This window comes from Aythya fuligula, chromosome 2, assembly GCF_009819795.1.
Source record: "Aythya fuligula isolate bAytFul2 chromosome 2, bAytFul2.pri, whole genome shotgun sequence".
Lineage (NCBI taxonomy): Eukaryota > Metazoa > Chordata > Aves > Anseriformes > Anatidae > Aythya > Aythya fuligula.
The window spans coordinates 120,250,970-120,395,148 of NC_045560.1; the positions used below are offsets into that span (position 1 = coordinate 120,250,970).

Genomic DNA, 144,179 nt, shown 5'->3' on the forward strand with positions numbered 1-144,179 from the left:
ACACAGTTCTGACACTTTCTTTTATGAATAAAACATATTAAGAACAGTTTTGTAAAACTAAGTAAGGTAGAGTGTAATATATTAAGGCATATAATAAATAAAAGCCAGAAACTTTATTAGGGAAGAATATTTGTTTATTTTTCTCCATGAAATCAGCTGTATGCAGTCTTCTTAATTATTTTACTTATCTCTGAAGAAACTTTCCTTGGTGCAGCACTGAAGCTACTTAAAGATGTATGTACCTCTTGAATATATGCTTAAATTTAAATCCACAGCATTAACAACAAACAAATAATTGCCAAATAGCTAAATGTGTTCCGTCTGTATGTTTAATAGATTATAAATATTGAATGAACCTGGTCAAAATTCAAGGAAATGCTTGGGCAGTAGTGGAAGTCTATCACTGAAGGCGTGAACTAAAAATTAATTAAGTTTGAGGCATCTCTGAAAAGGGATGCTGTTCTGCACTGAGGCTGGGCTTGGTATCTGTAACAAACACTGCAGAATTAGGAATTACGATTGTAAGTAAAGTCCCATGCATAGTCAATAGCAATATGTCATTAAATATTGCACAGTGGGTTTGGTGCAGCTGTGAAGTGTATTAAGGCTTTTGCAACGCGTTGTAAAATGCACCAAAAAAAAAAAAAAGAAAAAAAAAAAGAATCTTCACACGCACCGATAATTCCTATCATTTCATTCAAACAAAATCTCCTCATTGCTAATGGAAAAATTGATGATGACCCAGGATATGGTAACTGTGATAAAACATCTCCCACTTGAAAAGATGGGAATTACATTAAGAGTAATCCAGGAATTCTAGAAAAGAAAGAAATCTCCTTCTCTTCCTTCCTTCCTTCCTTCCTTCCTTCCTTCCTTCCTTCCTTCCTTCCTTCCTTCCTTCCTTCCTTCCTTCCTTCCTTCCTTCCTTCCTTCCTTCCTTTTTTTCCTTCCTTTTTTCTTTTTTTTTTCTTTTTTTCTTTTTTTTTTTTGTTTTCTTTTATAGTTATTTTGCTTACAATTTTAAAGATAATTCCATAAGTCATTGCCATTTCTGCCAAATACCTACAAATAATCTATTCGGTGTAAAATAAATACATTAATTGTTTCACATGACAGCCAGTTAAGCAGTATAATACTCCCTTATTTAATTTAGTGTATAATACTTGTGTTAAGTACCTAGCTGTGTGTGGTGCCTTCTACCCAAGACCTCCCTGCTATTTACAAACTTTAACGTATCATATTTTTGCAGAGGCCATGTGAACCGAGGAAATAGCAAATATTTATTCAACACCAGGAAGAGTAGCACAGAAATCTTTTTTTCCACTTACAGCTGTGAAAATGCTAGCAAATGTTTTTTGGAAGCTCTTTGGCACCTGTGACTGCTCAGGAAGCAGAGCAGGGTGCAGTCACTGCCCTGTGGTACACAGCTTTGGCTCCATCCCTTTCCCAAAATTTAACATGTGTCTTTTTCTGGTATAGTTGAGTAAGTCCCATGAACAGCCAAGTACACAAGGCAGGCCGTTGATGTTTCAGTTCCAAAACACGATTTTAAAATGCTGTATTTTTTTTTTTTCTGATGGATGGGCACTGTGGCTCTTCCATGATTCATGATGCCTAAACATGCTGATGCATACGCTTCTCCTGTTACTATGTTCAGCATGTTGAAAAAGTGTGATGTTTTATCTGACAGCTCTTGTATATAAAATGCTGTTTGAGGGTGATAATGAGACTATCACATGGGAGCTGATGCTCTGCTTCAGCCATTGACCCGTCCTGGGAGCCTCTCACCTCTCCTTCTGGTTTTCTGACGTAAAATATTTCCTTTTTGGAAAATACTTCAGTGACTTTATAGATTTGTGCTCTGCTAGATTATACCTTTCAAAGAAAACAATGGGCAGTGTGTGGAGAAAGAACACAGCATAAGTACACACCCCCTCACAGCTTAGTGCTCTCATCACCGTTTCTGTTCTACAGATGATTAACAAAGAAAAGTGAAATGTCTGAATGGAAATACAGTCATCAGCTTCACTGCAGTCACTGGAAGAAGCCCACAAGTTCATTCAAATGTCTTCCCTTGCATAACTCCTCTATTGCTGAAATAACGGCATTGTTCCTGGGGTGGTTAAAGATAATATTTGTCTTATAGTACAACTTCATCGCCATCCAAATTGCTTCGAAGCTCCACATGCCCGCTGCCCCACCCACTCCTGCTCTATATTTTAGGTCTTTTCACAAATTTCTTGTTAACCTTCAAAACAGAATGCCTCACAGGAGATGGGACTTCAGCACACACTCGTTTTGTAAAACCGAGTCCTTATTGTCTAGGGTGCTGGAGTCATTTTGCTTGTATGCAATAACTCAGAGGAAGTTTGCAAACACTTTCTTTGGGGGGTTGGACCCAATGACCTCTTGAGGTCCCTTCCAACCCCTGCAATTCTGCGATTTTGTGATTCTTCTCATTTTTTTTCTTCATCTGTAATGGTGTGATTGCTTTCATCCTCAATTTCTGTCCCACATTCTTGCAATTCTGTATCTGTTTTGATCCAGTCATATGGACTTACATAATCTCTTTTAATCATTCCTCTCCCATTTGCTCTATACTAGCTTTCTTCTGCTTGCTTTTTCTACTTTTTATTTGTTATTCATTTCTCTCTTCTGTATTCTTCCTGTATCCCCTTTCTCTCCTTTCAGGCTAACAAATGTAGACTGTATTCACAGACTCTTGTGTTTCTTTTTTGTTTTGTTTCAAAGAATAACATCCAAAGTCAGAACACAGATATTACTTATGCCTGATGTCAGTTATTCACCGCTTGTCACTTCGAATGCGTGCGTCCCCGCAGAGCCTCTGCTGACACTCTGGTCCAGAGTATAACATCTCTACCACCACATTTCAAAAAATAACAAAATCTTTTCATGTCTGAGCTGTCAAAAGAAGCTCTCAGATTAGGCAGCACAGAAAGGGACACAGCCACCACCCACCTGCACTATATACACTATATACTATATCCACTCCAGCAGCAGGAGCTGGTAACAATGGGGGTGGCGAGCCCCCTCTGAGCACCTCCAATGTGGTAGCTTGGGTGGATATTTTCTAATCTGTCCCTGCCAGGGCATTTGCTGCACTCCTGAAAGCAGGGCTGGGGTGGAAGCAGTGCCTGGAAAGCAGCTGGAGGTCTACCAAAAGCACGCTGTGGGTGAGTACCTGGGCAGGAGGCATGACACACTTGGGGTTAGACAATTAATAAGGCCACCTTGTACGGAGCTGCTCCTGGTGGAGAATCCAAGCAAGAAGCAAAAAGCAAGCTATGGAAGGTGAGATAGTTTCATGTTCTGCAAAACCATTTTAAATAAGCTCTCTCTGACTGTCTAACTGCAGAGGGACATCACCACGACTTGCCCAGCATCCTGGCACCATCTGGGTCACAGGGAGAGCGTGGAGCCGTGGAGCCTTGCTGCCAGCTCTGGGCCAGTGGGGAAGTCAAACCTCTCATGCAGCCTAAAACCATTGGTTTTCTGGCCCCCTCTTCCTGTAGACTGGAAAAAAAAAAAAAAAAAAAAAGAGGTGGTTCAGAGCACAAATTCTGATAGGTGAGCTCTTGAGAAAGGGGCACCTGTTCCTTCAGATGGTCTGTTAATTAAATGAAAATAAACAAGCAAACAAAAAACTGTACATAGCTATAAAAGCAATATGAGGTTTCATGTGTCTGACTTCACGCAGCCTTTGACTGAGATTTTGTCTCGTTACATTAGTGTGTTACTTTGATTGCAAGCACTTTGGCCTGTCCTCATAAAATTGTTCAAATTTAATAGATACTGTGAGATAAACATTATGAATAATTTATCTTTATTTTGACATAACATAGTTGCTTAAATAATAAATAATTCGTTTCTACATATAAGTCACTTCACACTCATGTTTTAATAGCCCTTCCCTTTCATTCACCATTCCTGAGATCCTTGTAAAGCTGGCCTTCTTTTCTGAGAAAATTAAGTAAATGTATCTTTAGAAAGGACTATAGCATGTTTTTAATTTTTATTATTTTTATTTTTTTCCAGAAAAGCAAACACTGCTGTCTGGATCAATGCTTTTCCAATCCAAACTATTTTTAATTGTTGAGCACACAAGGTGTGCTGCTCTGTTCTAGTTCCCATGCTGTTTCTGAGCTAATGCTGCATTTCAAGATATGAAATAAAAATAGATCTGCTTTAGCAATGGTGAGAACCTCACAGCTTCTGGCTTTATTCACAACTTGGCGTCTGCACTGTAACCTGGTCACACTTGACAATATTGACCAACCTCTGCTCATCTTGAGCACTGAAGCTCCTGGTAATTAAAGGAGAAAGCCACGAAACAGGCGATAAATGACTTCCAAGGCACCTCTTCCATGGTGTTTATTACATTCTATAGGAACTGCTGGATCTTTCTCTCCTCCTTTCTGATCCAGGCCTCCCTTGGTACCATCACTCCCCAGGCTGCCTTGATTATCTGAAGAAAAGAGACGCCTGCCCTTGTGTTCAAGAGCTGTGCAACAACCAGAGAGCTGCACTGGGACATGAGCAACGCAAGCAGGGTGGTGGCTTTGCTATGGGCAGATTTTTCTTTGCAGTTTAGTGTCATCACATTTTATATCTGTTATTGATTCTGTTATTATGTGCTGTTCCCTAATGCAATCATTACTCTGCTCCTGCATTCCTCTGGTAGGATAACGAGAAATGTGATGCTATGTGGTTTCAGTCCTTATAATGAGAACAAGGCAGCTCTCCTCACATACAGAATTTGTAATTACAAAGGACTATCCTCTGTTACTGGCAACTAATTAGAACTCTCTGCTGAAATGACATTTCTTTATTACAAATCATTAACAGAAAATGTCAAAATTAGCATGATAGATGTTTTTATATGAAAAATAGGCCCACTTTTGTAAGTGAAATCAACAAAATTATAGTACTTTGTAACATAACTATTTTAAATATCAGTATAAGTACTTTAAATATCAGTATTTTAAGATATGTTACCATTATTAAAGAGATAGACATGATTTTTTGCCATAGAAAAGTCATAAAAAGGGAATTCTTACTTTTAAAAATGTCAGTGATGATCAATTTTGTTCTCTGCACTTTATGCAGATTAATTAAAATTAAAAAGAAAAACAAACAACCACACACACAAAACCATGCCAAAGGGGCTGGGGATGACTGAAATCACAATATGAGGCTCATAGCTCACTGTATATTTCCAGAGAAAAGGGCACACATTAACTAATTTGCTCTCCTCCTCTGCAAAGAAGCAATATTGTTATCTATCACACACAGTTAAATTGAGACAAAGAATTGAGGTGAATTCCTGCAGGCCAGCCAGTAAGGAAGATGCTGGCACTGGGATGAGGAGGCAAGGCTGTGAACTTCACAGCAGGGCTGACTGGCAAGATATCACATACGCTTCTCACTGGTTTTAACTGAGGACGAGCACAGTGAAGTACCCGTCGCTAGTGCAAAAATGTTTTGCAATGGCAGGTACACACACAGAAAGCAAACTGATGTTCAGAGGTGTAGCTAAAAGTTTCTTACTTCCTGTAACAGGTTAAGGACATAAACATGTTGTATAAGGCCATGTGATTCTTGTTTAATGGAGTAATCAAAGCAAACACTCTCGGAGTGCATTTACATGCTAGGTTTGAATGTTTGTAAACTAGATAATGAGCAGGTTTCTCGTGTGAATACAGGCAGAGGCCTGTATTCACATTGGTGAATTCAAGCCACAGTTCCCAAGGTGCCTGTTCCTTGACAACACTGAGGTGCTGGTAAGATATGAAAGGGTTATGTGGGTAACATTCCTCTGCCAGCATTTTAAATACGCCACAAGACACATAACCAATGGATATAATTTGCAAATGTGTATGGAGAATCGGTCCTGACAGTTTTGTTTACAAAGGCAGGCAGCTATTTGCTGAGAACAGATATGACATGCTATTCATCTTGCTACTGCTAAGCCAAAGGGATTGCATCTATGATAACGAACTGTTAGATTTGATTGTTAGAATGCTTATGCAATGTTAGTAATAAAGGGTGTTTAAAACCCTATCTCATTTGTTCTTGGGCAATCGTATGGTATTTCTTATAATAATTTTCCCGGGGCACTTAAAAGGACAAGCCTAATTAAAGAACTGATAGCTGTCTGGCTCAGCTTTAATGGATCTGCGTTTCCAAAGCATGCGCATGCAGGGAAAAGGAGCAGCTGCGCCTTTATTTCCCTGCTTGCATGGGCTGAGACAATACGTTGAGTGACGTAGTCATGTCCTCACACCTTTCAGTTCCTCCATTTTGGCTGGGGTTACTTCCACGCACCTCCTGATACCAGATATTAAACACAAGTGTAACAGCCTTGGATGTGATGCCCAAGGTGAGAGTGGAGAAAATTAGGAACAAAACTGATCCTTGTGTGGATCTTAAATACAGTCACGTTCAAAGTGACAGGGAGAATGCAGTGAGAGAAAAGAAAACAGTAGGTCCTCCTGTGTAGTCCTGAGAGTTTCAGGGAGCTAAGGGCTTTCTGGCTCACTTCTCATTTGACCATGATGGCATTTGAGCACCAAAAAATGGTTGAGCGTGACTCATGCCTCTCTTTTGCCATTATGTCCCATTTCAAACAATACCAAGAGAGCATTTTTCCCAGCACACCTAAATACTTACAGCATTTGTAGCCCCACTGACATGTTGCTCGTGGAGTATACATATTTTCTACTATTACTAGTTTTATGAGTAACTAGTAGTACTAGTTCAAAAACTACTTCCCAATGCTCAAATATAGGACTTCAGGGTCTTGCACCACCTTGTTAGCACCAGCAGTTCGATGTATTGTGGGTTAGGGATAGAGAGCTGTCTTTTTTCTGAAGTACCAGTCAGTGGGATGTGCTAAACTTACAGCTCAGGGATGCTCAAGCTTGGGCTGGCTGATTCAGCTGTGATGGTTCAAGCTGTGATTTTCTCCAGCCGCCTCGCCCCCAGCTCTCCAGGTGTGGCTGCGGCAGATGGATGGGCTGAGCAGGCAGACCAGGACAAGGATCAGAGACCGCGTACACATCTTACTCATGGATTTAACCCAGAATATACTAACATACATGCTGTTGGTGCAGCTGTTTTAGGCTGCTGCTGGTTTCAGTTCACGCCTCCTGGTCTGTGGACTGGTGGGACTCAGAGCCAATGCATCCTACAGGCGTAGGGGGCAGAGGGGCAGGGAGGAGAGCTTTGTTAAGCAGTACTTGAGCAGCTGGGGCTAATTCAACATGAGTGCCACAGTAATCCAGGCAGCAGTCTGAATTTTGAAATGCATTTTGATCATTATGCATGCATTTACACAAGCAGAACAGATCCCAAACCCAAACATCCTGCAGCCAGGCCCAGAGAGCTAACAAGAGAGAATGGAGCTTCTTTATCCTCGGTTGTCCTTACACACAGCCGCGGGTGACTGCTTCCTCCCTCTGCTTGCTGCTTTGTGAACGGCACATACAATGCCAAAATACAGCTGAAATTCCCTTTGAACACAAGCAGGCCTCGGGTTCAGAAGCAGCAGTGACACGCAGACTTGCTGCTGATGGTGGGTTCAGGGAGTGTGAACAAAAGCAACGCATCGTTTACGGTGGACAGAGCTCGTCTGCACCGGTGAGCTGTGCTGCACTACAGCACGACCTTGAGAACCTGTGTTAATTAACACAAGTTTATTTTAAGCAGGGTCAGCTGTTTCTGAGTAAACCTACTGATCAGAGTGACAAAGTCTTTATTCTTGGTCTTGTAAAAGAGTATGGGCTTAGGAAGGCAGTTATGATCAGCAGCTGGATTTTTAAAATTCTGTATCTGAAAACCTTTTGAAGGTTGTGAAGTACTTTAATGGACCGACAAGATTAATTCATTTCATAATTATCTGTTCAGAGGTAAGTGTAAAGAAGAAATAAGACTGGAACCGGGCAGTTTTACGCTCATCTCCAAAGGTTCCCAGCTTAGTTCTAGAAAACAATTTTTCTTATGCATGTTTTATTTTTCTCCTTTTAAGCAGTCTTACTAAATCAGATGAGCTTAATCAGGTACGTGCATGTTCATAGAATTAGTTTCTTGCCTCAGATACTACTTGTAAATCAGGGGCTAGAGCATCTCAAAACACAAAGCTCTGAGTGCAAGGATAATAATTTAAGGTGCCCTCAAACATCATCCTGGGGCCAGAGTGCTGGTTTCATTAAAAGGATTTGCAATGCGGTGAAGTCCATGGGTGTTCATGTCTATGGCTCAGGTCTACGGCTTGCCTTGCAGCTGGGGGATCTCCAGCCACTGACTGCTTTAGTGGGTTAGTCATCTGTCTACAGGGACAGAGGCTTGGCTGTCACCGATCTTGATGGTGAGAATGAATATTTTAATAGCTTTATTAAAATTAAAGGGTGAGACATTAATTGTATTATTCCATGCTTCTTCCCAGAGGCAGCAGCTGCACAGTGTGGCATAATTTAATAAAGCTATCCATCATGTGATGCATGGGTGTGAAAAAGTTACCACTCGGTAGTGTAAGAAAACAACACCATTGCTTTTGTTTCATCAGGGAGGGCGCACACAACAGAAGTAATCTTTAACGAATGTTTGTGTATTGGCCTGTGTATGTACTGTGGTAGGCCTCTGTTTTGACCAAGAATCTTCTGACTGGAATACGTCACCTGATTTTTCATGTAGAACGGGGCGAGCTGCATTTACCTATTCCTCCGCCAGTGCAGCCACCCCGTCTGAAGAGTGAAGGACGAGATGCACATCCTGTGAAAGCTGCTCACACGAGGAAGGGTGCCTGCATGCTGAGCATGTGACAGATGCGTGTCCCGTTGCATGGCAGGGACTCCCTTCAGCACAGCCTGCGGGGCCGGTGGTTGGCTCCTATCCCCAGCAAGTAACACAGCAAGCAGGTCTTGGCAGCACCAGGGATATATGATGTAGCTTATGCCTCCAGCACATTGGCTTTGTTTAAGACTGCCTGATTGCTTGGGCAGGCTTTTCCACGTTTATTAAATTGTATTGTATTTTCACGCTTTTTCTTTTTTTTTTTTTTCCCCTCAATGTTCAGGAGGATATCAGTCCTGCTTCTTTATATTTATATACACACATATATATGTGTGTGTATATATATATATATGTGCATCACATTCCCTTCCTTCCCCACACACCTATGCCTTGCAACAGACACCTCACAGATAATTTTGGGGTGAGAGCTGATCATAGCCTGTTGTCTGAAGAGTCCATGGAGTGTCCAAGTGACTTCAGTTGGTGCTGAACAACGTGAACTGGCTTGGCACCAAAAGCCTTGTCCTATCCTGACCCTTGCACCACCAGGAGCAGAGGCTACTGTTCTCCAGGCAAGCACTGAGGACTCCCAGGTGCCATCTTGTGCTAATGGGGCTCCTAATGAGCATCAGGGGAAAGAGCTTTAAAAGGAAGGCTGCCAAGAATCCTCCTGGTCTTAAAAACCTGGGATAGTCTAGTTTTGTTTCATCATCAGTCTCTTAAAAGTTTACTTTGTAGATGGTCCCGTAGGTTGAACTGCTTCTGTCCAGATGATGGAAGCCTCTAAGTGCCCTTTGGAGAAGGCCTCATGCAAGAGTTTGTCTCTTTTAAGGGGGAAGTGAAGAAGGGAAGGTCCTCCCCTTTTTACCACTTTAACTGGTGTGATGGGACAGCGTGTAGCTGGAGTACTTGAGTATCTGAAAAGCTTAAATCAGGGGTGGGAGAGCCTGTAGTGAGTTTAAGGAACAAGTGATGGAGCACCGTGAAAAGATGTATTTAAGATGTATTTTAACAAGGTACCTCAATGCTCAGCAGGCAACTGGATCGTACATCAATAGGCAAATAAGTGTTTGGAAGAAAACCTGTGCACACAGACAACGGGATAAAGGTGACACCCGAAATCATCTTATAGCTGTTGGTGGCTGCCGAGGGAACAATACCAAGAATCTTGCCTTCACAAAAAGAGGGGAGGGGGGGAACCACAATTTAGGAAGGGAGCCCCCAGCCTGCTGCTCGGGCACAACCAGGCTGCGTGCGGGCTGCCTTCAGGGCAGGCAGGGTGCCGAGCACCCCTCGGCCCAGGTGAGCGGGGTCTGTCGGGGCGTTCCTCCCGTCTCCCTGCCTCTTTCAGCCGAACAAAGGCGGTGGCGGGGCCGCTCGGTGCCGTGAGGGCGGCCCGGCACAGCCCGGCCCGGCCCCGCGCTGGGAGGAAGCGGCGGGCGGGCGGGTGCCAGCCACCCGGCTCCCCCGCCCCCCGTCTCCTCCCCTCCGCTGCCGATCCTCCTGCTCCTCCTCCTCCTTCTGCTGCTGGCGGCGGCGGCGGCTTCCTCGGCCCCGGCTCCCCGCTCTTCCCCGCGGCTTCGCCTCGCTCCTCGCCGGGAGGCTCCGCGAGGACGGTAAGGGCTGTGCCGTGCCGAGCCGTGCCGTGCCGTGCTGTGCTGTACCGGGCTCTGCCGTGCTATCGGCGGGGCCCGGGGCTTGGGGCTGAACCCAGCGCCTCCCCCCTTCTTTCTTCCCCGCTCTGGACCCCCCGCGGGCGGCGGGGAGCGGGCGGGGGGCTCGCCGTGCCCGGCGGCGGAGCGGAGCCGGCTCCGTGCCCCCACCTCGGGGCCGGGCTCTGCCGAAATGCCTCGCTCGTGGCATGGCCCGGGAGGGACGGGCTGGGGGAAAAGGGCTGCCCTGACCCAGAGGAGACTTCGGAGGGGAGATTCGAGGCTGCTCCGAAAGGTGTAGTGGCCATTCCTCCTCCTCCTCCCTCCCGGACACAGCGCTGCGCCTCTCACAGCGAGGGAAGGCGCTGGAGCTATCGGGGTCCCGGGGTCCTGTGTGTACGGCACCTTCAGGGCAGGGAAGGTGAAAACTTCCCAAAACCCAGCATTGGCAACTCAACGCCTCCCGTGCAGTGTTGTCGTTGGTTTACTTAACCCCGAGTTGCTGTAGTGTGCGTGCTGCTCCTTGCCTGTATGTGAAATCTGCAGCTCCAGCGCCCAGATATTTGAGGATGAAGCGTGTCCTTTGTGCTTGAAATGACACGGCTATTGTGCTTTTAAGCAGGAAGATGGCTTTTATCTTTGCCACCGGCCTTCTATCGCTCGCCTGTAAATGCCTGTGCTGTCTTTTAAATCTGCCGCTGGTTCGGTGGGTGGCTTTGCAGGGGTCACTTCAGTTCAGCCTCGCTCTCCTCCAAAATGCCCGTATTGATTTAATGTGGTGCTGGGTCCGAATTGGCGCTTACAGCTCATTTTGCATCCATATTTATGTGCCATAAGGACCATGCTTTATAAAGCAGCTCGTTCTTGGTCCTGCTGATAAAGCCTGCTGGTTGTTCTTGGTGTGTGGTGGGTGTACAGCGTGCCTTGTGTCTAGTGTGAAGTGTCCTACTTACTTAAAAATGTTTAGAGCTCTAAAAGGGTCAGTGTAATCCATGCCACCCATGCACGCAACCGACCTAGAATTAACGAAACAAAACGCTTCTAAGCACTTCTGGAGTAGAAAGCGTTGCATTATTCGCTGGTGGGGGACTAACACAGAGAGCTGCTTTTCTGGAGCCGTGCTCCTCTGTCCCATGGGTGGGCAAGTACCCTGCTTCTGCAAAGCCTTGCCTTGAGCTGGTGGGATGGTGGTGAGAGCAGCAGCAATGTGAATCTGCTCTCTATGGGGAGATGTGCCTTTGGGTGGTGGTGGGTGTAGAAACCACCAGTGGACCTTTGGGGCCAGCAGGTTGTCCTTGCCATGGCCTGGTTTGGGGCTGGGAGAGCTGGCAGAGCTGTGTGCCCTCACACAGACCCATTTTATATGGGTCAGCAATCAGTCTTGATGGTTGATAGGTCATGCCACAATACTGAATTTCCCATCTGTACCAGGTATATCAGGAATGTGCTTTTTAGCATGTTTTATTGCCTTGATAGAACTGATGGTCCATGCCAGCAAGCTTGATACATCAGAGGAAAAGTCTGAGCTGCCCTCATGCCAGGGCATCCCTGTTGATTATGAGAAAACTGTATCACAAGTTAAAGCCAAGAGAGAAGTGGTGTTTTTCCACCAAAGACTATTTGCTGTCACTTTACCAGAGCAGTTTTCTTTCCATGTCCTGCTGTAGCACGTGGCCAGCAGCGCCCTCTTTCCCAGCTCCTGGTGGACTGGTGGTGCATCTGAGCTGAGTGACCTCGGGTTGTAGCTGGAGGTGCTCGGTCAGGCGCAGTCTTGTATGAGGTTGTTTTCAACTAAAAGTTCATGTTATGCTCCAAAATCTGAAAGGGTGACATTCATTTAATGAATAAAACGTGGCCTGGCAAGTGTGTTTTGGTTGCTCAGAGGCACAGGACCTATTTGAGATATGGTGGGCAGTGTACAAAAGGAAGATTTCTGTGCAGAGTGCTTTTGCAAGTAGGTTTCCAAGCGGTGACATGCAGTGGATATTGGTAGATTGAAGTATCATCAGGTGGATTTTGACCATTAATTGTAGTGGAATGCACAGTAAACTAAGGCTCATATTTGCAGCCTGCCCAGAGTTGGACACTGTATCTTTGAACTCTGGTTCTGGAATGTCTCCGTGGCTGACACTGGATCTTGCTTCCCAGTGCTAGATTACGGCTCTGTTCTGCAGGACCTAAGGCGTATGTGTTAACTAGCCACAAGTTAATCATTTTAAATTAAACTGAAGGATAAATATATGTCAGCTGTAAACTGGCTTTATTTCAAGGAGGTTCTATTTCAGAAGGGCAAGTTCGGAGAAGTTAGAGGAACTGGTTTGTGAAGTCCACTGGACTACAGGAGTTTCAGGTTTCTTTTTTTATTATTAAAAAAAAAAAAAGGTGCTTGGACTGTCTTAAATGAAAGGTACATCTACGTAGAAGCTGCCTGTTGAGCAGGATGAAAAGTTTGCCAAGAGGGGCTGCAGACCTTGCTGCAATACTAAGTACATTGGGAAGGATACCACAAGTTACCAGAAAGCCTGTATAAAATGAAGTGGAGGATTGACCATCAGAGAGCAGAAACTACAGGGATAGACTATGAATTGCCAAAAACAAGAGCACAAAGAAATTTAAGATGAACAGGGGAGAAGACAAAAAGAGGAAACAAGAAGTTGGTTGTGATATTGTGAGGACCAGGCTGTAGCTGAAGTGGCTTTGACATCTTCAAAATTACCCAGTTTTGACCAGTTTTCTATAGGGAAGAGTATTTGAACATAGGAGAAAAACAGGGTGACATACAGAAGTAACAAAAGTAGATTTTGTACTAGCTTCCAGATTTAATATTTTCAAGCTAAGGAAGCAAAGAGTCTCTCTGCTTTAGGACTCTGGCACTCTGTTCCAACTCCTTCAGAGCCAGGCTAAAAAAAAAAAGTTGTTTGTCTATCAAGTTGGGTGTAGTGGTGGTGATAGCAATATAGCAAAACAATTATACTTGTATTTGCTTTAAAAGGAGAAGAGAATGAAATCCATTCACACTCTTTGCTCTAGTCTTAATGATATTCAAGGATTTAGAACAAATTTGGAATAGAAAAAAGCAATTAAATATACAAAGATAAGTGGAAAACAGGATAAAATGCATCATGGATTTGCCACAATTAGGTCATGGAAGACTAAAGTTGTATTATTGCTGGATAAATACTGGATGTCTTAGACAAAAGGAGTAGAAGATTTCGGTTCAACATGAGCACTATGGTGCTACAGTGAAAATGACTGAATTGGAAATGTGGGAATGGCTAAAGAATGGTAAGCAGCCCAAAGGAGAAAAATTGTGACTTTGGCTGCATGGTTAGAGGAGTTACTGCTCTGGGGAGGTGTTGCTGGAGAGCTGCTCCTTTTCCTTCATCTGGGGTAAGAGAACTGTGCTAGGGGTGATTGCTGATGAGGTGAAGTTAGGAAGCCCAGTCAGCACTGAGAAAAGTTGGATTGTTGCACAGGAGGAATTGGATGTCTGTGATGACTGAAGCAATATGAATGACAGGATGTTAAATAGCTCTAAAAGACAAATTATCTGCTGAGTGATTATTAACAACATATCTGCTGTCAGTTGGCAGTCATCCCTGAAAGGAGGCCTGGAGGAAAAGGCCCAAATGCTGTAGTCAAGCAGGGATGGACTCTGATGCTGGACACGAAGTGAAAGAAAATGCGATCCTCACTGAGATCTCTTCAATGAAGATAGGGAAGTTATGCAAGGCGCTGGAGAGATTTCATGTCAAATATTGTATGCTGTTCTGATCACTTCTGTTCAGAAAAGATAAAATCCTGGTGGAATGTTTACAGGGGCGTCCAGGCTAAAAGGATGATGTGGCATGAATAGTTTGGAGTTAGACAGGAGGCTAGAACTTCAGCTGTGCTGGCTTGTGTAGCTTAGTAAGGGCAGAGAGGGAAGATAGCATCTGCTTATAAATTCCCTGGGGCAAATTCTTAGAGAACTGGAAAGGTCATAAACTGAAGTTCATCTGTAGTTTTGGATTAAAAGCTGGTCCTACAAGAGGATGACTTGTTGAATGAATGTTAGAGTACACGTTCACTGAAAACCAGAATGAGTTTCCCAACTATTGGATTTGGGATGCCTGCCCAGCTTCCCTTCTGTTAAGTCCTAGTTTGTGTTCAACTTTGCATGTGGTTGCTGAAGAGCTACGCAGCTCAGGTAACTGAAGTTGCCATAACTTTGGTGCTTCAGTCCTCACCGCTAATCAACACAAATAGAAGACACTTCCATGAAGGAGGCACGATGAGCAGAAATGCTTATTTTTGGGGAGTAGGTATAGTCCATTCACTTGATGGTGAATGGAATCGCTAGCAGGTAAAACTCGTGGTTTAGCAACCTGGTCTAGTGGAAGGGGTTGGAATTAGGTGGGCTTTAAGGTCCCTTCCAACCCAAGCCATTCTATGCTCCAGTGAGCACAGGGATGGAGACATTGCCTGGGAGGGGGCTCGGGCAGATCCTGGTGCAGTGGGTGATGTGGCTCCCAGCCAGGAGGACGTGTGCTCATCTATGGCTTTACTTCATGGGGTAGTACCTGACCCAGGCCTGGTGCTGAGCTATGCAAAGACCAGCGTGACCTAACCACCAGGAGCATGTTGAGGTATGAGATGTGCCAGCTCAGATACCTCATGCATGCTTTCTGTAGTCTAAACTCAGCTGAGGGCTTGTCTGGTACAAACTGAAAAGCTCTGTACCTCACAGAAAGCTTAATGAGCTTAATGAGTGTGTGATTTGAAGGCCCCACTGTGTTGGCTTTGATCTCTACCAGAGCATTAGGGTCTGCCCATTTATAAGCTCTCCCATGGCTGGGCTTTGTATGCACAGTCAAACTTCTGGAAGCTTCAAGAGGACTCTTCAAAAAGGAAGACGAATGTCATTTGTGCGGATGTGCCTTTAGAAGAATCATTTAAAAAAAAAGTAAGATGCTTTGAGAGTGTTTCTACATCAAAGCAAGATCAGTGTCTTGATACTGCTTTGTGTCTGTTTGTTTTGAATTTATAAGGTAGGTGTCTAACTTCCTTTAGAAATATCCATCTGCAAGCTCCTTCCTAGCCTAGTCTACCTAAAATTTCATAGTTCAGGTTTTTAATGTTTGTTTTAGATGCACGTGTTTTTTCCTTTTTTTTTTTCCCCTCTCCTCAAGAGGAGTTGTGTAATGAGTTCAATGTGTTGGCGTCCCCCATAGGAAATAAACGTGAAAAGATTGTGTTGAGCCATCAAAAGAATAATTTAACAATCCCAGGGAAAGTTGAATTTATTGTCTCGGTAGCTTTTAGCATGTATTATTAGGCTATTCGTTTATTGTGATCTTTTTTTTTCATCTGCTCTTGTTGCTCTTTTATGCGAGTGTTGGGTGTATCATTAAAAAAGATGAGACTAGGGCTACGCTTTGCATTTGTGTAGTGTCTTTCATCGACAGTCTTCGTGTTCCAGATGCTAATGGATGAGGTGGATATATTATGATTTCTGATTTATAAAGGAGAGTGTAACTTGAACAGTCTCTAGAAGTTCAGAGAGCAGAGCACGCATCTCCTGATGCTTTGTTGGGCTCCTGAAACAACAAAATCACTCCAATAACTTCCTGTAACAATTTGAGGTCTTGGAAAAGTCTGCATTAAGAAACGGGAGGAAATGTTTGATGACTTTATTGGACAGGGAAGATAATGGCCGCATCCAGTATTGTCTGCAGCTCAAGCAAGTGGAAAGAAATACCCTTATTGATGTTGTTAATGGGTCAAGGAACTGAGTGGTCATGGCAAGCATGGTCAGGCTGGGAAGCAGTGAAATGGACTGGAGCAAGGAGGAAGTGGTTTAAAGAGATGGTGAAGGTGCACAAGCTGGAGAACACTGGAGAGAATGTGATTGACAAAATGAGAATTATGGAAAGACTGAATGAACAAACTGGGTGAATAGGGAAATGGTGGACAAATGCTTTTCTCACACGTGAACTCTGTATGCACAGTGACTCGTGTTCGAATTAAATTGGAAAGCTCATGTTTTATTCATCGCTGTGATGTAACTGGGATATCCATTAGCTGGTTGGGGTTGCACTATTCAGGAGAACGTATCTGAATGAAGACGGTACTGCAGGGGAGAGAACAAAGCAGAACCTTACAGCAAACTGTAAGAGGTCTTTTTAGGCGTGAGCATCTGCAGATTACGTGGCGCTTTGCATAGTTCAGAAACAAAGCAAAGGAAAAGAGAAGAATTGTGGGAAGAAGAAAGGGGAAAGAAGTTGTTCTGCAGCCTCCCAGCACTCACTGGCCTCTTGCTTCCCCATTTCCACATGGTGTGTGTGTGCATGCAAACAAGGGCTGAAAAAGTGTCCTTTCCTTTTGAAAGGATGATTGGTAGCAGTGTTGTCTTTGTCCAGTACCTCTACACGCTATAACTACCCAGAGAACCCAGACCTTTGGAGTTGTGATGACCTTTGTATGTTGTTGTCTTTTTCTGTTTGACAACTTAATCAGGGCACGTTACCCTTTGGGAGGTCAGTGGGCCACTGGAAATGAAACTGTTCCTCGTGTGTTTGTGCATGCTGGGATATATGCATGTATGTGCAGCTTCAATGAGGTTGTGGGAAAATAATTTAGGGAATGGTTGGGTGAGCACTCTGAGATGATAACATGCATTTTAAATGTGTGTGTGTATACGTATAGTAATGTTTCTGTGGTTTGTTTGGCAGACTGTTATTTCTCCTGTCCACCCCCAGTGTTTTTTGACCTGCTTCTTTCTTAATTAAGAACATCTTGTCACTTCCCATGCAGGCACATACTTCTATGAGGCTTTGTTTAGATAAATCAGTCATGTTTGTATGAGTAGTTAAATCATGATAGATTTCACTTGTGTGTTGTGTTTAATTGCAAGATTCTTATTATCTGAGTTGTTTTGCCTTTCTGAGCTCGTAATATTGCCGAAGTATATTGCTGCTGAGTTTTCCCAGTGAGTTACTTCTAGATGCTGAATGATAATTGCAGTGAGTGACATTCCTGAGTGAGTTGAAATGGTAGGCAGAGTGAGTGGGAATTTATGGCTTGCTTTCGCTCCAGTTGTACAGATGTCATTTTTGCACTGAAGATCATTTGCGGCTGTGGGAGTTTTCTACGTAATAGGACTTTATACAATGTTTAGTGACTTGATGATAAATCTAATTCATTCCATTAACTAATGTCTACTAGTGAGAAACTAGAGCCCCATTTTGGTAACACCAGGCATTTCTGCAGCGTGTTTGTGTAGGTGCTTGGGGAGCACTTGCAGATAGGAAGGTTTCTTGCAAGAACACAACACAAGCTTTGCTGAAGGCTTTCTGATGCTTTCATTAATTCTTCCTTTACTGTTACTGTTGTCCCCTTTTGTACAATGTTTGCTGTGCAAGTACAGGGGATTACTCCCGTTATAGTATTGGGTCGTAATTGCATAAATGAAATTACATATATTAGGTTAAGCTTTCATAGTTGTAGCTGAACTGAGTCTCCAAAATCTTTGTGTGTTTAAAGTCACACATTTCAGCCTTTTTTTTTTTTTTTTTTCCTCCCTTTCTTCCTGTTTGGTAGACTGTGAGGGAAAGAAGAAACTGGCTCTAATGAAGCAGAGCGTATAGGAATGCACAATGTAAGCACGCAGATTTGGCGAGAAAATGTTTTCCTCTGATCTTTGCTATAATGGTTTCAGGTATTCGCTTGTGATTGTCATAAACAAAATGTGTATTTTTAGAAACCAATGTTAACTTGATTTTTTCTTTTTCTGATGAGCTCCTTATTACAGCAAGCTTGTGCTATCAAAAAGTTTCTATTTTAGGAATGTGATCTGTGTTTTTTTCTGTTTAATTGAAAGATGATCAGTGTCACTTCTCTCTTCCTTCCCTCTCCATCCCCCTTAAAACAAAACAAAACTTGCAGTCCTTAAACAAAAGTGTCTTTGTTTTTACATTTGTTTTATGAAATCACTTAAATCCTTTGGGAAAATCTTTCCTCTCACAGGAAGAGGGGGGGGAAAAAACCTCCTAAAGCCAAAAACAGCAAGCCTGCTACCAGACATCACAATGTTTTGCTATCTGAATAGTAGCAGATTGCATAGAGGAAGTGATTTCTCATCTTAATGAATTAAAAAGTGCAATTGCAGAAATGCACACAAAGAGACATATGGATTTCACTCAGCAAGTGTAAAATCAGGAGCACTCGGGGCAAAAATTTGCTGTGTACCTTTCTTGGAGCTTCTTAGGCCCCTCACTGGTGGGGAGGGGACTTTAGAAGTGGCATTTCAAAGAACTCTGCAAAATGGAAAATCAAATGCTCTCTTTTGGCCTTTCTGATTTATTTATTTGGAACCTGCTACCACCTAAAAACCTCATGGTTCAACATTTTTGGGCTGTTCTGGTGCTGTGGCTGGGCTTGTGAAGCCAGCCATCCTAATTTTCACAAGACAGCTGTTAACAGTAGCCAGGTGTGTGAATTACCCTTTACTGATCTAGGAACCTGGCAACTGACAGGAACCATTAGCAGGTAAGAGAATGAACCATGGGCACCAAGAAGTATATGAAATATTGCCCTGGTAACTTGCCTGGATAGGCTTTATTCAGAACATACACTAAAGAGCAGGAATGCTCAGAGAGAACAAGATTATTGCAGCGTATTTTCCCCTAAATGTGATAAAAATGCAAAATTGCGTCAGTGGCCTACTATCCTCAATCACCTCTGTTGTTATAGGGGCTGGAGGGATCAAGGATGAAGGAAAATTGTCCAAGTAGAATGTGAAAAAATAAGGAGGTCTCACTTAAGGCCTGGAGGTAATGGCTTATGTCCTGTTGAGTAGGAAGAAGTCAGACATTGCGCTAAAACCATGGCATAGGGCTGACCTAAAGGACACTTTTGTAAGTGTTGTATGGAGAACAGGGTGTACCTTACCTAGCATCTCCTCACATCTCAGGCAGTTCTTGGGCTTTGCTTGAAACTTCCTCAGTATGCACCCTGCATTGCCTCTGTCTGTGCTGTGACCCCAAATTAAGTGGATGCTTACAGCGTGTACTAGGATTAAACGTATTCACAAACCGTGTACTCCTGTAACTTTGATTCTGCACGCTCCTGAAACAGCTGTGTCATTGCAATAGGCTTGTCCGTAGCAGGATGTTGAAGACACATTACTTCCCAGGCTTGTTTTTACATCCTGACCCCTCAGGTACACTTGCTTATCTTTCTGGTGTCCAGAAAGGGAACTGTGAGGCCACAGTGCCTTCTGAAGTAGCATCCGTACTGCTTGTGGTGTATGTGGAGATAGCTATATGGCCATTCATCTTATATTTCACTCGTTTCTAAGTGCTCTTCATGAAGGCTAGACCGGAGAATTAGAGGCTTTGGGGGCATGGAAGCTGAATCTACTCATGCTTTGCTGGCTAAGCAGCAGTGATGTTTTCATTACATGGCCCAAAATGCAAGAGGCAAAATGCATGAGGAGAGGCCCTGTCCCCCAGCGACACTGAGTTCAATAAGAGATAAAATTTCTCCCTCTAAGCTTTCATTACCTGAGAACTGCAGTGAAGGTATCAAATGGTGCTGTTCAGATTGGTGGACTGGACTAATTTGTTTTCCATATTATTTCTGCATCGCTGTTACTGAAAAGATTTTTTTTATAAGGCACACAGCCCCTTCTTGAAATCAGATCCTCATGCTCCACCTCCTGCGTGCACTTCACTGCATCATGTATCGTACTAACCAAATGCTGCTAACTGCAGTAGGCTTAGTTTATATCTTAGTTGAATATCACAGTAGTATTATGTGTTTTGGTCAGAGGGAATCGGTGGAGGACCTGTCCACCCCATGGACCCACGCTCCCTCTCCTGATGCCGTGTGTTCCCATTTTGTTGCAGGAGCAGGAGCATTTTCCTCAACCTTTTCCTTTGCGTAGGTGTTGGAGACAGAACGGTCCAAGACTGATATCCAAAATGCCCGGGGGCATTTGCAGCTGGTAATCCTGCAGTGGAATCGCAGCGCCCACTGCTGTGGTCCAAGTGGGACAGGAAGGCAAGGAGGTGGTTTGCTTGTTGACATGAAGTCTGTTTTGTATCAGTTGTCTGGTGTTTACTACTGCCCGTCACGTGACTGAGGTTTATAAATACACCATTATATTAATTTCAGAGGTATTTAGCAAACACAGTAACTGCAGAATAAGCTTGCCGTGCTTATCTGGAGGAGCGCTGGTGTTACGGCTGTTGTGATACAGATACTCTCTAGATGCAAAGCGAGCTGCTGTGAGGTTCCCGTCTTTCTGCTGCCTCTTTCCCATGCCTCAAACTTCCACTAATTTAAAGTGGAATTTCTAATGAGAAACAAAACCTGTTCCTTAATCAGTGTGACTTGGTTTCACAGAGTGCTTCGTTTGGCTTGGTGCGAATTGCGAATGCTGCCTAATATTTGAAGATAAAGCTTGCTCTTTTCAGCATTGAAACAGCCTGAACAGTGCTACCATCTCAGTGAAGCCTTCCTTCATTGAAATGTAATTTGGTACTATAATATCCTGAACTGGAAGAAGTAATAAAATAGTTCTGCCCTTTGTTGTTAATAGTTCTTTTTACGTGACATTTCTGGAGTTAGAACAGTCGGTTTAGCACTGTTTCCTTAATGCCTTTCTCTTGTTAGGCAATATATAGAGCACTTCTAAAATCCATTTTAAGCGTTACTGTAATAACTGATACATTGGAGTATAGAAAATACTCTCTTGCTCTTTGATAGAGCAGTCGCATGTATGTAATGTCTTTTTGCTTTATTCGAAATTGTTTTATGCAGTTGTATTGAGTTGCATGGTTCTTGCTAGGCTGGGATTTTTTTTATAGTCCATGTCAGAACTCAGTTTTTCATACTAGCGAATGTTGTGGTCTCTGACAGCGAGATAGACCTCACTTTAGCACTTCTTATCTTGTTTACCAGGTCAAACAGCTCTTACAATTATTATCCATGATCAGCTACTTTGGCATGACAATTAATAGAAGCATAAACGAGAATGTAAGAGACTCTGTGGTCGCCACCTTACCAACTTCACTGGGACTTCTAGTGAGTGTTCTCCTGGGTTGGGGTGGTGAGGACATGGGGGAGGCAATTACAGTGTTGGAGAACGGCTGAGTTCTTTGTGGCTGCTGGGCTTTGTATGTCTGAAGGCTCCTGAGAAAGTAGGGAGTGTGCCGTTGGGTTGCTGTCCAGCGTCTGTCGTCTTGTTCTTTTTGATATTATCATGTCTTTGATCACAGCTTCACAGCCTTTGGCAGCTTGAAGTGAAGGAGAACTTCTTTTCCCCTGTTGTGAAATTCCAGAATGTACATGTTTAATTGTTCTCAATTACATGATAACTTTTGTTTTAACCGATTCTTTTCTGACTTGGGAAGAAAAAGGATGTGTTCTTCATGAAAAGGGATATGTTCTGTATGGAAACCTGTGTACAGCTTTTTTCAGATAATTAAAAGCATGTTTCAAAACTGATCTGAATTATCGTGAATTATGTAGTTAGTCCTCAGCCTAAATACATCTGAAATGCAAAGTGACGCAAAATGAAGATGCCTGGTTTATTACTTTGTCTGCTTGTAAAATACTACTAACTACTCACAAGGAAAAGTCTTCTTGGGAGAAGATTCAAATTAAGCACTGTCTTTCTGTTTCAGTCATTACTTGTCTGTTGTCTTATTTTTTACTTCTAGCAATCTGCAGGATGAGTATTTAAACTAGTCATTAATGTGTCATTTTTGATGTCTGTAGTGCTCTTACCTTTATGCTAATGTATGTAGATGTACAGATCAGGACTTGACCTATATAGTAAAAATGTCTTCATGTACATTGCAGGGTGCAGGTATTTAAATAAAAAGGAAAAAAAGATGAGTTGTTGCCCAGTGCAGTAGTTTTAGATGGAGACTGACGTTTGTGAAATGAATGCAGTTGTCAAAATATTCAGCATCCCAGGCCTGTTTTTCCATTGCTGCTGTAAATGCAGCTTGCAGAGCACTTGCAGGTCACAGTCAAGCTTTTGCATCACAGATGAGAGAAAGTAGCAATCCCTTTGCATAAAATACAGGGAGAATATCCAGAACAACATTCCTGGGGGGATGTGTGCACATGAGGCAGGGAGAGGGAGTTGACCAGGGAGCTCTGGTTGATGGGCACCACTGGCCGTGGGACCAGCAGCATACCTCAGCATCCAAGAAACATGATGTGGATGTCTCCAGGTAGTCTTGAGTCATCGTGGAGACAGCGGACTGAATCCTCCTCCCCATCCCTTGGTATTTTTGCCATAACGCAATGGTGTCCACATGTGTGTACACACGCAAATAATATTCTTTGTTCAGAAGCCCTGAATGTTTCTGTGGGGACCTGATCTAATTTCTAGATGAGCTTTCCCCTTCTGCAGCTGGTTTGGGCTGAATCTGGGAAAGCAGTTATAGTACATGGTCTGCATCCAAAGGAGAAGTGTTGCTCCCCTGAGGACCACTAGCTGAGGTAGGAATCTAGTCCTGCACGGTGGGGCTGGGCTCAAACTCCTCTGCCCTCGGTATCAAGGAGATGGCACCTGAGCCCTCTGCTACGGCATTCCTCCCCTGATGGCTTCTGATGGCATTGAGCAGCGTGTGATGGGCGTCCAGTGAGATGAATTCCACAGCACCCCCTCTCAGGTATCTTCTAAAACACCTCAAATGCTTCCAGCTTTCACTTAATGTCTGTTCTCAAGAGTTGCTTTGTCTGGAAGTAGTTACACCACCAGTGAGAGTTTCTAGAGGATGTAAGATGACTTGGCAGCATCTATGAGAAAACAATTACATAGGGAAGAGGTTATTTTGATTTATTTTTTTTTTGTCGTATCTGGAGAATTACCAAAAGTGGGGAAGTGCAAAATAGTGTGGTTCCCCGCCTCCCAAAATTTCACACCATTTTTTTTTTCAAAATAAATGCTTCAGCCTTTAAGTGGGTGAGTCCTTGCTCAAAAGCAGTAACTCCCAAATGTTCGTATTTGGGCCAGGAATAAAATCTTTTTAATGCAATTGGTTCACAGTTAGCTTTTGAGAAAGAAAGAATTTAGTCTTTCTTTAGAGACTTCATTCTCTTTACAGAACATAATGAGTTTCTTTGCTTTTCAAAGGAAAAACTGAGCATTGAAGATGCTCAGCTGCGTTTTTGGCTCGATTTTTACCCAGGATAAAAGTGTTTAGTATTTAATACAGTAAACTATTTACAAAGGATAAGTTATGTAATTATGAACTTTCAAGTAAGCGTTAGTGTATTAATACCTGATTGCTGGCAACAACACAGTATAATATTGAAGAATTAGCAGATACAAATATCTCTCTGAGCCTTTCTTCCTACTGAGCTGAAAATCAAGGGTGTGGCTTTGTAAGTAGAAAAATGGTTGCAGATGCAGGCAGGACCTGCACAGTTAAGGACTCTCAGATATTCCTTAAAGAGGTTTTGTTTTTCTTTTTCCTCTCATTTGCATGTATTAATTATGTAAAAATATCTTAATTATGTAAAAGTCTCCAGTTCGGAAGCTGAAGTGCTATTTTATTTCTCCAGGTATCTTTCAGGGGCTTGTTAATTTGCCTGTGACAGTTCGTTCATTGCTCAGATACATCAGATGATATCTGACTGCTTTAAAATAATAACAAACACCATGAAATTCTTTATATACACAGTAACCTGAAGGCAGTTTACAGATCCTGATGTAGTTCTGTAACAAACATAAATATGGGGTACAGGGACAGATAAGGAAGAACTCCCTCGCTCTGTGGTACCTGCTGGTGAACTGCAGCTGACTCTTCAGGCAAGAAACACACGTACTGGTAAAACACGCAGTGGTATTAAAACAGTCCCAATGGCAGTCAGCTTGTGATGCATGTTTGAGGAAGAAGGGTGAAGAAACAGCTGGCAAATTTTTTTACTTCCAGGTGCGAAATTGTGGTTTTATTGCTGTGGATGGACGAGGAGTTGAACCCAGTTTATGGAGTAGTCTTGCAAAGTGAAGTCCTATTCCGCACTAAGAGAAGCAACACCAAAATTAAGCAGGAGACCTCTGGCTGTTTTGTTATTTAAACTTTCATGACAAGATGGCATAGGGTTGAAAGCAGCAGTTTGTCTCAATACAAAATGGAAGTTTCTCAAAGCTGCTGTGCTGGAAAGTATATTGTTCTCTGTGGCTCTCTCTCTTTTTTTTTTTTTTTTTATTCTATTCTGCATTAAAGCTATAATCACAGGACTTAGATCCCCCTCCCCGTATACTTTTTAAGTGACCCCATACTTCCATAAAACAAATGATTTATGGACCAGTGATCTATCAGCTGAATAGCTGATGTTTTGCTGCCCAAGTGTGGCAGAAGAGCCCCAGTTTGGGGACATCAGTAATTCCTGATGTCCCAAGCCTGGCTGGACCTTTCCTGCTGTAGCACCTTTGCTTCACATCATAGTGTAAAAGTATCAGAAAAGGTTTTGTGAGGCAAAAGGAGATGGTATTTAAAGATAAACCTTCTCCCCCTGCCTTTTGCTAGGCGTTTTGCAATGCCAGATAAATGCTACTGTATTTTAACATAAAATTATTATTATGGGAATTTTGTTGTTTTGAAAGGATCTCTCCTCCCTGGTTTGTGGAGGCTTTTACCAAGTGCTTAGACTTCAGTTACTTTAGGACGTTGTAGAAAAGGTAATGATGGAGTGATGTGATCAACTTGAGTTGTTCAGTAGGAGCACAACAGTTTTTCTGTTCTCTTGCACCTTTTTCTCACCGTCAAGTCTATTCCCAGGAGTGCTGTGTTCAGTGTACGTACATCTATCCAGTGCAGGTATCCTGGCAAAATCACTGACGGGCTGCTGCATGTGGTTACTGTTTATTTTTGAGGAAGGCAGATACTCCATTTCCTAAGCCAAAAAGAAACTTTTGTCAGACAAGGCTTGATCTTTCTGTAAGCATTTTCAATCCTGCCTGTATATTGCAGGTGCAGAGCCCGGACTGCGTGCTGGCTGCTGCTGACTCCCTCTGTGGACAGAAGGATTAGAGTAGAGTTTCAGCCCTAATCCTGGGCTTCCTGTGCAGATTCGGTTCAGAGTCTTATTCCTGTTCAGTTGCTTGTGTGTTAAAGAACATGGTTTTATTTGTACCATCCTCTCTAATTTAAAAACAAACAAAAAACCCGCTACATTTGAATGGGATTATGTTAAGTTTTAAATGGTATTTTCATATTTATTTTATTGATAAACTATATTAAGCTGTGTGCCTTCCCTCACAAAGTAATTGTTAGGCATGTGCTATGCAAATTCATGCAGTAGAAAGAAGTGGTTATCTGTTAATTAAAACTAAATGAGAGCAATTTCAGATTTAGGTTATTTGTAACAATTTTTCAGTATGTGAAATCTTTTTTAATTTTTTTTTTTAATGAATGCTTTATCAGTCTACTTTTTAATTCTCCAGTAAATATGGTTCCTTTATGAACAGGATGATACCTATAATAAATATAAACAGTAAGGACACTGTAGAAATATAAAACCATTGTAATTTATACATGAAAACATACGGAGTTAAATATACTTACATGGAAAAATTGGAAAATTTCAGATGTTGACAACTTCACTCGTGCTTCTGCAAAGCGATGACCAATGTTACCTCATTCTCACTATTTAAAGAGGTGCTTGAGTGAAAATTAAGCTTGTTTGGAAGTGGTGCTAATTAGCTCTGTGTCCCACATTGAGGGAGCCATGAGATGCCCCTTGCTCAGGGGAGGGAAGGGATATCTTCCATCTATGTGTAATCTCCTACTGTTGCTATTTAGAGGCCTAAAAATATACTGGATTCTGCTTCAAAAAGATTGAATGTATGTTACTGTAGGAGCAGCGTTTGAGGTAGTTTATGCAAGAAAATAGCTGCTGTATAAAAATACCTATGGAAGTAGAGAGTATATCCTTGGCATGCCTTTGAGACAAAATAATTTGTTTTCTACACAAGTGAATACCGTTTTTCTTCAATTCTCATAGAAGCTCAGCAATAAGCCTTGAGCACAGAATACGTTCTTTATCTTGTGTGATTTGTGTGTATTTGTCTTTTAAATCTGTTTAACAAAGTAGTGCGACAAATTTGGGATTAGCGACATGCTAGTTAGCTTTGCTGAAGGAGGCTGGGTCAGAGAAATGGGGAAATTCACGTTTTTTGCATTAGGTATGATTAGCTGGCACAAAGATACAACCGTTTTCAAACAGCTCCTGACCTCATGGGTACAAGGAAGTTGTGATCCAGCTGTAGCAGTATAAATTTGGCAAAGAAAAATAAGCACGGGTTTTGTGCAGATTTGTATATTGTCAGTCAAATATTCTCAGCTCATGGGCTTTCCTTTTACCTCGTTCTCAAATTTAAAAATAATGTTGATTTACTGCCAAGTGTCTGTTGTTGTACCTACCTGTTTGTATTTTAGTGCTCTTTACTGCTTTTAGTGTTTGTTTGTTTGTTTTTCCTCTGGATCCAATCTGACACTTACATTATTGAGGGCTGTTAATACCTGCTTAAATCAGGTATTGCTCACAAAAGTTTCTGATACACTATTAAATGAGTTTTAAATGTTGGTAATACAAAGTCTGGACTGTAAAATCTTACTTTTAATCTAGGCTTATTTGGTTAGGCTATGCTAAATCCATTATTAAAAATACTGGAGCTTTTTTGTTTTTATTATTTTCATTTCGGATCAAATCTCTTTGAACCATGAAGACACGCACCTGTGCTCATTTTAATCCCTGTGTAGTTTTCATCAATTATCACAGCAGGAAAGAAGAAAATCAAATTGTAAAATGCTTTTGAAAAGTAAATACATTCAACCTGGAGTTCAAGTTTCTATTTTAATCGAGTATCTTCTGTATTCATGCTTTTACGCAAAGCTGGGTAAGGGAGGGGTGAGAAAAGCCTTTTATGTTTTCATTGTGAAGTATCTGTTTTGAAGTGCTTTTGGTATAATACGGGTATAATGTTAGTGTTTGTAGAGGAGGACAGTTGTGTGTTTGTGTATACAGATTTTTTTTTTTTTAAGCTAGTAGAAAATCTAGGTCAAGAGATTTCATTCTTATTAATAAGTCAAGGCTTTATTCAACAAAAATCTTCCTCCATGGCTAGGAAGCTTCCTGATTTGAGAAGCAGTGGTGGGGGAGGAACTGCTGTGCCAAAACATCAACAGGAGCTTTTAATTTCTATCGCTTTTAAAACATTCGTCTTTGTTTCATACATTTTCTGATAACAACCCTGAAAGCTCACGGGGGCATGGTTTTCCCTTCTGCTCTAGCGCTGATGTTGGGCTGAGAAACGCAGGTAAACCCTTCCATTGTGGTGTGCATCAGGGAGCTGGGGACCCTTGGTGTTTCCCCACCACCACCATATGAGGAACCATCCTCTCCTCCTGTAGGACCTGCCCTATGGCCACCTCCTGACCACCTCCTGGCCACTGGAGAAGACCAGTGCCCCACAGGCAGCCATCAGGAGCTTCACCTCTGGCCACCTGACATGGCGGCAGCGGTCTGGTCTTACCTCAGCAAACTCTGGGGTCTGCCCTTTATTATAATTATAATATTTTTAATAAAACTTTTCAGTCTGGAAGCAGATGTAAAATTGCCTTTTGTCCATGGCCATGCTGGCCAAAATGTGCAGGTAATCAAATTAAGCAAATTCCCCCCCCAAAACAGATCTCGTTATGTTGCTAAAATAAACTCTGGCCATGGGCCTGAGTATTTTTTTCGGTGAAAACATTCACGTCAGCAAAATAAGTAAATGAGAGAGCTTGCCAACTTAATATCTTGCCATGAATTAAACTGGGAGTTGTAAAACACTAAATCTCCTCTGTGGCCATGTCTGGCTTTCCAGCCCCTCTGGCTTGCCAGTTGGTGACCTGTTAGTTCAGCTGGGGCTTGTCCCGTAGTCCTGCTCCTTGTGCTCTGTGGTGCCTGTGCCTGGTGTCACTTTTCTGGGTTGTCATGAGTTGTCATCAGCCTTGGGGCTCCTCCAAAAGCCCCTCACCATGCTGTCCTGCCTCCAGGCAGTCTTCTGTATTAGGGGTGTAAAAAAAAAACAACAACCAACCAAACCAAACCAAAACAAAAAAAAAAAAAAAAAACAGGGAAAACAGTTGTTCTGAAGCCCTCAATTTTCCTTATAGCTTCTGGTTCGCCTTAGAACCAAAAGGAAAGGTAGTTAAATTAGGGTAATTAATCATGGGACAGCTTACGAAGGGGATGTAATGAATTTTCTGCCAATTTGCAAGTTCTGTAAATCAAGATAAGAGGCTTCTCTAAAATACACTGTTTATAAGCTGTGGCTGCTGTGCTTGACAAAAGAATTAAGTTAGATGCCATCTGTGTTGGCCTCTTGAAGTTGTTTCTGGAGTCAGACTTCAGATGTCAAGGTTTGGAGAGCTAGTCTGTATTTCCATATGCAGCATGGTATAAAGCAGTACAATTCTGAGAGAGGAAAGGTCACTAAGTTAACAAGTTTGTGTTCAAGACTCCTATTGCATTGTCCTTTTCTACTTTTCTTGCCCAAGATAGTGTGGATGTGGGAGGAGGGCACTGTGCCTGCGCATCTGCTACTGCAGAAACTGTCAACAATACGTATCTACCCCAAAAACTTGGTTTTGCGCTGACAAAAGCCAAGATGTAATATTTACCACTTTCAGGGGATTTTCAGATCTTCAAACGTGTGGAGTTGCAGGTCCAAACTTTCCCAAAATGAGAAGTGCAGAAGCCTTACACGTAATAGTCAGCCTGTATGACTAATATAATTGCATCTTCTTGAATAACTGCTGTAGATGTGAGGCAAACTTTGAAGCGAGTCAGTTGACACCCACACAGGATTAAATTATAACATCCCGAATAAATTGCTGTGCAGTGTAAGTGCTAAAGTAGCGTCAATACAAAGAAAGCTTGTTCCCAACAGTCCCTCTTATGTTGAATATCACTTGAAACTTCCCGGGTTAAAAGTGAATTTGCATAGTTACATTTGCATGTAGAGTGAGCAAACTTTGAGATTATTAAAACTGGGAGCATGGGAGAGAAAAATGTCAAATGTATTTTAAGTATATATCAAATTCTGTTCATATGTCATATATTTTACAGTGACGTCTATAGTTAGTGACCAAATGGTGACTTTTAGCTTACTACTTTTTATTTAAAGAAATTTAATAAAATAATCATCCCTTATTTCATGGGAAGATCTGTCTTGATTACATCATGTGAAACCCTGTAGTAGGATCTAAGCAGGCCTATATCCTCCTAACTCATCCTTTTTTTAACTAGCACGCAAACGTAAATTGAAACTGAAATGCATCATTTGTACAGTGTGAAAATGTAGCAGTAGAAATGGTAACGCTGCCATAAAGATCAAGGTAGAACTCACCTTAGATGATGTAATTTTTCAAAAAAAGATTGTTCCTTTTGTCTTCAGTGCTTTTGACAATTTTGTATTGTATGCAAACTCCTTAGAAGCTTCTTATATTTGAGCTTGTGAATGTTCAAATTCAATGTTTAGGGTTTAATACTTGTTTGGGTGCCTGTCTTTGTAGTTCAATTTATACAGAATTTTCTGCAGGAACATCAGTGTATCTGGTGTAATAAATGTTACTGAGTTTTACGGGGATGAGGCCATAATGACATTTTTTTAGTCTGGTGGAATCATCAAAATAGGTGTTGTCAGCTTAAAATAATCAACCTCCAACTGCTCCCATTGTTAGGAGATGTAATTGCCTCCAGTGAAAAATACATATTTTGATGTACGAAAATGTGTGTATTTTTGAAGATGTTTATATCTCAGATGATCAGCATTATTTTCTCAGCCGCGAGATCATCTGAAATGAGATAAACCAGTACAGCTGTCAGTGGAGGGGGCCTTCTTGATCCATCTTTACTATTTAAAAAGGAGTTGCTAGGTAATTGAAGAATGAGTGACAGTGCAGGATGAGCTCTCAGTTACCCTCTGGCTTTGGGGTGAAAGAGAGACCTTGCCTTATGGGCCATGGCACGGCATCTTCCCTCATGTCTGTCTTGTTCCCCTCTGTCTTCTGTTGTGAAATATCGGAGTAGAGGTCTTGTGAACTACTGCATCTACTTTGTTCTACTTATTAGTGATGAAGTCTGTCTACTTTATGAACTTTGTTCTATTCTAAAAGCTTTTTATAAACGTTATATGCTCTGTCCAAATAAAAATATCGTATCGTCTGAAGCTTAAACTAATGAGTTACCAAACTGAGTGAGAATACAAGCCTTTTAAGCTTCACTCCTGATTTGACACTCAACAAAAAAAAAAGTGGTCTAAAGCAAGGTCAAGCTGCTGATGATGGAGGCATTGTGCCACTATTGCCTCTTCTATGCCTTTCTGTAGCGACCTGATAGATGGCTGATAAATGTTTTAAAAAAGAAGCAGTGAGGGCTGAAGTCCTCAGAAAGGAACCTGATTCCGAATACTGATTTATACCTCTCCGAGCGTTAGCAGGTTTGGCTGCTTGCCCCTTGCCTGCATTTGCCAGCTTCCCGTTACTTCAAGCGCAGCAGTTGCCTGGATCTGTTCGCTCTTCGATATGGAAGTGCTGTAGCACTGCTACCCAAAATTTCAGTGCAGTAACTTGTATTGTCATCTAAACCTTATAACCAATAACTGGAGTTTGATGGCTGGTTTTAAACAAAGGAAAACAATCGTGGTATCTTAAATGTTTTTACTTGTGTAAACAGCAGTGCTTCCAGTGGTCTGTTTCTAAGCTAGAATTCAATCCACATTAGAAGTCGGTTCCTTCTCTGCTTTTCAAAACTGTGGCATGCAGCATAAAAAGATTATCATTAAATGCCTCTAACGAAGTTTGACTCTGCAGAGCTGACAACTTGTATGTAATTCCTGCCTACGTGAACATCAACAAGGTTGTCCCAAGGATGGACCCCACTGCCTAAGGGTGGGCTGCACTGCTGAGGTGCAGGAAGAAAGGCTTTTGGTTAAAATATCCTGTGTCCATGGGTTGCTGGGGGTGGTGCAAGGATTCCTTCTGCTACCCAGTTAAAATAGGATCACCAGAAACCTATATCCAGTACCCTTTTTTCCTTCAAGTTGTGATACCGTTTTATTGTTCCTGTTGGTGATGGTGGTGAAGTATTGAAATGGTTATGAAGAGAGGCATTACACTGCCTTTGTAGCCAAGCATTTGCATGTTTAACCCTGTGGCCTGACCCAAAGTTGAAATGTTGCATATGTTCTTATTTCTAGCAGGATGGACTGTGCCCTTTTTGAAGCCTAGCATTAGTATTTTCTTGTCATGGTCAGTATATCTGTTTCATGATGTCTAGTACTAACACTTAATCTGTTGACTGACGTGAAGTCCAAAACCGAGTTAACCCATCTGTATCCTTTCCTCCTCCAGCTGTAAAACATCCAAAGAGAAACAATTACAGTTGAATAACCAGGAACCAGCTTATTCAGGTTGTACTGGTTGTGATGCACTGCAAGGGAGATGCATGGTTTCGGTGTAATGCATGGTAAGCAAGTGGCTGTCCTCAAGGGCATATAAATCAAACTAAGTTCTTGCCATTTTTGAGTTTTAATAACTTACTGATGAAAATTTCTTAACTGGAAATGTGTGTGTTAGATGTGTGGGCTTGAGAGACTGTCAGGCCAGAGGAAAATTTGCCTTTCCAGGCTATAAAGTTCGTCTATATTTCATTTGTGCTTAATGAACAGATGAATTGATGACTGCTTCCCTCAGGTGATTCCCTTTGCCAATTGTTTCATTTTTCTTCTGAAGTGCGTAATTGTTTTTTGTTTTTTCCTTTTTTTTGGACCTCTGTGTTTGTAAATGTCTCATTAATTATTTGTACTTACAATGCAAACTTGAGAACTATAGTGAATCCAATTTTTGTGCAAGCAAAGGTGTGAAACTGCTGCACAATGTGTGCATGGCTCACTGTTTAGTAACTTTCCTACACTTGGATACTTACTGCCTTCCCGTAGTTTTGACTGAAGTGCTGTGCTGCTTCTGGTCGTTCAGGTATACTGGAAAGCCACCCTGGCAGCTTGCTGGCATCGTTCCCTGGCAAAATTGTTAGGGCAAGTTTTACTACAGCATCTAACTCTGACCTCAAAACCTGAGAGCTGTATTGATCTGATCATTTAATGGTGTTGGGTGTCACTGTTACTGTTCTGAATATGGGTCATTATCCCTTGGTGATACACAAGGGAGAACTAATGCATCTTGAATGGTTCAGTACCGGGATACAAGGCCTGGGGCTTCGATGTCACCTGCGCAGCTTGTCTTATGTGGATATAGCAAGATGGGGAATATGAGAGGCCACAGCCAATTTGTTTTAAGTTTGCATAAAAACCCTACTTCCCCAAACACGGCTGGATTTGCAACAAGAATTATCGTGAGTCCAAATCTGTTGAAGGCACTGAATGATGTTTGCCTAACTTTGATGTTGTAAAGACTTCTGAAAGTGTCCATGCCTTCCAGAGTGTCTGTCTTAAAATTATAATGGTGTCACTGTTGAAAATCAGAGAGAGATGTTACAATTATCAGGTCTAAAAACCTTTCTTGTTCTTAGTTTATGCTTTTAGTTTCACGCTTTTTCTTATGCTTATTAGAGTTCTAACTTTACCCAGTAAGTGCTACTAATTTTTGAAAAGCTTTTTTTTTGTGTGCGTGTGAGAATGCAAACAGGGTAGTGTAGTGTATCTGATTCCCACTTCAGCTGCCTATAATTATTCCCCATGTATTTTTTCATGACTGTCTTGTCTTAAGATATCACTCAAATAACAGGCAAAGATGGTGATGGCATATGGTTGCCTGCAAAGTCTGTCCTAAAGTCAAGCAAATTACTTAGCTTGCATCTTATGAGCTAAAAAGTAGTTTTGCTTTCATAGGGACTATGAAAAATGAATAAAGCTAAATTGAAAACTTGGAAAAAAAAAAAAAAAAAAGTGTTTCCTAAAGCAGTGTATGCCATGTGCTGTTGGACATCCAGCACAGTCAGTGAAATATAGATCACCCCTCCCATTCTTCTATTTACGTAAAATTGAAGATAGTTCAGAATTTGGTTTATTTCAGGTTTTAGACCCAGACTATTATTAAGAAACCTTTATGTTTTGGCCATAACTCCTTAAGGTAGTGTATGGTCCCAGAATGATCGATAAAGACTCAAGAGGGTGTGCTGTTTTTTATAGGCAGAAATTGCCGGGGCTGTGTCCAAGTCTCAAACCATTTTCAAGACCCCTGAAGTCATGAATCTCATTGGCATACATATTAGTATCTCTGAAAGAGTAACTCTAATTACTTTAATGTTGCAGCTGTATTATCCTTTGTAGGAGTGCAATTTAGGAGTGTTTTTTTTTTTAATTACTGTAGAAGTCAACAGAAACTCTTGGGAAGGATCTCTTCTTTTGCCTTAATTTCAACTTCAGATTTGTATTGTATTTCACCTCCTTCCTTTGAATTCTTTGCTTGCCCATAGTCACCAAACCAAGACCATTCATAAGCATGCAGGCTTTCTTCTTGAGACTCTTGGCTAGAGGTGAATATTCAGAGGCTGGAAACAGTAGGAGACTCTACATTGGCATATAAGCTCAGTTCATATATTCACAGTTGTGTGTTTTTATTTCGTGCCTCTTGAATTGTTTGTGTGTTTGGCTTGGGAGGAGTATTTTCAACCAGCTGCTGCTTATCAGTGAAGTTTCTTGGAGGAATGATTCACCAGGACAGTTGTGTCCACCCTCTTTGGTACTTGCCTGCCCTAGCTGCTTGCTTTACCAGACCCAAGCCTGCTCGTATTTTTTTCTTGTTGATTTGCTCAGTTTGAGTCACAGGATGGAAACCCTCCAGTTCCATCCAGCCCTGCATGGATGCTTTGCTCCAGTGTTGTAACCTCCCTGCAAGTAATGTGCTCTGCCACGTTTTTCCATTGCTATCCAAGGCAATTTCTTCCTCAAGAGACACTACATCTCTTCTTACTCATTTGGAGTTGGGTTTTGCTGGGCAGCCCACTAATGCCTAAGAACCTTGATTACTTCTATTATAAAGGCTATACTTATTTTCATTCATTTTTTAATTCTAGGAGGAGAAAACACCCTGCAGGACCAGGTAACACCCTGGCCAGAAAACCTGTTTTTCTGTGTGCTTTTTTTCTTCTATTAAATTTTCATGACTGTTCATGAGTCATTCCAGGAAAATGCTAGACTTCTCATTAAAAAGTTCTTAGAATAAATGTGTATTTTATCCTTTAACTTCATAAGAAATTAACTTTAAAAGAAGTCCAGGGAGGAAGGCTGGAAGGTCAGAAGCTCTGAGTTTTGTTAGCAAACATATGACTGCATTAAGGCCTCTGTTCTGTTTTGTTTTACTGATAAATGGTGCAACTGGACATGCTGATTGTAAAATGACAGCTTGTCTATACCCGACGCATGCATTTCCACACACATGGGATGCTTAATCCGTAACTGTAAATCCTGAATGAAACCCTGTTGTAAGACTAGAAAAGGGAGTATCTGAGAATGTGGGTAGGAAACGAACGTAAGTTAAACTAAATTCTGCTTTTTGTCTGGCCTTTGCTTATATCTATTTTTCAAATGTGCATACATACACACCAGCAAATGAAAAATTAGTGTGCTGGACTTGGTAATCTGCTTCTCACTGAAGCTTCCTGACAGTATAATTAACATTTAGGAGATTAATGGACCTCCTGTTTCTGTGAGTGCACTCTAACTTCCCCTGACAGTACATAGTGGCTGTGCTGATCTAGCCTTCTAGTGAGATGCTTGCAGCTACAAGCATAGTGGTCGTGAAACTGTTAGACCTGTGAAGAAGTTTCTACCTTCCAGTTGATGCAACTCTTGCTCCAGAAAATCAGCAGTATTTTGGGTCAGATTTTCTATGGAGAGGAGAGTAAAGCTTTTGGATTGTGTGTGTCTTACTTTGGGATGAAATTTACCATCCTTACCATCAATGAGGTGAATTTTTCCAGCTGTGTATAAAGACAGAAAATACGAAAGGCAAGTTTCCCAGCTCAGATGTGAAACCTCCTGCGTCCAAGATGTTTCTGCGTGTATTTGCCAGCATAGGTAGTCTAGAGCAATACCATGTTACTGTGGGAAGTACAAACAAGTTAGCATCACTTACGGAAAGCCTGACTTCTCATTCCTCTGGATTTCTTCAGTTTGATTCCTCCATCTTTTTGGTGGTTTAATGCTATATATAGGTGAGCATATCACAGTTTTGTGATGTTATTTTTTTTCATGAAAATGTGCCTGTCTCCAGGAACAGAAATTGCCAGAATTAGTGGATGTGGCCCCTTCCTAACTAAGCTCTGCTAATTAAGGTTTCTGAAAATTATGTTCAGTAAATTGACTACACCTTCTGATTTATGTTTGATCTGAGCTTTTTATCCAAAACCTTTAGAGATGTAGAGAGTAGTGACTCAGCACTCCTGCCTGTGAAAACTTAGAATATATGTTAAACAGACTGAATCTTTCTGGCATAAAACCCGCTGGCAAATGTTTCCTTGTTTCTAGTTATAGGTATGGCTGAGGTCTCCTTTACTTCATCTGCATTGTTAAATAATGATATTCTCCTAAGGATCTGTGTTCTGTTTGGGTGCAGAAAGCATTGATACCTCTTTTGGCATAGGAAGTGTATCTGATTCATCTGAGTAGCTGGATACTTCTAGCTGCCTCGTTTCAGTTTCCCGACTTCACTTTCTCCCCAGTGACAGTGATTAAGGTAACGCCTCATCAAAGCATCAAGTTATCAAATGCTTAATCGCCTGCTGCTGAGTTCCTGTATCAACTTATTCTTTTGTTAAGAAATCCTACATTTTTTAAAGCCTTTAGTTTGGATTATGGAAACCTCAGGGTAGACTCGAGTGAGGTTTGAAGGTTTAAGTAGGTGCCTTTGGGATTGTTCGAATAAGAAGTCCATTCATTCATTCACAGATCCTTCTGAATTAGGTTTGGCTTCTCTTCTTGAGACGTGTATTTTTGTAAGTACTAAAACTTTGATTTCATACTTAGCGAGAGAATGAAAGAAGAGAGGAACATAGCAAATGAGGTTGAAAATTCTTTTTAGAAAGGAAGTCCAAAAACTTGTTGATATTGGACAGTGAAGCAGGAAACAGCATGTGTCATGAAAGGCTCCAGCTTGTTGGCTGAAGGCTGAAACTTGAGATGTAGTCTATAAATACAAAACAAATTTCATAAAAATATTCCATAGTGCAGTTCTGAGGATCTCAGAAGCTGTTGACTGATAACTGTGGAGATACTTTGCAAATTTATCAGTGCATGCACTCATAGCACACCTCATTCTTAAAAAAAAAAAAAATATATATATATATATATATATTAAACTCCAAGATGTGTATTTCCTGCAGGAGGCTAACATTACCAGCAACAGATGTAAACTGGGAGCTGCAACTCATATTCGTTGCAGACTCTAACACAGAGACCATCACTTGCCAGAGAAGCAGAAAGCAAGGAGCTCTGCCTTCAGCAGGGCAGAAATGGGGGAATTGATCTGTGAAGCTATTTCTCTACACAACAATACAAACATTTTTTTTCTGTAAAATTTTGTCAGGGTTTTCTTTTAAGCAGTGTCTCCTAGGGATTTTGGAGGTGTCTTCTGTCCTGCCAAGACCACTTGGTAGGTGTAATAGCTGTCACTTGACTTGGAGGTAAGAGCAAGTGTACATGAACTTGCTGGAGTCGTTGGTCAAGAAGTCAGGACACACGGCTGGAACAGATTCACTACCTGTGAAAGTAAGGCTGTGCTCCCTTTTTTTCTTCCCCTCTTTCTTCACCATAAGTCAAGTATGAACTTATATGGATAATTGACTATGAGTTGCTCTGTCCTTTTCCCTGCGAAGTTGCTTCAGTTTGGGGACTGTACAGTGTCAGTTCAGAACTATTGCTTGAAATACGGTAGCTTGAACTATCAGAATAATTTGTAATAATAAAATAGGAGTGTGTTTTTAATAATATTTATTTTGGATTTGTTGGACTAGACAAGGTTGGGAAACTCCCCCCACACACACACCATCTCTTTTAAGATCTTAAAATGCATTTATTTTTTCTTCTTTTACCAAATACTAGAATAACAATCCTACAGCAGCCCCACAATAACTGAGTATCCATAATGATGCTCATGCCTTCATGTTTGTCTTGTTATTTCTTCTAATTTATGAGCACTTCCAGAAGGTACCCATCTGTCCCTGAATTCCCTTTGTTTTCGCTCAGTTCTATTGTAGTGCTGTTTCGATGGCAGCAAATCTTCAAGGCAAATTGTGCTAGGTCCCATCCACCTGCCCAACAGAGATGCTTGCAAGCAAATGAACCCCTTTTCTTTGGTGTACGAATATCAAGACCCAAACTCAGGCAGATTTCCCAAATACGGGGGTTGGGAAACATGAAGTAATTGACTAGCAAATACTGCTGCTTCTTTTGAGTGTTGACTGTGAGACAACTGTTTCTTTGGATTTGTGCTTAAATAGTTTCTACAAATATTTCTGACATTTTTAGGAAAGGAATTCGTTGCTTCATCGTAACTGCAGCCTGATTGCAGGCCTGTTGCTGTGAATACCAGTGCTTGGAAAATTAACGTCATTTGGAGAAGCTCTGAGATACTTGATTAAAAGAAGCTGCTGTGCCATCTGCTGTGCCAGTAAAGGTGCTTGAGCACATAACTGTGAAATAAAGCCAAACTCCAGAAAACTCAGGTGCTTCAGTGCTTCTTTTTAAAGTGTGTTACAGTTCGAGCTGGTCTTACCTCAAGTGGCATGTTGAGGAAAAAGAACATAAACCTAAACAGAGATTTAGGTCATATCCTGTACCTTTTAAATTTTGTATGTCTGTTTTGCATATAAGAAACAGCTTTTAATAAACATTCATTTGAGGAAGGCAGTCTGTTATTCTTGTGTGATGATGGAGATGGAGGACTTTGTGTGTTTTTTTTTGTTTTTTTTTCTGAGTGAAATAAAATGTGTGGGAGTATGTATTTAACAAGGGCTGCTCCCTCAGCTGGGTGGAAGTCATGGGCAAGGAGGTAAGGTGGTGGGCAGGCTGGATTTCTTACCTGCAGCTGCACAGCACTCAGCGATTCCCCCGAGAAGATGTCTCACCACTTGTGCTCATTGCTCTGAACCACTCCTGAAGCATGTCTCTGAGCAGTTCCAGTGTGGGAAAATCATGGCATGAGATGCTGAGAATTTATACCTGCCCGTAGGTTGTCTGTTACAATTGCAGGGCTTGGAGATTCTGCTGCTGGGACTTAGAAATGAGAGGGAACATCTGCAGCTGGCTGCATGCCCATCCAGTATCCCTAGCCACCTCTTTGCAGCCTTCTCCCTACCCCCAGGCTCCCCCAAAAAAGGAAAGAAAAAAAAAAACCAACAAATTGTATACTTCTAATTTCCAGAGTTTATGCCTTTGTTGTTTAAGCCAGTAGATTGAACCTAATAGGAGGCTCATTGGCTGCCCTAAAACCGGCTTTGGTGACATGATGATGATGATGAAGCTAAAAGCCTTCCTTCCCTGTTGCTGTGTCGCCAGGCACTGCTGCAAGGAGCCGCCGGGAGCTCCAGGGTGAAGAAACCTGCCTCCCCTGGGAGACCTGCTAAAGGTGAAGACCTCCAAGCAGACCAGGCAGATTTAGCAGGAGCTCAGAAATTTCGCATCAAGGTAAAGAGATTCATTTTTCAAGCAAACTGAAATGGCTGATATTTGCAAGAAATGGTATTTTCCCCCCCCCCCCGTCCTTACTAAATAAGCACACCAATGCATCTCTGAGCATTTTCCTTCCTGTGTGGATTGCTGCTTGCTACTTGGTACATATGTTGTCATAGCAAATGCTGTGGGGTGGTGGAAACAACAATATAGTACACTGTAGGTTAGAAACAGAAATAATTCCTTGTAATATTAGTAGAAAGATGTATCTGTGGTTTGATGTTGACAAAGGAACAGACTTCCAGAGCTCTACAGTGTGCTCAGTTTTTAGAAATGTATCCCTCTTTAATTGCTCCATTTGGAACTTAACTTTGAGTGGCCACAAAAATATGGAAGCACTTTCAGATGTCTCCAGCAACAGCAGAAGAACGAGGTTTGCATGTGATGAATTTCTGTTTAAAAGCACTATACTTATTTCTTCATTTGGTCATCTAGAACGCATTCTTGCTTGTAAAGGGCAAAATGCTTATGGGCAAAGACAAAATGTGACCCCAAGAACTTGGTTGAACCTACAGACAGTAGTAGAGATACAGGCACTTTAGGGCATTTTACTAAGTTATGGTTCTGTTAAATAGCCAGGATCTTGAATGTGGGGGAGATACATGCATAGTCTTTTCTTTATACTGATGAGATGAATTGAACTCTATGTAGAAGATTGTTTGGGGAAAAAAAAAAAAAAAAAAAAGGCAGTAGGAACATTATCACAGAATTCCTCAAAATTAAACGTAGGTCTTTCTAAAGGTCTTCCAACTTCTGCAGTTTTAAAATAGGTTATGCAAGGTGTTAACTTCATAGTTGGAAGGTTCCATAAATGAGTATTCCTTGATTCATTTGAGAAGAATTGCAGATTTCTCTTGTTAATCTTTTATTGATCTTTTTCTGAATTAGGGCTCTGAACTAGACCAAAGTTCATCATCCTAACATTAATGGAATAAAACCAAACTCAGCGTGAGTTTTCCCATTGGTACAACCAGCATTTCACCCCATAACCTTCCCTCATGAGATACGTTGTACATGCCTGGCAGTAAGACCACCAAGCTTGGTGAGGCCAGCTGAGCCCTTCCTTAAGCCATTCCATTTCTCACTGCTTCTCACGGTGTTGAGTTCAATTTCACTGAGTTTCTTCAGTCTACCAGCAAGGTCATTTTCTACAACTGAGGATATTGTATTGAAACCTTGACAGAAAAGAGAAAAAACAATGATAACTATACATTGTTGTTTTTTTTGCCCTCCCATTTGAAATCAAACCTGAAATATTTATCTCCTTAATGTTTCCCTTTGTTACATTTACTGTAGGACTACATGAAACAATAAAAGCAGAGATAACCATAAACTAAAAGAGAAAGGCAGTGTTTCTTCTGAATGTTATGTAAAAAGTGCATTTTTGCACGTTGGAGAGCGTAAGGACTCACGGAAGGTACTTGCATAATGGTATGGGTGCATGAGTGTACTTAAGCGGGGTGGTGGTGGTGATGATTCATGCACAGAAGTGTAAAGTGCCGTAAGCTCCTGGTGATGCACAGCTTATGGATTGAAATGCAGCCTTGAAGGCTGTTACTACCTCCAGCGAATCAGTTTGTTCTTTCTGTCTCTCTTGTTTCCCTTTGTTGGAGGGGTGTGTTGCTAACCAGAAACACATGATAGGAGATAGCCAAATGTTCTGGTGAAAATCAAGGGCACTTTCTAGCTGGGAAGATGTTCTTTTTCCCCTGTTTTTTTTCATTGATGCAGCTGTTGGTGTAAATTATATGAATAATTGATCAAGGAGTTCTTGTTACCTCAAGTAATATTATGCTTATTTCTTTTCAGAACTGTGTTACCCTTTGTTACACTACAGCACTGCTGTTTTTTCCTCCAAGTTTTCCTCTGCTCCCACCCCTTTGTTCTCCCCCCTCTCCTCTCTTCTCTGCAAGAACATGTTGTTTTTCTTTCAGCGTGCTCCATGATTTACTGGGAAGCGGATTCTCCTTTTTAATCGACAACAACATATTTTAAAATAATCCACGGCCCTGGGAACCGTGCAGCATACACATCTGGTTTCACATAAGCATGAATTGCTGGCTTTACAAACGTGAAACATGTAGTCCTTGCCGCAGAGCTAGCTCAAGTGTTCCGTAACTTGAGACCGTATCCGAAATAAAAACAAAATTGTATAGCTTCTTTACCATACTAATGGAAAACATTTAATTTACTTCTTAAAGCCAACCAAGAGGATGACGCAATGCTGTTCCAGCAGATTTATGGTGCCTTTCCTTCTGTAGAAATCAATACAGCTTGAAGGTGCTGTTATGGGAGCTGGCTAGTTGACTGCAATCCAGCTGCATTTGAATGTAAACTTCTGTACCGCAAACCAAAACTGATGATTTTGATTTATTCAGGCATCGCTGTATCTCTGAGATATTACGGCGTTGGATTTTATTCGTAGCTTTTTCTCTGATTTACTGCCATTAACGCTAGATTGGAATTTCAAAATAGCAAATTCAGTCTGCTTATGATTTTTTTTTTTGAGTTGTTTGGTTATTTTTTGCATTTCCTGAATCAAAGTACAGCTCTGTATATATGCAATGTGTGCCAATGTGTGCCTGTCTGTGGGGCCTTTTTCCACACAAAAAAGGCAAAACCAAAAAGCAGACCTTCATTCAAATGAAGTGTTAAGGGGTAGCATAATTTTCCACTTAGTACAGAAGAAGCTCTGATCATTAAATGCATTTTTTTTTTTTCTGCCAGAGGAGGCAAAATGCAACACTGTTGTTTTGGCTCAGTCCAAAAATGTTCTTACAATAGACTTTTTTTTTCCCCGAAGAAGTGAAACAAGCAGTGCAGATTTTCATAGTAAACAACTTTTATGCCTTTATTTTCTTTTCTGTTCCCCTCTGCCCTCACTGATTCTGCTTGGACTTTAAATAAACTCTGTCCTATAAGAGGTAGTTGATGTTTTCCCTCATTTTCTTCCCCAGTGGGGTTTCAGTCTTGTTTAAGCATTTTACTTCAGGCAGAAATTCTCTTCTAAAATAGCCTTTAGGAGAGGATCCCTGACAGTGCTTTTTTCCCCTAGTGGTGTGTGCATTACATATGGAAGGCCCTTACTGGTGGTCCCTGTGGTCGTGATAACTACCAGAAGGAGAATCATGACTAGATACTTGTTTCCTACGTACTTTTTGTTCGTTTGCTTGTTGCTAATTCCATTTCTCTAGCAACTGGCTAGTAATTGAAGCAGGCTTCAATTCTCTCATCATTTTTCTCTCCCATATACTTACCAGTCTCATGGTGAGTAAATAGCATGAGGCGATGCTGTAGAGGAATTGAACCAGGTGATTTATGTAGACCTTCCCTAGAGCAGCTAAAGATGACAGGTAGGCTTGCCGTCTGGCTCAGGGTGCATGGTAGTGAAGAGGAAGATGGGGATTGGAATTGTACAAGCGCCTTGGGCTGAGTTTCTTGGAATTTATTTATATTTTTCTTGAGAGGATGGAGAATGTGATAATGAATGCAATTAAGATGGACAGCAGTGTTGCTGATAGTTGTTTTTTTCTTTGAAAAGACTACCACGTGAGACTTAGAAGTACATAAATCCTTAAAATTTATCAATTGGATTATGCTTATTTAGAGGAAACAGTGAAAACTTCAGATATACGGGCCTGAATTTCAGTACAGTTTTAAACAGTCATGTAAATTTTTGAAAAACAACACAGTTCTAGTATAAATACTGAATTTTCAAGATGTATTGAATGCATCTTTTGCTATGAAATAGTTTTTTGAAAGTAGTATGGAGGAGCGTACAGAGACAGTGTGATTGTTATGTTTTGTATAAACATCAGGACAGCTTATATCCAGTATCTGCTTGCTTAGACATAATAAAGAGACTTCTGGATATCAGATATTACCAAGAACTTTTGAACAGCCTAAATTATTTTCTGAAAAGCTTCCTGAAGACCGACAAAATGCCTCAGTATTGGCCTTACTTAATCACTGTGACAAAGCTGGGTCTTCAGTGTTTGTTCAGTCATAAATTTCTCCCTGGCTGCTTTTCTGCAAATTTTGTCTTGTGTTACAGAATATCAAATTACCAGGGATATTGCCCACCAAAACCCTTTAAAATAGTGTTATAAGGAGCAACACGTGAATCTTGAGAAGGAGGCATAGTTCCCCCCACCTTTGCAAACAATCCTTTTCTTTTTTCCCAGTATTTTCAGCGAATTCTACTTAACTGCATTTCAGTTGCAAATGGATAGTTTGGCTTCAACAAGGAGGTTGACACATTTTGGCAGTATGTTTAGTCCATAGGTTTCCGGTTTAACTGTTCTAAAACTCTTGTTGACATGAAAGGTCTGTCATTTCGTTCTCGTTTTGCCTTTTCCCCTGTACTAACGCTGGCAGTCCAGGCTGAAATATGCCATAACACTTTTAAAGCTACACTTTGAATAAAGTTTACATTTACTGCAGCATATTTGCTTTGCTTGGTTACAGTAGTAGCGCTGTATTCCCATATAAAATGAAGTTGTTAAGGGGAAAAAAAAAATAAAAAATGCTTATAGCATTTGCACTAAAGTTCATGGAGCATGAGATTAGCTCCGCTTAGGACTCTGGTACTTTGAAGGGATTAAAAAACCTTTTCAGAAATTAATAAATACAAAACATTCTCAGACTAGCAAAACAGTATGTAAGTGATGAGAAGAAAGGCAGTAATTATTATGTGGAGAATAATCTGAATTGAAATGCCATAGTGGAAGCCACTTTATAATCTTACCATCCTACATATGAATCGAAAAGCAGGCAAAAAGTACAGGGCATGACCTATAAAAATGGTAGTCTTTAAGCTGCTTTGAGTATGGAAGAAAGAATTTTTATCCAGCCTGAAATTTTGTTTTTTTCTCTGAAGTCAAACGTGAATCACTGTTCTTGCTGTTGATGTTGTCCTCGTGCTTCCAGCTCTGCCAAGCACAGCTATTGCTGCTTCATTGTAAGAGTGACTCCTACTCAGAACCTGAGTCCTCCTGCAAACAGAAAACTGTCTAGAGGATGCAGACCTGTTGTTAAGAAACTTAAATAAGATAAGGCTAATCCTATTGTATGCTTCCACTGTAGGAGCTAGTATAGAAACTTCCCTTTCCTTGTTATGGCCCCATACCATTGGCGATGTGCCTTATTGGATTTCTCCCCAGATTTTTTTTTGGAAATGTTGGCTTGGAAGACATTAATATTAATAGTGTTTCATGCAGTTGTGGATTATTGCCCTTCTGTGCCAATTTACAGACTTCCAGGAGGGAAAAAAAAATACTGTTGCTTTTTGTGGGTCAAAGAAGGTGAAAATACGTGTCCACCTAGTCTGTTTGGCAATGGCAAACTTACATTTCTGTGATGTGGGATGTTCCATTTTAACATGTTTTATATAAGTAGAGATACAGTAAAGATTAGAATCCTAAATTCTTGTGATCTTTTCCTCAGCTCGTTTACAGTTTCAGAAGCAGAATTTCTGTGCATATAATATGAATTTCTGAATGCCTTGCTCTCTCCAAGCCTCATTTTGTTTAGAAAGGAAAATTATTTTGACACTCAAACTCCCTACCCCTGGTGTTTTTCAAAATTAGATGCATGAAGAGAATTTCTGGTTTCAGAATGAAGTTGTTGTTTGAGGTCTCTAAACCTGCTTTAGCTTTCTTCAAACTTGCAGCATAATAGAAGATTTGTAGAGAGTTAGGGCATTACAGCACGTTCTTGAAATCAGTTTGTTTTGAAGAGGCATGCTTTTCCAGCTGTCCTAAAAATGAGTAACTTCTGTAAATAAATCCTAAGCAACATTTGTATGCATGTGAGTAATTAGCATTTGGTCTTCTTTTCTTTCTTCTAAGGAATCTAAAACTTTTCAAAGACCAGATAGTTATCAGTAGGTTTTGACTCACGGGGAAGAAGCTTTCTTGGGTCTAGATTAAGAGCAGAAACTTTTTGTTCTTTGATTAACAGCTAACTTGCCACATGGCCTTCGGCATGTCCTCTTGACTTGCTTGCACCAGTTTGCCATTGTATCCACTGCTGCAATGCCACCATAAACTAGTTTGAGAGCTTTGGAGTCAAAACAAAACAAAAAAACATCGAAACTGTTCATTATTCTGAGTAATCTCAACTTCATTTGCTATGCACTTATTCTATGGCAATGTAAACTGCAGTGGAAATACACAGTTTAGACCATAAAGAACTCCAACCAACAAAACAAAACCAGCTTGTGCAATGTGTATTGTAGTAATGTGGATTTGATTTAACATTGTTAAATTTTAGGGGTATCAGCCTGTACAACGATTGTGATGGAAATAAAGCTGTTTGGTTAAAAACAGGAGTGCTGTGACCAAAATAGTTAAAATAAGAGGGAAAGAAAAGATCCATCCTAAAATGAATACGTGGCAGTCTTACTTTGCCTGAGCTTTTAGCAGAAGATTTCCACTTGTGCTTTCTGCCAAGTTAATTAAATTTATGAAGAAAAGCTTGACTCCAACTGTTTGACTGTTAGTATCTTTTAACAAGGTTAATGTGGTGAAGGAGAACACTGATAAAAAGAAGCTGAAGTTTAAGAGTGGACCAACGCAAGAGGTCTTTGTGTTCCTGTGTAATGCGAAGACCGAGTGTCCTGTTGAGTTTATTGTTTTATGTTTTGTACTTACTTTTGCATGCGTGCCAGAACATGCTCAGGGAAGAGGCATAAACTTTTTTTTTTCCTTTTTTTCTTTCACGAATGCATTTATTTCCTGTCTAGAGTTGGAAAAGAGGAGCAACAAGAGGGGTTTTGTTAAATACAGCAAAATCTAATTACAGCTTGATTTAAAGCCACATTTACACAATGGCTGAGGGGTGAGTTCACTTCCACAAAAACAAACTCGTTGGCTTCCTACTGTGCATCGGGGAATGTGAAGGATGCGTGTCCTGGAGAGCAGCTGCCTCCCTCTGCTGGCTTGAGCTTTTCTTGCACTCTGTTGCAGCTATGCTACGTGATACAAAAATATGACTGTGCTCCTATGAGAGAGAATATTGAGGCATCAGTTCACTGTGTTTTACTCATTTTATTGATTATACTGCAGGCAACACGTTATATTATGCATTACATGTGTGACCAGGCTCTGTTTTCTGTGAGCAGTAAAAGTCTTGTTCCTCAAAATGGATGTCTGTTCCCTCCAGTCTGCATTTCAAACAGTTGTATCCCTGCTGATTGAAAGGAGAAATGTTGAATCATGTTTTCTTGGCAACGTGGTTTTCATTTGCTGTGCACCTCTGAAGGGTGCAAGCTCTCCTCTTGGTTGTCTGCTGAAGTATTTCCACCGACTGTAGCAGAGTAGTTGGTGAAGTGGCTTTAAAATTTTGGTGGTTTTCTGTTTTTCAACTGTTCCTGGTTTAAATGTCTTGCTGTTATTTTAACTCTGTTTCTCTGAGAAAACGATTGCCTATCTCCAGCTTACTGAAAGTTGAGCACGTATTGTGCTGTTCTCTTCCTGGGATAACCTTTACCCAAGACCTCCATCACAGACTGCATCATAACAGCAGCTTACACTCGTCTGAGACTGACATGCACATGATCTTCATTCCTTTCATATTTCCAGCAGATGAATGCTGGTTTTTAGCAGAGTTTTGTGAAAGTGCCTGACCTTGCACTTTATGCTACTGCGATTCCTTCCATTTCTGCTACTCTAACTCATGAGATTACGTGTTTTTTCTAGTGCAGTAGGTACTTCAGTCTTCCTCCGTCTTGATGATTCCTCGCAGCTTTGTGTCATCAGAAAGTCTCATCAGTACACACTTTTAACTTACGGCAAGGCATTTTAAGAAAATAGGAAAAAAGACTGGGACCAGCATCATTTTGTTGATGTAGGAACTTTTTCTGTTCAAAATAATTTCTTGTCTTTTCTTTGTAGTAACTATTTTGGTCACATTTATAAACTGCTTCAGCTCTTCTCCCACTGTTGTATTAATCGTCTTCACCTGAACTGATAATTTCCTATGTGGCATCATGTGAAATGTTCTATTAGTATAGAGAAACATACTGCACTGACGTTATCTAGAAAAATCGGTGCTAAGGAAGGGTTCTGGTCTGGTAAAGCCCAATATATGTTTTACAAGTATATGTTGCAGTTTATCTTTCCAGTTTTTCATGTACCCTTAGTTATTTTTGCTGTCAAAATTGTTCTAAAACGTTATACATGAGGTGGGGATAAGGGGGGCATGCATTAGTATCAAAAATACCTATATGGTGGCCCTCAGGAGCAAAGCAGTTGTGCATTGAGGGAGGTGATGTTGACAGGAGCAGTAGAAGAAAAACATCTTGCATGAAAGAGGGGAGGTGATGGTAGAAAGTAGCTGACAGTGAGGCTGAGATTGCTTGGTAAAGGCAAGTTAGTGAGGGGTAGACTGGGGAACGCAGGTTGGTTGGTGCCTCAGAGTGTGGGGAAGGCCTTAGAGGAGGAAAACCAGGCTTTGGGTAAGAGGGGAGTGAGTGGATGACAGCAAGGAAGGAGGGACACACGAGAGTTATCAGGACAGAGCATTGCGGCGAGGTTGGTGGAGAAATGGAGCTAGAGAGTGAGCTGGGCTTGGACAGCCTGTGGAGGTAGAACAGTTGAAAGAGATGGGGTTCACTGAATTGCTGTCTTTGCAGCATGGTTAGTGTTGCAGAAACACCAGAAAAGAGGATGGGTATAGAGCTGTGGAGGGTTTATAAGAGAGCCCAGCAGGGCATTTCTGACAGGTGAAGAATGAGCCCAAATGGGCTGTCCTTTTTGGCAGCAGGTGGGCCAGCATACAAAGACAGGGAAAGTTGCAAGAAGCAGAGAGAAGGAAGGGACAAGATCTAATAAGATGTATCTTTCTTTCCCTGCTAGAATGATTTCCTTCAGCTTTTTTGTTTGGTGTCTGCCTATTTACCCTTGAAGGATTTCAGACCCAGCCATATTATTGTGCTGTGGGTCAACTATAATGTGGCCTGAGGTTGGTGATGGAAAAAGAAGAGTGTAAAGCTCACTGTGATACGGAGAAAGGTCAATGAATAGTATGAAAACATATCTCAATATATCTGTTATATAATCAGAGTCCTAAAACTACAAGAAAGCCTCTTTGCTGTGAAGTCATATCCGAGGAGCTCTGCACAGTCAAAGTCTGTCTGCTATTTGGATTGCATAAGCTTTTGTCAACATCAATCCACTTCTTTGAGATATTTATGGGCTTTAGTTAGGCCCTTGCTGGAGTTCCTGGGTTCAGTACTTCTTATTTTCTCGGAGTTGTCATGTGAAGGTCATCAAATGCAGAAAGAAAAAACAAACTCTACTTCCCAGCTGGGTTTCTCCTGCATTGTGCATGGCCTTCAAATCTTAAGATGCCCCACAGTGCTAGGAGGATCACCTTGTGGTCTTCGCCTTTTCCACCTGGTTGTGTTGGAGCTCTGACCTAATTAAGGAGGTACATAGGAGGAAAAAGCCTGCCCCCCCCCCCCCCCACAAAAAAAAAAAAAAAAAAAAAAGGCATATCCTACACTTCTTTAGTTTTCTCCAAATCAAGGTAGTGAAGAAAATAGTGACGGGTAGGACTTGGAGCACTCATGTGGGGGTCCCTGTCTGGAGCTTTGCCTCGTCCCCCAGGTGGCTCAGGGTTCTTGCTGCTGGAGCACGTCCCATGTAAAGCAGACCTGTAGCTTGTGCACCTTCTCATAGAGACCTGAATTCCTGCAGTTAGTTTTTTTTTCTAGAGGAAATTACTTTGGGGGGAGAGGGGTGTGGATTGCTTCTTTTGTATGATTGTTTTTCCTAAACTGAACTTTTTAAAAAATTCAGCGGTTTGATAAGCACACGACTACTAGTCACTGTTGATATGCATAAATGACTCAGGATGAGTTATAAGCTCTATTTTTCTGAAGCTTTTCTCTTCAACTTGACTACTGTAGTATTTATTGTCATAAGAGATGCACAAATCTTCCACCCATGGCACTCCCCTAGTAAATGAACAAGCTAACCAGAAGTTCATGTTGTTTCCTTAGTGGGTACATTTTCAGAGATGATGAAAGTTGTCAGTTACAATGATTGCAGAAGCACACTATTAAAATACTAGGTATATGATTTTATTACTTCGCTGGAAGAGCAATAAACAAAATAAAGTTTTGGAGTTTGTGAGAATTTTAAAAGGAGAACTAATTAACTTCTCCTCCCTTTCTTTTTTTGAACACAATGAATGTTAGCTCCGTTGTAAAGGAATTTAATCTCTGTGGCGAATCAAATACTTTTTTAAAACCAAAAACTTTTGGGGGCTATGCCAGAGTGGGAAAGTTTATGGATTTAAGGCATTAGATGGCATAACCCTACTATTGCATCTGCCAGACTTAGTCGCGTAATGGACTTGATGTAAAAACCAAAAAAACACAAACAAACAAAAATGGGGCCAGTAGGTCACGTTGAGCAATTGTCTGTTAATCTCAAGCATTAAATGCCTGCCGGCCTGCCGTGGATTTTTTACTTAGCCTTGGTTAGTGCTGACCTGTATCAGTATGGGGCATTGAGCTGCTCAGAAAGCTGGGGTTCCTCATTCTCTGCTCTGGAAGGAGCTCCTCATGGAGGAGGAAAGCTCTCCATACATGTTAAACAGGGAGTCTTAAATGGGCTTCCTGCAATTTTACAACCATGGTTGCCATTTCTGGGGCTGTTGCCCAACTTGCCAGAAGTAGCATTGTTCCACCACTGAATGTAGCTTTTCAAGATAGGCCTTATTCCTCCGTAGGGATGCTGATGTCATGGTGCTTATCATGGTAAGTCATCCAGAATTACCTGCTGTGTGATAAGACAAAATGTTTCTACTCAGGCCTGTTGAAATAGTTTGCTTCATCTCAGTTTATTTTTAATTGTTTTGATTTTTTTGGAGTTTCTTAGATGGTGTGGTGAATGAAAATAAACCCTGTTTATTTTTTTCCCAAGAACCTAGTACCAGGCTCTCTGATTTGTATGAATTCTGTAAGCATGCAAAGAATAGAAAATCATTTTTTCGTTGAGCTCATTGGTAGTTGACTTCATTTTTCAACATTGTTCCTGAGTCCTCCTGCAGTTGCATTAGAAGAGCTTGTTATCCTAGCAGTTAATAAACTCCTTAATAACAGGGTTCTTAATGGACTTAATAAGCATAAATGCTTATGCTAGATAAATGCATAATCTGCCACCTATATCAACCTTCCCTGGTTTGGACATGCCAACATCTTCAAAATAATTTTCTGATCTATAAGGTGTTTTCAAGGAAGAGACGTGTTTATGCATAGATCTGTTTAATAGTGTTTAAAAAAATTAAAAAAAAAAAAAAAAGACTCACTCTCTCTTAGTGCTTCTGCCTGCTGCAGCCACAATTTGTAACTTATATTAGATTAGGTGCTGTAAGCCTCCAGAGGAGTGAAAGTATTTTCTCATGTGTCACACAAACAGTATGTGATAAGAAGCGCTCTGTGGTGAACTATTCAAGCAGAGAGCAAGCCTTAGATAAGTGACCTCAGCCAAAAGCTATTCAGTCACTTCAGTGTGATTTAAGTTATCTCTGCCTAGAATTGCTTGGCATTAAAACTTAATTATTCTCATATCCAAGCTTGATATATTCACATCAATTCTAGATGAAGTTTTCTGTTACCTGTGGATTATTCCTGCAGGGGTTTTGTCCTCCGTTGGGCTTTCTAATATTTACGTTGTATTTCACCTTGGTGTTCTACTAATAAGAACAGGTAGGTTCAAAGGAATGGATAAACCTATATACCCCATGCTTAATTTGTGACTGTTTCAAGTTACATCTTGATAACCCATTTCTATAAGAACACGTTCTTTTGCAATGCTTGTTCACTTGAGTTTTCACTATAATAGGCAGCCTGTAATGAAAATGTTGACTCATCCGAATGATATTTTTGTTTTCTTTATTTTGTAAGTCAGATTGCAAGATAATTTCAAATTACAAGTATTAGATCACATTTTTCTTGAATGATTGCTTATGATCTTTGCCAAGTTAGTGCTCTTACTCACCTACTTTAGTCACAGGCAAGGTTTTAAATTTCAATGTTAAGGGAAGCAGAAGAAAGTGTTTATATAGAGTCCTGGATGATGATTACTTCATATCTCCTTAGCTTAATATTTTGAGTCTCTTCAAATTAATGGTACTCCTTCTGTTAAAGAACTTTGTGTAAAGAACAAAATGGATTTGTGTTGTAGCATAAAATGTGGGTAATCTTGAGAAGCACTAAGGTCTGTAAAGTGAAGCCTGGATATGCATGTAATATAGCTTTCCATTCTTCTATAGATTGAGCACCAGCACCCTTTAATTTTCAAATGCTTTAATTCTAGTGCAAGTACTCGAATGACTCACCAGTTATCTAAAGCATCAGGTAACTATACCTATATTTAGCTTTGTTCTAGCTTCTTATCCTTGTTTCTATCTTAATTTTCTCAGTTGGAAGCTACAGTCAGTTTCGCCAATGTTTAGAAAATCAAAAACCCCAAACAACCTGGGAAGCGTTCCCAAGTATTCTCATGAGTACAGCCTCAGCAGGCTCTTCAAAGGCTCTTTCCGCTGATGGTCAGGGGATGTGGAGAACAGGTCCTCTAGCTTCTTTCACAGTACCTTTAAACACAAGATACTTAACCATACCTGCCAGCAGGTAACTCTTTTAAGTCGGAGGTGATATTTTTATTAAAAAGAGGTGCCTTCCTTCTGCTACTTGCTGTGGGCTCTGCCCTGGTTGTGGTGTCCCTGATATGGGCCAGCTCCAGTGGTACCTTCATTCTGCTGGTTTGTCATTGCCAAGATGATGGTCCCAGAGGGGTTTGATTCAGGCTGTCTTCACTCGAAGAAATGCACAATGAAGTGATGCAAGTGAAACTCCTAGAGAAAATGGGAACCAATTAATTTAAGTACATAGTTTTAGTTTGTAAAAGATAGATCAGAGATTTCCAGACCCCAGACTTAACTACTTTCCTCCTCCATTGAGGAAATGCAATGTGCTACAGACGGCAGTACTTAAGCATGGGTCGGGATGTCTGCCTTTTTAGCTCACAAGATCCAAGTGCTGACTTCCAGAGGTTCAGGCAAGAAATCAATACTGTTTTTCCATCTGGCTGCCTTGAAGACTATGAGAATTAAGACTGTTTATCTGTGTAAAGAGAAGAAAGGGGGGAAAAAAAAAAGGTACATCCACACTGCTAGAAGTACAGCTAGCAAATCTGAACTGCTGCTTGTGTTTGTTGCTGGGAAGGATCTAGTATGGATAATTTTGTTTGTAAGTAGTTACAGGCACGTTCCCCTGAGAGTTGTAGTAGCAAGATACAAGTAATATATGCAACAGTAACTTTTTTGGTTTTCGTCACAAGTTTTGTAGATTTGCCTCCAGCAGGCTTTGCAAGTTGATGAGGTGAGTGAAGAGGTACTGCCAGCTGGCAGGCATGCTTTGTTTTCTGGAGTTCTCTGCCTCCTGATATTTCTTAGGTGTGGATTTAGTTGCCCTCCTGTCTTTTGGACATGTGCTTTTTTCATTTTCCTCTTGCTTTTGTTGTTCTGGGCTTTTTAGACATAACAAACTTCTCAAGTGTATCTATGCATCTCTTCCACCACCAGCAGCTTCTACAGATAGATATTTTTTGTTTAAATCACCAGTCCATTTTATGTATTCCCAGTTAGCACGGTTTGATACTTCTTCCTCTTGTATTTTTATTTACTTGATGTGAGATACCGTAGTACACAACGGAAGACTTGGAGTCTCTGAACTTAATCCAGCTGCTCTCTTCTGTTGAAGTTGAAGTATGTATACAGAGGCCAAAAAAAATTGTAATTACTGCAAAAGGTGAAAGATAATTTTTGGACATCTTCATGCATGCTCAGATCTGTGAACATTAATTTAAATCCCACATGCTGAATGAGTAGGGACTTCTGAATCTAGTCAATTTTTACACTAACTTATAAAGTTGGATTAAAAAAAAAAAGTGTTCATAGGTTTAATATGATTGTCTCATTTTATTGCTGAGACACAAAGCAATAGTAGAAGCTACTGTTTCCTGAAGTACTGTATTAATTTTTCACAAGAAATGATTATATTGTAAGTGCCTAAAGAGAAAATGAGCTTTCTAAAGTCTTCTGAGCATCAGTATTTCAGAGCTATTTCAATTTGTTTTTAATGAAACAGATACAGAATTATATAAATGGTGTGGTTGTAAGTATTCAGAGTAACTTGAATACTTTAAATGAGACAAATGATTAGATTTTGCAGGTTAGGCATGCGTACACTATAACTTATGTGCTGGATGGGTCAGTATGAAAACTGTCCTGTGTATAGAGTTATTTATATTGCTTCCCTTTGGTCCTTCCAAGTAAGGATATTTATGTTAGCGGGTGGGATCTGGTGGGATTGTATGTGGTGGTGCAGCTGAGTACAGAAATAATGTTTTTTTGTCATACATAAATTTGTTATAAATATGAATGCTACGTACGGTGAAGTAAATGTTAAACACTTATGCAACACTAGAAATTTCCTCATGTTTCCCTTCTCCAGCAGTCCTTTTACTGTGGTTATGCTGCTTATGTTTTGACTACAGCCAGCTGGAATTTGCTTTGAAAATATCAGTGCCTGTTTTATTTGCCGATTAGCTTTGAAACAATTTCTTTTTTAGACCCTGGTTAAAGGGGACATTTGGGGAGAATGGAGGGACTTTCTTGTTTGGCTAAATACTACATTATTACAGAGCATGCAGAAAATGCATGTTTGAGAGTGACTGAAAGCTCCAGTTCTGACTTCGTTTAATTTTGACCACTTGCCTTTTGGTTTTATTTTCCCATGGTTTTGTACCTAATTTCTACAGAGACAAAAAAAAAAAATAATAATAATGTTATGTTATTACAGTGTTATTGACTTCCCTTTCCACCTCTGGCATGTTTGGGATTTTCAGACTCACCACTGAGACATCATCCGCTTGAGGAAGCAGGAAACAAATGATCTAAAAAAAATTTGCTGTCCTTTACAGTGTACAGTATTAGAAAAGATGCTGCATACCTGCTGCATGAAGACTAGGTTCAGACCTGTAACCATCAGCCTTCATTATGCCTAATCTTATGTTGACATAAATTCATGCCAAAAAAAATAAATGCCCACTAAAGTGATGTGTAGTCAGCAATGATAAATTACAGTGCCAGGATGTCAAAGGGCTTTGTGGTGGTGGTGGTGGTAGTGTTTTTTGTTTGGTTTTTGTTTTTCGTTTTTTTAAATGTAAGACTGAAGATCACGATGCCTGTGTTTTTAGAAACTTATCCTGGAAGCACTGGGGATTTGCAGCTGGGATGAAGGGCTAAAAGGCACCATCTGGTCTGGGACTCCCCAGCCGAGGATGAGCCTCTGGATGGCCACCTGAATAGCATTGATGGCAATGGTGTTACAGCTGGTGACTTGAATGAGGTTCCTATGCCATGCTGACATGTGCTTCAAGGACATGGAGCAGCATTTTTTGCCTGCAGGCCTAGGAGGGGAAGGTGAAGAAAATGGTTGCTGTTCTGGCCAGGAAGGGTTTGAGAAGGCAGACCGGTAAGTGATTTGTCCCCAGGATGTTGCTGAGTTCCCCTGATGTGCATTTGCCATCTTTTTAAGAGCACTCCCTGCTGGCAGCTCCTGTGCTGGTTGTGACAGGATCAGCACTGTCCCCTCATTTTAGGTGGAGAACTGTGCTGGAAAGGGAGCATCTGTTCAAATGGTCAGGGAGGGGGAGAAAACAAGGGGTGTGAGTCTCCAGGCTTTAGGGTTGGGCATTCATCTGTCTTCATTTATACTAATTTTTCATAACCCTAGTTATGTGAATTCTTTGCACGTTTTACATTAGAGCACTGGCTAAAAGCCACAAGCAGACTTGGAAGCAGGGTCTGGGATCTTATCTGCCCCACAAACTTGCAGCTGCTGGGTCTATAGGCTGCCCAAGGTATAAGTGCACTCATGTTCAGGAACGTTGTATGGAATAAGTCCTGAAGAGTTATTCGTACAAGGGCTTTTTGCCTCGCTCCATTAAATAATTAAGCCTCTCTTCCTGGAGAGGCTTTTTCATCTGTGCCGGCAAAATGCTTCTGGTTTCTTGTATGAAGACTGTGAGACTGGGTTCTGTAAAGAGTGTCACACTTGTTGGTTTTATATGGATACAATTTCTAGTCATTAAATTTACAGTCTTCCTAACATTGAGATCTAAATTTATTTTACACTGTACTAAAAAGGCTTGAAGTTTAGTAGGCTGTCTTCAGACTCGTTAGCCTTGAAATGATAACCAGTGCCATACAAAGCTAGTTTTCATCTGGGATTCATTGTGCTGAATATATTCAGCTCTTGCGTACAGTTCTGGGATCTGAGAGTTGCTCTGAAACTCTGGATTATGGGTGTGGACCTGAGACTTGAAGTCTCTAAGGTTTGCCATCTCTGAGCTCCCAGCGAGCTCGCTGGCAGTGGGATGGTTTTCGAGTGGGTGCCTGCATGCGCTAGCGTCGGCGAAGAACCACTTCATGTTCTGACAGTCGCACCTTGACTTGCTTTCTAGTTGTGTCTTGCAGCTCAACATAAACATCTTCTTGGGTAGGGAGATGTAAGAGAGCGGAAAACAGTCTTTGAAGAATAAAAAACAAAACAAAACAAAACAATGGGCTCTAGAGAGCTTGATAGGTCTTCATTGTCATCACAGAAGATCAAAGAAAGCCACAGAGTTGCACTTTCTACCCAGAATTGTAAATAACATCCTTAATTACAGAAGTGAGCAAGTCTGACAATTTTTCCTTCAAAGGAGGGAATGCTGCACCTCGTTCTTCAGCTATTTTTGCTGTTTGCAACATAGCATTTCTGAAAAATTACACCTGTCCTCTGATGGAAGACTTGCATTTAAAGTTTTCCTGGGCCAATCTATAGATGTCTTGGTTAGATCGGATTGTGTCACGGATTGCAGTAAGCCGGTCATAGTGAAGAAGATACTAAATAGAAAAGGAGAAGAAAGTGCCTGCAGTGGTGATGAAGATTAATACTGTGGAGTTACTGGAGTGCACTTACTACAATGCATGTTTGTTTGTTCTCCTCCTGTGCTACCACTGAGGAAAATCCAGGAACAGGTCTGTACTTGTCTGTCAGCTTTCTGGCTTAAATGATATTCTTGGGATCCCTGTTTTCCACTGTGAGTACAAAAATGTATCCCCACTTATGAAGCCCCCTTGTGGCCTGTTCCAATGTAGTTTTAACCTCCCATGTCTTTTTAAGCAATTGACTTTTGCTACCATTATACTTTGTGTTATGACTTCAGAATCTTACATAAGTCACAATTTGTTTATTTTTAACCTGTTTGATATTTTCTGCTAATGCATCTCTTTCACTTGACTGTTGAAGGCAGAGGCTATTTCTGTAATGTATTTTACAGCTTTTGGCTCACTGAGGTCATGATCGTTGTTTTTATGGAAGTCAAGTGTATGCTATATGGATCCACTATTTAGGACTATTTTTATGCTTATTGTATTATCGATGAGCAGTGTGGTCCATTTCTCTGGTTCACCAGCTTCATGGCCATCTAGCCATAGACAGAAGTTGTGAAGTGCTAAGAGGCACAGGTTAGTCTTCTAAAAGTCTTGGTTGTGCTCACAAATGTGTAGTACTTCAAAATTAACAGCTCATACTGCATCTCTGATCAGAGAAAGGGGAATTAATGGACCCAGCTGTGAGGAAAAGTAGAGAAAAGTAAGTGGAGTAGAAAGAGAAAAGGACATGAAGGATGTTTGTGTAGTTTGATGTGATTGCAGAAATATGGTATAGAGGTGGAAGAAAACATTACAGTGAAGAAGGATCTTGGGGAGAAATGGAAGCTTAATACTGACATGGAGATGTTGGAGTGGTGTGTGACAGGAAATTTATTTCAGGATGATGACATAGAGCCTTTAAGTGGTTTATCATTTGAATCTGGGATTTCTGTGTTCTTAGGGTGCGACCAGAACAATACTGCATTCTCCCATGTCTGGATGTATGGGCAAAGTCTAAGTGCTGAGAGTAGTAAACTTCCAACAGGCTTCACTTCAGATCCTTCTTTATTGTGTGTACTGGAGGCATCCATCAGGGGCAGGATGAAACACACCTTACTGACAGCTTGACTGTTCCTCCCGTGGTTCTCAGAGGTGGTAGTGGCAGATTGATGTCTTCATTTTGGTCAGCCGGGTTTTCAGTGAAGATACTGCCAATGTGTATGTCTGCAGAGGTAAGGGATGGTGGTGGTCTTCAGAGTGTGTCTGGGGGTGGGGGAGGAGGGTTCAATTTTTCTTTTTTGAGATGCTGTGGGGAAAAATGAATGCTATAAATAATAATAATAAAAAAAAAAAAGTTGGTTTTAAATCAGTCTTAGTGGTGTCCTGCAGAGAATCGTGGGTTTGATTATTGGGACTTCGCTACCTGTTCTTAAGCACCTAAAGCAGCAGTCTAGGACACTTACGGATATAATTAGCATATTTGAAAAGAGAGCTCAAAATGTGGATGTTAACTTACTAATTCTGAAACTTGATCAGTACCATTTCTATGTATGTGTATGCATACCTGTACAGGTAACTGCTTTCTTAGCAGATTTAGATTAGGATCAATTCACAAAATGTCCCCATGCTCCTTAAAATGAAGATAGGCTTTTCTACACCAAGTGACAAACTTGAAGCCTAATATTTTTGACTTCCTGAGAAAAGTTTACTTGGCAAACACTAGGCTTGTGTTTTATTTCCCTCCATGAATGATGATGGGGTTCGTGGTGCATTTACCACCAATCTGCAGACTGCCTAAACTTAAAGTACTTGTTGAGAAGGGAGAGAACACACCAAGTAACTACTGTGAAATGAAAGGTAGTTTCCACAAGAGAAAGAAAATAATGCTAGATAAATCTTTGTGACAATCAAAACTGAAATACAGAAAAACTTGTGAAAGAAAAAAATAACCCTACATCATGTAATCTAAATGCAAAAAAAAAAAAACAAAAAACAATATACATTAATCTTAACATTTTGTTGTTGTTGTTTGTTATTTATACATAACCATGGGATGGTTTAGCTTGATTTCTTCTAAAAGTCTAATGAATGCACCAAGCCAAGTAAAATATTCATTAGAGTAATTGGTTCAGTTCAACCTCTCAAGGCTACAGCTTGGAAATACACACACTGTTGCCTTTAGAAATGCAGTATGTTGATTCAACAACGTTTTTACTCAACTCATTTTCATTCCATATGCTTACTATATTTTTGCAAAAGCCATTTAAGTAAATGCCATAGCAGTTTCCAAGCAATATTTGGTATTTTTTAAGTCAAAAGTTAACTGTTATCCGGAGTGAAACCTGTTCAGTCATAAGGCACATCAGATTTTTTTCGTATAATTTTAAAATATTTCTGAATTGAAACCATTGTATGTTTAAGTACTTAAAAAAGCTCTCATAGCACAGAAAAAGTTTTGTTACGAAAATAGACATGCATCTGTTAACTCACTTAAAAGTGCCTAAATGACGTGTAAAATTTATTAATATGCAAGCTAGGCAATTTTCAGTTTTAAGATCCAGTTTTGGTGTCATATCAATTCATCATATCCATAGGTTTTCCTCTCTTCTCCCCTCCCTGATGGGCATCTGCATTGGACCATATGGTTTTGGAAAATGTTGATTGAAACTGTTCTGTCAAGAACAGGGCTGGAAAAAGCCCACCTTGCTTTTCATTTCTAAAAGTATTGTAGAGCCCTTCTGCTTCCATGCGGAGGAGCAGGAAACTCGAAGTTTAGCCCAGATGGATCTTTTGTGCCAGGGACAGGCTTTTGCTTTCTATGAAAGCCTGCCGAATATTGGCCAACTCGCCTACCTTTCACAACTTGCTCACTTCCAACAGAGATTTATGGGGCTGCGAAGCCTCTTGTTACTGTGTCCTCAGGAAACCTCTCCCAGCCTCCCTAGCTGGCATGCATACTCGTGGCTGTATCCTGTCACAGGTCCTATGTGTGATCCAGGCACTTGTGTGCGGTCACCACGGGCAGCAAGGATGCTGGCAGAGCTCTGCCTTGTGCTCAGCAGGGGTTTTCGCTGACCGCCTTTGCCCTCATGAACCGCAGGCTCCAAACATCAGACCCGAGGTGCTGTTCCCTGCACCTCCCTTTCCCAGCAGATTGTCTGAGGAGGTAGAAGTGACTGACAGAATAGATACAGAAATTCAGGCTGTTATAGCTGGCCTGTTAAGCTAACCACAGAGGTTTCGTGAGTGCTCATTGTGCTGCAGAAAATGTCTCTTGAAATACCAGATTTGCAATTGTCAACCAGGAAGCTTTGTATTGGAGGACCTGAGCCGCCATGTCACGTTGGATGTGGTAGGGCTGACCTCCAACTACAGCTTAAAAAAGAATACTCTCTGTATTTTCTTTCAGAACCAGCAGCTCATGGGAAGGAGGCAGGAGGCTGGGCTTGTGCAGGAGGGGTCTTTGAGGGCCTGGGGAGCTGCTGGGCCAGCAGGGGACATGCAGCTGAAACTTAATTAATTAATCTTTAAAGGACTCTGGGTCTTTTTGTCACCTGTCATAAGGTGGCCTGGTGGTCTGTGGATGTGGATTAAATTAAAGGAATGCCTTTAGAGCCTCCTGTGTGTGTCTGTCTTTGCTTACCATACAGGAGTAGCCCCAGCAGCTGGATCAGAGGACTAGGGTCAAGACTCTCAGGCTCGTTCCCCTGTTGCTACCTTTGGTAAAATGTTGTTAGAAAAGTCATTGTAGATCCGATCGGCAAAGAACTGTCAATCTTCTTCACTGGGATTCACATCTCCTGAACTCTCTTTAAATTAAGTTTTTAACCTGTGTGTAACAGCCCCCTGCTGTTATTCATGAAATATATAGTTTTCTGGATTCAAGCCATGCTGCTGAGAAACTTGGAATATTCCACAGAGTTTTAAAAAGCACGGTTTATAAAAATTGATGAGCTCCTTAGATGATGTAATCCGAAAAGGAAGACTTAATAAAATAAACTCCTTAGTTTATTGCAACACAAAACTTAATGTTGACTGAAAGTTGACTCAAGGGGCAAAATGTCACTCTTCTTGCATTTCATTTTTATTTCTCGCAATATATAGCTTTGAGAATATTTTTCTTATAGAAATGAAGTCTGCTCCTAGCACAGAATGACTCTTTTTATGAGCAATTTTCCATGGCAGATTAAGAAAGCTGTGACACAGCTATTTGCATATTATCAATAAATGCGGCCTTGCACTGTTACCACATGGAAGTCTTGTTCCATCGGTAACATTTTATGCAGTAGCAAACATAATTTTTGTACTGAAGTAAAAATGTGATAGATAAATGTTTATGAACAACCTTTATCGTGTACTTGGACTGTACCTGATACTGTATGGTGCTGATAAAGAATTGGAAAAAATGCCAACGTGGGCACATAGAAACTCATTATTGAATTGGGTCTTGTAAGTGTAACGTTTATGGATATGTTTTATGTGTAATGTAGTGGAACATCTCTTAACAATGTGTGTTAAAATTATATACACCTAATTCTGTACTATGATGATACTATGGCAATATCAGTCCTGAAAAATCTACTGTGTCTCATGCGAGGCAGCTTAGCTACCTGGCACTTCAGAAAAACCAACTGTGTATTTCCATCCTGACAGTGAAATTTAGAAACCATTTGGCCACTATAGAACAAGTGAATATATGAACCATAGAGGAACAAGAGACTTCAGAATTCTGTTGTGCTGATCAGAAAGAAGATTTATCGTAATATACTGCTCAGGAATACTAAATTGCACTGCTCGTATCTTCTTTTCGTTATTATTTACCCAATACTCTGTATCCTGAATAACTGTAGGAACTGTTGGCATCTTTCTAATATGCGATGCTCTCTTAGATCAAAACTTTCCTTACTTTTGTGGACTTGCATATTTATAAGATGCACGTAAGGTTTACTTGAATAAGTTCCCCATACTTCTAAGGAGTGTTGGCTCACTGAAAGTATTTTCCAAATGAGTTCAGTTGTTTTGCATAATGGCAAAAATTTCCCTGGCGTTTCCACCAAAGCCTCATGAAAGCTTAGTTAGGACTTCCTGTGCCAGTGCACACAGAAGCCCTCAGGTCATCTGAATATCTGCCCATGTGTAAATGGTAAGGACAGAGGTGGTCCTGTTGACTTCTGTAGGGCTACTGTGCACTGAAAGTGTGCATTTAGTACCTTGCTGGTAAAAGGTCTGCCTTGTAGATTGTGAACTATAGTAAATAAATCAGTCTGAGACCTACTGTGGGTATCACGCTGGTAATGTGTGCATTCAAAACGAGAATCCCTACTGACAGTCAACTGCTTATGTCCTGTTGTCTCACTCTGATAGATACACCAAACCACGAGTGGTCAGCTCCGAAAGCACACTCCTAAATATATCCCTTTTTCAGAGACTGGTACAACCCCCTCAGAGGCAAATCATTTTTGGGGTAGGGGCGAAAAGCCAAAACAGCAAAACACAGAAATTGTTGTTGCTACTATTTTCCTGCACCTGGCTGAATAGCAGCCCCAAATCCCAATGCTTTTGGCTGGCAGGTGCAACGTGCCCACGCCGCAGGTCCCGGCGCGGGGTGGCTGAGCAGCTCGGCGCTAGGGCAGGCAGCTATAATTAGCTGAGCAGCCCGCTAAGCAGCGCTGGGCTGGCTGGGTGGAAGCTGCAGCGAGCATGTGCTGGATCCTGCATGTGCCTGGCTCTTATTGGCGGGCGAGGCTGCTGCCTGCCGGTTTGATAGGTTTCCCCAGTCATCTTCGTGCTGCATTACAGACATAGATACAGAGGTACTGTGTGCACGCAACGGTAGAGGTGCTCGGCTCGTAGCGTAAAAGCAAGCCCGCAGATGAAAGGCATTGGTCTTTGTTATAAAACATCAGTGCTTAAGGACTGCTAGCCGCGAGCGGAGAGGTCGGTGGAGGAGTTTTACTTCGTGGTAATTACTTTCAGGTCTTTATCTCTCCGGTAAAACACAGTCATGCATGAAATGAATACTGTTAATCATGTCATCTGTTTAATTTGATCTCGCCTTCATTAATATTGTGTGTACTCCAGTGGGAGAGCCGTCAGATTACAAAATGTCATTAGAGTGGATTTAGTACAAAAATAGAGCGTATTTGTGCGGGAATATTGCTTTCATGTGAAATTTTGAGCATGTGCATTTGAGTAATTTTACTGGTTGCCTTTTGTAATGCTAATAGAAATATTTCTTTTATTTAGATGTGTTCTGCAAAGCAATTGAATTAGAGCATTTATGACTATTGGTACATGAAGAGAAATCTCTAAACAGTGATTAGTTTAAAGACTAATTCTGTGAAGCGTTCTTTAATTCGATCAGAGCAATAACTATCTTGATGCTGCTCTAGCAGAAAGATAGAGGGATGAGGAGTAATATTCTATTGTTCTTTCAACAAAGATGCTGTAGCCTTCATGTCTGGGTGGATTCTTTGTTTCATCCACAGGATTTTATATTCAGTGGCTTTCGAAATGAAACTAAAGCCACCCTGCCTGGTAGATTGAGTATATCCTTTGCTTGTACACGCACACTTATAGATGTAAATGCCTGTATTGTTCTCAAAGGCTGAATTCTGGCCCAAAGCCTTGTTTATTGTCAGAACTGCCTTCAGCAGTAGAATGAAACAAGATGCATATGCCAGTCTTTTCTTCTGTGATTCTGAGACTAATACAGTATTTACCAGCGTCATATACTCATTTAAGTTCTTCTCATTCTTGACCTACACATCAATTGATCACAACTTTTCCAATAAAAAAGCATGTATATTTAATGAGCACTTTTTACAGTGAAAGCTGCTCAGAACAGAGGGAAGCACGCATGGAGTTTATATATATATCAAGTCTTAATATAGCCGTGCTTCATTTGATGGTGTTTGAATACTGAGGCTGACTGTTGAGACTTGGAAGTTGATGCCCTTGTCTGTGTCAGACTCCAGAGCCCACATAAACTTGTGTATTAAGTCACCAGTCATCCGGCTGGCTGGCTGCCACCATGCGTCTGAGGTACGAGTCGCTTGTCTCAGCCAGTGTCAGAAAGGTGTCAGGAACGGGAGCTATTTTGGTATTAGCCTTCACTCTTCCCTCCGCACCTCTCAGTGAGGATGTTCTTCTCCCTCCTGCATAGACCAAAGCAAAATCAAGTCGTTTGCTCCTAAACCATGTGGTGTGAAACTACTGTGCCTCCTGAATAGATGCCCTTAGCAAATAGATAAATGTTCACTTCTTAACTTTATATGGCTGTGGGTACAGCAGTTACGCATGTTTTGTATTTGTGACAGTGTGTTCAAAAAGAAAATGTTTGGGATGTTTAAATCACAGCTGGCACCTAACAGTTTCTTTGAATTTTTGCTACCGACTAGAATAGTTACCTTATTGTCTGTATTCACATGGGTTTTATTTCCAGTGTTGCTTCTTTTATGCAGACTTGGAAAATAGCTGTTATGCTCAGGCAGGGAGGTCCCAGGTTGTGAAGACATGTTGTTCTCGGGGTGTCATGTATTCCATCATTGCTTCCAAATTAGTAACCAGAAGCTTCTTTAAGAGGTTTTAAGCTAATTTATGCCTTCTACCTTTTTAAGAGGCTTTTATGAAGTATATATCTTCATGACCTTTGTTACAGCATCCCATGAAGGAATAAGTAATGGTTAGTTAAATAAATATAGAAAGCAAAATTCCCAGCTGAATTACCTATTTACCATATCCAGACAGCTTATTTTTAAGAGAGGCTGATGTAGCTTGCATTTTATTTTCTGCTTCATGTGTTGAGCTATCACAATTTGTAAGTAACATAAGGCACAGCTGGACAAAATGCTATAAAAGTTAGCGTATTTGTGGTGGTGGATACAGCTACCACCACCACCTGATGGAACTCGAATACTGCACCAGTAGCTATTAAGGTGTGGACCTCTTTACTTCCAAAAGGAGCTGTGATGATCTGTACAAGCGTCACCAGAAAAAATGACAGTCATGAAACTAGAGCTGGTGACACTATAATTGAAACTTGCAGTGCTTTAACAGCAAGGAATAAGCTACGCTTATTGCTGTTATTGTTTTTTTTTAATAATAACCTCTTTTTTTCTTCTTGGTAAACAAAGAAATTGAAGCAACAGTTCATATGGATTGCTCTCTATAAACAACAACAAGAAAGTTGCCATCTTTTTTGCTATAAACGTATTTTAACAATAACCAGCTTATTGCTACAGGAAATCTAGCACACTTCAGATTATTCTTTGAGATTTTATATTACCGTTTTGCCAGCAAGTTTAAGTTTTTAACTGCTCTTTGTGGGGAGCTGTGTGCAGTACATGTTAGCTGCATGGCTCTGCAAACCGCCCTTATTTCTGATGTGTTGCTCTGTAATTAAATCTATAAGTCATTTGTTATGTGAAAGGGAAACTCTTCTTTCCAACCCAAAATGCGGCATGTAGTGTGCGTGTGTATGGTAAGAGCAGAGAAGTATGTAACAGAAATGAATGTCTCAGCTGCTGGAATGTTTCATCATATGTGTATGTATATAACTGGCATAGAGTCACTTCAGTCATCTGTCACTGAGATGTGTTTGTGTAGAAATGAGTATGCTGTTAACACTTTCAGTGTCATACTGGTAATCTCATTATAACCCAATGGAAATCATCATATTCCTTGAAGAGGGGTGTTTTCAGAAGTGTTGGTTTCAGCTGCTAGCTGAAGATGGATATACATGTATGCAGTAAGCTGAGTACCAGTAATAAACAGCTATACAGCATCTCTGGTTTATTAAGACATTATGTCTTTTTAGCATTACATGTATAAGTGAATTTTGCATCAGTTAAAACTACACCAAACCTAAAAGAGAAGGGTGATGCTTAAGGTTAACACATTTTTTTGCAGTTTGTTAGCAATGAGAGACTCCAGAAGAATGGTCACGATACGGATTTAAGATATTACCAACGTGTTTATTTTGCCAGATTTGCACTTATATGCTGTGTTGTTTTTAAAGTTGAGTAGCAGTAAGTGATCTGTGTAAAGGTTTACGTTAAAATGAGAACAGTGCCCTAAAGCACCTTTATCCTTTTCCTCTGTTTTTGGAACAGACTCCAATTATTACTCTGCTGATGAAATGTCGGTCTGCTTAAGTGGTTGACACATTCAATAGGATATCTGTAAGCGCTGCTTATAGCACACTGAAAGTCTGTGCGAGATCAATAGCCTGTTTGTTCCCTGTGTTTTGTTGGGTGAAGGTCTCTTTCTTCTTGTAAATCTCATAACTTTGGGGTAGGAGTGAGCAGGAGGGGCCTGGATGAGGAGGTGAGGGATGTCCTCTGTGAGGTGTGTGGTAAGTAGGGGAAGCCTTGCTACCCCCACACTCCTCCAGCACCTCTCCAGCAGCACTAATGAACGGGATCCGAAATGTGACCATGTCCCCATGTGGAGATGGCTGGGCAAAGAGGGGCAGCAGGAAAAAAGCTCCCCCTCCTTGCTGGTAGTGCGGGCAGTTAATGGGGAAGTAGCTCCAGTGGGGCCGCGCTTCCTCTCCTGTGGGCCTCTCGTTTGCCTGCTGCAATTCATTCCACGGGCTAACTGTGTGGAGCTGGAGACATAGAGGGTGAAACATGCATACCTCTAGGCACCTGTGTGTCAAAAGTTCTCAATATATAAAGGAAGATTGTGTTTTATTGATCAGGGGAATGCAAGCAGCAATATTTTCTCACTGTGGTTCTCGCAACTGCAGTGTTTTCCCTCAGTTGTATACATCTTGGGGGGGGGGGATTGAAAACAAAACAGATCTATATCTTTATTTTTTTCCTACGTTTAATCTCCTGTAACAATTTAATTGTTCGGAAATGTATTACCTGAGGTATTGAACATGGCTTGATAGATTTAATGTAGAATGCAACTGGCAAACCGTAATCCTGGTTGCTGTTGTCTGGGTAAGCCTGGCAACAAGATTCCTGTCTCATTTCTCATTGTCTTTCGTGGATGTCTCTCAGCCACCTGTAGGCACCGCTGCTCGCTGCAGTGTTTCCACAGAGCAGCTGAAGTTTTCAACCCAGACCCTCAATTTGTAAACATGTCATTTTTAAACGTGAATCATCTATTCCCTTCCGTAACTGACATTGCTTGTTGTGCCTGATACGTCTGTGGTATGTTGGTTTATTAATTGAAGCAGTATGTTATTTATACTGCTGATGATTATATGACCGTCTATTTTATTGGCTGTATATCTCTTGGGCTTTGTGGAATGGTTTTTACTGCATCCATTCCTAATGAAAACGTGCATACGACAAAATCTCAATGACAAAAAGGAAGGATGTTAAATTATTGCCTTTCCTTTAGAGGACCTTAGCATTTGGGGACTTGGTAGACTAGCCCAACGATCAGGCTATTCTGTTTCCTAGTTAGAAAGTCAGTATGAATGCTTTCAGTATCCAAGTCATGCAATGTGTGGTATAACTTATATGGGTGCCACTTAAATGGAGAGAAATTTGGACATGCAGGTTTGCATGGGTACGTATATTTTCAGAAGTTTGGGAACATTTGGCTCCTGTATCTGTTTGCAGTCTATGGTTATAATCAGCTCTTTTAAAATCTGGGTACTATTCTAGTAGGTAGTGATAATAAAGTAACGATAATAAAGGAGAGAGATTAATATGATGAGATGGCTGATAATGCAGACACACAATATGATACAGCCTCTGTCCCAAAGCATTCTCTGCCTGCATTATCTAGGCAGAAAAAGGCAAGAGAGGAAGAGAAAAAACAGATACGAAGATCGAAGCATCTTTTATGTGACCACAGGCTGTGGGCTTGCAAGGTAGGCTGAACAGTCTGTGCTTTAGGGTCATAAACCATCACTGCAAATGTCTTTTAAAAGGGTGAAAAAAGATCAGTATAACCACTCTTGCCTGTGTAAGCACTGACAGTACAAACTTGCCAGGATAAGGATGATATCCTTCTGTCTCAGTGTCATAATTGGCACTGGGTATTTTGGGCATTGCAGTCATCCAGAAATGAGTGTGCAGCTTTGTATTTCTACTGTGATCTTACAACAGCAGTCTAATCAGAAGATGTATAAGGGACTCGATAAACTGCATCCCTTTCTCTTTCATTACTGTTACATCAACACTATTGAAATCCATGTGCCTTCCCTCTGCCCCCCCATTTTCCTTTGGCATATTGTGGAATGCAGGTTGCTGCTTTGGCCTCCAAGTCCCCAGGGACTCAGTGAAGCTCAGCGGAGGCAGTGTGCTTGCTGGTAATTTAATGTGGAAGGCAGGTATTGTGGTGGGTGCAACAGAACAGGACCTTGAAGTAGTAGATGGCCTCATTGTCCTTAAACGTTCACAGTTCTTTTTCTTCCCTGTCTCCTTTCTAAATTTGTCTGCCCCATTTTCCCATTCAAATCCATCTTCTCTTTTCTATTCACTCTCTCCAATCAAGCTCTCTCTGCCTTTCAGCTTCTATCTGCCACTCAGCCCTTTGCTCTTTGACATCTTCACAATCACCACTCCCTATTCAGTGGGGAATATCCAAAAATACCTCGTAGGTGGAGGTGGCCAAGAAGGGCATGCAGGTGAAGAATTCAAGTTCTCTTACCAAAAAAGGCCGGTTTTTTTTTTTTTTTTTTTTTTTTTTTTTTTTTTTTTCTTGTTTTGATATTATGTGCTTACTGATGGAAGATGTCCTTGAATCCTGCATGGAAAGCTTATTTTGAGAAGCACAAATCTTACCCCTGACCTTTCCAAGTCTGGCATCTCAGCTTTTCTTCTCTTACCTCTTTGCTTGAAAGCAAGTGTCCCTTTTCATCTTCCTGTCATCCCCGTCATCTCTGCATGAGGGCTTTCCAAAGTGATTAATGAGTGTTTTCTGAAAACAGGGCCCGTGTCCTTCGATCACGGCTCCATGCAGGTACCCCACATCCTTGGGGCCTCTATAAGGTGGTGACCTGAGGAGCTGCTCCTACTCCTCTTGTAGGTGTCTCAGGCAGCAGCGGCACAGCACTGACCTGAATCTTCACAGCTTCACTGCTGCCTACAGGGCTACAAACTGCGTGGGTGCATTCTGGCTTAGTGTCATGTCGATTTTGCTCTTCTTTGCTGGCTACTTGGCGAATTTGCTGCCTAAAGGGTCCCGCTGGAGGCCAACAGCTCTGATTCTGCTCTGGGAGGAGGTTCTGTTTGTGCTTACATCAAGTCCTTGCAGAGCAACAGCCAAGCAAATATTTTGGCTGAAGTATATAGGGTTTGGGTTCGTTGTCTGTAGTGTGGCTAGATAAGGGATTTTTTCCTATGGTACATGTTGAAAAAATGTGATGCTTCTTTACTGTTGACTGTGGTTTTTAGCTCTCTAAAGAGCCAGAGTTTCTGCAAGTATTTTCTCTTTCCTTATGCTACAAAGCAACTTACACTTTCTTATTTTACTTCAGCATGACTCTGAAGCCTAAACTTGCATCAAAAGCGTGTTTGCAACTAAGTCTTAAATCCATTCTTAGAAGACATCTACAAATACTGAATCCATCTGGTGTTGAATTACTATTGATTTTTTTTTTTTTTGCAAGCATGCTGAAACAGGATTGATGCTTCCCTCATCTCCAAGAAATACGTACATCTGCCATTTATAGCAGCTCTTCTGACTTTGTGGAACATACTAGTGGAGGCAGTAGGATCCTACACAGAGCTTTTTTTTCCTGCTTCTTGCCAAAATCAAGTATGGAATTATCAACGTATATAAATAACTCTTGGGGAGGAGTAAAGAAGATGGGGGCAGGCTCTTCTCAGAGGTATTTCATGACAGGACAAGAGGCAATGGGCACAAACTGAGATGCAGGACATTCCGTATAACCATAATATTTTATTTTTTTAATTTTTTTACACTGTGAGAATGGACAAAGGCTGGCACAGGTTACCCAGAGAGATGATGGAGTCTCCCTCCTTGGAGATTCCCAAAAGCCATCTGGACGTGATCCTGGCCAACAGGCTGTAGGTGGCCCTGCTTTCAGCAACAGGGTGGACCAGATGACCTAGAGAGAGAGGTGCCTTCCAGGCTCAGCTGTTCTGCAGTTCTGTGATCAGAGATCTCCAAACAGCTGACCAAGTAAGGCTTCTCACCTCTAGGCAAGTTTTTTCTGTATTAGTCCTGCTATCTGAAATTACTTCACTTATACCTATCCTGATGTGTGAGTGTGCACGTGTGCATATGATAAGCATACATCTACCCATTTCTAGCTGCTGTATAAACATAACTGGAGTCTGGGACAAACTGGAGAAAGTGAGATGAGAAAGGGTTGCTTAAGGAGATTATTCTATATATTTTCTTACATATAAAACTTCCATTTCATACAGGCCACACTTATTTTGTATGCTTTATGCAGCCATTGTAAATCTTTCTTACATATTTTCCCTCCCGCAATAATATGTTAAGTCTGTATAGTCAAAAGCGCTATATAAAATTGCTTTGCAGAAAGCTTTATTCTTCTTAGATGGTTTCAGTTGGGCACCACTTACACAGAATTACATCTTTGTGAGGGACTGCGTTAAGCTTAAGTGGGCAGAAAGTGCACAGAAGGAAATCTGCATGAGAGAAAGAGGAGGATAAAAGGTTCTGGGCCTGAAGAGGGAGGTGCACCCCCAGCAGGACTCCCCTCCAAACAAAACGTAGCTCCAAATCCAATAGCAAACACGGAGAGCTGAGAACACTGTACAGACACTTTGTATTTATGCAAATACTTTTTGGAGCCCTAAACACACGTAATTACCGTTCTGCTTGTTTTAGCCCTGTTTCTGCAGCCTTTGTGTTGGTCTGACATCATTGCTGAAAACTGGAAAGCTGGACAAGGCTGACTACAAAAACTAAATTTGGTCTTTGGGTACGTACAAACAGAGCACCAGATGACCCTCAGGGTAGTGTTGGAGGAAGCTGTCCATGGGCATCCTTTCTAGTGTGCTTTGAGTAACTCTGTGGGAGAAGGGCAAAGCTCTTCATCCCATCCCTTCAAAGCCGTGACTCCTGCCTTATAATATTAACAAGATTTCTTTCTCCTTTTCAGCCCCAATTAAAGTAATTTTCTCCTTGTTTAAATGATCACCATCATTAATATTACATTGTTTGGAGCTGAAGAGGTCGTCTTTGTTTACATCTTGGCCAAGACAAGTGGCAAAGAGTGCAGGCCTGAGGTTTTATATTTGAAATAGCAGAAACATCTTTGTTCTGGCAAGCATTTGGATTTTACTGTTTAAATACATGACAATGCCATATTTTCTGTTCTGATCCTCTGTGTTCAAATATGGTGAGGGATTTATTTTTTCCTGCTTGTTTACAGGTTCTGACATAACATCTTAGAAATGGTACATAGACATTTCTTGCAGTGAAGGCATTTGGAAAAAAAATCTGTTTTGAAGATGAAAGAAACCAATTTCTGTTTGAGAGCTTGCTTAGTTCCTTGCTTCAGCTTCAATCACAGCCAGTAAGAAGTTTTGAAATTCTTTTTTTTATTGAATTTTGAAAAATTAATCAGATAAATCCTTTAATCCTTATGAATGGGGCATTTTTTTTCCCTGCTTGTTTCATTTTAGTTTAGCAGTTAGGCCTTTTACACTTGATTAGATTATTTTCTTTGGTCCATATAACTGTCTTTCAAAAATCCTTTCGAGGTAATCTGTAATAGTGAAGTCTTTTCTTGTTCGGACATCACAAACACTTGAAAAGGAGATGGGTTTGTACTGGTGGGCTAAGTCTCTCTTCCCTGCTCTCCTTTTCCCTTCCTGCAAATGTGTTTTAAAACCATCCCGTCGCTGGCTTGTATTCCAGCTCCCTCTCTTCCCAAATCTGTAGTGTTCACGTGTGCTCTGAATTTCAGCTGCAGGGACTGTTTAGCGTCTGGAGCAAGAAGAAGAAATCCAGTTCCATGTTTACAAGGGTAAGACTTGCTTCTCAGTTCCTTAATGTGATCCAGCTAGATATGTTGGAAATGTTTGATGTGAAATTCTTCATTGGAAGTGGGACCTGCCCTTAAATCAAGCTGCCCTGAGAGCTAGAGATGGCTCGGTGCTGCCAGCAGTGAGCACTAGGCAGTCACCACTGTGACTGTCGCCTTCACGCTTGGTTCTGCCCTTCCAAACTCTGCAGGGAAGAGGTGAGTGAAGTGGCAGAAGGGTTTTCCCTTTGGCTACTTAGGGAGTGCCATGTAAATAGCAAGGAAGGATTTATTAGTTCTGGGGACTCGATTCCCAGCTCTTCACAATGGTTTTTAGCAATTTGCTGCTTCTGTCAGTAAAGTGCACCAGGGTGCAAGCTGTCTTCTTTTCCTCACAGCTGGAAGCGAGTTTTCATTAAGCACAAGGGTGCTGTATCAGCTCCTTTTGTTATGATGTTTTCTTGCTGAAATCTGCCAGTTAGAGGCACGGGGTTGTTTAGAGCAATCATCGGATGCTGTACAAAGGCAGATCCACACCAGATGCTCTTGGAAGGGGTGTTTGGACAGAGGTGTGACTTCATGAAGTCATGACAGCAGCTTGAGATCCTTGCAGTGCTTGGTTGTTTTCAGCCAGAAATACTGGCCAAAGCACAGCTCATCACCTTGCACCATGGTATTGGGGCTTTTTTTTTTTTTTTTTTTTTTTTTTTTTTTTTTTTTTTTTTTTTTTTTTTTTTGGAAAGGTTTGGCAGTTCAGGCTGTTTATCTGAGGACAGACATCCAGGGACCATGATCCTTACGGCAGCCTCACTTGCATTTCGTCTTCAAAACAGAGCTGTGTTTATTGTGTTAAGAAAATAATGTCTGATACTGAGAAAACAGGCTGATGAGGTTTATTTTTGCTATTGGTTCATTTTAACTTCTTGTACTTGTGGAAGAAATCATCTGGCTCAGTTACAAATGCAGAACTGATGCAGCCTCAAAACAAATAATTGAATTTTTCCCTCACAAAGAGCAAAACCGTGCTAGGTGTAATTCTGTTTCAGTCCACATTGTATCTAGCATGATTTTAGCATAATTTTAGAGTCCAGAGAGATTTCCTTAGCATCCCTATTTCACATGAGCTGTCACCTGAGGTGGTTTGTATTCCTTTAAATGTGCTCTCCCTTGAAACTAAATCCTTAAATAGTTTGCATAAGTTTTGAATGGTTGAGTTGCCTCCGATATGGGTAATTTACAATCTTTGTTTCTGAATATATGTGATTTTTGCCTGTAAAAGCTGTAAGTAGATAAAAACAGAGTTAAAATTTAAGAGTCTGTTCCAAGGTGTCCTCTGCTCAGCTGATATCTTGAATTTCTTTTTGGGGTCTTTTAAACCCCTGAAGTGTCCTAATATTTCTTACCAATAAAGGTCACTTTCTTACGTAGCTGGTGCAGTGGCTATTAAGTTAACCTACTGAGAGCCTCATGTCTTAAGAAGCCTTTATGATGAACTTTGCAGACAAAGTAGCTCTTATTACCAGCTTCCTAAATTTCTCCCCAAGGTAAAAATTCTGCAATCCACTTGAATCAGAAAATATTTCTATTCTTCCCTTAAACCTATTAATCTTTTAAAATAGTAATGAAAAATGAATGCACAAAAAAGCAGTTATACAGTGTACAGTACTAGTATACCATATTATACGAATACACTGTTAGTGGAGTAAAAGCTGCTCAGTGTTTCCTACCCTTGCTTTAATTCCATCAAGGTATTTGCAACCCAGTGCAGCCTGTATTTTGTTCTCCTGGTGTTGCGTGTCCAAGGTGCAGCCTTCCCTGTCTGCCCACGCTGTGAAATCTTCCATCCGCATGTCTCATCTTACTCCTAAAGCACCTCGCCATCACTTTTCTAGCCTGGATGAAAGCAGTCTTGTCCCATTTAAATCAATTCTGAATATTGCATGAAAGTGCATTTCCCAAGCCTGTGGCTTTGATCGTATCATCCCTCTTTACATCTTCTTGTTAGTTCCTTCTCTGTCATAGCCAATACTGAAATTCCGATATGATACCCTAGCATTATCTATCATCTCTCACTTTTTATCAAAATGTTGGTTTTTTGTCTCCTTAATGTCACTTTGCCCTTATGCTTTTGAACAGTTGTGGTGCTGCTTTGTTTTACATCCTTTCCACTTGGAAAGAGCTAACAGTGTTAAATCGATTCAGTATGCTTCACTGTGTCATGGTGGTATTTAATTTACCTTGTTTCATGAAGCAGTCTCGCAAAATGAGTATGACTAACTCTTCGATTAAGACCTAGAAAAGAAGTCTTTTCAGGAAGCCCTGGATTTGTACTTGTAGCAGCACATCTGGAGAATGGTATCTGCCGGGAAGACTTCTCTGTGCAGATGTTATGCAAAAGCTTGTAACACAACAGAAACTTGCTCAAGTGTCTTCACTGATTAGAGAGAACAAGTCTGGTCCAGTGGCGTTTCGAGATGAGTAGATTTGCATGCCATGAGAACTATCATCAGTTAGAAAAGCAAATTGTCCTGTGAAGGAAGATAAAGTTCACAGCAGACAAGGTACAGATTCAAGAATGATTAAATAAAGTACAACTTTTTTTATGGTTCTGCTTGGTATTGAAGATCCAAAACAAACTGGGTATGCATTTTCTGTCGGTCACAAAGCAGTTTGTGCAGGTACTGTGGGAACAAAGGTAGCCATGCTGTTTTGGCAGACTTGAAGCATTGCTTTGTGGCCTAATAAGAGGGGAAGCTGCCTTGCTTCAGGAGCCAAATACTGGAATAATAATTGCACTTCTGTTCCACTGACCAAGTGCTTTTCTCCATGTCCAAAATGGGAATGACACTGGTCCAACCCACAGTGCGGTTCCAAGCATTAAGTAACTGTTCAATACCATTCTGGAAAGCCAAGGGTTTTTTTGTTGTTGTCCTTGGTGCCTTTGTTTTATTTTTAATGGATGCCTGAAAGTCTTAAGTCCAGTCTTGTCTGCCAGATTATTTAAAACAGTGCTACATTCACCAGTTCCCAGAGAAGGTAGTTGGCAATGCTACAGTTTGGTCACTGCAGTTATGAGAAATAAATACAATAATCATCTTATTTATTAAGATACCCGAATCTTTAACTATATCTTCAGTGTTCCCATAAAAACACTTCGGAGGATATGGCTGTTAAAATAATTGGGCGGTGCTAATCAGAAGACTTCTCAGCAAACAGTGCCTTTCTTACTCTTAGAATTTTTATTTCTTTTTGGTAAATTAAGAATTTAATAGACCCCAAGACCCCATGGAGGTCCTGAGTGAGATGTTTCTGAGACATTGTCACAGAGGTGTGAGCACTGCTATAAGTACAGCTCAGTAGTGATGACCTGGAGCAGGAAACTTGTTCTGAAAGGTACCGGGTAGTAATTTATGGGGAGAGGGGAAGACTGAAACTAAGGGAATTCCCATTTTAAGGATTGAAGTAAGCACAGGAAATGAGATGCACTTTAAAACATAAACATAACATATCAGATACAACTTTGATACGTTTCTTAAAAAAAAAAAAAAAGTGGCATATTTCTTCTGGGTTTGCAAAGGGTACAGTTTTTTTTTGTTGTTCTTATATTACTGTAAATGTAGCATGTGAGAGAAATGCATGAGTGCTGGAACAGACACAATAAATGCACAAAATCAGGGGATGAGACAATTTCTAGTTCTGGCCATGTCTCTCTCCTGTAGTGTGGATGTATAATTTAAAGCATTGAGTGTTTTTTTCCCCCTCCTTTTGTGGGGTGAAGCTTGTAAAGGAGAAAAGATTTATTTTTGAACAGCTTCCTTCTATCATCTCTTGAAATTCATATAAATTGTGAACATAGAGGTGGTTTATGATGAGGAACAGAGATTCTTCTACAGCTCTTCCAAAATCTTCCAAAATCTGCATATATGTGTACACATGGATACATGGTTTTGAAAATCTGGAAACTCCAGCTAGGAAGATGCCATGTGATCATGGAGTCCAAAAGAATTGTGCAATTTTGCCATCGCTTGCCACTGAAACTGATAACAGGGTGAAAATTACATGTGCTGGTCTCTGCTGTACGTTGCATGGCTTGGAAGGATAAGTGGCATTGCATGTCTTTAGAAACCCAGTATCTACCACAGAAGGGCTACTCCGGGGGCAACTTCTGAATCTGGATTGCTTTTTAAAACAGTGGTGCTTTATTAGGGGTATGGTGACCAAGGGAAGGGTGGAGCTGGCCTCTTCGCAATTAAGAATAATCTTGTTAGCAGCGCACTTGGCTTTGTCTCCCTGTGGCTCTGGGAGTTTCGAAGTAGATGAACAAGGAGATGCGTGCCAATGTTGGGGTTGGGGAGGTGGAGAGTCAGGCTGAGGTGGTAAGCCACTGTCCATCGTATTTGAGAAGTCGTGGCAAACTGGTGAGGCTCCCATAGACTGGAAGAGGGGAAGCATAACCCCTTTTGAAAAAGGGGAAAAAGGAAGATCCCGGGAACTAGAGGCCAGTGAATCTCACCTCTGTGCTTGGCAAGGTCATGGAGCAGATCCTCCTAGAAACTCTGCTAAGGCACACAGAAAATAAGGAGGTAATTGAGGACAGCCAACATGGCTTCACTAAAGGCAGGTCATGCCTGACAAATCCCATGGCCCTCTACAATTAGGTTACAGCATTGGTGGATAGGGTTTGGAAACGAATTTGAGGACCATCTAATTTCAACTCCCTGCCATGGGTAGGGACACCTCCCACTAGTCCAGGTTGCTCATAGCCCCATCCAACCACCCATGGCCAGGGAGTGGAATTAGATGATATTTAAGGTCCCTTCCAACCCAAACCACTCTATGCTTCCATGACTGTGTGTCCAACAGAGAAGTGACACCTCTCGGTTCGTGCCAGTATGTCGATGGAAATCTTTGGGGTTCTCCTAGCAGTTGCCAAGGAACTGCAAAACACTCCAAAATAACATTTTCTTTCTTACCCTGGGACTGTCCTTGGGGCAGGGGGAGGTGATGGGGGGTCAGGACTGTGTGGAGTTTCAGCCTGGCAGCAGCTATCTTTCCAAGTGTCACTTCCAAGGTGATGGAGAGGAGTCCCAACTTTCTTGCTGTGAGCTACCACTGTAAATTCATAACTCTTTTACAGTGTCACAGCAATTCTGTTGTTTTAATGCCCATAAATATTATCCTTGACAAGAGAGGACACTGTATTTTAAGCATTCCTCTGACAGATTGTGAAATACTACAGTAAAACTTCCGTATCTTAGGACAGGCAATCCAATATGCAGCAAAGGCTCTTGAAATGAGAACTTTCCTACTGCTGACCACTTCCCAGCCCTTGTTAGAGGAGAGACACTCCTGGGGTGCACATCACATGGAAATAACTTTATTTCTGTACCACCCCGGCAGTCTGCATAGTATAAAAACTGCCAGATGTGTGAACTGTTTTAGCAGTCAGCATGCCAGCTATTAAGATATAAATTCTGCCATCAGTATTTCAAATCATTTCCCATAAATTATGATTTACATATGAGGATTATGTTCAGTTTATTGCAGCTTGAAATTGGCTGGTGTCACATGCATTTTTATCATTGAAATGCAATGTCCTTGCTTGCAGGAATTTCTTTTTGGTGTTTGATTTATTTTCAAGCACCTTAGTTTTACAACTCAGGTATTGCATGACAGGAATGCAGCTACATGGGGCTTTACGATCCAGAGATTAGTTTGCATCAACAACTGTTGCTTGTCTTCCTTACCAGTTCTTCCTTACAATTAAGCTGTAGCTAGTAGGAGTTTTGGAAGGTGGCAATTAGTTTACCTAATGGTATAACTGAAATAGTCCTGAAGTAAGGATTGAAACCAGCCAGGTAAAGATCTGGTTGTGATACCTCAAACTATAGATAGAAGTACCCAGAATGTGATTTTTTTTTTTTTTCTGACAATACATGTAAAATGATCTGGTCTTTCTCTTCTCATGTAGGTTGCATTAAATTAACAATTCAGAGAAGACTGTTATAAAGGATTTTTCCATAATGCATCTTTTTCATATACTTGGGGAATGTATATTTGATAATGCATAATACCGTTGAACTTAGTTTTCCTGTGACATTTTGAGCGCTCACAGATGCAGGACTACTTTTTACTTGTAAACTTGTAATTGGACATCTAAGTTTATGAGATTTTTAACTTTTTTGCTCAGCCAGATGTTCAGCTGAAAATCCCTTAGCCACCTTTTTTACCTTTTTTTTTTTTTTTTTTTTTTAATTGAAGTTGAGAAATAGCAATAAGGAGAGAAAGCAACACAGACAAAAAATATTGCTAAAACAGCCATTTAAAGTCAGGAAGTCAACCAGTCTGTAGATGGTTATTGCTAGACTTGATCTTTACATGTAATTTTACTTTGGCGTCCCATTCATGCATGTGGTTGTTTTGATGATGACGATGAACTCTACTCACCCCCAATTATTCACACAGATAGGCATTGCATTTCCAGCAGATTGACAAAAAGAGTGCAGCAAAAAGTCATTCAAACAAGTGTGTCCAGATTGGAAATCACACAAGTTAAACTACAGTTGCATAACTTGTGTATGTATAGTGTAATTTAACTGATATGCTTTCCCAGGAGGAAGATCCTTTGAACAGGAGACCAACTTCTTCTTTATATTTTCTGGATGTTACTTTTGGAGAGCTGGGGGTAGAGAGAAGCAATAGTCCCTGGTTCTGCTTCACTGCAATGCTGTGTAGTGAAGGAAAGCAAGGATCAATACTGTGTTCATGTGAGTCTTTTGAGAGTGATTTTCGTAGTGTCTTTGGACACTGTTTCTTCTTCCCCCCCGTAGTTTTCTGAAGGAAATATAAATTATAGCAAATTATTTCAGCAAATTAATCTAAAATGCTCTGGCATTAACTCCCAACTGTAAATGATAGCATCATCTAAAAGAATAAAAACCAGCCAGCTGGGTCAAAATTTGAGAAGTGGAATATTTGACATATTCTTCTACTAATAAAAGTGAATAAAATTCTTTTTAATTTCCGTTAAAATATCTCTGATTTCACAAATCATTGAACTCGGTAGCAGACTTAGAATGTTAGTGCTATTGGCAAGTGTTATGATAAACCAATAGGTCTAGCTCTTACTGACACAACCATAAACTGGTGACTTTTTTGCTGCAATGAAATTCAAAGGGAGAAGTCAGAAGAAGTTCATGTTTATAGCCTCAATTACTTTAAAAGACTTCCATGAACAGTGAGACCACAGGAATACCCTGAGGAGGTTGTTACAACAGGTTTATGACAAAAAAATATTTATATGCAATGAGATGATATCTCTTAAAAGAAAATATCCTAATATAAGTCTCCAAGATTTTGACTGCAAATACCTGATGTCATTTGAGTAAGGCCCATTGTGTGAAAACTTGCTTGTATGGACAAAGTTCCTTGGCCTCCTGGGATCCTGTGGTAGTCCTTGTGCTGTGTGGTGTGGCTGGTTGGTGAGGGTTGGATGTAGCGAGTGTGTTTCCTGCCAGGGTGATTATTTTTTTGAGATATAAAGGAAGTCATATTTTATCTAATCTGTATGAATGTAGGACAGATCCTCTGGTCTGTGTGGATGCGATGACCGTGAAGATGATGTCTTTTGAACATTGAACTTTATATGAGAATGTTTTTAACTTGCATATTCTCAGTTTGAAGATTGTCTGATCAAGGATGGCAGGTTGACTTTTAGGGTATCTAGTGCCATTTAACATGCCCCAGGGTATCCGAGACAGCACGGTAGGCAGGATCCTGGAACGTAAAAATTTCTGAGTGAGGTGTCACTGTGTTTTAAACATTATTGTGTTAAAGAAAGGTCATCATCTGCTCATCACAGTCTGCAAAAGTAAAACCAGACACGGGGTGTTAAAACTTCCTATGTCTGGGAACTGGAGCTAAAAAGACCTAAGAGTGAGTCTGAAGAACTACTTTTTGTTGCTGGTGGTGGTGATTTTTTTTTTTTCCTGGACCTCTTTCTGTGTAAGAAACAAAACATTCTGTGTATTTTAAGAATAATAATAATTAAAAAGAACAAACCCCAAAAACGGAAAAGGCAAGAATTTTTGTAACTTCCTTGGTCACTAACTTGATTATAGTGGATGTAAAAAGTGGTCCATTTTGGTAGTACATTATGTTACCATGGTAACATAGACTTACTAATTTAGAAACCCTTCAGGCTAGTGTTGAGAATGCTAACATTGCACTAGTATACCAAAACATGAAAAGACTTACTGTCAAAGTAACTGCTAAATGTTTAGGATGAGCCATGTAAGATACATGTGGTTTTTTTTTACCCTCAATTTCTTATTAGTTTGCCAAGGAGTCATATTGCTAATATTAAAAAAATAAAAAATTGTGACCAGAAAGCAATTTATATTCATTTATCTTAATGGCTGCAGTGTTTTTCTTATTAATTTGTTTTATTTCCTTCTTGGAGGCGGACCTTTGGGCTTCCATTGTGAACCTGTTATTACAGATATGTGCTTCCTACTCTCGATACGCAGGCTGTGCACTCCCAGGGCAATTTCACTCATTCTGGGACTTCTATGAAAATGGTTATGTATTTTGGTTGCAAATGACCGTATAGCATTTTCTGCTATATCTGAGTGCTGGATATTAACAAATTCTGCATGATCTTATTAGCATCTGATCACAGATTCTTTCCAATGATACTGATTTATTTCAGCTGTGCTTATATTGGGGCTGAGTTTTACTATCATTTCTGTGTATTTGGTTAAAAAAACAAACAACAACTGGTGATTCAAATGTCCTATTGACATACTATGTAGCTAATTGCAAATGGTATAGAGGACGAAATGGTAATGTACAGTAGGAGGACAAATGCGTGGTGTCTGTGTCACTATTTCTTCCTATATTTATCATTTCCACTCTCTCACCACAAAAAATGACCTGTTAGACTTCCTGCCATTGGGTAATTTCCTATACAGTGGCTAAACTATTTGAACCTATTCCCATTACGCCCTGTGAGGCTGTGGTAAGTCTTGGTTTCTTCCTTCCACTCTTCAGCATATTTCAAAAATCATGGCAATCAGGCAAAGTCCCCAGTGACTGGAAAAAGGGACAAGTACCTTAAAGGAGGCTGTAGCGAGGTGGGGGTTGGCCTGTTCTCCCACCTGCCTGGTGACAGGACGAGGGGGAATGGGCTAAAGTTGTGCCAGGGGAGTTTTAGGTTGGATATTTGGAAGAACTTCTTTACCGAAAGGGTTGTGAGGCATTGGAACAGGCTGCCCAGGGAAGTGGTGGAGTCACCATCCCTGGAAGTCTTCAAAAGACGTTTAGATGTAGAGCTTAGGGATATGGTTTAGTGGGGACTGCTAGCGTTAGGTCAGAGGTTGGACTCAATGATCTTGAGGTCTCTTCCAACCTAGAAATTCTGTGATTCTGTGATTCCCATTTTTATAAAGGGTAGAAAGGAGGACCCAAGGAACTACAGATGAGTGAGCCTCACCTCTGTGCTTGGCAGGGTCATCAACGGAGCCTACTAGAGGCAATGTTAAGGCACAAACAAGACAAGGAGGTGATCCAAGACAGTCAGGATGGCTTCACCAAGGGCAAATTGTGCCTGACCAATCTGGTGGCCATCTGTGATGGAGCAACTGCATCCATCAGCAAGGGAAGACCAACCAGTGTCATGTACCGGGACTTCTGTAAGGCGTTTGACATGGTCCCACGCACCATCCTAATCTCTAAATTGGAAAGATGTGGATTTGAAGGGTGGATAAGGATAGTTTGACTATACCCAGAGAGCAGTGGTCAATGGTTCTATGTCCAGGTGGAGGCTGGTGACAAATGGTGTCCCTCAGGGGTCAGTCTTGGCACCGGTGCTTTTCAATGCCATCATCAATGACGTAGACGATGGGATTGAGTGCAGCCTCAGCAAGTTTGCAGATGACACCAAGATGAGTGGTGCGGTTGCTACCAAAGAAGGAAGGGATGCCGTCCAGAAGGACCTGGGCAGGCTGGAGAAGTGGGCCCATATGAACTATGTGAGGTTCAACAAGTCCAAGTGCAAGGTGCTGCACTTGGGATGGGGCAATCCCAGGCATGAGCACAGACTGGGAGAAGAACTCACTGAGAGCAGCCCTACAGAGAAGGACTTGGGGGTTCTGGTGGATGAAAAGCTTGACACGAGCCAGCAGTGTGTGCCTGCAGCCCAGAAGGCATCGTGGGCTGCATCACCAGAAGAGTAGCAGCAGGGTGAGGGAGGGGACTGTGTCCCTCTGCTCTGCCCTTGTGAGGCCCCACCTGGAGTGCTGCGTCCAGGTCTGGGTCGCAGTTACATGATCTTTAAGGTCCCTTCCAACCTGAGCCATTTTATGATTCTTGCTCAAACTGGTGAGAACTGTGGCTGCATGGGACTGGCCAGGCACGTGCAGGGTGTTGGGCAGTTATGTCCCTTTCCACCAGATGTCACATAATTTTTTTGGCAATGTTTGTTCACTCAGGGTAGAAAATGACACTTGTTTTTGTCTTACATGTCACTGTATATGTGCACAACTGGATTTGTCACTTTAACCAAACCTAGAGGAAAAAAAGCAAGTTTCACCAAGTAAAATGTGCCCAGAATTGAGCCAGGTCACAATGATGTTTCCCTTCCTTGTCCTGCCTGTGGTTGCACAGGATCTTGTGGTGGGGGGACTGCGTTTCTGACACACGCTGCTGAGTTATTCCAGCTATGCTTCAGCTGATCCCTCCTGCCACCCACCACTCCCTCCCCCCTGCAAAAGTAAATGAATATTGAAAATATGAATTACTTTATTTAGCAAGAAAAAAAAAAAAAAAAAAAAAACAAATTTCCACATGCTGTGGTCCTTACAACTCAGTAACAGCAGCGCTGGCATTTTGTCATTATCTAGAGCTAAGAAACTGTCTTTTTTAACCAACTTAAAATGTATTCTGATATAAAGGTGTAAAAAAAAAAAACCACCGAAGCCTGCCTCTGAGAGAAGTGCCGCCTGTGCTGTGATGTAGCACATGAAAGCAGAGGCTGGTTTTGTTCTTTCCAGACCCCAAGCCAAGATGCGGCCTCCTGCAGCCCTTCTGCCTCCAGCTATTTCTGGGCCAGGCTGTGAAGTGCAGGCAGGGGCAGCTTTGCCCTGGCCTCTCCCCATCCCATCACCTGGCAAAAAAGTTTTGGTGCTCAGTTCTCTGCTCTTCAATTGCACTTGTTCATATGTATGTTTTCCCATTAAAGGTGTTGTGGTATATGTGAAGCATCACAGCTGACTGAACAAACTGCCCCCTCACTACCTTCCTCTCAGAAGTCCTGCCTTTTTTTTTTTTTTTTTTTTTTTTCCAGCAAGCTGATGCTGGTTTTTACTCTTCTAGTTGTTGTTACACAGCCAGACCACTTCATGATGGTACCACGCAAGCAGTTTGGAAGGAAGAGTCAAGCTGCATCAAAGCCTGTTGCTGGAGCACAAAGTTTCCATTGCACAGAAGCAATGGCATCAACTTCTAGGTGTGTCCTAGAAGATGAGTGCATAGAACCCCAAGAAATGTAAAAATGCTCCAAATATCTCTGTGGTTTATCATGCTCACCCAGTCCCATCCCCAAACTCAGTTGGAGAGCTCCAACTTTCTCGTCCAACCTAACTCGAGGCATCTGATAGAGGCACCAGCTCTTGCTGTGCTCTGTGGGGACAGCTCAGCGTGGTCACTGTGGTGGTGGGGTTGTGCCAGTGCCCTTACCTAGGGCCTTAGGGTGTTGTCTGGTTGGGTGCTGAAAGCTTGATTATTTTGAGCACCAGTGCTGTCTGGAGTGGTTGGATTTTTATAAAAATGTCCCAGGCTTCTTTTCAAAGCATGTTATTTTGATATTTTTGTTGTCATACATTGTTCTGCAAGGGCAACGTGCATCCTCTTTGTGCCTGAGTATATCTGTGGCTGGTTTATCCTTACTTCCCTCACCATGTGTGAGTAAGTTCTGTGGTACCTTACCCACCAGCGATGCTCCTAATCAGGAGAGACATCTTGCAGCAATGCTCATTCAGAAATTTTGTTCTCGGTGTCCCATGCTTTTATTCACCTACGTGATAATACTCGTTATGCTTGATGAGGCCGGGCAGAAGACTTCAGTCCCATGAGTTTTGCTGTTGATGTCAGTGACACAAGTTGCATGTTTTCTCACAGTCTGGCAAAGGAATAGACAGAAAACAGAGCTGTTGTCAGAGCTGGAATTAACATACCATATGGTGTCTACATCACCTTTGTCTTGTATGATTGTTTACTGTGGAAAAAATCATCAGAAACAGCTCTTATTTTCAAGCTCAAGTCTTCAGCACAAATTGTTTCTTTGTTTTCTTCTCCAGGTTCCTGCATATTGTATGCAGAGGCACTGTTTGTCTTAAAACTAGCAAATAAAAAAAACCTAATTCTTCAGGTGCTGAAGTTAACCTAACCACAATTCTTTCTGAAGAATTATTTTCTACTACTTCTTATATTTCAAAGCAGCAGTCTTATTGAGTATTCCCAGTAGGTTGGTGTTTATTTTTCTTAAATGTAGCTGGTATAAGCTCTGATCCACAGATCTGTTACTGATGTTTTCTCTTGTTTCTCCGCAGTTTGCTGTTTCCTATTGTGTTAGTAAAGAAGTCAGTCTTTTTTTTTTTTTCCCAGAAGAGATTATATTTCATTCGTACTGGTATTTTAGGACCTGAAGTTAAAATTGCTTTGACAATAGTGATCCGATAGCATGATAGTAGTGTGATAAAAACAGGATTTCATTTTGCGTCTCAGCGTAGTCCTGCTTTACCAGTCTGAAAGATTTTAGTTTTGTCTTTTCTAAACTAAGCTAATGATATGAAGAGGATTCAGTTCCTGTACTACACAGATTCAAATAAGCAAGAACCAAAAATACAAGTCTGGATAAATGCTTAAAATTCAGAAGAATATAAAGAGGTAAAAACATAAAATGAAAAGCACATCTAACTGTAATTTAACTTTTCAAAAGATAATCCCCCCCCCCCCCCCCCCAAAAGAAATTACTGCATGCAACAGAGAGACTTCGGAAAGGGTAATGCCAAAAATAAATAAATAAATAAATAAATAATACTAGCGAGGGTCTGAAATATGTGATGTGGGGGGAGTTTTACAGACATTGTATAAAGATGCACAGTTGATTGTTGCGAGGAGTGGATCTAAAGGCCTGGTGTTGACAACACTGAAGGTGTTGAAGGATCCCTGCTGATGTTGGTTGGCTTTGCAACAAATTCTTGTGTTGATACCTCCAATTTGCAGTTAGTTGCAGATGCTTTGTCCCTTGGAAGAGATCAACAATATTGGAAGGATTTCAGGAAAGAGAAACACAAGTGCAAGAAATAAAATTGAGGGCAAAACAGAGGGCAAAGAAATTATCAGCATAGGTGATATAAACAAGATTCAGGCAGTAACAGAGAAAAGTATAAACACAGATTCTTTAATACTCATCTTGCAGGTGCATAAATTCGGGGAATGATCTCCCAAATTGGGAAAAGGTTCTAGAACTTGGGGCCTGTAAGCAGATCCAACAAGTCATTAGCTAAGAGAAGGCAGAAAATCATCTTCAGCTGGCAGGGTAATGGACTGGGGAAGGGATCAGCTCTTGATGTCTGTAATTCCTAGTTGCTTGGCCTTTTATGTGTCTGAAAGTTATAATAAGACTACTTGTCTCACTGATTCTGCAAATTTTTCATCAAGAAAAAAAATATATATTTATTTCCATAAAGTTATTTTCCTTGACTTTATTATTATTATTATTATTTATTTCATTAAGTTGTATCTATTCTAATACATCTCCTTTCTTTCTTTTCTAAAACTGAAAAATCATCCTCTGGACAAAATATTTATTCATCTGTGGATTTATCCAGAACTGCTCAAAACAAAGTTCCTCATCATGGTGTGACCTCTCCACACTGTTTTTCTCTGTTGTAAGTCATTTGCAATGCCCTTTGACAAGCTGGGCTGCTGTGCTTGTAGCAAACTGTCAGTAGGTACACCTTCTCTGGTGATCCTTCTGTTTGTCTTGGGCAAGCAAGAATTATGGGGCATACTAAAATACCCTGGAACACTCTCCATTAAGGTTTTCCCCTCTGAATTACCGTGTGGTTGAACACCACAGGTGTGTAGTAACTCTTACTCTGTAAAAACATGCTAGCTGTTATGTTTCTCAGAATATAATGCTAGTTATGTTTGTTTTAAAGAAGAACCACAGTGGGGGAAAAACAAAGGTTAGGACAACACCTAGAAGGCGGTTGAAGTAGGTGCAGATGTGGAGGAGCCGCTGTATCGCCTGGGATGGCATCACCAGCCTGGTGAGGCTGGGTGTTGAGTGCTTGAATGGGAGGTCTTGGGCCATGCCAGGGGCTGCATTTCCCTGCTTCGTGTGTGGTTCTGCTGTAGAGATGGGAGTAAGTGGCCAGTTCGAGCACTGTGTTTGTTTATCACTAGTTGGGCCCAGCCCCAGTGCTGACCGCCCCCAGGTCTGTCAGGGCTGGGCTGTGGTGCAAGTGAGGCCTCAAGCGACCTCCAGCAGAGCTGCTCATCTCTTCCTCATGCAGTGATGGTTCCTGCCTGCTGTCTGTCTGTCCCTCCATGTCCCAGTCATATAAGCAGCATCCCAGTCGAAGGATGTGTGTTCCTGCAGTTTGCGTTTGCTCGGCCTCTGGTGAACGCAACCCTCTGCCTCCAACAGTAGCAGCGAAGTTTGGGAAAGCTAATTCTTCATGGTCTTCTCAGCCCTTCAGTAAACATCTCCTGTGTTGATCTTGTTCTTTAGACAGTCTCATTTGATAGGCTGGTTGGCAGGAAAACAGCCAAGTGTTCAAGAAAAAAAATAAGTGCAGTCACCATTCACTGGGATGACACTGACAAGAGTGACCTAAATTTGCAGCACTGTGCTCATCACGGCTGACCCAGCATCTCTGGGCTGCTGGCTGTGCCCTGCAGCTGCAGAGCGAGAAATGCCTTAATTCAGGAGCAGGTCTCCATCACCTGAATCTAACTAAAATTTGTCAATCAGGAACATAAAACAAAATGGAGGGAAATGGAGAAGGCAAGAGAAAGAAATGTAGAAAATGTTGTACTTCTAGAAGCCTGCACAGAACACAATAGCTTGTGTTTTGTTCATACACAGGAGTGTGTTTCAGCAGTTCCATTTGTTCACTTCTAGATCAGGCGTGAAATCACCAGATTTGTGTATATGGACGATAGCAATGGGTTGCCAAAAACAAAAACAAACAAACAACAACAACAAAAAAGCTTTTCTAGGTGGGAGGCAAAACAAGAAGTTGCCTAAGGGCAAAATATTTCTAATTTTTATGTTTGTTTGTTTCTTTTTTAGAAGGAGCTCCTTTTTATTTATCATGTGTGCTTTGCTGTGGCACACTGCTGCTGGAGAGCACCTTGGCAGTCTGCGTTAAATCGATTCAGCATGGGGTCGGCAGTGCTAAGTGCTTCCTCCACGCTGCGGTTACCACAGTTTGACATTGCTTTTTTGTGCATGGTGAGCACGGGCAGACACGTGCAAGGTGTAGGAGGGCAAGTTTTAGGAGCACTTGGCAACAGCCCCCACGCATGCCGATCGTGGTGCCTGCTAACAGAAAAACACAGAGCAGAAAGAGCCAGGCAGGTTTTCTTAAGGCATAGTAAGATGCAGCTTGTAGAAGCATGCCTTGTTTTACTTTTGCTGATAAAAAGCAGATTTGACCTATAGGCAGGGTTGTTTGTTTTGCTTTACTTCCAGGCCATGAAATGCTGCCAACTTCCTCTTTTTCTGCCCCAGTGATGTCACTGGTATCCCACAAAAGGGATGTTTTAATTTTCTGTTGAATAAGGGACAAACCAAGGATCAGTGGTGGTGGCCAGGGAATATTTTTTTATGAGATCCATCTAACCAATTAAAAAAAATATATATGTTTTGGTCGTTCTGGTACGTTGAACCAACAGAAGGCGAGGATTTGGGGTGGGTATTTGTTTATGTATTCTTCCTTGATTATCAGAAGTTCCTTGGTGGTTGTGCTGGTTGAACAGTTCAGAGGAAAACAGCAGCATTCTCGCAGGGGCTTACAAGAATTTATCCTGTGTTCTGCTGACACACGTTTTTGTATTAGAGATGGCAAAACATACGGCTGTCTGTTTGGGAATAGATTTCTTTTCCATAGGCATCTAGTCTTGCAGGGAATTTAGTAAATATGATTTGTTGCTATAGCTCACTGTGCTGCTGTCTTCCACTGGAGACCATCTGGAAATGGCCCTGAAAGAGAAGACAAGGTGGTTGGAAGGGGAAGATTGACATCCCAGAGGAAACACATAAAAGTTTCACAAAATTTGATGGTTAAATTCAGTATCCTCTAATTTTAGGCATTCTTTGTTTTGCTCTCTCCAAATCCTAGCAATCGGTGGGGGTGTCAATTCTCTGTTAGTTTTATTCTTTGGTATCTTAACTGAGAAGCTAAGTAACTGCATTCTTTAACGACTTGGGTTTGCTCTCCATCTCTGGCAGTATTTCAGACATTTCTCGTATACTCTTATCTTCCCCTGCTATCGGGTGAATTGTGTTTACTCTCTGTACAGTATTCTGCATCATAAGCAATGATGTTTTACTTAGGATCTCTTTTGCAGAAGATAGAAGGTATACTGGGGACCGGTATGCTGAGCAGTGACTTTTCTGGTGTTCAGTGTAAAATACATAAATATCATAAACACATTTATAAGGGTGTGTGTGTATATATAAGTAATGTAAAAATAAAAAAGTTTGTTTCCTATGATCTCCTTCCAAGTTTTAAATTGTTTTTGTTTTTTTTTTTTTTTCATACAATACTGAAGTTAATGGCAACATTTGGCATCTGTTACTAATTTTCTACTATAGTTCCTGATGATGAATGAAAATGATAAATTAATCCAAGTGCAAAAAAAACCTGTTTGATAAGAACTAGTAAGATATTACTGAAAAAAATCAGTAACTTTTCACTCATAGGCTGTTACGTGTTTATCCTTCAGTGCAGGTGCAAATTTGGCCCTTCAAAGTGAAAACACAGCACATGCAGATCTATTTAGAAGTTGCCAACCCCCCATTAATTTGCTTCTATATATGAAATGCACATATTTCTTTGGGTAAAGCACACTTCCATACTTGAATTTCTTCTGAAATAATGTATAGCTGTTGACCTTCGTGCACTGTGGAAAATAGGTAGAAATCCGTACTTGTTAGTTTTCATTTTGATCTACAGAGAAGAAAATGAACAGATTTACTCAAACCAGAATACTGTGTTTTTGCTGAAATCCTCTGGCAAAAACAGAGATCTAAGAGAAACTAGAAAGAAGGAATACAAAAAAGAAAATAAAACAGTTGCATAAAAGAAGTAAATAGAATCTGCAAGTTTCATATCGTTACTGCCTAAATGTTTTATTGTCAGATTTCTCATTCTATCTTTTTTGCCTTTCACGTGTTTCAAAATACGAAACTTATAAACCTGACTTTTTGATACACCTATTCATTCCTTGTTCATTTTGTCCCTTCTGCTTTTACCTACATATTTGAGTCTAGACCTGCCCATACTGATATTCTAGCTTTTAAGAAAGTTTCACAAAATTAATGATTTAATCAATGTTTTTTACTTCTAATACCACAGTAACAGCTGTAAATAACTAAAAGAAAGCTTAAGCTAAAAGAAAAATGGAGGAAGTGGTGAGATTCATAATTCACTGGATTTTGGCACTTCTAAAATACAAACTGAAGTTTGTATTATAACACTACTTCATAGGCTATAGCTGGGCCTGGTTCATTTTCTGAAGTCAGTCTGACTTTACAAGGCTTTAATGTTCTGGGGGCTAGTAAAAATTATTCAAGGTTTGAATTTGTGAAATGAAAAATATATTTTTAATGTGTTTTAATGCCTCAGGCTTTTTTTTTTTTTTTTCTCTTAGAAGTTTTTTCCTGCAAAACTTCATTGTTCTTGTTTCTTTTTGAATAAATCTTAAAGCTTATTTTGGTGTCTGTGGGGTGGCACATGACACAAACCAGAAATACAAGACTCATGTCTGCACACTCCAATTTAAAACATCAGCATGAGTTACTGGCACTGGAGAAAAGGATGTAAATGTTTACCATGAAACATATCGTACCTAATAACTTTTTCACAGAGATAGAGCACAAGCCTTCCCGTCAGCTACAGAGGATAAACTGTAAAAGTCATTGAAAGTTATCTTTTCTGGAAGGCTGCTTCTCTGCATCGCAAGTCTTTCCATGTTTAAAAAGTCTCCGGTGAAGTAGGAGAGGAAAAACTTCATTGACTGACCTGAAATGTTGAGGTTTGACATCACTTTTGCATAGTGTCATTTGAAGTATTCATCTGCTTGGGAGCATTAAAATGAAAATGGTAACAGTTAGGAATCATGATCAGAAATACACATCCATATTACACATAAGCAGCTGTGAGTAATACTACAAGTTAGCTATTAGTCACTGTGCAGTGCTGTGTCATTTAATTGATTTTGATGCAAAAATGTGAAGGGCTGTTGTAACTAGCCTTCTCAGAAGCTGTGTACCCTGCAATTTGTGGTGGTGATACGGGACCAATTAAAAAGTTTGGCTCCCGAATACGAGATTATGATCATGCTCTGTTCCCGTACTGCTTCCCTTTGTAATTTACACTGGTTTTGTTCTGTGCTAGAGGAGCACTTTCTGGCTCAGTTGTCTAATCTGAAAAGGACGGGGATGCCACATCCAAGCTGACAGCCAGCCTGCCTGTGACTTGCAGCCAGGGCTTGAATGGCCTCCCTTGGGGAAGGAAATGAGTTTAGGCATGATAAACCGAAGGGCAGGAGAGACTTTGACAGAAGGACCTACAACTTTTCTCCATGATACTCTTGCCATGTGGACCCTCACTTGAGTCACAGGGTCCAGCTCCTACACTGCTGTACATGGGGCTTAAGGTGCACTGGGTGTCTGTGTAATGTTGTTCTGCATAGGCAATAGCAGTAGGTGTTGACTATGTTTTGGGTATTTAAGAAACCACGCCTTGCTATTAGGCAAGAAAATCCTCTCCTAGCAAAATCTAGTGGAGGTATCTTGAGTTTGGGAGTATGAATGCTCTGTTGGCCTCAATTCATGTGCTTTGAATCCTTGTGGTACTGCAGTCATCCTGTATCAGGCAGGCAGTTGTTGGGGTGCCCAGTATTGGGAGCATGCGTGATAACAAAATCGTTTTATAGTGACAGCACCCAGTTTGAGTAAATGCAGTTGTGTGTTAAGAGCATTAGATGTAGGAGGTTTTATTTTAGGAAGTTTTTATGCCACTTGAGGCAGCCTTGCAGCTTTGGGGTGAGGATGACTTGAGGGTAGTTTGACAGGCATTAATATGAAGAAAAGTGTGCTCACTTTAACTCCTCTGTATTTTCATTTATGATGTGCTTTGTCCAGTTTCTATTCCTGGTGGCTGTTTAGTTATGGGGCACAAACATGGACAAGCCTAGACACAGAGCAGTTGTTGGCTTTGCTTTTTTTTTTTTTAATGTGCATTGGTATCAGCACGATGTGGTGAGTTGGCAGGACAGCAAGTCCTGTGATAAGGGCAAATGTCTGGGCAGCAGACATGCCTCTGTGCCCCATCTGGAAACCTTCTGGATATCTCCCGCTCTGAATGCGATGCACTAGCTCGGGTACGTTATTACCTAGGGTGAGAAAACATCTGTGTAATTTATTTTCTTTTTTTTGTTGTTGTTGTTGTCGCTTTTGAAAGATGTGGCCCTGATTTGAAGGGGGAGGAGGGAAACCCAAAGCTTCACAATGCCAGCGTTGTGGTGGCACCTCTTCTGCTGTGAAGGTCACCAAATAAAGCCAGGTTTAGGCACGTACGTTTATAATGACATAACTCCCTAGGGGTGGTTTTGTGTACCTGTCTACTACCAGATTGGAAAACAGTAGTAGTCTTACTAAGCCCTCTGCCTCTTGTTTGTTCAGGGAGTAGAAGTACAGAAGCAAGGACTGGAGCTGCATTGTGTCAAAAGTGAGTTCTTCCTTGGAGATTTGATTATTTTTACTTGTGTGTGTGGATTTAACCGAAGAACATGTGTTCACACAGTTGTGCTATTTAAATTAATGCGGGGTGACTCAGTGTGTATTCACTGCTGTCATCCCACGACGACTACGGCGGAACACTTCATTGTCTGAAGACAATGCTAATAATGGTAGCATTAAAACGGCGTTATAATTTCACCCGACGATACTCTGTTCCCGGAACAGTGACGTGACCAAGAGATCTGCCATCGTCAGGAGCAGGAACAGGAGCTGACCTGCAGCATGAGCAGCACCCTTCGCTTTGGCTGCCTCCCTCTGCTCTCGCAGCCGACCCAGCTTTCAGCACAGGGTGAACCCGTTTGCAAAGCCAGTGCTCAGCTGCACCGAGAGCTGTGGTACACAGCCCTGTCCTGGGGTGATCCTACCCAAAGCTGCTCTCGTCACGGCTTGCAATTAATACATTGCAGGTGCTCTACTGTTTCTGTAACTTCTAAAACAGCGATTCAGAAGTGAAGAGTTTTGCGTTTGGGCTGCTTTATCTTTCCTATGAGATTTGGTGAGGGATCATCTATTCTGTCTACTAGCAGAGAACAGCTATGCTGCCTTTGTAACCGGGGTGTAGCTTGTAAGTGCACATAAGTTGTCAGTACAAAATGAATAAATGTTGCATATATGTTATTAATCCTTAGCATCAGCTCTTGTTGTGCAAACATAAATAATAACTTCCTTATCAAGAGGCTTGGTGATACCACTTGGAACCTGACAACAAAGATGCGGTGTTGTGAGCCGCATGCAATTATTCTTTCCCAGGAAATACTGAAGTAGAAGAGTTCCACCCTAAAAATACGCCTTTCTGGTGGATTCCTAGTATACTGTTGTAATAATCATGTTGGGTAGTTTCACAATAGACAAGTTGATGAGAAAATACACTGAAGAAGATACTGTTGGTAGCGCAGAGATGCTGCATGAAAACCTCAGCAACCTTAAGCAGTGTTTGAAATAGCATGGCTTACGTACGGTCTGGACAGCATCCACAGCATAAAGCTATTTGGAGGCTTGTTAATGAGCACGTTAATGTTATCATCGCAAACTTTGCTTCATATACGTCAGTAATTAGCAGGGAAGATAACTCCGAGACCAGACTCTGGGGTCTGGCACTGAACATCTCTGAGATATGCAGCCACTGGGCAAAACCTGCTTCTTTAAGGACAGCCTGCGGTGTTCAGCAGGAGCAACAAGTAACAAGGCTTGCAGTTTGATTTCAGCAGCTTCATTATTAAGCTGTGCTCATCTCTTAAGATGGATGTTTTTAAAATGGTAGTATGCTTTTGGTTGGGATGCTGAAGGAAAAGAGCTGAGTTAAGGAAAATGGGTTGGGGGAAGAGTTGCATGTTTCGCAGTCTTGAGATTCCAGGCATCTGTGCTGTGAAAAATGGAATTTATTTAATTAGCCAGTTTCTGTGTGGGTTTGCTTTTTTTGCTTTTGTTTGTTTGTTCTCTGTCAGTTTTTAATAATGCTATTATTTCTTTCCACTAAATAGAAAAAAAAGAGTTTGGTGATCTCTGTTGCTCAAAGTCTGCTAGGAATACTGCTTCAGAGTTGTATTGCTACAAATATTTGTATGTTCCTTACTGCACTGTGGGCAGAAACACTGGGGGAAAGCCAAACTGCCTAGCTAAAGATTGTTTGCATATCTGCATTTTGCCTTCCAACAAAATCATTGCATGTTTCTGCCTAAATATGATCCCTCATAAGATCTACTCAATGATTGCATCATTGCCATCTGATCAGTTAATGCAGTAGATGTGATACGTACTGCAGAACTTCGCACAGGATGCTCAGTGAGTTCCCCCCCGGCACGTGTTTGGTGGCATCAGAAAATCTCTCTTGATTAGACAGTTTTTGAATAGCAGGATTTTATACCCAACGCATAGTTTTGTCCCAGCATATCCTATATATCCTCCCATGTCCCTGCATAGCTGTATCACCAGTACAGTATATTTGGGGTTCTTGTAGTACATTGAATATTACAGTGTGCCAGCAGAGGCTAGCACAGAATGGCACAGCACAGTAGCTCTTCTTTCAGCCTCCACTGAAAGTTTAACATCAGTATCAGCAGCCTCCTGTCCTTCTCAGCCCTTTCCTGAACTCGTTCCTAAATGCTGAATGCAAAGAAGTCCCGACTATGCAATGCCTACCTATGGTGATGAATTTTAACATGTACAGAGTGATATTTATTACCATTTCTCCCCCTTTTGGGTCACTTATTGTTGAGGATAGGGTGAGGCAAAGAGTCACTGATTTTGTTATCACTGGAAACAGGGGTAGCAAGATGAGATGAGAGTAACTGTGTAGGTTGGAAAGTGCTTCCAGAAGGTACCTGCTGCCAAGTCAGGTCCTGCTGGATCAGGTTGCTCAGGGCTATATCTACGACAGTTTTGAGGATCTCCAAAGATCCCATAGCCTCTGTGGGTTCCTGTTCCAGGGTTTGACCTCCCTCGCAATGAAGAGATTTTTTTTTTCTTGTAAAGAGCTGCAATTTCCCATGCACCTTGGGGAAGGGTCTGTGTCCCATCCCGTTAGGCACTTGCAGACCACAATTAGGTCCCTCTTCAGCCCTCTCTTTCCAGGGCAGAACAAACAGTGCTCTCAGCCTCCCATGGCATGTGCTCCAACCCCATAACTCACCCCGGTGGGTCGGTATCGCGCTGGCGCCGGGCAGCCGGCATCGTTCCAAGCAGCGTGCCCAAGGGACAGGCTCTCCTTTTTCTCTGCAGTGCCCGAGATGTGTTCCAGAGGCTGGCTCCCTTTTTCATCTCAACTGGTCTTAATCTTTTCCCTTTTTCTACCTTTTTGGATAGCATCTCCAAAAAAGCAAGCAGTATGAGAAGACCTGGAAACCTGTCAGACCGCTGTACACAGTATGCTCCGGCACCACGTGCTATTATTTCTGAGCTCAGTTCTGTTTTTTTCTCTCATAGTGTCCATTCTTACAACTGTCCTCATTCAGCAAGCCTTGACCCTGGTTTCTTTTCTTGAAGAACTTAACACATGCTGGCTTGTATGAAATTAAAAACGCTGCATCAGCCAAAGCAAACATCCAACAGAAAGACAGGTGGATGCTACTACAGGTCCAGGGTTTGGGTGTAAATCCTTTGCCCTTAATGACTGAAGTGGAAAAATGGCACTTTAATGGTGTCTGCTGCTTCCAGATTTTGTTCAGATTAGATTGCCCCTGGTATTTCAAGAGCTTTTATGCAGATATTGTATGCTCTTGCAGCAAATCCAAACACAGTTTAGCAGGGCAAAGCACAGTTGGAGACTGGCTCCGTGCCCAGAGTCTGCTTTTAACCTCTGCAAAGGCCCTTCTCTTTCTCAGCAGTGCTGAGCATGGTGTGGGTGGGGGAATAGCCAAAACTTTCAAACCAGGGGAGAGAAAAATAAAAATAAAAACAAAATCAAGATAGACTTTTTTTAAATCTTAATGAATCACCTGTGATGAGTACGGATCTGAAGGAAGGTATCAATCCCTAAAGGTTCCTAAGGAACCCTGAGGATCAGGCATATGGTGAACATCCAGGGTAATGACCCGATAGCTAGGGCACCTGATGAATTCAAATTGGATTTTGTAAGATATCCATCGTCTTCCAGCTGGAAATTCATATGCAATTATTCTGTGCATATAATTCTAAAAGTATTACTGTTTTCAGTGGGCATCATGTGAAGCAGTAGGTTGTTTTTTGTGTTTTTTTTTTGGTGTGCTGACCATTATATGTTGTTGTCTAACGTATGTATGAATTCTATACGAAGAATTTCAGACCGTGGACAATTACATTTTCTTCTAATAGGTATTCTTGAGAACTCCTCTGGAATAATCCCAAGACTCGTTAAGGCACTATTGACCATAGGTTAAAACAAAGAGTATGTCAAGGAATTGACAACCTGACTTGATGCTGTTATTTCTCGCTGACTGCAGATACTGGATGTGTCTCTCCCTCTCTAAAACACAGTAATACCAGCACAGTATTGATCCGTTCCTGTGGCTCATAGCATGAGCTTGGTGCTCCTTTTGGCACTTGGCATCACGTGCGCTCCTTTACAAGGCACATGAATAAAGCATTAGAAAGGTGGCACTTGTGACCTAGTTAGGAGTTATGTGGATGATCTCTTTTCCCTGGTTGAACTGAGGAAACAACTGAAGTAGAGCAGGGGATATTTTTACATATGATAAAACCTTGTCTTAATTTTTGGTTTGGTTGCCTTTAATGAAGAGGAAGTGTGCTCTTTTGATTTTGGGCTGAACATAAAACAGCTAGACATCAGAAAAAATGCACAGTGAAGTTTAATTAGGTAACTGCATTAAAATCAAAGTCTTTTTTTTTTTTTTTTTTCAGAGAGGAAGCAAGAATCCCCTTTTGGTACCAGAGTTCAAATGTAGCTGAGTCCTATTTTCATCTCCACCTCTTCACCAAGAGGTGTTAGTAACAGATGTGTATGATCTGCTGCCAAGGATGATGGACCAGGGATTAGGAGGAATGTGTTCGTTACATCGTGCACAGTGCCTTTCTTCGTGTAGCAAAGGGACATGGGGTCTCATTTTTCTAGTGGTAGCCTTTAACTTTGTACTTAGTTTGAACTGCTACGTTTGATTTTTTTCAGAGACACCAAGCTCCTTCTGCTCTGCAATCACACTTCAACCTGTGGATGTTAAGTACGTCTTGAAGGGACACACAAAGTCTCTGAATTTAGGCTTAATTAAGCGTTTCTGTGAAAAACACAAGCCCACCTTTTCAGTACCTGAGTTCACATTTTGCAAAAATTATGCAAAAATATATATAGAAATGTTTTAAAGTGTTGTTAAAAATATTTATAGAAATGTTTTATATCTATTATATGTGGTAACTGTTGGGGAAGGGAATGTACTTCAGATGTGCGCCAACCACCCTGTTTGAGCTATATTTATTCATTTCAAAAATTGGTTTTCTTTTGTAGTAGATTAAGCAAAACTGAGTACTGTTAGTTGTGCTAGAACATCTGTTCGGTGTTAACTCAGAACGAAAAACTACCGGCAGTTGTTTGCTAATCATAATTTTTGCAAGACATTTTTCTAACAATGCAAGTAGAGGAATGCAGAATTTGATCATGAAAAACACCAGCACACCTGCGAGTATTGCGAGTATTTCACATAAACCATCAAGTACTTTAGGGCATCTTTGCTGGCGTTACCAAAGCTGGACAAATTTTCCCTTGAGTCATGCAGGCAAAGGTCACTGATGACTTGAAGTTCATTCTGCTAAAAATACTAAAAATTTCCATTTAACTTCTGTAGTTCTGTGACTGTCCTTGTGTGGGTTTTCTTTTTTTGTTTGTTTTGTTGGTTGTTTTCTTGGTTTGTTTGGTTTTCCCAATTACGATATTTTTGCACGAAAAAGAAAAAAATTAGTGAGAAAAATATTTTGACATAGCAAGATGGTTGTGAGGTGTTTAACACACAATTTCCACTTTTTGTTTTCAATCATGGAAGACTCATGTTGTAAGCTGTTACCTGTCACCTAACTTGTGCCAGCACTTTCCAACCACCTGCTGTAGTCAAAGCAAGGGGTGCTCCTCCGTGGAGCATGGGCAGCAGCTTTGGGTTCCTTCTCTGTTCATTTCCACCTTGGTCAACTTGGGCACATGGTATTCCTCTCTCTCTGTGTCTGCACGTGTTACTCATTAGTGTCCCGATTCAGATTTTCTGCCATCCAGGTTGTTCAAATAAAGTTGCACGTGCAGTTTTCACTCTTCCTGTTGTGGCAGTTCTGTGGTTTTGCTGTTCAGGGTCAAGACACTAAACATTGAAGAAGGCAAAGAGTAGAACAACTACGGAAAGCATACTTTGATGTAAATATTTTAGTTTTGCATAAAGAAGGGAGGCTACAAACAGTGACATAATGTTTCCCAAGAAAATACTCAAAATTTGTTTTACAATAACTTTCTTCTGTTTCTTCTTCATTTTTCTTTAACGAGAGGAAGCTCCCCTTTTTTTCATTGTTTTCTTTAAGATAGATATTCACAACCTGAGAATTACCAAAACCTAAGGAAAAGCCAGGTTCTGGCTCAGCAACCAAGCATTCTGGTTTCCAGCAAGTAAAAATGGGAATTCCTTGAATCGTGTCCATGATGCCTTGTATGCTTAGTGCAGGCATGGGGCTCACCATGCTCCTTAGTTAAGAGCTGCTGAAGAAGACACATCCTTGGCAGGGTCTGTGAGAATTGGTTATGAACTATGTCCCTCTGCTCATAGTATCCAGGGCCAGATGACTCTTCTTCAGATGTGTCTCAAGTAAGGAATCCAGATATTAGTCTCTCTTCTTTAAAAATCCTCTGTGGGATCTTGCTTGCATGACAGACGAGTTGGCCATTCCTTTCAGATTTTGAAACAATCTGTGCCCCTTGGTGTTTTTGCACATAGTGTAGAGTGTCCATTGTAAGGATGCTAAACTAACAAGAAGATGACTAAAGGGACCACTTAGTCCCTTCACAAAGTGAAATTTTATGCCTCCACTAATTGAAAGTACATCTTTGACCTCAGGAGGATCAGGTACCTTTAGGGGATAATGCTGACCCACAGGAAGAAGTAGGGAAGCTAGCCAGAAACAGAAGGAAATCTTTATTTTCATTTTATTACCTCTGTATTTCAATGATTCTTAGTCCTAAAGATCTCAACCTCGTTATAAAGATATGTATTATTTAATAACTCTTCTAAATGTAGCACGTTAGTAGACTGTCCCAGCCCTACAAGTGGAAGGAGAACCTCAGCCCTGCCAGCATCCAGCTTGGGTGTGGATTTCTTGAAGTCAGTCAGGCTCAAAAAGGAACATCCTTCCTTAACAGTTCATACATCCTTTTGATTTCCTTTTGCTTAAAAAAAAAAAAAAAAAAAAAGTGGGGGGAAGAAAATAGTAGAAACGTTCAGAATGTATTTAGCTACAAACATAATTTTAAGATCCCAGATCTCCTTATAGTGGTTGTTAATGTTTTTCACTTGACCTTGATTTTCCAGCAGATGAGAGAGACTGTTAAAATTAGGATAACAAGCAATTGCAGTATGCCAGCTGCCTGGCCATTATGGAGTGTTTTTATAGGCATTCAAAAATGATTTTTTGAGAGAAATTTGAATGAGGCTGTGGGATTTTTTTAGAAAACAAAGCAATAGATAAACACCAGTTCAGAGAAGATGCTAGTTCAAATCTGTATGAATTGTTGATGAGAAATATATTGAAGAAATTATCATTTCTTAGTCTCATTCCAGTCCAGTTTTTTTTTTTTTTATCTTGTTGCCTACTGTCTAGGTTTTATATATCTTCTGCCCTTATAAATGATGCTAAATCTTTCAGCTAAAGCTTGGGAGGTAAACTGGCTTGTGTACACCGTTTAGTTTAATGGATTTCTGTGATTTTTTAGAAGTCTGACATGACTTTCCTTGTGCTGTTTTAGATCTGATATATCTTAAAATCTTTTTTTTTTTTTTTCCTCACTCTTTAGAACAAGAGAATTGGAAAGATGAAGATACTTGCTTTAATGATTTGCCTTGAGGCCAGAGTTAAACTACATCCCATGCACCCATCTAGCAGGAGCTCATGATCAATCATTTCTTTGCACAGATATCAGCTACCATGTCTTTGGCACTACATCAGCATAATTATTACTGATTTTTAAGAGGAGTGCTGTCAGACCACTTGCTGTTTCTAAAAGGAAGAATTTTGGAGACCAGTCTTTCTCATTGAGGTGATATGAAATCTGCTATCACTGGTCCTGTTAGATTGATTAAAGGGAAAAAATCTAAGAAAGAGAAGAAATGAGCAATAAGTGGAGTAGTAACTTTGCAAAACTGGCAGTGCATACCGTTGCACTTATGCTGAGGCGGGTGCCTGCTGCACCCTGTCTGCAGGGAGCAGATCTGGGCATTGCCAGAAAGAAGCACTGCTAGCATTTGTACATGCTAGCAAATGTTTTCACATTGTATTGTGTGTCCTATGTAAAAACTGTATGGCAGCAAGCCTAGCTGTATTTTCATCTGTATCATACATCTGCAAAGGAAATGGAATCCTGGACCTTCGGGTCCAGGATGAAATCCAAGCAAGGATTAAAAGCAACCAAAGAATCAGTGATGTTGGTTGTCAGCAGTAATAAGCTCTGTTGCCTTCTTAGAGGCCAGTTACTGCTACTGCTTCAGTCACAAGTACGTGAGTGCTTCTGAGCCAAGGCTGGCTGCATGTTGTGCTGCTAATTCCCCAGAAGGTGTGGAACATCTTCATGGCCTTCCTTCTGCCTCAGTGAGAAGAAAAGTGTTGGTTATTTGGTGGACTTCCTGTGTTGCTCTGTGCTGTGGCTGGGCTACAGATATAGGTAGGGAAACCAAAAGTTTGTGAGAAGGATCAGAAGAGATTAGGTTTTCTAAATACAGTAGAATTATATCTACCTGGGTAAATAGAACTGAATAAAATTTACTTTTTTTTTTTTTTTTTTTTTTTTTTAAGAAATAACAAAGAGGATAAACTGAGAAAGGAGAACTTTCTGAACTTTCTGTCCTGCCAAATATGCTGAACAATCCTCGTTCATGTTTTCTGCTGAGATTTAGGTTGTGTGCTGAGTTTTCTCAATATTTTTACTGCAGCTACAAATTTTCAAATGTTTATAAACGTATAAAATATTGTACCTGGTCCCTCTCAGTCGTGTTAAGGATGCTGGGTAGATAAAGAAGTTTTTGTGAAGTGTGTCACTGAAGGGCACCGTGTTGGACTGATAGAGTGCTGGAGGAGACTTGTTACCAAAACAATACGTCCACTTCAAGCAGTGAATTTAATACATAGTTCTGCCTTGGACTGTTCATTCCTGCACCTACAAAATCCATTGCCACCTGCCAGAGGATGTGCTCTCCTGCCTGCTCCCACACCTGGCTGGTGGAGGCACCCAGGCCCCCCTAGATGGTTGCGCATGGTCGATCTTCATGGTTGGTCCCATTTGTGGGTGGCCCTTGTAGATTGGGGAGCACTGCGCTGTCGTGATGATTGAAGAACTTGCATAATATTTAGGTTTCTATTTGGAAATGTGCTTTCTGACTGGGAATGGTACAAAGAGCCCTTGTGGCAATGTAGTACAATAGTTTACATGGTTGAATGTTTATAATGCAGATAATGTGTGTGTATAAGCCATTAGAAACATGCTTTGTATAAACTTCTTAATTGAATTTTGTGCCTTTTATCTGTATTTCGTGAGCTGAATGACTCCATATTATTCCATCTATTAACAGTTTTGTCACTATACATCTTTTTTGTGGCTGCTAAATGGAGCCGTTGGTGTTTCGTTCCATATCATGAACGTTGAAACCAGTAATGTGCTTAAAAGCTCCACAGAACGTTAATCTGTGTGGGTTTTGTTTGTGTATCTTTCTCTTTCATTGCTATCCTGGGTCCAGATCCAAGTTCAGTGAAGCCCATGTGGCGTTTCCCTTCCTAGTAATTTCACAGTTTAATGCATATCCTCTCAAGAAACCCTTGAGACGTGGAGGAGGATGTTTACTGTGGAACCAGAGAATTATGACAATCCACTGAATGAGAGCTTCTCCAGTATTAATACTTGCACTTTTATTATCATGACCTCTTTTCTAGCACTTAGGAGGTTCAGTAGGCCACATATCTTTGAAACAGTATACGCTGCTGTTCACTAAATCAGAGCATACTCAGCTGTATAGCTCACACTGACAGTCACATCATAAATGTGTTGATCCCTGTTGCTATTCGAAATAATGGTCTAAAATAAGCGTTACATTTTTTGCGGAAATGATAGAAAATGTTCTAGTCTTGCCAGTATTTTGAAGGGCTTTATTTTTGTGTATAGCTACTATCTCTAATAGTTTTCAAGTCCATTTCAAATACTAGTATTAGAGTAAGCCATATAGCTTTCTATCAATAAAAAAAGTGTATATATTGATAATAAGGATACTCTTTGGTGCTTGCCCTTACAGCATGTGTGTGTTTTTGCACGTTCAGGACTAGCAAATTTCTGTGAACCCAACTGAACTCAAACCAACACACTTCTGCTTGGGAGGAAGGCTGTGTTCTTCTGCAGAACTGTTCTTCTGTCAAAATTAATACATGGATTTATTTTTTCTCTTGACTTTTGTGTATGCAAATACTTAATTACAGGAATATAATCTCAAAATATTAAATTACTTAGAATCATAGAATCATAGAATATTCTGAGTTGGAAGGGACCCTTAAGGATCATCAAGTCCAACTCTCGACACCGCACAGGTCTACCCAAAAGTTCAGACCATGTGCCTAAGTTCACAGTCCAATCTCTTCTTAAATTCAGACAGGCTCGGTGCAGTGACCACTTCCCTGGGGAGCCTGTTCCAGTGTGCAACCACCCTCTCTGTGAAGAACCCCCTCCTGACGTCCAGCCTAAATTTCCCCTGCCTCAGCTTAACCCCGTTCCCGCGGGTCCTGTCACTAGTGTTAATGGAGAAAAGGTCTCCTGCCTCTTGACAACCCCTTACGAGGAAGTTGTAGACTGCGATGAGGTCTCCCCTCAGCCTCCTCTTCTCCAGGCTGAACAGGCCCAGTGACCTCAGCCGTTCCTCGTACGTCTTCCCCTCCAGGCCTTTCACCATCTTCGTAGCCCTCCTCTGGACACTTTCCAACAGTTTCATGTCCTTTTTATACTGTGGTGCCCAGAACTGCACACAGTACTCGAGGTGAGGCCGCACCAGCGCAGAGTAGAGCGGGACAATCACCTCCCTTGACCTACTAGCGATGCCGTTCTTGATGCACCCCAGGATACGATTGGCCCTCCTGGCTGCCAGGGCACACTGCTGGCTCATATTCAACTTGCTGTCTACCACGACCCCCAGATCCCTCTCTTCTAGGCTGCTCTCCAGCGTCTCATCGCCCAGTCTGTACGTGCAGCCAGGGTTTCCCCGTCCCAGGTGCAGGACCCGGCACTTGCTCTTATTGAACTTCATGCGGTTGGTGATCGCCCAGCTCTCCAACCTGTCCAGATCCCTCTGCAAGGCCTTTACGCCCTCATTTGAGTCCACAACTCCTCCAAGTTTGGTGTCATCAGCAAACTTGCTCAAAATACCCTCTATTCCTACATCCAGATCATTTATAAAAATATTGAAAAGTACCGGCCCTAAAATGGAGCCTTGAGGGACCCCACTGGTGACCGCCCGCCAGCCTGACGCAGCTCCATTTACCATAACCCTTTGGGCCCTGCCCGTTAGCCAATTGCTCACCCATCGTATGATGTTTTTATTTAGCTGTATGGTGGACATTTTGTCCAGTAGGATCCTATGGGAAACCGTGTCAAAAGCCTTGCTGAAGTCCAAAAAAATCACATCAGCTGGTTTCCCTTGGTCCACCATACGGGTGATCTTATCATAAAAGGAAATCAGGTTAGTTAGGCAGGACCTACCCTTCACAAACCCATGCTGGCTGGGACCAATGACTGCTTTGTCCCCCAGGTGCGCCTCAATGAGTCCGAGAACCAACTTCTCCATGATTTTACCAGGCACTGACGTGAGACTGACAGGCCTGTAATTGCTAGGGTCTTCTTTCTGACCCTTCTTGAAAATTGGCACAACATTTGCCAGCTTCCAGTCTACCGGAACCTCTCCAAATTCCCAGGATCGTTGAAAAATAATTGATAGAGGTTCCGCGATGACATCCGCCAGCTCTTTCAGCACCCGGGGATGAATCCCATCCGGACCCATGGACTTGTAGGGATCCAGGTGGAGTAGCAAATCCCGCACACGTTCAGGGTCAGTTGGGAGTTTGTCATCCCCACCGTCCCGGTCCTCCAGCTCAGGGCACCCTGGGTCCCGAAGCCCATCATCGGCATTGAAGACAGAGGCAAAGAAGGCGTTACTTGGTTTTACATCAGCCCAATATATCATGGAGATATTTACAAATGTTTAGCAGATGACACAAAATACAAAGGTTATGGTTTCTTTTTGCATGCATTGTAATAGCTCATCTAAATTCAAAATACTACTTAATAATGCTGGAGAGAAAAAGAAGATACTCAATATGAAGTGAAACTCTTTGAACTTGACTGTAAATATTGGAGGTCACTTAAAAACAAATTTGTGGAGTCTATTTCCATGTCAAAATGAACTATCAGCTTCTGCAAAGTACATTTAAGTATTGATAGTTTTCCTCAGACCACTATCACCACAGTAGCTGACACTGATTCCACACCCTGCTAAAGCTATTTCATAGAAATTGCTTTGTTGTTTGTTTGTTACCATTATTTCTTCCCCTTTTCATCGGGCAATGTTTTTTTGTTTGTTTGTTTTTTTTTTTTAAAAAGTGTTTGTTAATCTATAACAAGAACTTAAAATGTGCAATTTTATGTTGCTCTTCATCTGTGAATACTAAATTCTGTTTTGAAATTTGGCCCTGTTCGCATTTATGCCTTTATTCACAGTATGGCTACATCTCAGTCTTGCACCTGAGATACTGTGGCATATGTGACCTTATGATCTGAGGCTTCCCAAATGTCTCTTTAATTAGTTATAATTACACAACTTTGAGCTTTTCCAGTGTGCAACCATGTTGATCTCATCACGTATTTCATGTGAATAGTTTTAGTTGCTCTTGTGGCAGGTTGCTTTCCTTCCCTTCTAGTGACATGGACCAGCCATTGGTGCTTCATTTCCACATCCTCCAGTTGATCTGTATGCAGCTGCCATATTTCTTTTTGTTTGTTTGTTTTTAGACTGCTTTTTTCATAGTTGTTTTCTTTTTTCTTATTTTCCAGAGCCCCCTGGAGCATTACAGCCTACCATTCAGAGCCTGGACAAGAGCTTGGCCTTGCACTTCTACAGGTACCCTTTTGAATTAATATATATATTGTTATCCGGGGGTTAATAGAAGGAGGGCAGCTCCAGAGGCACTTTCCTTCTCTGCTGTCCTGGAAGGTGTGTTCTGGTAATAAATCTCTCATTCTTGACCTTTAGTAATTGATTGAGTTGGTGGATTCATTAGTACTGTTGAAGAAAGATCATGGTTTGCTTTTATTAGCCTCACAGAGCGAAGGACATTTCAACATGGCAGAATCCTCTCTCAAAATAATCAAGTAGCTCCCAGTGTTTTTTCCTTCTTTATTCCCAACCTGTGCTTTTCCAGTTCAGTAGACCCTGTTTCATAACAGAGACTTTCAGCATAAGCAATCACTTGTAACCTTAGTGCTCCAGAGCTTTCTGCAATTTATCTGGTAACTACATACATGCTCAAAACCAGAAGAAAGCTTAAACATCCCTAAGTCTGTCCACAACACGCTAAGCCTGATTTTGAGGTTGGGGGAGGAGATGAGTATTAAATCTTAAAATCTTTAACTTAATCTTAAGAACTGCTAAACAAAAGGCGGAATATCCAATATCGGAAATAATGGAAAGCATATTGTATATTGAGTAGCTCTGTGCTCAGTTAGTACAAGGAAAACAGCTAAAACTCAGGGAGACAGCAGTTATATGAGCGTGGCACTTGGTACCCGTGATCATGCAATTCTCTAAAGGCTAGTAGAGCACTTTCAGCATTTCTTTGTGGCGAAGAAAAAATCAGTAATCAATTTCTGATGCATCAAATTAGCAACACGCTTCACTAATACTTAGTTTTAACTCCACTCAGTAGAAGGCATTTTGTGTTCATCTGTTTCCAATCACCGTATATGGCTCCAGAATAGAAATTTGCATCGTGTGGGGTCTTAAATTAACAATTATCGCTGCTGTTTTTATTTTAGATTAAAATGCTAAGTCTGAGAATACGCATGGCTTAATATAAGGGTAAAATTCAGTTCCCAGAATGTTGAAATCATCCCAAAAACGATTTCTGTCAGCTGAGAAAATTCAGAATGTGAAATTCCAGATCTGTTGTGGTCTGAAATTAAAGACTGCAAAGCTGTTGTAGCTGCTGCAAGGACAGATGCGAGGAACATTCAAAGCTTTGTAATTGTTCCGTTTCGTTTTGTTTGTAGTTAGAAGCTAACCTGTACTAATTCGTCATCACATTTCATGTTCTTACCTTCATGACGCCATGCTGTGTGGAATTTATTTCCACCGTCTTACAGAATGGACTCAATGTTTGGTGTTCATACAGATGCTCTTGGAGATCTGTAATGGTGTGGGAGATATAGCACACATTCTGAAGTGTAAAAGATGGAATCCGTGATTTATGATAATGACAGCATTTGGTCCTGAATGCAGTGACACAGCCAGCCCTCCTGATTTTGTTTTGCTTTTAGTGGATGTGTGGAGACCACTGCAGGTCAGAATCACAGAATGGCTAGGACTGGAAGGGACCTCTGGAGGCCATCTGGTCCAGCCCCCTGTTCAAGCAGGGCCACCCAGAGCAGGGTGCCCAGATTAGTGATGCTGGTGCTAGTGAGTGAGGGGTGTTGCCTCTGCTGGCTCCCTGGAAGTGACAGGGATGGTGGTCTGGCTGGGAATGGTTACCTTTACGTGGCAAAGACAGGCAGGTGAAACAGCTGACACTGCATCTCCTCACCTGAGGCTCAGAGCCTTGATTGCAGCATCCTGTAATTCTTTAGTCTTAGAGGGCTTGGCATTCTGATTTTGAAGTTTGGTTTCTCTAGATCCACCTACAAAAAAAAAAAAAAAAAAAAAAAAAGTTCAGTGCTATTTACCTCTAAAGACATACCGATTTATCAGGGTAAAGCATTAGCTTTGAACTCAGGAGACTTGTATCCAATTTCTAGGCTGGAATCAAATTTCCTCTGTTACTTTGGGCAATCATATTCAGTCCTGTTCGGAGAATTTGTTTTGCTTACTGGAGAGAGGGGAACTATTAACATGGCTGTGTATCACAGCTACGAGAGAAGGATGGATATGTAGGCAACAGTGAAGTAATCTGGGGGGATATGAGTAGAGAAATAACTAATCTGGGTGATACGAGTAGAAAAATAACAAGTCAGTCTGTGTAAGCTGTGGTCCAAGGCACTTCTGTAGAGAGGGTCAACAGTGATCCTAGCTTCAGGACTTGCCAAGGGCAAGTCTGTTGCTTGTATTGGCTCTGCAGCAGCCGACAGCACATGAAAAACAGCTGAAGCTACGCCAAAAGGAAGAACTGGCATTGCTAGGGAACCTACAGCAAACCTCTGCACTCTTTTATTGTCTGGCAGGTGTTTCTGGTTGATTGGATTTCCTCCGCTGTTTTTCCTCTTGCAAATACACAGGGCTCAAAGGCTGGTCTCCTTCTGTCACCTCCTTCTGCTCACCTTCCTGCTGCCAGTTCCTCCTTGCCAACCCATCAGGCACAATCGGCGACCTGTCCCAGGCACAGAGGTTGCAGGAGAGGGATGTGTCTCCTGGCTGTAGCCCCAGCGTGGTCTGCACTTCTCCCCTGCACCCTTACACATCTCTGTTCCCCATGTGGAACATAGGAGTTGAGCCAGGGGTGATGAGGAAGAGCACTTGAAGTCTCTTCCTTTTTTCCTTTAATCCCTTGCTGTCCTTACAAACATTTTCTTCCCACCTCACTCTTTTGGTGCCCCCATCTCTATGCCCATCACCTATTCTCTGCTCTTCTCCTAGTAACTGCATTTCTCCTCTGACTTTTGTCTTACCATTTCCTGCTTCTTGTGCCTTTCCCCACACTCACAATTCCCATTTTTTTGTGTGTTTGTTTTGTTATGTTTTTTAATTGGAGCTGGGATGCCTCAACCCTCCCTCTGCTGCCTCCTTCTCCACTTTATTAAATGCCCTGGTGCCCTGGTCATGATGACTCAACACACACTTTATTTTCTGTAAGGCAGTGTGATTTTTATGGTGTCTCAGAAGATGTGTCCAGGAAGAATTTCTTTCATAACTGTAACTTCATCAGGGTCCTCCGATATGCTGAAAACCATTTAGTAAGAAGACCCTGGGCGTGTCTGACTTAATAAATGCAGCTTTTTAAGTGCACCATTTTAATGAAGACTCATTACATTACATGTCGATAATAGGAAATACAATCAGTGTATTCTAGCAGCTACAGTAAATGCATCTGGTATAGTCTAAGGAGTTACACACACAAATGTGCAATCATGCCATTCGTGTGCAATACAATACTTGTGTAGGGTTATACAGCTATATCATATTGATTGCAACATCTTTGAATAACACTGAAGACCTAAATTGCATTTTGTTCCGGAGCCAAAATTGGTATGTTTAACCGTGTGCGTAAACAAATCTTAAATATGCAGATGTAGAGCTATGCACTCCTTTGATTTTCTTTCTTGTCTTCCAGTGCCATGTATGTTTAGAATTGAGGCTGGAGGAAAAAGGAATGAACTATCCTGTGGTATGGGAAAATGTCCTCTTATCTAGAGAAAAACATAGCTGTACCAGTCAAAAATAAAAGATATCATTCACTGAGTCACTCTGAAGGTTGCAGTGCCCTGGAACACTGCTGTAAATTGGGTGCTTAATAAAACAACAACACATGCTAAAAAAAAAAAAAAATAAAAGAGATTTGTTTTTACTTAGTCAAAACTTTTAGAGTCCGTTTATTATATTTCATGTATTTAAAGTTTGAATGCTTATAAATGGTTAGCCCAGGACAATTATGGCATAGAAATTATCTTTAAATAGCCATGCTGACCTTACTGCAGTGATATGTCATGTTATAGGAAGGATGTTTAGTACAAAGGCTTGACAAACAACACCCCACAGCTAATCAGCAAAGTGACTGAAAGTCCTCAGTTGTCAGAACTGGGCCACTCTGTTGTACTCCTCTGGGTGAACATTGTCATTTTTCTAATGGTATTTTTTTCAGCATGCCCAATTCTTAACCGTGCCTAGTGTATTATGTAGAATCACAGAATGGCTCTGCTTGGACAGGAGCTTAAAGTTTATCTAACTCCAGGCCCCCAGCTACTTTATTAAAGGTTGTCTCCTAGATTTGTAATAGAAGATACTCATTTTCTATATTTTAAAGGGTGAAATGGTTGTATTTGTGTATGGAGTTTACTAAAAGGAATTTTCTGTATAGTAAGGTAACAACAAGCTGTTAAACTTAGAAAGAAAATACATAACTATGCATAATCTGTGTGACTTTCTGGTTTCTTACTTGTAAAAAATTCTAAGTATTATAAGAAATTCTCCATACACCCATGCACTGTTTCTTTCAAATATGTTTTCATAAACAGTAAGAAACTTCAGAAAGAAACTATTCAATTTGTTTTGAAAGTTTTTAAGTATTTTTAAAAGTTCTTACTAATTAAATTTCTGACTACTAAAGGAAATAAAATTTCAAGTCTGACATATTTTTTCCATTTATAAGAGCTCTTTGTGGTATCCTTTTTCACAGCATAAATTGTTAGGATTGTTTCTCTTCTGGGCTGTATTTGTTTACTCTGGATCTTCATGTACTGTAACATTTCTGGAGTTTTGCAGGGTTAGTAACTGCAAGAGAATGCTTAACTGCAGCTATTTTCATTGTGGCTTTATTGTTTTTAAATAAAACATGTTTATAGTTACGATATTATGTTCCTTCAGTATATTTCTCATTGTGAACTGTTAGGAAAACTTTCTCAGTAAAGTCTAAACATGGCAACTAGAGATTTCAGGGTTTGAGGCCTTTTATGACAAAGTCTGGTAAACTTTTTTTTTTTTTTTCCCCACAAAAATGACTTGGCAGTAGCAGCTGCTGGCCATTTCTGCCCATGAGATCACTGGTTACTGTACACTTCTGAGAAATGGGAGACTGGATCAATTCCCCAGTCCCCAAACTGGGGCAAGTCCAGCTTCCAGTCCTCTTCCACCTGCTGAGGAAGAACCCACTTGGCAGACTACTGGGGCACTCTTGGGTGGCTCTTTCTATTTCAGATGGAGTTGTCCTACTTCCTAGAAATTCTTAAATTGTGCTTAGAGTAGGGTCACTAACCCGGTCACCTCACCAAGTACCCTGTACTTTGTCATTCTTTCTGTAACTTAAAGCTTGCAAATATTTTTTTTAGTGGAAAACTTTGAACAGAAGTGCTGGAGAAGTGCTGTCTCTACATGCATTTTATACTAGTTTATTCATTTGCTGTGGAGGTTGGCTTCCAGTCTGCACTCCAAATGAAGCAGAAGAAGAAAGCTTTTTTGTGTCATCCTGCTTATCCCCAGCTGCATTTTTGGGGCCTGCAGCATGCTCAGAAGTTACCTGCTGGGTAAAGTAGTATGAACAGTCAAGGAGGGGACAAGGAAATCCCTGGTTCCTCTACAGCTTGGGAATTATCCTTCAGGCTTAGTTAGCTGTGTGCATGCCCGTTAATGTAAATAATAGGGCTGCACCCACGCTGAGTGGCTGGTGGGAGCAGGGCATGCCCACGGGCCTGTGTCCTGAGCATCCCTCTGGGCCTGTATGTGCTTATTGCTTCCAGCCTTCTCACAGCCCCTTTCTGTGGAAGTTCAGTGTGGGAGATAGGGACAGTGTCCAGGTTTTGTCCCCGTTTGGTGTTAGGATATTGGTGGGGTCGGAAGAGCTCAGAAGTGAATTCTCATTTTTGGCTTAAGCAAAAAATTTCTGTCAGAGGAGCAGGTGCCTCGAGTCTAAGCATCAGCTAGCCAAGATTTTATGGATACTGCTGCCACTTAAATGTTGAAAAATGAGACTACAAGTTGGAAATATTGCTAGCAAAATACATATTCCATCCTGAGTTAATGATAATCATTTTTTTGGTGAGGCACTCTTTAGAAGATACCGAGCTGTTTCCCGACTACCTGATTACTGCTTCCACAGGTGACTGATGAACGGAGCCTGCCAGCCCTGCTAGCGAGGCACTGTACCCATGTGGTAATGCTGGAACAAGGGTGCTTTTTTTGCTGTATTTTCACATTTTTGCAGATAGAAGATGCTGATTTTCCTTCTTCAGTTGCCTTTGATTTATACTGAATTTGCACTTGCACCTGATTTATGCTGAACCTATTATGTACGGAAACCTCAGAAGTTTGGGTAGCTTAAAATACTGCTCACTCTTAAAATGGACTTGTTAGGAATTACCACAGATCTGAGATGTGAATTAATATGAAGTGTTCCGTTTAAAACATTTTTCTTCAGCTTCTTAATTAAAAATGTTTTGTTGTTCGGCCTCCCTCTGTTTTCTCCCAGTGTGCAGCGATGACACACAAAGCTGGCCAATTAATGATTTGTGTTACACATCTGAAATGTTACTGCTAGAAAAATAAAAGGCTTTCCGGGATACCAAATCCAAGCGTGGCTGTGAAGGTCAGCTGCCCAGGGGCAAGGAGACCTGAGGTGCTGGGTGTTTCTACTGACTGAGGAGAAGAAAGGAGAATAGTAGATAGCACTGCTGTTGGGAGTTACTGCACCTTGTAAAAATGGGATGTTGAAAGGGGGAAATCGTGTGAAGAGGTGAGGAAAGAGAGAAAATAAGAGTTCACTCTGCTTCTCTCAGAGAAGAAGGACCAAACCGCTGGGACCTGTCTTGGCATCTGATGAACTCTGAAACGCTACGAGGCACTGGAGCCAAGCGTCCTTTAACAAAGGTGGTTGTGTTCATTTCTAAAAGTACAGAGATGATCCTGGGCAAATTGTATGGGGGCCAGGAGACCAAAACAGAGGGCTGTGAGGTTGTTGTAGGGAGGAGGGCATAAGTTTAAATGCAGTAGTTCTGGAGAGGTGCAGAATTAAGAGGATAGAAGTGCTTTGGACTTGGGCCATTGAGACTGGCTGGTGAACTGGCTGGTGTCACCTAAAGCTTTGCAAGGTGTTTTACAGAAATATTGTGATAAAATATGCACTAAAGTAGAAGTATCCACAAAAAGCCAGAGCTACAAATGTAATAAGTTACATCACGTTCCTTATACTTTTTAGGCCCTCTCCTGAAGTATTTTTAAATTAGGGGCTGAAATTATTTGAGAGTCTGGTATGTTGTTAAGCAGCACAGGGTTCCAGAGAAAACAGAATTGATTTCCTTTCCTGCTTCTACAAACACAGCATGTAGTATCTCTCTAAATAATAAGACAAGCTGCATTTTTTGTACAATCTAGTTTGGAAGAAAGGGAAATTTCATTCCTGAATTTTCTTGTGTATTCATGCAGCTGTCTGCACCTGTTTAAAGAAATTAGAGTTTTCATGTTTGGGCAGAATTTACCCAGAAGTAAGTATCACTGGCAGTGAATTGTAGCTACTGGGTTTAAAAAAAAAAAAAAAAAAAAAAAAAAAAACAGAACTATATTTCAGAACTGAAAAGCAGCAAAATATTTTCTGATGACTTTTATCTCAAAGAGGAAACTCTATCCAGCTCCCAGTGAGCACTGAGCATACTTCACAGAGGCAGAATGCAAGTAAAGCCACCAAGGTGCTTTTACAGGCATTTACATCTCTATGGATTTCCCCATAACAAAGTTAGCATTTCTCGTTATGTCAACATCCTGTTTTAAACCTCATAGTTTTAACTGCACGCTATAATAGAAAGTGTGTCAAGTGATTGTAGTATTGTCTATGGAGAGTTTTATGTTACAGAAATTTTTTCTCATACAAGCTTACAACCTGGTAACACTTCACAGTGATGTTTAGCATGCAGCATTAATGGGTGTCATTGAATGTAATGCAAGAGCAAAGCTGAATTAGTGTAAATATCAAGCTGTTGTACAGTTCACCTGTGCAAAGTAGTAGAAAATTGATGACAGTTGCAGTTGTCAAAAGGTTTTTTTGATTGTATGTAATATATCATCGGTGCAAAGTGGTAGCCTTTGCCAAAGTTCTTACCTTTCCAGTTGGTGGAAACTTCCACCAATTTCTGGAACTATGAGGAACAGCTGAGGGAACTGGGGTTGTTTAGTCTGGAGAAGAGGAGGCTCAGGGGAGACCTTATTGCTCTCTACAAATGCCTGAAAGGAAGGTGTGGGGAGCTGGGGGTCAGCCTCTTCTCACAGGTAACTAGTGATAGGACTACAGGGAATGGCCTCAGGTTGCTCCAGGGGAGGTTTAGGTTGGAAATGAGGAGGCATTTCTTCTCAGAAAGAGCAGTCAGGCCTTGGAACGGGTTGCCCAGCGAGGTAGCGGTGTCACCCTCCCTGGGGGTGTTCAAGGAAAGGTTGGACATGGTGCTTGGGGACATGGCTTAGTGGGTGACATTGGTGGCTGGGTGATGGTTGGACCAGATGATCTTGGAGGTCTTTTCCAACCTTAATAATTCTATGATTCCCACTTCTATATAACTGTGCCACTCCCACTTTTAGGCCAGTGTATACCATATTTGTGACCTTTCCAAGGCTTTATCTCCTTGAACAGATACTGCTCTTCACTTGTTCTTTGTTTCATGTTCCCAAAGAGGGGCACATTGATTAGTATTTTGGGTCATGGTAGATCTCAAAGATGTTTTAATCTCCTCATGCTTTATCTTGACAGCTAATGTTAACTGAGGTCAAGTCTACACCCATGCACATGTTTATCTAAAATTGATTTTAAAAATGTAATAACTGCTGCCATTCTTCATGTGGATTATTTTATTTCACTGTAAGCCTAGTTTATTTAGACTTAGCTTCTATTTTTAAACTTAGTAACATAAACTAAATATGTGAGGTCTATAGCGACAATCATCCACAGAATAATTTAAATTCATTTTAGGCATACATATTAGTATATCCTAGTGCATAAAACTGTAGCAAGTTATTCTCAGTGAAGTCCTACAGGCTTTATAGGGGCTATTAACAAAGCAGCATCTCCGTAATGGGACCTTCAGCTCTAAAGTGCACCTAGTCATTAACAGAGCCTGTTATTTTTCATCTGTGTACTATGTTCCTTTGCAAATTTTGTTTTGTGATTTCTTTGAGCCCTATTGAGATCACTTGTTGATTACTTACGCTTGAATTTGTGATGTTTTTGGTGCATCTTGGGGCTGCGGTAGTTATATTTTACCATCTGGAAAAGAAAATTGACACAGGCCTTTAAATATCAAGGAAAGCAGAGGAAAGACTGTCAACCTTTGTTATATTTATTCACTGTGCTTCATCCTACCTCCTATACAATCCTCCCCTCATCCACTGTCCCAGAGGGATGAATTAAGAGCATCAGCTTCAGCACGGCATTGTCGGATGAAGCTGTCCTCACTGAAGTCAAGAGCAAAAATTCCACTGATGTCATTTAGGCCATACTTTCACTGTTGTTTTTTTGGTACTGTGCTGCAACTTGAATATTGCTACAATATGTGGTGGTTTTCAGAGTAGACTTTTAGGCAAAGGCTGGTTGAAAGGTATAGGAGCTACAAGGCAAAACGGGAGCAGGGACTGAAGCGCAGTGTTTGCTGTCAGGTAGCATCATTCGATTTCTGTTTAGAATGCAGTTTTAGGTATGAGAGAAAATAAACTTGATTATTATACATTAGTAAGTTAATAGATCTAGAAATAAATGCTTGTCAGTGTGACCACTTCATAAATTTCTTTTACATTAAAAAAAAAAAAAAAGTTTATTTAAAATACATGGAGCTGTAATTCCTAAGTTTTTATATAGTTTTTCTCCTACTACTATGTTGACTTTAAATCAAGGGAGGGATATTTTATAGAGAACTTGTTTGTAGTTACTGTTAATCGTGTAGCTATTGCTTCTCTTGACTGTATTGTTTTCCCCTAAATCCTGCAGATAGTGAGCCTGTTACTTAAATGTGAATACCTGACAAACATATTGCAGACCTAAGAGTGATTAGAGCATGATGCCTAGAATGAGTAAGTGCTTTGGATCTCTGCCTCTGCCACAAAGGAATCCTGAATCAAAGTGCCTGGCTGAAAATGTAGCTTTAAAAAAAAAAAAACAAAAACCCTCAACCCCTTTGTATGTTTTGTATTCTGCTGAGCAGTTCTGCAAGAGTAGCTGATGTTAGAAGAGCTCAGTTAGTATGAACTTTAAGCCTTTATCTGTGCATGCATAGTATTAAAATGAGCCATGAAAGGGTGCATAAGTTTTCATATTTTTTTTTTAAATGATCTCTTAAATATAGTGATTCTTATACAGAAGAGCAATAATGGAAATCTGGAGCAAATCCTGAAAAACACAACCCAGTCTGCAGGAAGAATTGCACTGACAAAATAGACATCTGGATGTAAACAATATAGAATAAAAGGAACATTACTTAGGTCCCTAAGTATATCTCATGCGTTTTCTGGGAGTGAAAATTTGCCATTGAATTTCTGTAGTGCAAAGCTGGTACTGTTTCTCTGTCCACAACAGGCAATTCAGATGGCTAAGCGATGAGTTTCTCTGGAGTTTAAGCCAACAGAAAGCCACTTTCACCCCCGTTGCTGCAATGATGGTTTTCACAACTGGAAACTTAAGTGGCACAATTTAGTCTTCCTAGGACTACACTGTACTGCTGCTGCTGCTCAGCATTTTTCATTAGTGATGAAATTTATAAGTAACAAGGCTCTTGTAGTGTCGCTGCTGTGTTTCAGGTGCCAGTGTACAGCAGAGGGGCTGATAGGCATTGCACTAGCATGGCCGAATAGCAGCAGAATTAGGCTGCAGCCATCACAGCACAGGCAGGAGAGGTTGTTTCATTCACACTTGTATCCATCCCCACCCCTCTTTCATCCCACTTGCTTTTCTAATGGTGTCTGGTTAATAATATCTAGCGGATACTGAATAAACTTTACTGTGATATTTCAATGCAGTAGCTCAGGAAAACTTAAACAACACACTTTAATACAACACACTTTAATCCTTCCTTTGTAGCTGTACCTACCTTATTTTTTACCAGTGGCCCCACAGGTACAAAACCTCTGTGGATGGCCACGTAACCACCTGGCTGTTACCGGCTCTGGTGAGCATCTCTGCCCTGGCTCCCCCAGAGCCCTTTGCTTTTCTTTGTAGGGTGCCTGAAGCTCATTGCCAGTCATGACATATTTCCAGTGACTTTGGGGCACTTGGCCCTATAAGTGCTTACGAAAAAGCACTCTGGTTCCCTCAGGTGAACATGCATGCACAGTGGGATTTTTCTTCTTCTTCTATTTTCCTTTTAAGTGTGGTGTTGGTGGATGCTTAGCCTTCTGAGCAATGCTGGCTGGCATCATCCAGGGCTGTCCTGAGTGAGGACGATGGCAATGTCCTAGGAAGAAATGCAGAGTTGTCTCTCTTACTCAAGTTGTATTAACTCAGATGGGTAACATTGCTGTTATAGTACGTGGAATTGGGGGTCTGGGTCTTTTTTTTTTTTTTTTTTTTTTCCTGACAAGGCCTATGTTCTCTCATATATTAGATTTCTGCACATGAGCATCAAGTGCACACACCGATCGGGTATTTTTACAAGCACTTAGCCATCAAGCTCTGAGCTGGCGACGTGGAAAGATTTGATTTGTGTGTATGGAATGGAAATGTGTATGAGCAGATGCGTGCTGGAATTGCCTTCAGTGCATTTGGAGATTTGATGCTTAATTTCAAAATAGTACCAATAAATGTGTTGATTCAAATGAGGAAAGAGAGCTTTTTCTTTTTCAGAAAGACTTAGTTAAAATTCAGGAAGTCAAACTGCTGAGGAGTTAGCACTAGGATTTATAAAACAACATTGAAAGGGAAGCTTAATTAACATTTCACTACCCTTTCAATTGCACCGAATACATGTCTGGTTTATCACCCACCTAAATATGTTAGTTTGTATTTGAAGAATGTTTGTGACAGTGAGCCTTCGGGAGAAAGCTCAGCTTTTTTTTCTGTAATCTCATTATAGCATTTATATATTTGATTTCCTTGCCTTGACCTTGAGTGATTTAGAGGGAATATTCGATGTATATATCACATATTTCTGGGAATAAGTACTTGAGGCTGCTTTCTTTTACTCCTAATGTACCTTTAGCTGGAATGAAAGGGTTCTTTTGTGGGATGTGGGGGTGGTTTCTTGTTGGTCCAAACAGGATACTGATGGCACACCCGAATTAAGTAAGTTGGATGCTGCTGGATGAGCACAGGGAGCATGGCAGTATACATGAAAGCAGGTCATCACCAGGAAGGCTGCTGCTTCGAGCACCTCAGGATGAGTGGAGAGGCAGCAGTAGCTTTTCCTTTTCTCCCTGAAGAACGCGATAGTAGCAGAAATGGGATGTTAGAAAGGACAGCATAGATTAATGGGGCAGTAATAAAACAAATGAGGCCCGTTAGCTAAATCACTGCTTGAAAAGTAGATTCCTTGATAAGTGCCCTTCAGTGCCTCATGTGGGAAAAATTGTTACAGCACTTGTCCTGTCATCCATGCTGTTGCATTTCAGATTGTTTTGACAATCCAGTGATAGCAACTTAAAAGGATTTAAATTGAGGTAAAATTTGCTTGGAATCCGTGCTTCATAGAAAGCTTGAACAATTGTATCCAAGCGTCAACACAAGTTCTCTTTCAAGCCCAGTCAGAATGTTTTACGTGCTCCAAAATCTTTCTTAGAACAAAGCTATTTTTAATTTTAATTTTACTATTTTTTTAATTTTATTTGTATTTTTCCCTCTGTTTAGCCTGTAAGTTAATGATCAAAAGCTGGAAATCATTGCTTCCTTTCTGGAGCACCTATGCTTGGGGACCAATGTTCAAGCAGGCTTCAAGCTGCAATATGGGGCTTTAGCGAGATCTTTCAGGTTTCTTCCAACCTTAATGGTTCTATGATTTCTGCTTTATGGTTGCTGGTTTCTTGGTAGCTTAATGATGAAGCAGGTACCTTGCAGTTGAAAACTCGCATGTCCACGGGGTTGCTGCTTTTTAGACCAGCTCATTTTATGGAGCTTTTAAAAAAAAAAAAAAAAAAAAAAAAAAAAAAAACTGAAGTTGTGGGGTATATGGAGTATATTACTGATCAGGAGCTTGAGAGAAAATAGGTAGAGAAATCAACCGGTCAAAGCCACGGCCAGCAGTTCGGCAGTGCTCTTTCACCCACCTTCGGGTGGCGGATGGGTGAAACCCTCTAACCCCACACTTTGAATCCCCTTCCCCTGTCTGCCTGCAGAAGCGGGTGGCGACGGGGCTGGGGTTTCCTTCCCCTTCCTTCTGCAACGCAGACGCTGGGACCGTGCTGGGGGTGCTGAGGGAGCGTTCCCCCTGCTGGGCCCTTGGGTGCTGGCACCAGGGCACCCACCCAGTGCCGCCTCCCCGTGCTCCTTGCGGCCCGGCTGGGAGAGGAGGGCCAGGAGAGGAGAGGAGGGCCGGGTCGGCTGTTGCTATCGCTCTGATGTCAGGCGCTCCCGCTAACGTGTGGTTGGTCCTTCTGCCTTTCAGATCGCTGCCTGTAGCGGAGCACAAAGGGAGCGGCGAGACTCCCACGTCTTTCAGCGAGAAGAAAGGAGGCAGCGGAGCAGACTAACGCAGGCTTGCGTCTGGTGGCCTGGCGGTACAAAGGCTGCCTTTAAAAGAGAAGCGCAGCGTTATTTAATGAGCTGTGAGATGAGGAGGCGCTGCTGCTAACGCTCAGATCCCGGGATTCATCGGCTATTCATTGTGCTTAATGTACATGTTTCTACACCGTGCATTTAGGAGATCCCAGAGAAGAATCCAAAACGGCTGCGGGGGAAAGACCACCAAACATGCCTACAGAAACACTACCGACAGGTAGCATGGTGAAGCCGGTCAGCCCTGCCGTGACTTTCACGTCCGCCGTCCCTCTCCGCATCCTGAACAAAGGACCAGATTACTTTCGCAGGCAGGCAGAGCCCAACCCCAAAAGACTGAGCGCGGTGGAGAGGCTGGAAGCCGACAAGGCCAAGTATGTCAAGAGCCAGGAGGTCATCAACGCCAAGCAGGAGCCCGTGAAGCCGGCGGTGCTGGCAAAGCCACCGGTCTGTCCCGCGGCCAAGCGAGCGCTGGGGAGCCCCACCTTGAAAGTCTTCAGCAACAACGCCAAGACCGAGAGCGGCGTCCAGAGAGAGAACCTGAAGCTGGAGATTTTGAAGAACATCATCAACAGCTCCGAAGGCTCCAGCTCGGGTTCGGGGCACAAGCACGGTCCCCGAAACTGGCCGCCCCACAGAGCGGATTCGACGGAACTGAACCGACACTCGTTCGCCGAGTCTCTGAAGGTTTACCCCACGCAGGGCCGCAGCAGCCCGCAGGAGAGCAGCTCCAACGTCAGCAGAAGGCTCCTAGATCAGTCGGCAGAGACTTTCTTGCACGTCTCTCACAGCTCCTCAGACATTAGGAAAGTAACTAGCGCAAAGCCCTTAAAAGCAATACCCTGCAGTAGTTCAGCCCCACCTCTGCCGCCAAAACCCAAAATCGCTGCCATTGCCACCCTGAAGTCCCCAGAGATCGAGGCAGTCGAGTCTGGATGTGGAGTTAGTAGAAGACCCTCCCTGCAGCGGTCAAAATCAGACTTAAGCGACAGATACTTTCGTGTCGACGCAGACGTTGAACGATTCTTTAACTACTGCGGACTGGATCCTGAAGAGCTTGAAAACCTCGGGATGGAAAACTTTGCAAGGGCTAACTCTGATATTATATCCCTCAACTTTCGCAGCGCAAGCATGATTAGCTCAGACTGTGAACAGTCTCAGGACAGCAACAGTGACCTTAGAAACGATGACAGTGCCAATGACCGTGTGCCATATGGTATTTCTGCAATTGAAAGGAATGCCAGAATCATCAAGTGGTTGTATAGCATCAAGCAAGCTAGAGAGTCACAGAAAGTGTCCCATGTGTGAGAGAAAATCCACAGTAGAAAAAGCAAGGACTGTATCTTTGTCTGTGAATATTCAGTTGTGAAGGGTTGTGAAGTCTACTTGAAGTCTTGTACACTTCTCAAATCTCTTTGTGTTGCTTGTTGTGCAATGTTTCCAAGTTGCATGCCTGTCAACATGTGAACTGACCTGGCTTCCACTTGAACAATAACCAACTGCAAAGCCTGGCTGAGCATACACATTATCTGCCAAAAGTTTAAGACAAGAATCTAATTAGGGCTTCAGTATAATCAAAGTGTTTACATGGAAAGGTTATATGACTTCTTTGGTATTTATGTGGTTCCTTGTGGATTTTATATGTCACTTTCTGTCTTAATACGGATATTGTCAACTGACGTTACTGGCTTCAAAGCTGAAGTTAGAATCCCTTCGGGGGGTGGGGCAAATTTGGACAAAATAAGAGGTTTAGACATACAACAATAGGCAAAGCAGCCTTATCTCTTGCAGAAAGTGGCTTATTGGCACCAGTAAAACTGTCTCTGAAGAGCAAAGGATGCTCTGTTCTTTGCTAAAATGTGTATCCCTACCTGTGGTGAGGGACTGTTAAGTAAAGGTTTCTGTTTCTAGATAAAGCACCTTCAGTTTTACAACTGAAGCGGTCTCATGAATCTGCTTGACCTTTCATAAACGAAATGAGTCTTACATTTGGTTCGGTGTAAGCATTGTAACGATTTTGTATTACCCTGTTGGAAAAGTTTGAAGAGTCAACAAACAAAAACGTTGAAGGTGGGGGATTTTGTGGGTTTGGTTTTAACTCTAAGATTCCTGGTCTTAAACTTTTGACAGGAATGATTAGATCCTATAGCTGATATTGAATGCCTTTATTAGTCAAACACATCATGACTACAAACTCCATGCTGTCTTTTAATTTTTTTTTTGTAGACCTATTTGAACAGTTAATGATCAAAAATGGAAACACACAGCCATATCAATATAACGCCTCCTATTCAGAAGTAAATACACTCAGTAGCTGAACTATATCTGAAAATTTGTGATTATGTTGTCTTGCATATGTTATATCTAAGGCTGTGAAAGTTTGTTACAGCTCTAGAAAAAGTGTAGAAACATGACAGTATGTAGCTTTCTTTTTTTTTTTTTTTCTCCTCCTTATGATGGTTAGTGCTGCAAGTCAACCTGTTACAAATCTTTTGACAATCTGTGTCTTCCCAGTGGTTTAATTAACTGTCATTTCAACCGACAGTTGTGGTGTGGTAGCGGAGAAGTTGAAAGTACAGTGGTCTGCTTCATTATTATTGTATACATGCTTCAAAGTAAATTGCAGCACTACCTTATACTTCATCAGCTAATAGGAAACTTTTTTTATTGTGTAAATGCTGTAAGACTTTGTATATACTTCAGTTGTTATGAAATCTTTAAAAGGAAGAGTGTTATGCTAATAAATAGCTCCTGGTGCAGGTATGGTGGGTTTTTTGTTCATTTTTTGACCCCTCCCATTCTCAAACTGTATCGGGAACTCAATTGCAGTGTGTTTTAGTGCTATAGAAGATCTTGGTGAAATAATAGTTCCAGTAAAATAGTCCCAGTTAGGTTTCTTCCTAAAAGTGCTTTTCAGAATACAGTTTTTTTTTTTTTTTTTTTAATAAAGCAACTGTAGCAGCATGATCCGTCTGAAGAACTAGAAGAGATTTTTCAGGACTCCTAAAATAGCTTGCTGCTTCTTTACCCAGTAGTTTTACTGCTCCTGTTTATAGCATCTGCTCATAATGAATCACCACGGTCTTCTGAGTTATTCCTCAGTAGTGCTTATTTGACTATTAAAGATGCTTTACAAAGTTGGGTTATATCCTTTCTTTAAGAAGTCTGTAGCTCAGCTTCTTACTGATAGCCACGATTAACACAGGCAAGACTAAAAGAGCGAACAGTCATTTGTTGCCTGTGAAACTATCCCTACATCCTTGTATAAAATTGCTTTCCAAATGATTTTTCATGGGTGGGGGAAAAAAAAACACATATATTCATTTTCGGTAGGCTACTCTGTGCTTTGTACAGTTGGCTTCACAACCTAAGACTACAACATTCCCAGTTTGGTCAAAAAAAATAAAAATGAGGAGATAGGCATTTCAGCTACGGGCACACTTGTGACATTTTAAGCTCCATAGCTTTCAGTTGGCATTGACATCACGCTGGTTTTTCAAGCATATTTTTCCAATAGTAGGTTCTACTCAGTTCAGTGACTATTTTGCCAAGGAAAATAATGCTGGAGGGATTAAAGCCAAGTGTAATGCAGCTGTACAGCAGTGAAATAAAGAAGTGAATACTGAAATAAAAATGCACTCACATTGTTCTCTCTTAGCATGTTTATCATCATTCTTAAAACACTTATCTCAACTGTTGTCAGCCAGAGACATTAATAAAGAAGCCTTTGTCAGGAGAAAAATGGATTAGCGCATATGCTGGTACTCTGGACTTGTTTCCCGAGGTTTGCTCTGAAGCCCCGGTCTCTGAGAAGCCAAATTCATTTCCTTCTAATGCCACAAGGGTTTAGGCTTGTAAGCTGCCTGTAAGAGAACATTTCCTCACCCAGGCTCTTAAGAGGCACCTCTGACACAGCTCAATGAGAGTCCAACCCCGCAGTCCCTGCTTCTTCAGGATAGGCACGTGAATAAGATTTTACAGGAGTCAGGCTTCCACAGTCAGCCGTACTTGCAACTCTGATGACGCTGCAGCAATAGAAATCGCAAGAAAAGATCTATTGCAGAAAGTCCACAAGGCTTTGAACAAGCAGATAACAATTGCCTTCATTTATCACTTTATTAGCGTTTGTGCAGACAGGATTTATTTATTTATAGTCTTACCTGTGTGTCTGTATAAAAGCCACATCTTTGGTGTCTGAGCTGGTTTTGTTTTCAAACAGGAGTTACCACTTTGCCTTTGCAGGCAGGTAATCCAATCATTTCTAGAGCATCCCTCGTTTTGTGACTGTTTTAGGAGATTCCCGAGTGCCAAACACTGAATTTGCAGATGGCTGTAACCAACTCGAACGCCTCGCCTGGGATGCATTCTGGTCTTGTTCCTGTTGCCTTCAGCAGGCATTTACCCAGGTACAAAATGCACGGCAAGCATCCCTGGTTAAATAGCAGCTTTTGCTGCATGAGCAGCTCTTGAGGGAGATGTAGGGCTGTGGAATCCTGCGACAGCCAGGACTGAGCCCAGTACTGACAGCCCTGGCCCCAGAAATGATGATGAAAAGCATACATACGTACCCAAAACAACAACAAAACCGAAGCTTACAGTGGTTCTGTTACTTTGATTTGCAATGAGAGAAAAAGGAAAATGCTGCAACAAGGTGTGCCCTCAAATCTCTGCAGTTGTACACAAAGATAAACCTTCCTCTGAGCGAAAGGTGGGCAGCACAGTCTTTGAATTGGTCTTTGAACTACTTCGTTTCATAACAACGGGAAAGATTAGGTACACGGGATCTGTGCTACAAATTTACTCTTGATAAATTTGAGTTTGGAAATTTCCTTTTTGATGAATTTGGTTTCTGCTGGGGAGAACGCTGAGCTGCAAGTGCGTGCAGCATCCGAGTGACCAAGAGTTCTTGAAGGGTAAACCCCGAATGATGATGATGCTTTTGGCAGAAACCCCAAAATCAGAAGACACGCTCAGGCAATGGGGCCAATCAGTGTTGCTGACTTATCTCTTTTTACAGCAGTTTATCCATCCGTGGAGGCCGTACACGTTTGATTCGAGTCATTCAATGCAAAACAAAGTGCCTAATGGAGCTCTGCAGCACAGAGCTGAGTGATTGCTGTCTGCCAGAGAACCAGAGAGGAGCTAAACCTCAGCGCACCCTTCCGATACCTATTGATTATGGGGTGGTAATGTTTCATGTGTTGGATTCACAGCTTGCTTGTTCATGAGAAGCTTTTGTATTCGGCAGAGCAGTCAAATGAATAAATTTGGGAGGTGCCAGTTTTCCGAGGCTATAAAACTCATATTTTATGTGATTAATGGTGCCACACCAGTAGCTGAGCGCATTAGGCTGAGAATATAAGAGCATCTGGAGCTTTGTTCCCCTGAACAGTAAGGGTCCGTTGCCTATTTTGGCAATGAATATAAATGCAGATATATTGTAAGGTCCCTTTGTGCTGTATGGAGAATAAATTGGTCAAGGTGTCTTGCCCTGAATTGTAATTTTACTCTTTTTTTTTTTTTTTTTAACCGAGTCTTAGATGTTCACCGGTATTGTGAGTTCATCTGACATTCCTTGCTGTCAGCAGAAAGGCTCCAATAATCTGCCCTTTGAAATATATCACCCATAGCTTAATGGGAAAAGCCACTTAAATTGTCTGTTCAGAGCAAGGACTTTCATCTCCTGATGATGGCATCTGTTAAGTGAAGCTCTAAATAAGCAAACCTCAGTCCGAAGTATTAGCCCATGAACACCTTTAATTTTTCTCCCTGGGAGCCCAAGTGTGATCAATACCTTTGTCCTGGTGTCTGTTACAGTCAGTAGATGGCTGCTGCACTCTCAGACGATGTCCATCGGGGGGGCAGAGCAATCCAAAGTGGAGACACCTACATGCCACACCATCTGTCCTGCCCCGGTAAGCATGAGCAGCCTTCGAGCACAGTTTATATTTGATTGCTTAAGAATTTGGTCGTGGCTGCCCGTCAAAACTTAGCAATGATCAGTGGTGACTCTTTTTTTTCTTTTCCACGAAAAACAATCATTTATATAACAAAAACTGTACTCTCTTAAATGTCATTCTTCTAAATTTAAAGTAATTTTCATGATGGTCTTATGACAAGAGTAAAAGAGTGCTAGTATCTGTGCTATTATTGTTTCTGCTTTGGCACTGCAAGTCTTCTCCACCTTCTTGGTGTCTTGCCTTTTTAGAGTTTTCCCAGCTCCTGTTCTTCCTTTCTGCTCATCCTTTTGTTGTCTTGTCTGGCTTTTCCTTCTGTTTTCTGAAGTTTGTGACCAAGGTCACCTCCCCGCTCAGCCTCTTTTTTTAAGCAGCATCATTGCTCGGTTAATACTCCTGAATCCCATAGCAAGCTTCCCACAACCTGCCCTGTCTTTTACAGCCCCAAAGCCATGACAGCCTGTGTTTCTAAGATGCAATTGAGCTGCCACATCCTAAGCAGGTAGTGATGTATTTAATGGATATTTTTCCCACTATGTGCCATGATATTTGCAGGCAAGATTAACAGGAAGATGTGGCTCTTCAGGAGTAAACAGTCACTGAAAACACTCATGAAAAACATCTGTTGAAATACCAACTTCTTCGCCAAAAGTCAGCTGTATTTCTCCCTTATATCTCACCGAAAATTCTCGCTACCTCTTTAGCTCCATACAAAATGCTGGCTTGAGGATCAGGGTGTGCAAAGGTGACACAACGTTCAGTGAAAAGAATGACGAGCAACAAGAGCAAAGTTGCTGACAGCAACTGTCTGAGCAACAGTTGCTGTTTTATCTTCTGCCATCTGCTAATATGGTACCGATGTGTTTTACACCTGTGGCATCTAGACCACTTGCACTGCCTGCTTGGTTCCTCAGCTGCCACCTGAAGAGTGCTGCCTAAGAAGGCTGTCATAATGTGAAGGGACCATGGAAGATCAGGGAGAGAAATCTGTCCCTTGCTCAGCTGCTACAGACTTCCAGCGGTGGTAAGAGCAGGTTTGCAAGCCAAAATCCCCAGGCTGTAGCATGATGCAGCCCTGGGGCTGATGCTCCAATGCCCCATCCGTGTGTACAGAACAGGAGGATGAGTGTGTCACCTGGGCACAGGTCACATCGGTGCCCGGAAGCAGAAGGCACCTGGTGGAGCACGCCAGTGTGTCAATAAATGCCTGCTATTCGTAGCTTAGAAATGAAGAGGAAGGGGGAAAAAGTTTAAAAATAAATAAATTGAAATTTAGGGAATAGCTAGTGTGCAAATGCTTTCAGAAGAGATGGGGGAGTGGGTAGATAGTTTTGCTTTTTAAGAAATGAAGCTTTTAAAAGATCTTTTAATAAATGACCTGCTTTTCAAGGATATTAATCTTTTATGAAGTCAGTCTTGCCATTCTGAACTGTAAAAGCTTTGCTACTCTCAGCTCAGAGCATTTAGAAATATACTGACAGTGATTTAGAGTGGCTTAAGCAGTGGGATAAAAGTGGGCTTTCGCAGAACGTGAACCTTATAAAGAAGTTTGGGGGGATATTGGTTTTGTTCTTTATAGGTTTGTTGGTTTGTTTGTTGTTTTTTTTTTGGGGGGGGAGGACAAAAAATTAACATAATCTTATTTATTAATGTTGACCCCCAAATAACACTTGGGAGGGCTGGTTTAGTTAAGGTGTCTGAATGCACAAAAATGAATAGGTTTGGCAAAAGCTTGATTTCTTTATTTGTGCTTTGCATATCTTGGAAGATATCAGCTTACATGTATCCAGCACAAAATTAACTCAGCTCCCTGAAAATGATCTGTGAGCTTAAGGATTTGAGTCCATCTGCTGAATTTTCTTTTTTGTTGAAGGACTCCGAACAAAGAGCTGTCATAAGGCTTTATACTTCCCATGGTTTTGTTTCTAACACGTTCAACAAATGAGGCCTCTCAAGCCCTGCATTATAGACTGAGTGAAAATAGGAGTTTTAATTTGGTATGTGCTCCAGTACCGAAGTCTGGAGGTAGAGAGAAGTCAAACCATTAAATTATGCATTTATTTATGTATGTATTTATTTATTTCCTGTTGCTGCTTCCTCATGATATTGCAGGTTTGTTGTTGTTTTTACAAATGCTGTGGAGTAAAAAAAGAGACAACAAAGCTAATAACATTTTGCAGGTTTTCCCTACGGTGACATGAGGAAACGTTAAAATATGCCCGGGTGCTGAGAAAACCATGAAAAAACTGATCTCAAAATTCTGGTCCCACTGAAGTCAATGGGAATTTTGCTGCTGATTGTAATTGGGACGAGCAGGACTTCACCCGCTGTCAGAGCTTAATATTTTACCCTATTTTGTATTTTTTTTCCTTGTTGTGAATCTCATGCGTTGTTTTTCTCCTGCTTCCTCACCCGTTCTTCTGTCTCCTCCACCAGCACTATGAAAACATCCCTCCAGGCACCACAAGTAGGAGCCATGGGAATGGTGACATCTTGCACAGGTGTTCAGACACCCCCCCTGCTTTCAGACAGACCCACAGAGCACTGCTTTGCACCCGCTGTTTGCAGCCTGGCTCACAGTGGGGCCTGACTCAGTCTAGGAGGTGAAAATCCAGTGTTGTCTTTGACCTCATTCATCTTCCTAGCTTGCAGGTATGTCATGTGGTAGCCATGAGCTTTTGATCAAAATAAAATAAAATAAAATAAAATAAACAAGCTCTTTGTAGCTGCATGTGTTGTACCCAGACTATCATTGATTTTGCAATTTGTATTTACTCACAGAAAAAAAAAATAAATAAAAATATATATATATATCATGTTCTGCACTGAGCTATCTTAATGAGAAGTTATTTTTTCTACAGGATGTAGATCTGTGAGGTGAGGCGAAGAAGAGGCAAAGTGCAACTCAGCAAGATGCTAGTGCTGGTACCAGGAGCAGGTCAGGACCTACCTGCCCAGCACACAATGTCCCTCCTTGCACAAAGGTAGCAGAGAAATTGTTCTCTGAATTTTTACTGGACTGCTAATGGACAACTCATGGAAAAACTGGGGACTAATGAGCCATCATCAGTATTCATATCAAGCCTCAGGGGTGTTCCTTTTGCTCATTTCTGAGCACCAATGAGGTGTTTCAGTAGCCACATGCTATTTTCAAACAAACTGACCCTACCGAGAACCACATTTAACTAATAAACTGGAAAGTAGTCAGCTGTGATATCAGAAATCTTCTTGGAGGCTATTTAGGCTCATTTCTGAAATGTTCAGGGTGGACCCTGCTCCTTGGAGCTCACCGTTCAAAGGTGTTCCCTTCTCCGTGACTGTGCTCCATCCAGATCTGCCATGGAGGAGGGGCAGGAGACCATCCTGGCAGCTCCACCACCACCAGCAGGGCACTCTGGTGCTGCCAGGACTTGGGGATGTGTATGAGTCCATATACAGAGGCACTTGTGGTGTGGCATTAGAGATTTTCCTAATGGGCTCATTCCCATGCAAGTACACAGAGAGCTGATGCTCGGGGAGATGCTGGGTTTGCATGTGCAATGCCATGAAAGTGTGGAATGTGTTGAAGGTCTATGGAAATGTTTTTTTCTGAATGCACATTTTGCTGAATAGAAAATGGCATTGCAGGTGTTTTAATTCACTAGATCAGTGGGCTATGGAAAAATCAAACCTCTTCTGAAAAAAATCTGATTTGAAACAACACATACAGAAGCTTTTCCTGACAGATGCTGACTATTGCATGTGTGTCTCTTCCAACAGCTAAAACAAAGTGTTTAGGCTCCAGAAATAAGTGCTAGGCTTGCTGTCTATAAAACCATCAAAACACAGAAGCAGGAGAGAGACCATGAATTTTCAGAACAACCTTAGATGTTAGCATGTCCTGCTCAAGTCCTGCCTGCTGTGGGGGGACAGCATGGAAGAACAGAAGGGGAAGGAGAAATGGGATCTGAAAACAGCAATGGCTGTGACAGCCCGGCCATGAGGTCTTCCCCAGAAGCAGAGCTGGTTGCTGTGTTCAAGCGAACAGGCTTTCCCGAGCAGCAATGCGGAACAGTTTCACTGCTCAGTGCTCCCAAAAGATCTGACTGCCCTTGGCCCCCAGTGCCGGCTTTTTAGTTTTTATTGCCTCTCTCCAGATACATCCCTAAAGACTCATTTGTGATGATTCCCTCATTGCCCTAAATGGGGGATGCCAAGATAAGAATACTGAAGGGCTTTGTACTTGCAGCAGTGAAACACAGCAGGGATGAGAACGATGCAAAAGGTCCAGGAGTCCAGGAAATTATCTTGTTAGCTCCCTCCAGAAACCACCCCCGCTGGGGGAAGCACTGATGTGCAACAGCGGAGGTGGGAGCTGCAACCTTTAAACTGCCTCCTTTTGGAAAGGAATTACTGGCCTCTTTAAAAGAGGAGCTAATTGCAGGCTCCCTAGGGGCTTTTGGTGAAAAAAATTGTCACTCTTCTTCAGCACTGCCCTGCGTGGTACCTCAAATGTGATTGCTGCCACAAAGCAGCAGCATTTTTACATCCATGTAGTGGGTATGGAGGGAAATGTCACATTCAGGACCTCAGTGGCTGAGCCGTGTCCTCAAGTGTCCCTTCCCACCACACCGCAGGAAGGTACGTGTCTGCAGAGCCATGCTTTTCACTTTATATTTGCTCTGTGCTTCATCATTGGTATCTCTTTCCTGGACCCATGTTTTCATGTCTGCTCTGCAGGAGGCGCAGATCCTCTCTCCTGGCCCTCATCATTCTGCTGATGAGTGGTGAAGGCAGAAATTAGAGCTGCAGCTGCCTCCCAGTTTGGCTTGTCCTTGAAATCTGTCTGACAACAGCCTGCGTCTCCGCTTTATTTATTGACCAGCCACATGAAGCTCTTTAACAAAACATATCACTAAAATTTGAGTTTTCTTCTTGTTTCTGGTCCTTTAAGCTGAGACCATTTATCTTTCCTCCTTGAAATTTTTAGTCTTCAAGTTTCCTCAGGCTGAAGCACTTATTTTTTTAGACAACTGTTTCTATGTACTTTGAAAGGCCGTCTATTATCTGTTAACAATATGGCACATGTAACTCTACTAAACTATCAATATCCACATAGTCCACTGGATAAATATGCATTAGTGACCAGAATAAAAGAATGGTAAATATATGGGAAATTTTAGAAGTGAATGTTTGAGAAGCAGTTTGGAGCAGTTCCAGTCTATCTGAGCACTGCAGATGTAATGCAGGCTGCTTGTATTTGCAATGCACAGTAAAAATTATCACAAGATTCTGATTAGGAAATGGAATGTGTAATGTGTTCCCAACAGACCATTTTCCCATAAGAAATAACTAATTCTGAGCCCTGTTTATTTTTCAGAAGCGTATAATAGAACTGACGTTGAGAAAATTTTCTGTGGAACAGGGGAAAAAAAGAAAAAAAAAAAAAAAAAGCCACTTTCAAGTTAGAAGAAACCCAAATGAAATAATTCAGTTGAAACACTTCTGTTTTATTTCTAGCAAAGGCTTTGACTGAGAAGAGTTGTGAAATAGCAGTAAATACGGCAATTTGTGGTTCCTAAGGCCTTGCTGCCTTCTGCAGCCCACCCCCTGCTATCATGGCCCACCACACCAGAGGTTGCTGCTCAGAAGCAGCATGAGCTCTGTCTTTAAAATAAGGGTGTATTTTGCCTTTAGGACTTGGTGAAGCAGCAGCCATCCTCTTTGGCCTGCTTCATGAAGATGAGCCTCCTTCAGAGAGTGTTCACAACGGCAGCCATTATGGAGTTGTCTCTCCTGGTACTGTGCCTTGGCAACTCCTGCTCCACCACAAATAGCTTATGTGGTCTGTAAGAGTAAGCACCACAAAGAGTGAAGGTATTTTTCCACTGTATGGTGTCTCAGACGACGATGGATGAAGAAGCAGCTGGTCGTCCTTGATCAACCGTGGAAGAGGCACCTTGTGCCTGAACTGGGTGGGTGTTTGGAGCCTGGAGAATTCATGGTCACCAAAATCAGTGTGTCCCGTGGAAAACACTGTGCTCTCAGACCCTGCTCATCAGCTGTCAGTAAGCTCAGCTGATGGAGAGCTGGGCATCTCAGGAGCTTCAGCTCCCCTCATGACACACCTGTGCGATGCTGCACATGGAGGCTAAGGACCCGCTCCCTTTTGGGTCCCTGAGGCCCACAGTTCTGTGGCAGCTATTAAGACTTCCCTCCACCCCAAACACTGGCATTTCCTACTCCGTGGGAGCTTTCAAAATTCTTTAAGAACTGTATTTTGAGATCTCAATCTTTCTGGGGAGAACTGCTTCCTGACACAGGGTTGGTTTTGTCAGCACAGCTGCCAGCTGTTGTTTCAGGCTAATCTGTAAAGTCGAGCGGGAATTTACAGCAGTTACAACTCCTCCTTTTTTCCGTCCTTCCCAAGGAAAATCTACAAAACTAGTGAAGTGTTCTCCATAGTAAAATGTAGGATAGAAAATGAAAACAATCAGGACAAGTATCTATTTGCCCCCTCCTCTTCTTTGGCTTCACAGGAAAGCTCACATTACTGAAAATATGCCTCTGCTTCTACGAAAATTTGTAAAATATGTGCATTTCTGTTTCATGAAAAACACTGAAAACTCTAAATAAAGGGAGACTAGTGAATTTTCTTTTTACAGATCAGTTTTCAGGTCGCAGGGCCGCTGACTTCTGAAGCTGCATGTCAGCAGCTGCTGAGGGGTGGGATTGGATTGACTGCTTTCTCAAATGAAGTGCCACCTTGAAACATGAATGTGAGCATCTAAATGCTGCATTTCAACACGGCAGTCAGCCCTGGTCAGGGTTTGAACAGGAGGCTTTTTTAGGATACTTGGACACCGAGTGAGATGTCTCCAACAATTCAGCTTGCACACTGAAGTGTCAAAGTGCAGCAATGTGGGTTTGTGTTGCTGAGGTCCCAATATTTTTGTGACCACTACTGCACAGTGAAAAAAAAATATAACTTTGCTATAAAGAGGGTTGTTGTCATTTCATTGTTTTGGAAAGCTCATCCATTGTCTCTTTCGCTTAATCTATTATCCTCAGTGTATTAAAATCTCATTTTATTCCTTTGTTGTCCATAACTACATCAGTAGTTAAGTTTCTGGTGGCAGTGATTCGTTCCATGTACTCCGTATTTTTACTTTGATTTTGAGTCCTTCTCAATGACAGGCTATAAAAAAAAAAACACCACATCATTATTGCTGAGGATGTCACACTGTTGTAACTCCAAACCTCTGTAGCTGAAAATTATCAGCAAAAATTCTCTGTTCATCTAATCCCTGATTTCAAGATATCATCAGATCAAAGCCAACCACTCAGCCAGAGTACACTGGGTTTTTTTCATTTCCAAAGGAAATACCACAACTTGCAGAGCAGAAAATCCCCTCTATCTTTCTGTAAAGTACTGCAGTTTGAGCCACGCTTATGGCTGTGAAAGCAGGGAAAAACAGATGAAGTTCAGAACCACTGCAGAAGTGGGACTCCTGTCTTTTCTGGCATGAAGTCTTTAAATCCAGGAATTATAATAGTAACTTTCATTAAAAAGCAATTTAACTCCTTAAACAGAGTTTTTGATAAATTCATCACTGTCATCCCAGATATGAATTTGCATTAGTGGAAAGTAATATGCCATTGTGAAGTGTGATCTCCAGAAAGAAATTCATTCCTCCTGAGTGAGTTTTATTATGCTGTTGTGATTTTTTTTTTAATTTATTTTGTTTTTTCTTTTAAAAAGACTCATTGGTTATTAGGCCAGATGAGATCACTGTAATTGTTTTGTCTAACTTTCTTCGTAACACCACTTATAACCAGTCACGAATTAATTTTCCTTTGAATTGCAGATAATATTTCAGCTGAAAGATCCTATTTTGATTTAAACAAAGGCAGTGATGGAGAACCCAGAACACCATTTACTAAATCGTTTCAGTGGTTAATAACCCCTGCTTAGAAAAATTATAATCTCCTTTTTAGCCTGAATTTGTTTAGCTTCAAACATTCTTCCCGAGATGTTGCTACATTTGTTTTCTGGGTTGAAGAGCCCATTATCAAAGCTTTGTTTTCTGTGTAGGTGCAGACTATGATTGTGCCTGCCCCTAGCTTTTTCTTGGACAGACTAAGCAGATCTCATGTGAAGAGTTTTTTATTTTATCTGCTCCAGGGAGTCCTAGCAAAGCTGAGTAGCATGGCCAGTGCTTTACAGGCCATCTCTGAAGTAAGTCACCCTGTCCACAGCTTCTTGCCCCTTCCTGCCATCTGTGGGACAGCATCACCAGGTCTGTCAGCACAGCACCACGTGCTACCTCTCCCTAACCCACTTCAGTCACAATGATCCAGGTCAAAAAAAAAAATAAATAAATAAAAAAATATAAATAAAAAAGCAACACATTATGGAGAGTGTTAGGACTAACCTAGATGACGGTGACAGAACAGGGGTAGAAAGTGGTTACATGAGCAGTTCCACTGGGTCAGCTGCAGTTGGGACATGGTGTTCCAGCTCAGCCAAAAATTCACTTCACGTGTACAAGGCTGTTTGTGAAAAAAGTCCTTTCGACAGTCCTTGCTAGAAACCATTTTTCCCCAGTATTCACTTCTGACTTAGTACCCAACTGCATGTTACTCAAGGCCTCCCTTAAACACTCATTGCCTTGGATTTGTTGACAGTGAACATCACTGAACATCAATCTGCCCACACACCCTGTGTTAAAGTCTGGCATTCATCATGATTATTGCTTGTTCTGGAGGAACCAAAATCATTTTACTCTAAACTCTTCAGATTTTGTTAATTCTTTTATCCATTAAAAAAAAAAAAAAGAAGTAAAAAAATAAAAACACACAAACAAACGATAATTTGACGTTCTTAAGCAATCACTATTCTTAAGATTGACCATCTATTGCTAATATCCCTTTACAAGTTTCTCCTTTAATGAGTTATTTTATAAGTCCTTGCCAAATTTTTGTGGGGGAACTCAGTGGAACGTTTGTGGGAACTGCCACATTCTGTGTTGTCTCAATGTTGTCTTCAGAGATCCATCAAAGAAAGCTATGGGGTTTATCAGTCTCCATTCACCAAGTGGAATAGTTACTTTTTCCTTATAGCTCCTTCTTCTCTTCAGTTACTCCAGAAATGGAGCCCTAATGTCATGGTTCACAGAGCACAAGGATTTAGGAGAGATTAGGTCCTCTCAAGTAATTGTCTCCTATAAAGAGCTCTGTAAAATGATTTTAAAAAATATTTTATTTACTTATTTATTTAATCATTTTTGCCTCTTACCTGTCTAGCACATATATCTGTCAATAACTACTGGCTTTGCCAAATAACTCTTGCTTTCCAGATGTTTTCAGGCTTACCTGTAAACTCACCATGACCTATGAAATTTTAGGTCTGCTCAGGATTTCTCAACTCAACACAGCACAGGAATAATATTAACACTGTCCACCTAAATCAACAAGACAGCTTTGGGATCATGCTTACAGTGATTAAGCCAAAAACATAAATGTTTTTGGAAACCTCAAGAACATGTTGTGCGTTTAGAGTTGAAAAAGTCTTGAAACTTCACCTGTCATAGGTGTTACCACAAACAACAAGTTAACCTTTGTTTTGGCCTTTTTTTTTTCATTAGGAATTGGACTTCATAATGAAACATCATGTGACTACTTTTGTTTTTAAATTTACTGTGCTTTAATTCAGTAATTGGTTTACATCTGTAATTGCTAGTCATTCGGGCAACACTTATTAAAAACAAATTAAGTTGTTCCAAACTCTGGTGATTTTATGATCATATATAACAATATAAATCACAGTTAATTAAGCTGTTTGTCACTTAGGTTTTCAATATGAACCATATTGCAGCATTGCAATAATAGGTAATACTCATACCTCTCTATACCAATTAGTCATACCAAAACAGAATTTGAGTTATAACAACAGGAGCTGAAAAGTAGACTTTACCTAAGTTACCTGCCAGACAGTGACAATTATACAATAGTGTAAGCAGGATCTGAAAAAAGGTAAAAAAAACACATCTTCCTCCCTCCCACCTCCCACCCCCCCCCCAAAAAAAAAAAAAAAAAAAAAAAAAAAGGCAAGCCAATTTAAAATTGCAGTTGAATCTTTGTTTCCTTTCCAAGTCTTATCGGAGTTTTTACAGGATATAATTCTGGCTGCACTAAACAAAAAACACTCAGCTAGTTAAGACTACAAGTATTCCTTAAGATGTCCAAGCCAAAATGTGGATAACTTGTTTTCTTTCATACAAGAGCTATTCTGTAATAAATTTCTCCTTAATTGCTACTAACACTCCTTGTAAAAACATCAGCATTGAAACAGGATAGAATTTACCAATATGCAGTTCCTAGAAATGTACCCCAGTGACCCTCTAAGTCATTGCCTGTTGCTCTTGCTGTAGGGAGCTTGCACCGTAAGCAATATTTCCAAGTGGCAGCAAATATAATGTAATGCAGGCTCTGTCAAATACAGCTTGACCAGCCTGAGTTCAGCTGGGTGCCTTCTACTCATCCCAAGGTACATTCTGGCTCCTTTGAAGTCAGTGAAGTTCTGCTAATGATTTCAGTGGAGCTGGGATTTCTCTGTCAACTCTGAGTTTTCAATGATTTTACAGCTAGCACATTGCTCTTTGCTGATAATCTTGTTGAGCTTTATACCAGGTTTTGTAACTTTTGTCCCTGCCCTAGGTTCTGTCTTTCAAATGTCTTTAGACTCTGCCTTTTGTGGATCACACTAGCATCTTCATGCAGGTCTAGAAAGTAACTGTTGAGAGTAATATGGTCAACACAGCTGCAGTGAAAACTCTTATTATTGTCTAATTTTATAATGTTATAACATATTACATTGTTAATGTTATTTATCTTCCCTCTAAGACATAGTGTGAAAGTAACATTACTAAATCAGATGACACAAGAGGAGAGAAGAAAATTCTAAGACATAATACCCAACAAGAGGTTAAATGCTGATGTTGATCTAAGAAAAACTATTACCAATCCCTATAAACCTATAAATCCCTATAAACCTGGTTTACAACACCACAAAGGAGCCAGCAGGTTCAATGCTGGTCTGCAGCTCAGCCCCTACCCAGCACCCACTGCCAAACCACTCTGGGGCCCCAAGTAAATTCTTACCTCATCTCACACTGCCTATCTCCATTAATCATTTATGAGACCAGACTGGTATATGAACAAGTGTTTCTGGGCTGCTAGGGTTAAGTAACAGTGCAATGTACTGGAGTTACCTGATGTAATCACCGCATGGTTCCTACCGTCACTGCTTTACGTAATGCATCACTAGAAACCTCCTTCCTGTTAGCTTAATTGACTTGCTGGAGAAGAAACAGGCAAACACGAGCTGATAACATGTACTACGTCTCACACTGGAGGTGGTGTACGTTTTATTTATTTATTTTTTTCGGCCATCACATTTGTGGTTTTTCCTCTGCCTGGAGCATTATGTTCCTATGATGCATGAGTGAGGGTGCATCAGGCTGAGGACAAGTGACATTCACACACACACACCTCACTCTGTACTTCAGATGGGAATTTTTCTTATTAGTGGTTTTGAAACACTTGGTGGATTACAACAATAAAAGGGAAGTAGGCTAGTGGAGACCCCTTAGGAACCCAGAAACATTTCCATTGCTGCTCTAGCCACTTCTGGGAAAGAATTCCCACTGAATTACCTTGGTACTTAAATAGGTGAAAACTGCCTGATGTTGTCTCCTGAACAACACAGCTGAATGACATTGCCCTGATGGGCTGGAAAATCTGAGGAACATTCTGACATTAAGAATGCTTGCTGGGGGTGATAGCTTTGGTAAAATTTGTTTGATGATAGTTCAGGTTGCTAGCTGCCGTTCCCTGACGTTACAGGTTTTACTAATATGTTGCATACAGCATGCAATTTGTTTACAGAGGGGCTTTAGAAAACAGTGACTTCTGATGCAATTTAGGGCTGATTTCAGAAGTAAAGCCCAAGAAATTATGCTGTTTCAGGATCACCAGCTGTTTGTGTTCTTGGACAAGCTGAGATATATTATGGACTGTAATTTCTATAGTTATAATGAATTCACAGGAGCAAGTTTAAAATATATCATTTTATTATTCAAAGGAATAACAGTTTAATTGAATTTTATCCTCTTGCTTTTCTCATGTGGATCCTCTGTTCCTGTATATTCCAGCAGCTCAACTCTTGCTGTGGTATATTAATCATTTAAGAATATTAATAAACAGATGAAGAGCTGTGCTTTCTTGAAATTCATCAACTCAAGCATCTTTTTTCTTGTCTTGAGAAATAGTTAACATAAAATAACAAGGCGGATGCTGGACCCAATTTGAAAAAGAAAAAGACATTGTGAAATACTTCATTTCAAATGTCATTTTAGCAGGTGGGAGTAGCGTAACTTGTACTGGCCAAAAAAAACAAACAAACAAACAAACAACAAAACTGCAAAAGATCATTAAAGATAGGAAAAAAAAAAAAAAAAAAAAAAAAAAAAAAAAAAAAAAAAAAAGCACACTCCTCCTTCAAATGTTATGAAAATATCACATCACATAGAAACACTTTCAAAGTGGGAGATACGTTCTGTCCTGATGCGCCAGTTTCATAATATGGTGACATTTACATTCTAATGATAACTAAACTTTGATCTTTGGGAAATTATAGAGCAAAGAGCCTGATTTGCTGTGATTTTGCCACCTCCCTGAGGGGACTAGATGCAGCCTGTAAACCTCACAGGGGTTATGCAAACAGAAAAGAAGACAGTAAAATATTGGGAAAGATGGCTGTTTGGATTATGTGCACGCAGAGAAGTTACAGGGATTAACCAGGTTGAACACTGTGGTTTGAGTAAGGATAGCTATACAAAACCAGTGCAAACACTCCTCCACTTAGGAGGAGAGGGAGCTGAAGATGTAAAACCAAATCTCTCTCTCTGTTACTGACAGTGGTTCTTGAGAAGTTTGGAGGCTACACCCTCCTTTGTAGTAAATGACATAATTCTGGCTGCAGCTTTACACATTACCACCAATGCTGTTCTCTGAGCAAGGTAGAGGCTACGGTGTCCACATACTTTTGCTGGGTGTGCTCTCATGTGTCCTGATATAAAAACCTACTTTAACAAGTAATCTCTGGCTTGACAAAAGACACAGAAAGTATTTGCCTTGCTGGCACAGTACTGGCATTTGGATACTGCTGCAAAGCAAATTCTCATTGTACAGGGGAGCCATTGTTCATTTTCTCTCTCCACAGAGCCTAGAAGAAAACACTTTTCCTTCACAAATTTTTGCTTTCAAAAGCCCACCACTTTTAAGGAATTAGTATACTTGCTTTGAGGCACTGGGAAACTGGCTGCAATTAGTCCAAATGCAATAGGAATGAGAAATTGTACCCAGGTTGGTACTCTTGGGTTCTGGTTCCTGGCAGGCAAACCCTGGGGCTCAGTGCTATGCTAGTAAGCAGGTTCCATGCAATGGGGGGTACAGTCAGAGAAGAGAACAGCTGGAGCATGATAGCATGCACCCAAAGACATTATTTTGCCATGCTAATCATATACTACAGTAAACATCCCAGGCAGTGATGTGCTTCTCCAATCTGAAGAAGACTTTAAGTGCATTAGGGTCTCCCAGAGACAAGCACTTTCTGGCCCAAAGGAAATTTTACCAACAGCCCTTCAAAGTGCCATGTGGGACAGAAACAACTAACTCCCAAGAAATAAAATCTGAGCAACATTTAAGAAATACAACTATTTTCTCCTGGCTGGAAGTTTTGCTGTAAGAAGGAATCTTCCCAGTGCCAGTGTTTGAGATAGATAGATTCTAGAGTGGTTTTTCAGGCCCAGATTATCAAGTGATATATATGGTGTGTTCCAGTAATTCAATGATACTGTTCATATGCATCTTTCTGCTGGCACTGATGTGTAGAAAAATATCTGCAGTGAAGGAAATATGGTTTTAACTGGTAGAATTCTTGCTTCAGCTATTCATACGATAATACTACGCTTGCAATAATATTACATTGCATAAAGGAATGCTGTCCTCACATCTGAAACTGAAAAATGCCTTTCATGATTGGTCTGGAGTTTTTGACTAAATGTTAGGAGACAGTGTTCTCATATGCAGGGAAATTGCTGTAAAAGGAAATATAAACTTTGCAAACTGTTCTTTGTTTGTGTTGTTAATAATACTCAGTTAATTAATGTTTTGTATTTAATTACAATAGATTGCAACTCATTATTTCAAATAGATTTAAAACCTAATAGGCATCAGACTGCAGAGCAAATACACTTCTTTTGTGCACAAAACTGGTTCCAGCTTCTCAACCTTTTGTAATGGAAGTACAGGAAAAAGAAAGAAAGTATGTACAGAAAGGGAGATACACTGGAACATTTTGTCTATTCATTTGCACCGGATAGTCAACATGACAAGAAAAATTAAATTGGGATTTAGAGACACTTTTTTTACCTTGTAGAATGAAGTGCTTTCAGGATTTTACTTTAATTACCTTCTTGTTCCATTCTTCCTTTGTTGTCTAAAATCATCAATGAGACTTTTGTCTTCTACTTTCTATTGCTATAAATCTCTTGAGCAAAATTGCTGCCTTCAAGTAAGAGCAGAATAGTACTGGAAACAAAAGTACAGAAATGTTGAGGCAACAGATTCCATTAGGAAAAGAGAGGGAGAGGGAGAGAAAGGAAGTACATCTGACTGGAGCAACATTTCTAAATATTTCCATTTCTTTCTCCTACAGAAACTTCCTGACCTCCTCCAGGGAAGTTTCTCAGATCTGCTGTAAAGAGAGCAGGGTAGAAGATGCCGTGAGACACTGCAGGGCCCTGTCCTGCTCCCCTTGCCAAGCTCTGCTGCAAGATGATGCCACCACGGTTCTGTCCTCTTCCAGTTCCCTTGCCCTCTTCTCACTCCTAACCTGTCCCTAACAAAACTTTTGAGCTCTCCTGGGAAGGAAAAGAGCTAAAGGGAAAAGAAGCACACCAGGAAACCTATTGTCTGAGTACAGGGACTGGGTACATTCAGGTTGCTGGAGCTCACAAAAGGGGGCAGCTGAAATGCAGCAGCTTTAACACTTAGTCTCTTCCAGTGTTTCCAAAGAAGCTCAGGGCAGGCGAGTCCTTCCTTCCCAAAAGGTGATTTGAGAGAGACAGACACGGAAGATAGTGCCATATTCCTAGACAAACAGCACCCAGAAGGCTATAGATAACCATAAAAGCCACCTCAAACAGGCAGGGGTCCCTGTTTAAGCCTGGAGGGGTCAGCAGGTATCAGACCTACCAGATTGCCATAAGACACAGCTGGTCTATCTGGGATAAAACTCTCAAAGCAGAGGTGCTGTGGCAGAGCTGTGAACCTGCCTGAAAGGCTTAGCACAGAACCCAGCCTCCTGCTGTGAAAAGTTTCATTTTTTTAGGAAATTGCATTTCTCAGTTGGTCAAACGTGTTCACAGAAAGCCTCTGATCAGCTGCGGGAAACTGGAGATACTTGTTAAGAAAAAGTTTCAGTTAGTCAACACCAAACATAGGTATGAAAAAAAAAAAAAAAAAAGCAAGGTGAGGTGTTTTTAATCTCTCAGTTATATTTTTTCTAAATTACATTTCTACTAAGGGGTGGGGAGAGCAAGATCTGTGAAGTTTCTTTGGTATGTACAAAACCCAGGAATGTGAGACTCCTTGATGATATTTAATATGAATGCAAATGGCATTCTTCTAGTCCGGGTAGTTTTTTTGATTTTTTTAATGGGTTTGGCCTCTGGGTCCTTTACTCTGGAACAACTCTAGTGCAGAGAATAATAGGTTTTACTCCAGCCCTTCTGAGCTCCAGGAGAAGATTATTTTCATTTGCTGCAGCAGCCCTTGCCATGCCTGTGAGGAGCCCAGCTGATGTGCTGTGCATAATGGCACGCACCCAGCACCGGGTGCAGGATGTGGCTCTCAGGCATTCTTTCACTCAGCCTCTGTACTGGCCCAGGGAGAGATTTTGCCTGGAACACCATTGATTTGGGTTCAAATGCTAGGTGTGACAGACATATTTTGATACTTAGAAAGTCACTTATCGTTCCTGTGCTTCACTTCTGAACTGGGGAGAGCCGTGTTTTCACTCATAAGAGTCGGGGGTATAACTAACTTGCTGGGATGCTCAGAGCACTGGATCAGTGCTTAGAAGATGTAGTGCAGTCCCATCCATACCTACACAATGTCTAAGAGAATTTCTTTGGGTAGACCTTGAGTTGGGGTTTTAAAAGGAGGTGGACCACAGTGTGTCTGTGCAAGCTCCAAAGAGCAGGTCTCACACTTCAAGGTTTAAGTAGGTCATTCAGTCTGCTCAGGAGGAAGCCTTCCTCCTATTTTCTCATTGTCTATCTCTGGCTGGTGTAAATGCATTACAGACTATTTATCCCTAGGAAAAAAAAAAAAAAATGTCTGCAGAAGACAAGATTTAAACAGGTTGATTCTTATCAGAGGACTACAATTGAATTTTGAGGTGAAATTTAATAGCAGCTGCCTTAGCCCAATATATGGCTTGTAAAGTGAAAGTCAGACAGACAAAATATGTACCTGTTTCTCTATCTGTCTGTCTATCTGGTATTTATTTTACTTTATGGCCCAGACAAGAGAGGAAACCATAAATACACAGGTGTCTGTGAACTACCTTCCAAGGGAAAGCTGGTGTAATGGTAACTCTGGTACCTCGTTTATGTTAATCATCTACTAACAAGTCCTTCAGTGTGATGCATGCATAGGTAAATTGTGCTGATTAGCCCTTCAAGAGGGGCTAATGAAAATCACATTAGCACTGTTTAACAAAAAGATACATAAGTAAATCTTTTGGAAGTGAGCAAATATTTGTCATCAGCCACATGTTTCTGTGAACAAACCTTCTTAGAGTGCCTGCAGATGTCACTGTCTATAAAGAGCCATACATACAGGTGAGGAGTAAAATTTGCTGTTGTTAAAATTGATAATGTAAACATTTTGTTTTACAGCTGATGAACTTGCTCATACAGTATATTGCAGTAATTAGACTTCAGGATTAACTAGAAAAACTTAGATCATTTTCAAGACAACGAATAAATACTGGATAACTTAGTAGTCAACTAACTTCTAATTCAAAGTTATTCATCAGGTATTCCCATAATTGATATTGTAAATGTAATGCTTACATCTACTCAAAAGAAAAATGGTGGGATGAAGGGATTGAATGAATACAGTTGTCTAGCATACCTTTACATTGCTATCCACCATAATAGCACGTGCAAAATTAAGAGAGGTTTTGTAATCTGCTTGCGTTCACTAGTATTGTGATAAGAGCAAGCTACATAACTTCCTTTGAAAACCTGTGCAGTGCTTTTTCTTTTGGGATAACTGCAGGCTAATTCTGCAAAGATTTTTATCCTTCCATGGTGGAGGGCACTAAGGAGAGATTCACTCACTGTACCTGGAGATTGCTCATTATGCTTGAAAGGGTACATCTTGCAGGCAGCTTGCCAACACAAAGAAATAATCTGAGTCAGAAATGTGTGGAGGCATCAGCCTAGAATGTTGTTAAAGCAACATTCAGAAAGAACTGGGTTTTATAATATAAACTTCTACAAGACATAAATTTCCAGATTTTAATTAAACAAAGTCTAGTTGATTATCAAGCAACTGTTTGTTGTTTCTTGAGAATACTATCGCCTTTAGGTGCAATAACTTCCTTTTTTTTTCCTATAAGAAGGGGTGGATTTTAAAAATCAACTACAACATCTGTTAGCCTCCATAAAGGCAACTTCATTTTTAAGCTGTTCTTTTCCAAGGTCAGAAGAAAATCGCCTTCTCTCCACCTACAGTATTGCACTGCTGGCATGAAGCATCAGTGATGAGTAGCTTTTCTCATTTCCCTCAGATACATGAATCAGTTATTACCAAATGCAGCAGCCCTGATTGGAGGGTGGAGGGGTGGGATAGGAAACCTGTTTGATCCAGCATAGCAAATCCTCTGTTTAAGTTGGGAATCATCCAAATTCCCATCATCTCGCTCTCAATACCATCCCTATATACTCTTAGATGAAGGAAAATATACCACATCTTTACATGCATAGCTAACAAGAATCAGTTTCAATCACCAGAGAGCTAAAATTGCCAATGTAGATAGTCACTTCACATTGTAATTTGAATACTGGACTCAGAAAAGAGGATTCAAAACAGCAGCTTTTTATCTACTATCTTGGGATGTTGTAGGAGGGCAGAAGAAACCAAACAGCTGGAGTATGTGGTTTTTCTCTGCACCAGAAAATCCTTTTATTGAAGAGGGAGGAAAAAAGTGGAATTTCAAAATCTGTGTATCTGATGAGGAAAAATATGTTTGTGCCTAATCTTAAAAGAAATTAAAAACAACCCACTGCTATGGTAAAGGATTTCTTCTGTACATCTGCCAAGGTCAGCAGATGCATAAATCCAAGGAGAGGACAAACCTTCAAAAGGAGCATTTCTGCTGTTTCCTCACAGCAGCTCTCTTAGGACTCAGAAGGGTGAGAGTTTTCTTGCCATTACAAAACTGTTAAATAAAACTGGAAGTGTTTTTCATAAGATTTGGCAGTTCAAGGTCCCACTGACACAGAAAGGACCTGGCAGTACCTGAGAGATTGCTGTGGACAATGAGTCAGCATGTCCATGCTCATTTCCCAAGTTTCCATGTCTCCTCACTTCAGAGATCCCACTGTGAGCTTTCCGTGTTGTGGTCTTTCCACAGCTGGCCTTGTTGTCAGGCTTTCTGAATTCAGGTCAGCCTGTTCTCTATTTTTCTCCGTTTCTGCTTTAGAGAGCAGAGCTGTTGAGCAATTCAGAGTGCATGCATGGGTTAAGCACTTCAAAAGTAGTCCTGTCTCCAGCCAGCACCCTTTACCTGAAGTAACCCATAGTATTTCAGAAGTTTTACTGGGACGGATGAGCATCAGGGATCAGGGTATCAAAACAGTAAAGTTTATTAAAAAAAAAAAAAAAAAAGTTCTGCTTCAATGCACACAGATCATCTCCTATGGACAACTGCCTGAGTGTCTGCCAGCACATCTGCCTGTCTGCTACAGGCCCCAAACCCCGTCTCCAATTTCTCATTGGAGATGAGAGCTGTAGTTTCACATCATAGTGTCTTAGGTCTGCAGTGGGGACCCTGGGTACCCTGAGTGCTTCAGCTCCATATCCATGGGACACTCCACTGGTGGGGCTCTCAGGCTTTCCAGGTTGGTTGTTTGTGGACAAATTGGAGCCAATCCAGTGGAAAGCTATCAGGAGAGGCTTAGAGGAAGCATCTTGTGAAGAAAGATTGGGCTTTGGTCTGAAGAGGAGGCTGGGCAACACTGAGGAATAACTTAATGCAGTGTTGGTGATAATCCTACTTTTAGTGGGAGGTTGAACTAGAGACCTCCAAAGGTGTTTTCTAACCAACAGTTCTGTGATTCTGAAGTGATCTGAAAGCTTCTAAGAGTCCTGCTCTACAAATAAGCAGGATCAGAGACATAAACAGCTTATTTACCTTCCAGAAAAATATAAAGAACCCTTGGTTCTCTTCACATGACAGCTGTATTTTTCCCCTTCCTACTGACTTTCCTCTCTGTGAAAACATCTGAGAGGCCTGAGCTTTGTTCTAGCTTTTGGCCAGTAAACCACTGCAAAAGCCAGTCAGGCAGTAAAGACACGCAGGCAGAGAGCACAAGCAATGCAACTGCTAGTACAAGCCTTGCTATTGTGGCAGAGGAAGGGTTTCACTACTTGAGCAGATGGGCCAGCATTTCCAGGTATCTCCACTTCCAGTCACTGCAGCTGCTGCCCTCCTGGCATGGTGGGATGGTTCTTACCTTCAGTGTGCATCTTTCTAGGAGAGAAGTTGGAACCCCAATCTCGGTCTCTCCCCTTTTCTTGCTGCACAATCACATAGGGTTATCCTCAAGAATCAGGAGTTTAAAGAGTTTTTACAATAATCTCTGCAAAGTTGCCAGAAAACCTCGCTGCTGCCTGCACTTTACTTCAAACAAATTAAAGGCTTGCCTTTGATTTTTTTTTTTTTTAACCACTCAGCAGCAGCAGCAGCACAGTCTGAGCATGTAAAACAGCTCCACTGAGCACACCAGCTGAGTCACTGCTTTTTACCACAAACCCCTTGCAGCAGAAGCAGGAGAAATCAATAATACTGTGCAGCTTAGTAAAAGTGCTGAAGCTGTTCAGGGTTCTTATATAGAAACGCACCAAGCGTTCATAGTGGGAAAAGCAGCTCACCTCATTAACGCTTCAAAAAAGCCTTTAAGCTTAATCTGCCAGACACACCGAGGTGCAGCCTCAGCGGTGAGGGAAAAGGACAGGTGAAGATGTACAAGAAGCCAGCAGATGCTGCGATGCCTCAAGAGGAGAGGAAGATCAGCTTTTGGTATTATCACCAAGTACTGGAAAACTGTTTGTTGCAGTCTGTGTTGCATCTTGATTCTGAACACACAGTCTGCATAAGCACACAGATCCTGCACAGAGGTAAAAGAGGAACTCTTCTTATATCGTAATGAGTACCACTGGGTAGCTGAATACCCTACCCCCTTGCAAGTCATGCCACGCACACACATTCAGTAAATACTGGCCAGGCATGCTGGTCCTCCTTTAACAGCCCTACAAAATTTTTTGGTGATTTACAGTGATTTACTGTCTTACCAGC

The 144,179-nt window shown here is 41.2% G+C and overlaps 1 protein-coding gene across 4 annotated transcripts; it reads left to right on the forward strand.

The window, feature by feature from the left end:
• The first annotated feature begins 10,367 nt into the window (after positions 1-10,367).
• On the forward strand, positions 10,368-120,287 carry FAM110B (family with sequence similarity 110 member B). 4 transcript variants are annotated; one of them, XM_032181346.1, is made up of 4 exons: positions 10,368-10,427; positions 39,037-39,165; positions 103,987-104,053; positions 117,415-120,287. In XM_032181346.1, exon 4 carries the CDS (start codon positions 117,720-117,722, stop codon positions 118,830-118,832), a length of 1,113 nt encoding a protein of 370 aa, XP_032037237.1. In that variant the 5' UTR covers positions 10,368-10,427; positions 39,037-39,165; positions 103,987-104,053; positions 117,415-117,719; the 3' UTR covers positions 118,833-120,287. The 4 variants fall into 4 exon arrangements, with proteins under 4 accessions (XP_032037237.1, XP_032037239.1, XP_032037236.1 ...); XM_032181348.1 differs by lacking the exons at positions 10,368-10,427; positions 39,037-39,165 and adding an exon at positions 62,010-62,181; XM_032181345.1 differs by lacking the exons at positions 10,368-10,427; positions 39,037-39,165 and adding an exon at positions 62,010-62,167.
• The last annotated feature ends 23,892 nt before the right edge of the window (positions 120,288-144,179 follow it).

What these genes read in the sequence shown, in the direction of transcription:
- FAM110B (XM_032181346.1), top strand. Translation starts at nt 117,720, where the DNA reads ATGCCTACAGAAACACTACCGACAGGTAGCATGGTGAAGCCGGTCAGC.